At 42.7% G+C, this 118,040-nt stretch overlaps 11 protein-coding genes and 1 long non-coding RNA gene across 20 annotated transcripts; 5 read left to right on the top strand and 7 right to left on the bottom strand.

The window, feature by feature from the left end:
• The first annotated feature begins 1,898 nt into the window (after nucleotides 1-1,898).
• LOC125019514 (solute carrier family 2, facilitated glucose transporter member 4-like) lies at nucleotides 1,899-13,826 on the top strand. The gene is made up of 11 exons (XM_047604335.1): nucleotides 1,899-2,298; nucleotides 4,119-4,214; nucleotides 6,408-6,568; nucleotides 8,402-8,526; nucleotides 8,612-8,727; nucleotides 8,875-9,037; nucleotides 10,554-10,741; nucleotides 10,902-11,006; nucleotides 11,813-11,914; nucleotides 12,012-12,215; nucleotides 12,320-13,826. Exons 1-11 carry the CDS (start codon nucleotides 2,266-2,268, stop codon nucleotides 12,560-12,562), a joined length of 1,536 nt encoding a protein of 511 aa, XP_047460291.1. The 5' UTR covers nucleotides 1,899-2,265; the 3' UTR covers nucleotides 12,563-13,826.
• Nucleotides 13,827-13,925: 99 nt separating this feature from the next.
• LOC125019616 (Y-box-binding protein 2-A-like) lies at nucleotides 13,926-18,304 on the bottom strand. Its single transcript, XM_047604501.1, has 10 exons — nucleotides 18,139-18,304; nucleotides 17,201-17,264; nucleotides 17,078-17,111; nucleotides 16,563-16,652; nucleotides 16,234-16,488; nucleotides 15,931-16,019; nucleotides 15,600-15,801; nucleotides 15,009-15,140; nucleotides 14,866-14,937; nucleotides 13,926-14,546 (listed from the first exon to the last, which is right to left on the bottom strand). The coding sequence occupies exons 1-9, from the start codon at nucleotides 18,215-18,217 to the stop codon at nucleotides 14,902-14,904; spliced, it is 981 nt and encodes a 326-aa protein (XP_047460457.1). The 5' UTR covers nucleotides 18,218-18,304; the 3' UTR covers nucleotides 13,926-14,546; nucleotides 14,866-14,901.
• A 3,964-nt stretch (nucleotides 18,305-22,268) lies between these two features.
• LOC125019676 (eukaryotic translation initiation factor 5A-1) lies at nucleotides 22,269-29,388 on the top strand. Of its 2 annotated transcripts, none has more exons than XM_047604622.1 (6): nucleotides 22,269-22,661; nucleotides 24,875-25,044; nucleotides 25,358-25,462; nucleotides 26,645-26,776; nucleotides 26,919-26,991; nucleotides 28,606-29,388. In XM_047604622.1, exons 2-5 carry the CDS (start codon nucleotides 24,877-24,879, stop codon nucleotides 26,979-26,981), a joined length of 468 nt encoding a protein of 155 aa, XP_047460578.1. In that variant the 5' UTR covers nucleotides 22,269-22,661; nucleotides 24,875-24,876; the 3' UTR covers nucleotides 26,982-26,991; nucleotides 28,606-29,388. The 2 variants fall into 2 exon arrangements, with proteins under 2 accessions (XP_047460578.1, XP_047460567.1); XM_047604611.1 differs by having other exon boundaries at nucleotides 22,270-22,661; nucleotides 24,872-25,044.
• On the bottom strand, nucleotides 28,940-33,586 carry gps2 (G protein pathway suppressor 2). 3 transcript variants are annotated; one of them, XM_047604474.1, is made up of 11 exons: nucleotides 33,389-33,586; nucleotides 32,877-32,994; nucleotides 32,097-32,206; nucleotides 31,836-31,948; nucleotides 31,647-31,726; nucleotides 31,457-31,536; nucleotides 31,175-31,346; nucleotides 30,722-30,805; nucleotides 30,487-30,563; nucleotides 30,254-30,361; nucleotides 28,940-30,061 (listed from the first exon to the last, which is right to left on the bottom strand). In XM_047604474.1, exons 2-11 carry the CDS (start codon nucleotides 32,968-32,970, stop codon nucleotides 29,969-29,971), a joined length of 1,011 nt encoding a protein of 336 aa, XP_047460430.1. In that variant the 5' UTR covers nucleotides 32,971-32,994; nucleotides 33,389-33,586; the 3' UTR covers nucleotides 28,940-29,968. The 3 variants fall into 3 exon arrangements, with proteins under 3 accessions (XP_047460430.1, XP_047460441.1, XP_047460450.1); XM_047604485.1 differs by having other exon boundaries at nucleotides 30,254-30,349; nucleotides 33,389-33,585; XM_047604494.1 differs by having other exon boundaries at nucleotides 30,254-30,349; nucleotides 30,490-30,563; nucleotides 33,389-33,585.
• A 1,479-nt stretch (nucleotides 33,587-35,065) lies between these two features.
• Nucleotides 35,066-37,995, bottom strand: LOC125019682 (gamma-aminobutyric acid receptor-associated protein). Its single transcript, XM_047604635.1, has 4 exons — nucleotides 37,770-37,995; nucleotides 36,377-36,455; nucleotides 36,150-36,268; nucleotides 35,066-36,061 (listed from the first exon to the last, which is right to left on the bottom strand). Exons 1-4 carry the CDS (start codon nucleotides 37,857-37,859, stop codon nucleotides 35,981-35,983), a joined length of 369 nt encoding a protein of 122 aa, XP_047460591.1. The 5' UTR covers nucleotides 37,860-37,995; the 3' UTR covers nucleotides 35,066-35,980.
• Nucleotides 37,996-40,650: 2,655 nt separating this feature from the next.
• Nucleotides 40,651-50,910, bottom strand: LOC125019663 (CTD nuclear envelope phosphatase 1A). The gene is made up of 8 exons (XM_047604583.1): nucleotides 50,201-50,910; nucleotides 47,221-47,287; nucleotides 45,283-45,401; nucleotides 45,117-45,188; nucleotides 44,815-44,931; nucleotides 44,600-44,711; nucleotides 42,664-42,748; nucleotides 40,651-41,977 (listed from the first exon to the last, which is right to left on the bottom strand). Exons 1-8 carry the CDS (start codon nucleotides 50,303-50,305, stop codon nucleotides 41,917-41,919), a joined length of 738 nt encoding a protein of 245 aa, XP_047460539.1. The 5' UTR covers nucleotides 50,306-50,910; the 3' UTR covers nucleotides 40,651-41,916.
• Nucleotides 50,911-51,748: 838 nt separating this feature from the next.
• Nucleotides 51,749-54,873, bottom strand: elp5 (elongator acetyltransferase complex subunit 5). Its single transcript, XM_047604572.1, has 8 exons — nucleotides 54,583-54,873; nucleotides 54,431-54,491; nucleotides 54,217-54,297; nucleotides 52,991-53,202; nucleotides 52,575-52,750; nucleotides 52,395-52,490; nucleotides 52,204-52,304; nucleotides 51,749-52,103 (listed from the first exon to the last, which is right to left on the bottom strand). Exons 1-8 carry the CDS (start codon nucleotides 54,635-54,637, stop codon nucleotides 51,995-51,997), a joined length of 891 nt encoding a protein of 296 aa, XP_047460528.1. The 5' UTR covers nucleotides 54,638-54,873; the 3' UTR covers nucleotides 51,749-51,994.
• Nucleotides 54,874-55,070: 197 nt separating this feature from the next.
• phf23b (PHD finger protein 23b) lies at nucleotides 55,071-59,600 on the top strand. Its single transcript, XM_047604510.1, has 5 exons — nucleotides 55,071-55,605; nucleotides 56,868-56,899; nucleotides 57,017-57,109; nucleotides 57,206-57,821; nucleotides 57,975-59,600. Exons 1-5 carry the CDS (start codon nucleotides 55,578-55,580, stop codon nucleotides 58,169-58,171), a joined length of 966 nt encoding a protein of 321 aa, XP_047460466.1. The 5' UTR covers nucleotides 55,071-55,577; the 3' UTR covers nucleotides 58,172-59,600.
• A 63-nt stretch (nucleotides 59,601-59,663) lies between these two features.
• Nucleotides 59,664-61,139, bottom strand: LOC125019687. The gene is made up of 5 exons (XR_007114109.1): nucleotides 61,071-61,139; nucleotides 60,878-60,976; nucleotides 60,611-60,802; nucleotides 60,254-60,317; nucleotides 59,664-59,908 (listed from the first exon to the last, which is right to left on the bottom strand). It is a non-coding gene; the product is annotated as an uncharacterized LOC125019687 (long non-coding RNA).
• Nucleotides 61,140-65,952: 4,813 nt separating this feature from the next.
• On the top strand, nucleotides 65,953-77,106 carry LOC125019633 (phospholipid scramblase 2-like). Of its 5 annotated transcripts, none has more exons than XM_047604540.1 (8): nucleotides 65,953-65,974; nucleotides 68,059-68,135; nucleotides 70,287-70,576; nucleotides 71,299-71,341; nucleotides 71,475-71,695; nucleotides 73,825-73,986; nucleotides 75,205-75,366; nucleotides 75,466-77,106. In XM_047604540.1, exons 2-8 carry the CDS (start codon nucleotides 68,123-68,125, stop codon nucleotides 75,523-75,525), a joined length of 951 nt encoding a protein of 316 aa, XP_047460496.1. In that variant the 5' UTR covers nucleotides 65,953-65,974; nucleotides 68,059-68,122; the 3' UTR covers nucleotides 75,526-77,106. The 5 variants fall into 5 exon arrangements, with proteins under 5 accessions (XP_047460496.1, XP_047460506.1, XP_047460478.1 ...); XM_047604550.1 differs by having other exon boundaries at nucleotides 65,967-65,985; XM_047604522.1 differs by lacking the exon at nucleotides 65,953-65,974 and adding an exon at nucleotides 67,126-67,462.
• Nucleotides 77,107-77,868: 762 nt separating this feature from the next.
• tnk1 (tyrosine kinase, non-receptor, 1) lies at nucleotides 77,869-88,790 on the bottom strand. The gene is made up of 14 exons (XM_047604302.1): nucleotides 88,484-88,790; nucleotides 85,890-86,068; nucleotides 84,372-84,442; nucleotides 84,099-84,272; nucleotides 83,354-83,506; nucleotides 82,981-83,258; nucleotides 82,759-82,885; nucleotides 82,443-82,589; nucleotides 81,999-82,093; nucleotides 81,090-81,359; nucleotides 80,839-80,903; nucleotides 79,910-80,406; nucleotides 79,726-79,821; nucleotides 77,869-78,324 (listed from the first exon to the last, which is right to left on the bottom strand). Exons 2-14 carry the CDS (start codon nucleotides 86,050-86,052, stop codon nucleotides 78,196-78,198), a joined length of 2,265 nt encoding a protein of 754 aa, XP_047460258.1. The 5' UTR covers nucleotides 86,053-86,068; nucleotides 88,484-88,790; the 3' UTR covers nucleotides 77,869-78,195.
• A 2,727-nt stretch (nucleotides 88,791-91,517) lies between these two features.
• Nucleotides 91,518-114,122, top strand: trmt44 (tRNA methyltransferase 44 homolog). Of its 2 annotated transcripts, XM_047604313.1 has the most exons (11): nucleotides 91,518-92,077; nucleotides 92,148-92,265; nucleotides 94,422-94,641; nucleotides 94,735-94,803; nucleotides 95,153-95,260; nucleotides 98,250-98,321; nucleotides 101,481-101,587; nucleotides 101,984-102,167; nucleotides 103,741-104,089; nucleotides 111,289-111,405; nucleotides 113,041-114,122. In XM_047604313.1, exons 1-11 carry the CDS (start codon nucleotides 91,741-91,743, stop codon nucleotides 113,271-113,273), a joined length of 1,914 nt encoding a protein of 637 aa, XP_047460269.1. In that variant the 5' UTR covers nucleotides 91,518-91,740; the 3' UTR covers nucleotides 113,274-114,122. The 2 variants fall into 2 exon arrangements, with proteins under 2 accessions (XP_047460269.1, XP_047460277.1); XM_047604321.1 differs by lacking the exons at nucleotides 91,518-92,077; nucleotides 92,148-92,265 and adding an exon at nucleotides 93,985-94,004.
• The last annotated feature ends 3,918 nt before the right edge of the window (nucleotides 114,123-118,040 follow it).

Genomic DNA, 118,040 nt, shown 5'->3' with positions numbered 1-118,040 from the left:
ATTACAGAGCTTCAAGCACAGATAAGATGTGACTTTTGATTTCTGTGACAGTCTTTCTGTGGGTTTATTGTAAACAAGAGACCGCAGTGTCTTGCCATAGACAGGCAGACACCATAGGGGCCAAAGTCCAAATACAATTTACGTATACTTAGTGATTAAAAATAATAATAATTTAACTCCACAGATTCCATGATAAGTATAGTTACAGTTTTTACAACAATCACCATCAGCACATTTGGCCTTTTCATGAGGCAAGAAATGTTTCCAAAAAAATCATTCACTATATCATTAATAACATCACCACAATGGGGGTTGTTATGTTTGGAGGAAAAACAACATCATCCCAACTGTGAAGCATGGAGGTGGCGGCATCATGTTTTGTGGATATATTGAAACAAATCTTAAGACATCAGCCAGGAAGATAAAACATGGAGTCTCAGTCACAACAAACATTGTTGTCGTTTCGACACCTGACATCCATCACTAGACATGATGTTGAACCATCTGACCTCAACAAACGCTCACATATAACCAGGTCATGACAAGGAGGAACGGTATTTACACAAGCGGGGCTGGTCACATGACGTGTGCGTCAGATAACAGTAAAAACACACACTTCCAGGCACTTCAAGCTTGGGGACAACACGGGTGACATTTTGTGCAGTTTTACGTTGAAAACATTGACTGCAGGTAGCCAAGTCGTGCACTGATGCCATTTTCTGAGCCTGCAGCTTCACCAGTGTTCTTCACTGCGTCTATGTGAATTCATGTGATAATATTTCCGAGCATCTCGTCCGTCTCCCGGTGGTTGTATATTTAACTGAAGTTGACAGAGGCTCAACACAAATGTTCTGATGGTGTAAAGTTTCTCTACATTTAGTCAGAGTCACACATGACTGTACTCGAGGCCCTGGCTCTGGCTGAGTGGTGTCAGGTTCTCTCTCGCCGTTTCTCAGTGTGCGTATGAGGACAGCAAAAGGAAAAGGAGAAGGCGACGGCCAATTCCAAGGAGAGAAGTGGCGTGAGGTGGGGGTGGCGCTTGAAAGGGGGGCGGAGATGAATCCTCTGACTAAGCCGTCCAGTGTGGACATTTTTCCATGGAGCTCCTCAGCAGATCTGTACGTTTCCCACCCACGCAGACCCTCCCACTACAAACCTCCTATACGCTTCCTGTCGCCTAACTTCACCCTGACCACACCCACTCTGCTTCCACAGGTGGCGCGGTCCAAATTTAGCATCCACCTGTTGCCTGCTGCAGGAGGAGGACTAAGCTTTGTTGTGTGCAGCCAAAAGAGTGAGAGGGGGTGATATGTGGAGTGCGACCTCTTTGGCATGTGATCTGAAATAGAAAAGGATTTATGACTGTTGGAAAGACAGACAATGGCGACTGGGGCAGCAAAGACGAGCCCCTCTTTGCTGCCCATGAGAAATGTTGAGTCACGGTGGTGGACTCTGACTTCCCACACCTGTGGAACCATGTAACCTCCATGTTTACCTTTAAATAGATTCACAGATTCCAAGGTAAGGATCTAATTGGTAATGACGCATCTTAATAGGGAGAAAAAAGTTCACAACATCGAATCACATCTCACTACATGAGTTTATTGATCTCCAGAAATAACAGTGGACATAATATAAACAGAGCTCATACAACCAAAGACTAAATTTGGCCGTCTGCAAACCTCTGGCTCAGAGCTCAGAGATTTTAAAATGACTGTTGATTTAAAGAGGAATCTTAAAATGTAATCACATGTCTTGTGAGCCAGTGCTCCAGCAGTCCACAATAAAAACCAGACACCTCTTCTGTGTCACTCCAGCGTTGCTGGTCTCCTTCCTGTACTCTCTCCTCTCAGCTCTAACCAATGGCAGTTAAGGTCAGGAGAGCTTCCTGCTTGAGGCTCGACCTCGGCTGCAGAACCTCAAGATCAGACCACGGGGCCTCTCTGGAGTAGCGGCCGCACCTCCTTCCCCCCTCTATCTCTCTCTCTCTCTCCTGTGTGTGCGTGCATACGAGAGGACGCGTGCACGTGGCTGTGTGGGTGTCACTCTATCCCAGCTGAACGGGCAACACAAACTTCAAAGAAAGGAGGACAACCTGCAGGGCAGGACGGGACGTGCCGGTTCGACCACTTTGGACGTCTCATTTGGATCTAATAAATCTACTTTTGGTGCTAAAGTGCTCAGTGCAACCGGGGGGTTGGTTTCCATTTGGCACCAGACGCATCTGTCACCAACTGCTCGTGGGTGCCTGGACCTGCCAAAGTCATGCCGGCCGGGTTTCAGCAGCTTGGAGGGGAGGTAACTTTGCCAGTCTATTTGTGATTTTTTTTTTTTTAAAGCAGTCAGGGAAATGATTTGGACATTTAGGCGCAGCAGTAGGATTTTTATTTTATTTTATTTTAGTTTTTTTATTTGTAGCTAATTCCGTGCGCCTTTAAGAGTTGGGCGCGCTTTTACGCACGGATTCATCTCCGTTTAACAAAAAGACTTCGACAAACCGAGTGATTTGCCTTGCAGAATTATATGTCTAATATAACCCGACAAACAAACACAGCGTGGGCGATAACAAGCGAGGATACCATACGTGTACACGTAATAATCAGGCAGTCAATCTTAGTGGGGGGAAAACCATGATTTAATCCTGTGCTGTGACCTTGACCAAGTCATGGAGTTTACAGGCCAGAGCTCTGCACCGTGAAGGCCACCTAGTAGAACTGGTTCCTTTCCACCACCCTTATAACCAATGCTTGTGTTGTGAAAAGCGGCTTGCACAAATAATTTCTAACTGTCAGGGTTTTAGCCTAAGGTCTTTCTCACTGTGGATAACTGAGATCTAGAAACTAAAAAGAGTCTACAGCAGTCTACGCTGCCTCCAAGTGCAACAATTCCTGAAGCATCTTCACTCAATTCACTGGCAGCAGACCAGGAGGACGCTGTCTGTTATATGATGTTAGAGGAACGCCAAGATGCCTGTTAGCCCATATGCTTTTGCCCTATTATTAAAAAATTGCAAAGGAAAGATAAAAAGGAAACGCATCTTCTGATTATTATTATTGTTTTGCATTGGGATCAGTTTCTGTTTTTTATAGATACAGACGGGACAATTCTGTTTTCTGCACATTCACGTGTTAAGAGCTGGTGCAAATTAATCCCAGCGAAAAGTGAATGAGCGAATGAGTTACTGGCCGTTCAGCATTGACGTCTGCTTCTAACGCTTTACCTTTTCTGCAAGGACGCACACACTCTCAGACACGCGCCCTTTTGTTTTGGCCCATGAATACTAAACAGCGCTTATCTGGAGACTCAACACGGCAAGGTCAGCGTTAAAGAGTTGCTTGGGGAAATTTCCAAACGGGCCTGTCGTGAAGAAAAGAACGAGAGAATGAAACAAATCAAGTTTTATCATTTGTTGAAAACAATTCAGTAATAATCTACAATGCAGATCGCGTGTTTGCAGTGTTTTCCCCACAGTAACACCTCCCGTCCACACAAATAAAGGTTTGCAATACAAGCCAGCATGTGGCATGATTAAAGGCCCGCATCACCATCAACATGTCAACTTTCCAGGAAGTCTTGTTGTTATCACAATGTGTTTTTCTGTTTATCGACAAACCTCAGCTGCAAGGGGGAAAAAAAAAAGTGAGAGTGGGAAAAAAAAAAGCCCCACGGAGCATGAAAAGAAACACAAACTCACCACTGATCTGCCTTTATGTTGCTAACTGCTAACTCAATGTGTGTGGCAGTTGTGCAACTGCTCTTTTTATGGAATTCACTTCGCCGGGGGTGGGGGGCAAGACGTAATTTCTCCCAAGGTCAACTTGTCTGTCACCGTGGAGACAGGTGCCCGTGGCCTGATGGGAAACGGGAGGGAAGTTAAAGTTCAGGTGTCAATGGACAGTCATGGACTCCACTCAAGAGATTGTCTCTCATTAGGATCACAGTTATAAATAGATGATGCTGGTGGGGCCGTGTAATTAAAACCGGACCTAATTGTCCATTTAAGCTCTCTTTTTATGTGCCGTTTGAGAACACTTCCCTGCATTATTCACTGCTCCAGAGAATAGAACGCCTTTTAAAGTGCCGTCTTTCTGTCTCTTTTGTGTCTCTTTCTGCTCCAGACAGTGACTGGAACCCTTGCTCTCTCAGTCTTCACCGCTGTCCTGGGATCTCTGGAGTTTGGGTACAACATTGGCGTCATCAATGCACCTCAGAAGGTAAAAAAAATCACAAAAATCAATCTTAGCAGGAGCTCTGAAGATTAGTAACCTCCCAATACCGTGATGAATTAAGAAATAAATGAAAAGTGCATTAAGAAAAGAAGAAGAATTGAAAGTAGTGGTGTAAGATGCAGGAGGCTAACGCGGTGGCATTTAACCAGCTGAGCTGCTTCATCCCTTCAACTTCAACTGCCATGGAGTTTGGGAAATAAACGGCAGACAGAATGGGGAAGGGAGGAAGAAATGTCACATGAATCCCTCAAGGCCCTGAAAGCAAGAGAGGTGGACATTTTCCATTCAAGAGGGCCTGACCTGGTATTTATAATGTATTATTTATACATCACAAAGTGATCCCATCATTCACCACAAGTTTCCATGTAGGTACGTAGATCCGCACCTCACACGTCTCCAGATGTGCCTGATACGTCTCGAGATCAGTTCACAGTTTGTAGAATATTTTTATAGCTGTTGTCCCTGAAGGACCTCAAACAACAGACATGGGGACATGATTGTAATAAGCTCACCATCTCACACAGTTACTATTCATTGAATTATATTTATCCCGGCTGTGACATTTATTATTTTAGGGACCCGACCAGATTATAACTGCGTCCGCACCTGTACTTTAAGATACTCAGGTCAGATGTTGGGTCCAGGTCTGGACGAGGCCCTAAAGCAGCATCTTAAATGTATCAACACAATGACGACATCATGGAATCCCATCAATGCCAAGGCACGTCTGCCTCCTGGTGCAATGGAAAAAGAGAAGATATTTCTGTTTGCTTTCTGGCGAAGGAGGAGGTGTATGATTACGTTTTTCTGTCGTATCCAAAAGCAAACGTGTTGCCGCGGGGACACGAGGAGCGAGTGAAACACAAACACTGTATGTACAGTATGTATAGACGGCGGCACGTGATTTTTAAAAACCTGCTCCAGTCGTAAAATATTCTGCCGCTCATGTTGCAGGGCGGCGCTCCGGCGGGGCGGCACGCTCGGATACTGAATGGAAAAAATGCACCCAGCAGGATTTATGACTTGGTTTCGCATGCATCACGCTCTTTTACCACGACTGAAAATATGCTTTTATTGTACATATCGATGTATATGCAGTGATCCTCCTTTACTCCAGGCAAACAGTCCAAAGCAGCAAAATCTTTTAGCCCCCCTTTCACATTTCCTTCACGGGACCTACCTGCCCCGTCCCGTGCCATGTCAGTGCTGGTTGAGCATTTGCGGTCACAGTCGAGGACATGAATGGGCGTGAGGGAAGTGCCAGATTCTGACTGGGCAGCGAGCCAAGTTCATCGGGCATCTGCTGATGGACCTGGCTCGCTGCAAACAGGTCAGAGATGCTGAAACCAAAATAGAAGCTGAGCTGCTGTGTCTTTATGCGTGCGGTGATTTCAGGTCATTTGTTACGACACAGTTGTTTCAGCAAGCAAACATATGGATTTCCATCCGCCGCTGTGTTAAAACTCTTAAAACTCATACTGATGTGGTTCCAGTTCAAAGCGCACATCACTTAAAAAACAAAACAAACAAAAAAACAAGATCAGTAGAAACATATCCTACAAATATATTGTTTAATACATAGATCTTCAACAGGGTCTGCAGAGGTACTGCCGGGGGCGTTGCAAAGTCTTTGGTTGATTAGACATTTTTATATATATATATGTTTTTTTATTTTTCCCCCACAAATATAAATTTCTTTAAAAACACATTAACATGAATCCAACATATTTGAGTTAAGGGATAAACAGAGCCTCTCTACAGCGCAATGTTTCACACAGAGTGCCTCACTAGACCCGTCAATCAAAGCCTCCTGTACACGATAGGCCCCGCTCCGTCGCTGCTGTGCCAATCACGATGCCGCATGTTACACGCTGACTGTCAGGTTCCGAGAGGCTGTGCAGTTCCCAGGTGAAATCCCAGAGGCAGTATTAGCAGAAGAGAAGCTAACAGTGCAGCTTGCTGTCTACTACTGAGGACAAAATGGATTACTTCGTCGCTAGAACAAAAAATAGAAATAAAAAAAATTATATTTGAACCTGTGCATTATTTGAATAGCTTAATAGCGCCTCAATCCAAGTGATTCTACAGCTTGAGGAAAGTTGCCACAAGCTTCAAACTTCCCTTGTTCTTTATCAATCACTTACAACTATTTATCTTTCTTTCTGTCTCCACCCGCAGATCATTGAGGAGGACTACAATGCGACATGGGTGTACCGGTACGGAAAGCCCATCCCCCCAGGGACCCTCACCTCCCTGTGGTCTCTGTCCGTGGCCATCTTCTCCATCGGGGGCATGCTCTCCTCCTTCTGTGTGGGCTTTGTCTCTGAGTGGCTGGGAAGGTAGGAGGCTGAGTTATTTCTAGTGGTTTGAGGGCTACACGTTGTCCTGCATGGCATGAACACAAGCTTCAGGGACACACCAGGCCTCTGCTGGATTTGAACCGTGGTTCAGGTTTTAGTGTGGTTTTGCCGTCTTTTCTAGCCTCCAGAAACAAATTCAAAATGTCAGATTATGTGAGGATGAATAGAGAATGTTAAATCCGGGTTTACCTCGAGTCACCTACTGAATACTCTCACAAGGCCTAGATGGACGCTGCTTTGACTGAAAAGAAACAACCATTAAATATAAAATAAAATTGGCTTGGATGGCCTTCTGGAGGCTTTGCAGGTGGGCATGAAGTAGACGTGAGGTGTGACAGCTCACGTGGTAGACATACACATAAATACACAGGACGAGATGTAACGATCTCTTGTGCCATGATCTGAGGCAAAGCTCCTTTAGAAGCCCAGTCCAAGTGGAGAACCAACCAGCAGACCAGTGGTCAGCTACTAACTAGCCTAGCCACCAGCAGTAGGTAAGAAATGATGGGAATGTGACCACACTCCAACCAAACATTTCTTCCCATAAGCTAAGGTTATAGTCTCCCACTAGCTAATTAGCCTAGCCACGGAAGTACACCACTAGAAAACACCAGCTAATTAGCCTAGCCACCAGCAGTAGGTAAGAAATTATGGGAATGTGACCACACTCCAACCAAACATTTCTTCCCATAAGCTAAGGTTATAGTCGTCACTGCAGGGGCCAAGGTTTGATTCCAGCCATCACTCCCTGTCCCTCAATGCTACTGCCTATACAGTCAAGGCATGAACAACCAAATACATTATTTTAAAAATGAGAAAAAGCTCCTTTCTGCTTCCTTTTAAAAGATCAATACATTTCATATAACATGAAAGATGATGCAGCCATCATGCACTCAGTCTTGCAAAACTACAGCATTACCGCCCAGCCTTCGCTGTCCCACGAGTGTAAATCACTTTATTATATAATTGCGATACATCAGCGCCTCCTCCCCGCCACCGTGCAAATCCAAAATGGATCCCAACCACAGAGCCCCGCCTTGGATGCAGCTCCTCGGCCCAGTTTCCGCTGCAACCCGAAGCCGGGATGCAAACTGGACCGCGGCCCGCAGCTTCCACTGACTGAAAGGGGATCTTCACAGAGCAGGCGGCGATGGGTTGGGGAAAGGGGTGGAGGAGTCGTGGGGTTGGTGTGGCGGTAGGTGACGTTCAGCGTGGGTGCACTCAGGACAAGGTCTTCCTAAAAAAAGCTGCTATCACAGGTGTGGCTGGAAAAGACTGTACAACACGCAGTGTCCTCCGAGGTCAGCGTGTCCTGTGAAAGAGTTTTTAATACTAGGGTATTGTTTGAACTGTCTGTCAAAATTGGACGTTTTGCTGGCAGTCTAAAACACATTTAACCCAAGATGTTATATCACAATAAGATTAGTTTTTATATCTTCTGAATCTGAATAGCTGCCACTGTTATCTGTTCTGTTCCTGTTATTAGTTTCACTCCTGTGCTGCTTCAGAATTACGTGGGAAACAGAATTTCTTTCTGTATGTGTTATATATGTCAGTTTCTCTGGAGGATTGAGTCTTATCTGTGCCTTATGCAACATTTTTCATTTTAAATACGACGTCAAGTTGCGGCTTCACTCCAGAGTTTCTGTGTAACACTGCCCTCCAGAGGCCAAAATTTACAAAGACAGTTTTCCAGACTGCACATCCAAACTACTAAACAGAGCTAGAAGAAACCATCTGTAATGTATTTTTATTCTCTTATACTTCTTACTAATTACGGGTTTCAGTGTTCACCATGTGTGTTTCTTCCAGGAGGAAAGCCATGCTCATAAACAACCTGTTTGCCTTCATTGGTGGGAGTCTGATGGGGATGTCTAAGATCTGTCGCTCCTTTGAGATGATGATCCTCGGACGTTTTGTCATTGGTGCCTTCTGCGGTGAGCCGGCCTCGTCCTCCCCCTTGTCCTCTCTACGCGATCAGCTTGCGTTCTCTGACCTCCCCCCGTCCTTTCCTCTGTGCAGGGTTGGCAGCCAGCTTGACGCCGATGTACGTGGGTGAGATCGCGCCGACGAGTCTCCGGGGGGCACTGGGCACGCTGCATCAACTGGCTATAGTCACTGGCATCCTCATAGCACAGGTACGGCAGCCACGTCCCTCTCACGGCCTTGTTTTCTGCGCTCGTTATTTATGTGTTGCGTTGCATCAACAGGTGTTGTCTTAAGTCTTTTATTACGACTCATCGTTGTCTTTAATGAAGCTGAACTCGAGTCCTCTCCCTGTGCAGATCCTGGGTTTGGAGTCTTTACTCGGCAGTGAACACCTGTGGCCCGTCCTGCTGGGTTTAACCGTGGTGCCCACTGTGCTTCAGATGGCTCTGCTGCCCTTCTGCCCCGAGAGCCCCCGATTCCTCTACATCGTCCGGTGTCAGGAGCACCATGCCAAGAGTGGTGAGTAGATACGTAGCATGTACATACATACATAACATTAATTATAACCACACAGACATTTTTTGATTGCTCAAGCGACTTTAATCATGAATGAGTGCTAATTATGTTAAACTTCTGGACCCTGGGCCCTCAGTCCTGTTTTAGGAGCCTTGGTGTAATTTTTGACAAACATTAAAATTTGTTGTGGAAACCAGCTTCTTCCAGCTCCGCCTTTTAGCCAAGACCAGGTCCAACTGTTCCAAGATTGACCTTGAAAAGATTATCCATGCACTTGTTACATCTAGATTAGATTAATGCAGCTCCCTGTACAGTTGCTTGGACCAGTCCTCCCTCAACCACCTTCAGCTCAGTCAGAACGCTGCTGCTCGACCTCCAGCAAGAAAAACCACAACCACATCACGCCATCACATTCGTATTAATTTTCAAGTTCTCTCTTGTTTTTAAAGCCCTCAATAGTCTGGAAGAGTTTCCCTCTCTATATTAGAACCTCCCAGTCCCTAGAGACTTTTAAATCCTCCCTAAAAACCCACTTCCTCTCCCTGGATTTTCATAAATAAGCACATGGCAATTCTAAGTATTGTATTTTTACTGTTTTTTTATTGTTTTTATTGTAATCTATTTGTCTTCTTACTTCTCTTTGTGAATCGACATATGTTTTTATACACGGGTTTCATATCCCATGCCCTCTTCTGTACAGCACCTTGATCGGCTGGTGCTTTATAAATAAAGCTTGAGTTGAGACGAGTTGTGTAGATGTAGATGTGGAGTAGTCCAGACTGGTCTGAAGACACCTTGGTTTGCTATTAGTATTAGTATTACTATGTAGCAGATTTAACAAAATTAACAGAGCACAAAAGCGCAACTCAATCTTGATTTGTGGCGTTTGAAAGTAGCAGGTACATTGGAGGCATAATAAAAATCTAAAATATGTTGGATTCATGTCAATGTGCTTTTAACAAAATTTAAATTTGTGGGAGAAATTAAAAACAAATATATGCGAAAAATGTCCAATCAACCAAATATTTTGCGACCCCCTGTTGAAGAAACTGGATATCCACTTCTTCATTATTGACTAGTCTTTTAAGAACGTCTTCCAATTTGTTTGGAAGAGAAACACAAAAACACCTGAGTACACTTTTAAGATATCCAGAAAATGTCACCACGAGACTCGCACAGCATTGTTATCGTCTGCTATTGTTTCCTTATCAACTTTACTTGTTGTTGTAATTGCTCACGGAGATTTTGAAGGGACTTTTCTCTGCATTTGAATCGCCCCAAAGTACATTTTTGTACTAGGGTGAACTATTCTCTTCATTTACGTAATTTAGACAAAGTAACTCCTAACCTGTAGTGACAATAAGGACTTATGGTGATATTTAATCAGTAATACATGTTAGATCTTCCCTCTGTGCCTTCCAGCATGATTTGTCTTTGGAAGCAGCCAAAACTGAAACTTCAAATGATTTCTTGTAAGAACATGGAAAAAAACCATGCATTGTGAAATATTTCTGTGCAGGCCTGAGGAGGTTAACGGGCAGGCAGGAGGTGGGCGACATGCTGGCAGAGATGAAGGAGGAGAAGAGGAGGATGGACATGGAGAGGAAGGTGTCCATCCCGGAGCTGTTTCGCTCTTCGCTGTACCGGCAGCCCATCATCATCGCCATCCTGCTGCAGCTCTCCCAGCAACTGTCTGGCGTCAACGCAGTGAGTCGTTTTTGTCCACGGCGTCTGATCCGCAACTAGAAAATCACGTTGTTTATTGCATTTTGCATCACAGTGACATCAGAACAGCAACACATAGAAAAAACAAACACACACATTTCTAAAATCAGCCCTGACCTAAGTCTGTTTACCCCTCTGGCAGATATTCTACTACTCCACCAGTATCTTTATGAAGGCGGGGGTCCAGAGTCCAGTGTATGCCACCATCGGAGCAGGAGTCGTGAATTGTGCCTTCACTGTGGTGTCGGTGAGAAATCACACCAACATTTACCTTGACTTTATCATACACTCCTCCTCTCTATGGAGACATTTTATTTCCAAGCGTTAATCTCTTTTTAAACGTAGTACGATAAAGACTTCAGTTCAGAGTGCCTCTATTACTGTTTAACACTGTTATCAACAAGCAAATAAGATAAGAGTATAGGCTGATCACCTCTTTTTCTGGTGCTATCAAATACTTCTGCATCCAAATAGGCCAAGTTTGGTTTGGCAAGTCAGGTTGTTTCAATGTCATTGAATGGGGCAGGAATCATGACTTTAGCTAAGCCAGTGCTATTGCTCCAGGGACGGAAGTGCTGCTGGGTTTACCAGTCCACCACTTTGCTCCATGACCAAAGTCTCTCTCTGGATACGTTGCTATTTCTATGGATTACTCCATTTCCACAGGATGAATCCTCATGAGTTTGGTGATCCACAGGTTTTCGCTAGTTCCTCAATCAGGGTTAGGGTTAGCGTGTTAATGGGTGGGACTGATCGCTCTGAAGTGGACACCAGCGTCTTTGATTCTTCTTGGGAAACCTTTTCTCTTTACCTCTCAGAGTGTGGCTTGTTTCTAGTGGTGGTGCTAATTAGCAAATGCTAACAAGCGAAACTAAGATTATGAATGTTGTAAGCCTGTGTTAGCGTTGTAATATTCACCTCACAAAGCTGCTAGCGAGGCCGTGCAAAGCTAATAAATCTAATTTTACTGGAAACTCAACGATCAAGTCATTTATCATATGTTTGAACAACCTTTCAGCCACTCTGCTCAACAGTTTTCCTTCACATTTACAGCTCTTCTTAGTAGAGAGGATGGGTCGACGGACGCTCCACATGTTGGGACTGGGAGGAATGTGCATCTGTGCTGTCGTCATGACCATGGCTCTCGCTTTACTGGTGAGTCACCCGAAAACAAAAATAATGAAGGCCCAGGAGGTCCCGTTATGTTGTTGATTTTGGAGATCCTGACTAATCCTTTCTTTCACTCGGACAGGAAAGCGTTCCTTGGATGAGCTACATCAGCATGCTAGCCATCTTTGGATTTGTGGCCTTCTTCGAGGTCGGCCCGGGTCCCATCCCGTGGTTTTTCGTGGCTGAGCTGTTCTCTCAAGGTCCGAGGCCAGCTGCCATGGCTGTGGCAGGCTGCTCTAACTGGACCGCCAACTTCATCATTGGCATGTGCTTCCAATACGTTGCTGTGAGTGTCTTCAGTAGCTAAACAGTGATCAGAATCCATTTTTAGGATTTTTTTTTTAGGAAGTCTTCTCCTCACACTCTGACCTTCCTCCCGTCTTTCCCCAGGACTTGTGCGGCCCGTACGTCTTCCTGATCTTTGCGGCGCTCCTCCTCTTCTTCCTCATCTTCACATTCTTCCGTGTGCCAGAGACGCGGGGCAAGACCTTCGACCAGATCGCGGCCAACTTTCACCAACGCTCAGCGGGAGGGATGATGAACTTGGACATGGACATGGACATGGGCATGGGCATGGACATGGACAAGCCCAGTACAGAGTTGGATTACTTGGGGGAGGAAAGCATTAACTGACGAGTCGCTGTCGAAGGAGAAATGGAGTACAACTTGAGATGAACCGTGCACACAGAACTGAATCCAAACTTTTATTTTATGACGTGAATATTGGGGCCTAATGTTGTCTTCGTGTAGATTGTGGTGCCAAAGCAGTGTTAAAATTGTGTGACAGTATGGGTGTTTTTGGAATTGTCCTTTGTTGGTACCACAGCAATACAATGTTAATTGTTGTGAATTCAGCCTCGACTTGAAAGGCTACAAACCTATGGATTAAGGGGTGACCGTTGTAGATCCAAGGAATAAGATGCACACAATAATGTGTCTGGACTGTTGCGGTATTACCAATATGGTAGGATTTTATTCCAAGGTGATGCACTCAGTGACGATATAGACAGACGAAGGTGGAAAGACTTTAGAATTCCTGCACTTTATGAACAAAGACATCCAAAGCTTTCAAGGTTTGGAGGTATAGAAACAGTAGGGTGGACAGCTGATGGAGCTTGGCTTTTGTGTGTTTTTAACTGAAGATGGAAAGGCATTATGGGAAAACGGTTTTAAGAGGCTAACATATGGCATTTATATTTTTCTCAATTCAACATTTGGGTCTAAATACATTTTTTTTCCACCAACATTAAGTGTGTAACTGTTTAAAATCACTTGTTCTTTAATGAGATTGATTTCAATTTTACAGTTGTAAAATGTTTTAGATTTCTTGGGCTTCTGTACTAAGATTTGAGACTTATATGTTGCAGAAAAAGTTAAAACTTTCAGTACCAAAATGCAGGTATTGGATCAAATTCAGAGGACGACATGCCAGCCATCGAGTCATACGTGTTCCCAGCTACTGTAATGTGTCAAACTACTTTTCTAAACAACTCACTGCACAAATGCTTTTAAAGATAAAACTATTTTGGTACTTCATATGTACATATAGTGTGTCTGGTTGTTTATATTAAGGTATAAGGGTCTATAAGTTTTAATTCTTTATGCAGTCCAGCTTGGTTTTGTAAACAGAAGCCCGACATACTAGAGTTAAATGTGCAATCACAAGGGTTGACTGTAAAGTAGATCTTGTATTTAAATTTTTTTTTTTTTTTTTTAATCAAGCATCAAGTTTGTTTCATGTGTGCCGTTTGATGTACATTATTTAAATGGTGTGTATCACTGCCTTTGAGAAAAATTTGTATGGAGATTGTTTAGAGAGGACCTGTTATTTGTACAGAGTGAATACTGATGCTGTGGTCCGTGTGGAGAACTGTAAATAATATGACTGAAAACACCAGAGGGCTTCCATTAATTTATATCATTTCTACCATGCCTTGAAATGGTCTAATTTGGATCCAAGTCACTGTGAGAACTTGAAGAAATAATAACCGAGTCCTGAGATTTGCAAACATGATTTATTAATTAGCATTTTTAAGTATTAACATTGCACATAATCCCCTCCAAAGAAAAGCACACACAAATAAGTAAAACAAAAAGGAAATAAAGTTTCTTTTCATCAATCCATCCTCCAAGGAGGAGATGAAGGGAGTAGTATGTTTCAACAACTGAGGTGGTAGCAGAACTAAACTGACTCCCATAATGCACCACCAAGTACACACCTGCTTGGGTTTCCCCTCTTCAACCAAATTAAAAAGCTAAATAAAAAACAAGGCTGGTTCCTCTATAAACTACTAAATCTGCCCCATCAATTAAAGAAATTTGTTCTAAGGGGGGTTGGTATAACTGGGCCACCAAGCAGATTGTCCATTCGTTCCCATTTTTTCTTCTTTTTCAAGATGTAATGTTAATTTCTAAATATGCACCCACCACCCACTTGTATCCCCTTTCTTCCCCGCCACGCCCCTCTCCAAAGGCCAGTGTCTACGCAGACAGAGGTGAGGGGAGAAGGGGCCTGAGGGACGACAGCGGGACGAGGTGGGTTGGAGGATGGGGAAGTGCAGGGAGGGGAGAGCAGTGCATGTGTTCTGAAATTAGTCCAGTCCTCCAACCCTAGGACCTATGAGAAACAAAAATACAAATAACGCAAAGGAGACACAGGGATCGAGAAACAAACGTTTACCATAAGACAAATATTGAAATAAGGAAGTGTGAAATCCTGGTTTCCAGAGTTTGAGCCAAAAATGTTTCCTGTAATAAACAATGGAGCCCTTAAAGACTCCACATCATTCCACCTTAAATCCATTTACTCGACTTAACAGCCCAGAAATGTCCCTCTGAAACAGATAGGCAACGTGGCACAAACGGTGCAACCTTACGCCCTGATGCCTCCCACCCTGCATAACTCAGGGTTGCGCAACTCTAGCATAGGGTCCCACCTCTTGCCAAAGGTCATGTAGCTGTCCTCTCCGACGTCACTCTGCTGGTGTTGGGGTGGTTGTTGCAGCTGCCTGCGGAGGGGAAGGAAACTATAACCACCAGTAACAGTAAAAAGATCAGGAAAACAGAAGTGTCCACTCACCTCTTCTGATTTTGATGTTTTAGGAGATGTTTTGGGGGAGGCCTTTGGTGATTTTGATGCAGATTTCACATCAGCTGGTTTTGAGGTCTGAGGCGGAGTACCAGGCTCTGATGCAGACTTCTCTGTATCATTCTTCAGAACAGGCAAGCAGAAAAATGCGTTAAGGACCCAACTGTATACTCCATAAAAGGTCAACTGATGCACTGTGCTGAAAGAACTGATCAACTCTGGCATATTCACAAGACACTGTTTTTACTTTTGTAGGGTTAAGAGATAGAAGAGACAAGGAGAGAGCAGAGGGATAACAAGCAACAAGAGTTTCACACCAGGAATTAGATACTGATGTAAAGCTTCATATGCACATTGAACCACTAAGTCACAGGAATCCAACTAAGGCTTCCTACACAGAAGAAGCTCTGCTGCTTTCAGAGACTGCTTATATTCCTCAGCACCTACCGGTATTTCTTGCAATACATTCGATCTTAAATGTTATATCCTGAGCTTTGTTTCATTTTCAAGTTTTGCACTTGTTGTAGTTTTGTTTGGAAAGTTAGCCGACGGGTCAGCATCCATAAATAATGAACCACGTACTTTTGAGGCCGAGGACTCCGAGTTTCTTAGCCTGCGTCGTCTAGGCTGCCGGCGTTTCTGGCCGTCGGCTGCTTCTCCGTCGGTCTGGGGGCCTTCGGGGGCCTCCACCCGCTTCATGTCGTCCTGCTCCTGGCCCTCCTCTGGAGCCGCTGCTTGCTGCCCGTCTGCAGACTGGTCAGTAGGTGCACGAGGGCGGAACGGTCTGATTTTAAAGGAAAGGCACATCGTACAGTCACCTCCAAGTTTCTAGCTCGCACAAGCAGAACACTTCACAGAAAGATATATCAGGCAGAAGAGTTCACAGAACTTCTGAGCAGCGACATCAAGGTACCTGCGGTACGGGCGGAAAAACCTGCGCCGTGGCGGCCGTTGTGTTTGGTCGCCTTCTGCAGCTCCCTCCCTCTGCTCTCCAACTTCGCCCTGTGGATGGAGAACAAGTAATATCAAACACTAGACTAGCAGTTATTAGAAGAGCTTCTTATACAATTTTAAGTATTTAAGAAAACACTTAAAACCTGATCATCTCAGTTCACTCCATCTCAGTTCAGTGAAATTAAACAGAAAACTGAAGGATGTTGCTATAGGCTCTACAGGTTGCAGTTCCCTTTCTAATCATCCTCTTGCTCCAGCTTACATCTTGTCCCTCCTGCCGTGGCCTGCGCGGCCTACGCCGGCGCTGCTGCTGCTGCTGCTGGGGCCTGGCGCCGCCGTTCTCCTCTGATCCGTCGCCGTCAGCAGCAGGGGCTTGTCCGTCAGCCGGCTTGCTCTGGTCGCCAGGCCGAGGGCTGCGGGGGAAGAACCGTCGTCGGAAGCGGCGTTTGTTGGGCGCGTAGCGGCTGCCTTTCACCGGAACGCCGCCTGGGCCGGTGACGTTGGCTGCTTCAGAGCCCTGAGAGAGACCACACGCAAAACCTGAAGACACCAAGGGTTTATCATTTTCAAAAACATTCACCCGATTCTTACCTTGGCCGCTTCAATCACGTCAAACTCTACAACCTCGCCGTCTCCTACGCTGCGGAGAAATTTCCTAGGATTGTTCTTCTTGATAGCAGTCTGAGGAGACACAAGAGACATCAACAGGGAGACGCAGCCGACCTACATTCACTTGCCAGCTCATTAGTTACGCTAATAAAGCTGATACACTGCACAAAGTCTTTGCTTCATGACAGTTCAACATGTTGAAAATAACGGCTTTCACTTTGTAGAACTACTGAATTGTACTGTTCAGACCCATTTCAGTTAGTGCTACACTAAATAACAGAAACACTTTGCTGTTATTTGTGGTTAAACTGGATTGAAATAACCACTAAACTCCATCCTCCAAAAATCATCAGTTATGACCATTTTTCTTACACTTTTTCAACAGAAACGTATGATAACGTTCATGAAGGTGGATCTTAAAAAACATTTCTTTCCATTAGTCTACCCATATTTTGGCAAGTGGGGCACATTCGCCTTAGAAACATTCATCATCTTACCTGATGAACAAAAACATCTTCTTTGGTGTCATTCCTATAAGAAAAGAAAACCCAAGTAGCAGCGTCAGTGGGTTTAAAGTTTGACACTTTAACAGAAAACACATCAATACAATAAAACAGTACCTATTTATGAAGCCATATCCGTTGCGCACATTAAACCATTTCACTGTGCCTTGGACTGAGGTGGCTGCAAGGGGGAGAACATGAGATTTAATATTTCACATAAGACGGGACGTTTTCAAAGCCGTTCACATTACTTATCTGGCTCCCATCAATGGCAGCCTCGCTAACAACAGGAAAAGGGAGTTTTGCGTTATCAATCATTAACAATAAGACTTTGAAACCAGGTCTGCACGAGGTCATGAGCGAACGCAGTTGTAGAAACGAGGCCACGAATTTCACAAGAACAACATACATTTAGACTTACGTTCAACTCAGTGATTTGCCTACGAGCCGAGACCGGAGCGGCTTCCTTTGAAAACCACCTAGACGCGTTAAATTGGCTCGTTTACGTCTCAGTTAAATGATTTGCACCTGTGAGTGCGCGAGCGAACGTTCCGCTCGCTGGGCGCGCGCGACAGCTGATAGAAAGAAAATTTAGGTCACTTTAGGTTCACTCGTAAAAAAAAATTTGTACACACAAAAAAATATATATACATATATTTAATATGAAATAAACAACTGGACTTAAATTTAAGGAAATGACTCAAAAATGGAAAAGAAAAGCAGTTCTGCAAAGTGGAGTCATCTTTACTATTACTCAACAGTATTCAGGCAGCCAAACAGTTCCCACGCTGCTGTTCACTGCAGTTTTGACTCTACTGGTATAAAAAGTTACTTCTCTGAAAACCACGCGTAAAACACGTGTTGCTCTCAAGTGAGAAAGAAAGTGATTAATCGAAGTAAGACTCCAGTGATGGATAGCGGCTACATTTGGGGAGGCAGGAAAATCAGAAACATTATTTATTCATGTAGCAAACAAAACTGTTTAACCCACTCATACGTCTAAAAGTGAACGGGAATTTACAGATTCCCGTACCGTGACCACTCCCCATACCTACCTATGACTTTCCTCTCCGGCTGTGGTTTCTCTTCCACCTCTGCCGACGGTGGAGCGCTCGGCGCCTCGGCGTCAGTCATGCTCGCTGTCGGATCACTACACTTCCACTCGCGATTACGCCCTCCCTCCTACTTTTTTTTTTATCCCGGCGTCCCCTCGGGCTTCCACGGGGAAGCCGCGCCCTCATTGGTTTCGCGAGAGCTCGAGCTGGAGGCCGATTGGCCGCGCGAGGTCGGCAATTGGGAGGGAAAAATTGACAGGTGGAGGACAGGTATGACTGAGGGGTGCCTGATTTTTATGACAGGAAGTGTTGCGGTTGTCTGTTTATGACGGTGTTTTCATATTTCCTGAGCCCCTTTCTGTGTGAACATGATATTAAATGTGCTGCTTTAAAATATGGATACGTTTTACCCCTTATTTCATTAGTAATTATTTCTTTAAGAATCCACCATCAGTTCCCTGTTCATTTGGTACACTAGAGAAAACAATTATATCCTTATATAAAATGGTTGGTAGCATCTCTTGGTCCCCTAACTCTTATCTGTGTCTGTGTACTTTTTGTTGTTGCATGCTTGTTTTTCTTTTTTGTATGTTTTTGTTCAGTTAATGTATTTTTTTCACCTGCCTATGGGACTCGAGATGGAAATTAAGCATATGGCTTAATACGAACTGTCCCATTTTAAAAAAACAATCGATCAATCAATCAATCAATCAATCAATCAATCAATCAATACGACTGTCCTGCTAAATTTTGTTTTCATTTTTCAGATTTTGTTGTTTGTTGCAGTATTAAACCGTGCTGTGCTACAAACTTTTCTATTATTTGACAATCCCGTTATAGTCAGTGTGCCATCAAATAACAGAAACACTTTAATGTTTGTCTCTCCGCAGTTTAACAGGACCACAAAATTCTCACAGCTAACAGAACATTATAGCATGATCACGATTTACTTCAGGATTCAGTTCATTTATGCTGGAATGCATTTGTTTTCCCTAGTGTTTCTAATTAAATGGCAAGTGAGTACAATGGCATATTAATCATTAATAATAATACAACAATAATTTGTGTTAGGATGAATCAACAGTCACGAAAGAAGAGTAATTCTCTATATATGAATGTTTTTGGATGTTGTTGCACAAATTGTGTTTTGTTTTTCCAGTTTTCATAGAATTCAGTTTATTGATTAATATACAAATATTCGTGCTGCAGGTCGTCGGACGTAGATAATGTGCTACTTTTACTCGCAGTAAAGAAATTTATTGATTACGTTTTATTAGCAATTCCACCTGTTGATTGGCTTCATGAGACAAATATCGTTTTTAGCCACTAGGGGGATAGAAGCATCCTCTCACATGATCCACTACAATGCATTAAACTGAAATGATAGTAGTTATGTTGGCATTATTTGTTTTTTCTTTAATTTTGTATTTCAGGGGATTGGCTTGATTTTAACGTCAGGATTATATATGCTGGGCTAATAGTATTTGTAATTTTCTAAAGTTTCTTGCAGCAGATCGGTTTTACGTTCCTGAGTCATTACAAACACGACTGATCAAATGCAACTTTTCTCTGTAACCAGAGGCTCTCTGTTCAATGAAGTAAGTTTGCCCTGAAATAAAAATAACATATTGGATGTATTGGCTGGTTTGATGGACTTTAATTTTAGTTTTAACCAATTTTGCCTTGTAATGTTTCACTTTTTTTTGTCCTGGCTAGCTCTCTGTGGGTATGATGGTTCAATGAAACTAAACAAATATGACGGCGATAATTTCATTTTCATTTTGGAGTTAACTATGCCTTTAACTGCAGCTCTCATAGGTCATGGGACTCCAGTTTCACAGCACTAAATATAACCTTGCAGCTCTAAGAAGTGCCAAGTTGGACAAAACCATTTGCTGCCCACAGAGACCATGGGTCTCTAGACGGAAAAATAAAAAATAAAACAAAATAAAAAATAGAATTAGAAATGTTATTATCAGCAACAGAGGAAAGCAGAGAGCACCCTGAAAGGACAATGTGGATTAAGAAAATGTTCAGTGATGCAGGGTAAAGAGTTATTTGGATGCCATTTAAGGTCCAGTATGCACCCTGATGGATACATATGAATTTGTACTTTCGATCCAATGCATCTAGATGAGGAATGTTTTATAGTAAAATGCAAGTTTTACGAGCTCTGGACAAAGACAATTCCGGCTCATGATGATGGCTGTGTGCAATTTTCATATTTTTCATTCTATAAACCTGACAAAATATCTGTAAAATATTTGGCTTGATCAATACCTACACATTAGGTGTAGAATGAGTGCTCCAAGCGGAGGAAATAATGACAGAGAGCTGAGTGATCGGTGCTGTGATAGAATGAAAAAGCCACGCATGCGCAGACCACGCCGAGGCTTCTTTCATAGGCATTTTTATGAAAGCAACATCAAGCCACTTTAAGTTAGCCAGCAAAACACCGGAAAAGTTGCAACCTCACCTTCAGCATAAAAGCGTGTTATTTTTAATGGGAGAGAACGAGTAGCAGTTTTCATATTTTAGTGATAAACAGATGCTCATCAATTAAAAACACCCACATTATTCCTTAACCTTTTGGAAAATATAAATCTCTGCCATATCACCCTTCAATTCCTCATTTTCTTTTGAACATAATTGGCTAAAATTAGTTAAAGTTATTTAAAATGGTAACACATCCTTCTGTTTGAGAGGTAGAGGGGAAAATCACACTTACAGAAAGTATTATTACAGAAAATTTCATGTATGTTTAACAGTGCGGGCTTTTGGCAAATCTTCATGATACTGAGTCATTTGTCCACATTAGAATAGACAACAGCTAATGTTATAGCCAGATTTAGATTATTGAATGTGTATAAGCATGTATATCAGCCACTGAGATGCTGCTGTTTATGTTTTGTTTTATATATTGATCTGAAATAATGATATTCATAAGCTGAACCAGAAATACTCTTTTTTTCCCACGTAGTTGTTTTATGAGTCTGTGGTGGCCATTGAGATGTTCTTTGTTGTGGTCCATTGGAGAAAAAGCCTGGGGGTGGATGGATGACACCAGGGGCCCTAATGTCGGTATTGGATGATATGAATGCAGTGGCAGAGAAGAGTATGTTGTCAAAACTCCTCTCCATCAGGGACAATGTCTCCAATCCTCTATACTGTTTTAGTTAGAGGAGCATGTTCACAGATTAATAATAACATCACAGGAGGTCAGTGCTTCACTTCCACGTATACTGTATAATTCCCCCTGGTTCTGCTTTTTTTTTTGATTTTCAAAATCTTAATCAGTTACACATTCCAGAATGAACTGTATACAATGAATTGTAGTTACTCATTCCGGAATACACTATTTCATATCATATTATAGTTAAACATTCCATAATATGCAGTTGTCATTTTAGTTATGCATTTTGGAATACACATTATATTGTAGTTACACATTCTGGAATCTACACTGTAGACATATTGTAGTTACACTTCCTGGAATACACTATAGACATCGCATCATAGTTCCGTATTCCATAATATGCTGTATTAAATACACTGGATTGTAGTTAAGCATTCCACATTATACAGCTGACATTTTAGTTATGCATTCTGGAACACAATGCAGACGTTATATTGTAGTTACGCATTCTGGAATACACTATATACATTGCATTATAGTTATGTATTCTGTAATTTACTGTAAACACTGAACTGTAGTTAAGCATTCCATAATATACTGTTGACATTTTAGGTATGCATTCCGGAATACACATTATATTGTAGTTATGAATTCTAGAATACATTATATTGTATTAAGGTGTATTGTATTACATATTGTATATGTATTACACTGACATCATATTGTTACATATTCTGGAAAATACAGTAGACATCATATTGTTACGTATTTAGAGATACACTGGCAACATTTCATTGAGGCCTGTCCCAGCTGTCTTCGGGTGAGAGACGGGGTGCACCTGCACAAGTCTATCTCAGACTCATCATCCTCACAGTCTGGGGAAAGAAGCTCTTCAGCTCTACAGATGATGATGGCGTGTTGATTGAGGATTTTATTGTGACAGTCCCGATGGGAAGTCGTGCGCTCGGATCTCGTTTTAATGTCCTAGCAGTGGCGTGGGGAGCTGGATGAGGGTGGAGTGTAGGGTGCAGACGGTACGCACATAGCAGGGCTCAGTTCTCTGGTTCTCTTCGGCCCGGTCGGCTGGCTTTACCGGTTGTATACCTCTGTGCGAGGTAACCTACAATCTGGATAAAACGCAGCGGGGAGAGGAGAGGCGAGCGGGAACAACTGGAATGAAAGAGGAATAAAAGATAATAGCTGGAAGAAAGAAAAAAAAGAGGGGGGAGCGACATCGCAAAGCACCAAGGAGGATACAGACCCCGGCTAAACGACCCGTTAGCACGGATACAGAGAGGAGGAAAGGAAAGAAGAGGAGGAGGAGGAGGAATTAAAGGGGAAAAAAGGCTGTTAAGTAACACAAGAGAGGAAACCCACTGTCGCTAGGGTGAGTTCCTTATCAAAACATCCAATAGACGGGGCGTGTTTGCGCCTGGGCAGATGAGTTATCCCATGCACATGTCATTCTGGGGCTCTATTATGATATATCCCCCTTTAAAGCCCCGCCACCAGCCCATTACAGCGGCTTCACTGCAGGTTCACCGGGTCCTGGACAGGTCCTAACCTAACGACAGCCCCATTTGCACTTGTCAGCTATAATGGAAAAAAATGCGCGTATGCGCTTTTTAGTTTTCAGGACCAGAAAGACTTGGCTGAATTTCACAATTAGAAAAAATTTAAAAATAAAATAATAATAAAAAAACAACTTTATATGTTTTTTTTTCTTCACACACATGCCACCGGCTCCAACTTGCCTGAGCTGGCCGATATTAACGTCACCTCATGAAAGCACCGCCGCTCGCCGTAGCCATAAGTATTAGCTTAGTCATTACTGTACACCACCGGGCCAAAATTCAATCACTTTCCATGTCTGTGGGCGTGTTACCAGCCCCGACAGGGAGGGGGTGACCGGTTTAGTTTATGCGGGCGTCCACTTTAATGTCACAAAGGGCTTGAGCGCCTTAAATGTTGCCGTTATCCTGCATGAACGGGACCCGCTCATCGGAAGGGCCTCCGCCTGAGAGCAGCCCGTCAGTGCGCATGGACGCTGGGACAGTGACCGGTTGCCGGGACCGTCGACGGGCCGCGGTGCGCACTAGGCCTCAGTCCGCCCCGTCTCTCCAACACTGCGGACATCACTTGCCGCACACGCCGCCCGGGGTTGTGTTAAAGCGGCATTTATTTGTCTCGAGTTTGTGGCTTACTCGAGGGTGAGTCGCGGCTGTTTTGAAATGTGATTCGCGGCTCATTAGCGCGGATTAGTCGCCGCCGTCTCACGTTTTGCCAGGTGACCCTACGCCCCAAATTAGCACCTGACCCCGCAGCTAACGGCTTCAAGTGAGTCTTTAAATTGCGTTTTAACTTTAATGTGTTAATTTAACCGACTGCGTGTTCGTGGCAGGTAGTTGGTAGTCAGCACCAGCATTAACACACAACACGGCAGGTTGAGAAGTTTGTTGGTTAGAAAGTGACGCAGAGTTTTGCAAGAAACTCAGCCTCTTCTTTTTTGAAATGGCAGTAAAATATTCAACTTTTCGTTTTCTGTCTTTCTTTTTTTTTGCCCCAGTAGAAATGAACTCGGTTTAGCAGGTGCTGTGTCTCTGTTGCTTTATTTAGCACTGTCTGGTCTTCATCTGCACCCACCGTGTTTTATGAACTGGCCAACTCTCACATGCCCATCCTGTTTATCTGAGGTGCTTCAGCAGGCAGCGCTGGATACTAGTCTTTGGCTAACTTGGATCAAAATACTATCCACCACCAATACTGTTATCACAATACTGCCAGAAATCACCAAGAACGAATCCAGCACAATAAAAGAAAAACTAGAGATTTTAGAGACAGATTTTTAAAGATTCTGTAAAGTTTAAAATGTAATAATCCCAATTTAAGGCCTTAAAAGCCTGACACATGGGCCTATTTTGCATTGTGGGTCTTAAATTACGTTTAGTCAAGTTTTAAATCTTTATGTGCATTTATTACCAATTCATTGTCAGTATGCCCCCCTCTGGCCTTGGCCGACTGTATTTCCAGAGATGTCCTGAGCTGATCGTTGAATGACAAGAAATTTTGTTATTTATAAAATAATTCTGAGTCTCAGATATTTTCTGTACTTAGTGTAGGTCTTATATTTAACCCACAATGGTTTTAAAAAGTTTCTCTCGCTCAAACCTGCAGAAACCCTGGTTATATAGTAACTGCTTTTGATAAAAGCAGGTAGAACTGATCAAAAGAAAAAACAACATACATAACCATAGTGTGAGTGAAACAACTTGATAAAACTACGTAAAAGAAAAAGTAATATTTACTTATAATGTTATAACAGTAACTATTACACACATTCAGGATTTTGATGACTGATTTTTTCCATATGAAAATAATTAAGCAACATCTACTTAATATGTTTATGACTGTTAAAGTTAGTACTTTACTTACAGGCCGGTGAATTGAACTTGATATTACAGCATTAAATTGCTGCATTAAAATTTACATGAGCGCAACAGCGCTTCCATGAAGAACATCATCACTGTCTTTCAGATGGTTTTAATGTTGTGGCTGAACAGTGTGTGTTTACCGTCTCTCGTGTCTCGGCCCCTGCAGCAGGCATGGCAGACGCAGAGCTGGACTTCCAGACGGGGGACGCCGGGGCGTCCGCCACCTACCCCATGCAGTGCTCTGCCCTGCGCAAGAACGGCTTCGTCGTGCTGAAGGGCCGACCCTGCAAGATCGTCGAGATGTCCACCTCCAAGACCGGCAAGCACGGCCACGCTAAGGTCAGAGGTGTCCGGAGCTCGGCAGTAAAACGTTTTCCCAAAACCTCAGCGGGCACTGATTAAAAACGCAGTGAACCTGAAGGAGCGGCTGAACGAGCACTGTATCCATTTATTCCGCTCTGCAGACGTGAGGTCACTCGCGTTAATATTAATGCACGTTAATGGACACTTTCAGACAAAAACATTATTGAGTTTCATCTCTGAAAACGAATTTAAAGAACGCGCTGAACATTTTGATAAGTTTTCACCCTTTAAGTGCATCATTTGTGTCAGGAAACAAGCTGGTATTCATGTATATTTTGTGCTGGTGCAGGTGCACTTGGTCGGCATCGACATCTTCTCCGGTAAGAAGTATGAAGACATTTGTCCCTCCACCCACAACATGGACGTCCCCAACATCAAGAGAATGGATTACCAGGTGAGACGGACGAGCTCCAGGCCGATTGCGTCGAGTCAGACGAATGCACATGAAATTCTAACCCGTCTGTGACGCGCCGCGTGAAAGTTCACGTGACCGTGCTCTGCGGCCAGTAGGAATTTGATTATATGGAACGTATTATTTTTTTTTTTTTATTTCCGGGAAATGACAGTCATGCCTTTCATATTACAGTAACGACCACAAAACGCACTTTGGTGTTTAATAAACGCGCGATCTTCGGAAGATAATTACACGCGGCTGCTGGGGAACAGTTTGCAGCTGGAAGATTATTTGAAAAAGATGCAGCGTGATTAGTCAACTCGGTTAGAAGTCCTCTAGCGAGAAAAAGTCTTGAAGACACAAAGAGGGAGGGAAAGGAAAGCGTCTGGTATGAAGGAACGCTCCTCATCTTATAATTACGCAGCGGCTGGATTGATATTTTCATTTTGCCAAAAAAGGCAGAACATTTGCTTTCAATAATGTGAGAATCGGCATTAAATCATAACCCTTAGTTACTTATCGGGGAGGGATGATAATGTTGATCTGTAAATGAGAGAAAATCGTTTGTTTGGGTGGATTATTTCTGAACTGAGCTGCACTCAGAGCCTCATCCTTAGTGTTTTGGTTCAGTTCTCATCAGTGCTGTTTTCAGGAAGGAAAGTAGCATAAAAGGCACAGATTGATTCATGGGAAACACCGAGCTGATCATCAACAATGGAGCGTTTAGGAGCCGCAGACACAGCTGTTTATGTCGGGAGTCGCAGCGAATGTGCCCTAAAAGGACCAGACTGCATCATAACCGCTTCATCCAAGTTGTTTAGGTTCTCATCTCGCACCCGTCATGTCCAGACACAACTTGATTCGTTGCTCCGGAGCCAACTGGGCTCTAACGTTACTGATCAAACCGGTTTGACTCAACAGTGGAATGCTCGTGGCTGCCAAGCCGAAAAAGCGAATGGTGCAGGATTTCCTGCAGAATCGAAACCGCGCGGTCCCACCGCTCCCAGCGCTCCCATGCACCTTCGTGTCAGGAAGTCATTCAGACTAACCGAGCCACTGCAATAAGGCGGCCTGCAAAATGAAAGCGGTTCAAACTGAAAGGCTGCAGTAGGAGTGAAACCATGAGGGTTGTCATGATTCTCACATTAAACGTAGTTACTTACGTCCCTCCCTCTCTCCCAGCTGATCGGGATCCAAGATGGCTACCTGTCCCTGCTCCAGGACAGCGGAGAGGTGAGAGAGGACCTGAAGATCCCCGAGGGAGACCTGGGGAAAGAGATAGAGAGCAAGCACGAGGTCGGAGAGGAGATCCTGGTCAGTACTGAGCCCACGGTTCTTTCCGTCAATTTAAACAATTACATTGAAGATAAAAGAGGATTTCATGGGCTCCTAGTAGTAAAACTGACATGAAAAGTAGGAAGCAAACCAAACTGATTTGCTCCGATTTCCTTCTCAGATCACTGTCCTAAATGCAATGGATGAGGAAGCTGCAATCGGCATCAAAGCCTTGGGTAAATAAGCCACTACAGGTAAATACAGAGCTACAGCTGTCCCCACACGCAGCTGTCCTCTCACCCCTCCCACAACCACCGCCTGACCCCAGCCTGCCTGAAGAGGAGTGCGTGTTATGTCAAACTATCTATGTGTGTATGCGTGCGTGCGTGTTACGCCACAAGCCACCAGCATGTGCCATGCCAGTGCAGCGTGTGCGTGTGACGTCATGTACATTTACAGATAATGTCCATGAGCGGAGAAAAAAGGGGGGAAGGCAACTCCAGGTCACTGAAGTCTGAGGTTTGTTTGTTTAGATTGGGTATATGAAATGTTATTTACAGTTCTATTATGCATATCCAACATACTGGAAACATCACTGTTTTACATATTGATAATATTTTTTTTCTGTATATACTTGTTTGAATTAGAATGAGAAAATGTAACAAATTCTAAATTGACGGATTGTGTGGAGAGACGGTTACTGAGCGATGCGCCACTGTGGATTTGCCTACCCCTTAGTGCAGTGGTTCTCAACCTTTTTGGGGTCCTGGACCCCGTGCACATTTCTGATTTATATCCCGAGGACCCTCACAACACAGTCTGGAGGGTAACTGTACTTATCATGTTCTTCTTTGTTTGTAACATTAGCTTAAATTTAAGTGCCAACCTGAACATGCGAGTTAATGAGTTTCCCCTAAAACCTTCCTGCAGATGTTTCACAATAAGACACGAATAGTGTCTTAACAATGCCTGACAGTGGTGACCTCATAATTTAAAACGGATGCAGACTGAAGTTATTAACAGCATCATGGAGAAACTTTGAACAATGCAACGTGCATGTTTCTATAAATGTCATATGATCTTTTTCAAAGGATATTTTATTTTCACGGACCCGTTGCAATTACACCACAGGCCACTAGGGGTCCACGGACACCCGGTTGAGAATCACTGCGTTAGTATACATTTTATTTTTAATTTTAACACTATTATGAGCATGTGTATCTTATTTTGTTGTAGCACTATGGAATATGCGCTGATCAGCCATAACATTATGACCACATGCCTAATATATAACAGCCAATTTTACTGTAGCGTCGGCGTCAGTTCGGGTGGATGGATGGGACTTGTTTGTAAAAAAACAAATCCCACAGACGCTCGATTGGATCTGGACCTGGAGAGGTTGAAGTTTACACCTCAAAGCAGTTTTTTCTGCTTCTAACGGTTTACTTACTGGCTAATTTAAACACTGACAAGGGCTGTGATAATCATATGTCGGTGGTCACGATCTTATGGCTGATCCGGGTAAATGAGAGCTACTGGTTCATATTGTATTTCTGGGCAACGTTGCGCTTGTTCTGTGGGTAGCACTTCATTTTACAGCCTCGTCTTGCCTCCTCGTATTTCACGTAGCTTGGTTGTAACTGTTGCCTCAAAACGGTTTTGATGCACTTTTTCTTTTACTGCACTTCACCTGCAAACTGTGGGCTGTAGAATAAAGTGTCCACAAAAAGACATGTCGGTTGTGCAATGCTTAACGTTTCGAAACATTAAAGTATATTTCTCCCGTGTTTTATTTTTCTTCCTCCTTCTGTTCCCGACCGTTTGCTCTCCTGTCCTCACTCCCTCCCCTCCTTGTAATTGTGTTTCAGGGGCAAATCGCGATGCACTGGACCTGGGGGAAAGGAGGGGATATTGCCTCGTCAATGCTACTCTCCCTCTTTTTTCTTTCTTTATGTGGAAGTTTTCATACTTTCTCTCCCTCACTGTTTTTTTTTTTTTTAACTCCTCGTTTGGGCTCAGTTAGAAACTTTAATTGGAAATACCAAACATTCTCCATGTACATACACTGATAATAAACCCGCATCTAGGTCCGAACACAAAAGGCGTTTAATGGAAGGTCTCACTGAGGAGAACGTCTAGAAACATGTTGTAGCTACCTGCTTTCAGAGGAGGACTGTTAACATCACAACTGCTTTTCTTTTCATTTAAATTTTTTTTTTTAAAGTTTCCCCGATTTATCAAGGGCTTCAACTCTAGGTCTGCTTTGTTCTGTTGAGGCTTGTTCAGCGTTCGCCATACAGGCTCTAATACTTGATTTTGTATCTCTGTATGGTACTACTACCCTTTCAGCCATTGATCTGAACAAGCCCTTCCTCTCTGTTCATCACCTGAAACGTGTCTGTTAAACAAAGGTCACCAAGGTGGCACACGAAGGTTCAGTTTCTTTTTAATCCGAAACCTTAATAAAAGTGTTAAAGAGAAACAAACACCTGCTCAAGAGCGTACCCACTCTCATGTTCATTTGTCGATGCCTTGGCAGGAGCCCTCGCACGGAGCTGTTTGGAGTTTTGTTTGGTGTCCTCTCAAGCCTCGAGCAGGAGAATGTCTCCGTAGCCGGAAAAAAAAATAAATAAAGACGACACACAAACGAATGGATGTGGCTTATTGTTTATTTAGCAACGTTTAAGCGAAAGCCTCAGACCGGAGCTGGACTCGACCGCAGATGAAAACACTGAAAATCCTCTGTGGTTCTGATAGAAAATGTTCGTTCGGACTTGATTCGTGGTTACGTGAGCAAAGAGAAGTGTGCGTAATCCGTAGTGTTGGTCAGAGTCCTCTGCTGTGAACTACAGACACACTCTCCACTGATGTTTCAACAGTGAATGGACTCTGAAATGCGCAGTCTGGCTTTATACAAGTTATTAACAATGAGCACCTCCACAACGGCTTCACAGTTTAGACAAAATTGTGAGCTATTTTACAAAATATCATTTGAAATCATAAAAAAAAGAAAAAAAAAAGAAAAGCTGGATGTTCACCGAAGCATGAACGTTTGAGGAGAAACGATTTAACTTATAAACAAAGCTCAGGAAAGATACGAGGAGTAAAACACAAACCGTGTGGCAGAAACAGGCTCAATCACTTTTTTTCCGTTAAGCCGATTCATTACACGTCCGGCGGGATCGCCGGGGCGGAGGCGTGAAGCCTCAGCGACGCCGGCCGTTGGCTGAGTTACTTGCCGTGGTGGTAGAACCTCTGGCCGCTCTGGCTGTGAGGGATGAAGCCGTGGCGAGGAGCGCTCTGGGGGGAGCTCTGGAACGGGGCCTGGCGACGCAAAGACGGAACATGGTGAGAAAAATCATACAAGGCATGAACGCACTAAAGCCAAGAGGATACGTTGCAGACAAGGCTACAGGTGTAGACTCAGTAAAAGAACAGGGCGCTGTATCTTCTGCTTTTATGGCAAATGAGTAGATGTGTGTGGCCCCAAACCAGGGGAGAAACTCGGAGCTTCACCTTTGCGGTCGGGATCTGGACCGTCATCGATGGTGTCGGCAGCAGGCCTGGAGCTGAAGGGTGCATGGCTGGAGGGTGCATGGGTCTCAAAGCTCCCTGAGAGAACACCAACATAACGGAACAAAAAAAAAAAAATAAATCACATAAGAAAGAGATTAAATTACAGGTGGGCTGTTTATTGATTCAGGCATTAGTTTCATCTAAACGAGCATCTAAATGTGAAATGGTCTCACTACATCAGTGAAGCCAGACTGTTGGTTGGCGTGTTCCAGCTGCTTCTGTAGGGGAATCCCTGCTCCGGGGATGTATCCTGCAGCACATTCACAAGATACCATTTATTACACGAACTAATACTCAGGCGCAGGAGCTGAAAAGCAACATTTAGGTTTTCTTAAAAGGTCTTAAAAGGTCTGTGGCAAGATAATTTAGTACTTGGGAGGAAACAGGGAGAATAACTGGGCATGTTACCTGGCTGGGAGGTGAAGTGACTGTGAACGGGGTAACCAGCCTGCTGGTGGGGCAGGTACGGCATGGCTTGAAATGCAGATGCACCTGAGGGGAAGAAGAAGAATAGTAGATGTCTGATGAGGTCTAGCATGAATTCAAAATATACGTGGACAATTAATTCACATGCTGTTGATAAATTGTACAATGTATTAACCACAGAACCTTAAGTCAAAGAGAAAGATGAAGAAACTACACTGTAACCATCCCACAATATTTCTTTACCCGGTTATGACTGAACTATGTGTGTAAATAATAGCAGCAGTAGCTACAGATCAAGAGGTGAATCTTACGCTTCAAGCTGCAAGGGAAACTACATCACATGGTGCCTCTCTCCGTATATTTGAGCTTAACCAGTACAACTTGAAACAAAACAAACATCCCCCACAACATGAACACTGATCTGCTTCCCTTTACCTCTGATCTGAGAGCTGCTCGCAAAACTGACTGGTACAGAAGGTCCGGGGGCGTAGGTGGATGGATGCTGGGCCTGAGCGACTCCGTAGGGCTCGTGGACGCCCTGACCTCCGCTGAACTGTCCGTGCTCTGCTGAGCCCGAGCTGAACCCGGGAGTCTGATAGTGACGTGTCTATAAAAAGAAAAAAAAAAAGGACAAGGTGAAGATGACTAATGCACACAGAAGATGTGAGGAAGATAATTTGTTTATCGGGACACAGGTTTCAATGAGCAAACACTCACGGGGATCACACCCGTGGGGAACAGCTGTTTGCTCCGTTCTCCGAGCAGCGCGCCAGGTCGACTGTGGCTGACTGGACTGCCTGAAAGAAGTTGCAGGAAAACTGAATCGGCCGATAATACGAAGGTGCAAAGATTTTTTTCCACAACTTCCAACGTGATGCAGATGAAATCTGACGAAGCAGAATCTGACCTTGAATACTGAGGAGGTGCTGTCCTGCGTGCATGGGCAGACTGGGCTGGTAGCTGGCTGATGTTAGTGTCGTTATGTCACTAAAGACGGGAGGAAGCACAGGTATAGAAATGACTGTGAGGGACACTTGTGTACAATCGCAGGCTGAATAACAGATTTATATGCATATATGTAAAAAAAACACAATACCTCTGCTCCTTCCTTCGTCTCTTTTCCTCCTCGTGAAGAACTTTCTTGAGCTGTAAGAAGAGCTGATGTTTCTCTTCTTGAAGTCCCTGCAGTTTTACCCCCATCTTCATTACCTGGCGTTCAGATTAGGTACGGAAGTCGTGAGCTATATATAGTTGTCTTATATTATCTGTTGCAGCCAAAGGTACAGGAAGTGATGGAAGCACAGACTGCAGCAGGAATGTCACATGAATCAGATGATGTTTTGACAACTTCTCCAACCTGTTCTTTGGTTTCCTCCAAGGACATCCTCTCTTCTATCTCTTTTGTCCTCTTTCTCTCTTCCTCCTCCTTCATCTTCTGCTCCATCATTTTGTCCACCTCTTCCTCCTCTGAAAAAGGTGCAGACGTGGGATTCAGCAGTGGAAAACACTTATTTTCCCATATATTAATAAAAACGGGCAATGATCCACGGCAGTTGAATTTACTACTTGAAAGACTTTAGTAAAATATGAATTACGTGTGATAGAGTACAACTAGTACGGGAATCCACCGATATAGGACTAACTCAATACAAAACTCTAAAACATGAATTCAGTTTGCGTCGTGATTTATTTTTGATGGAACATTTGAATTTTGTATTGGTCTATAGGTTTTCTAATATATATCCATCATTTATACTGTTTATTATATTTTCATTTCATCTGTTTTTGCACCACCCAACTCAGAGATTGCACCAGCCACTTTATGTCTATTTGTCATATGCCATAATTTTTTTCTCCTATGTTTATATATATTTTTCTTCCTTTTTTTTTTTAAATCTCACATTTGCACATTTTAAGTTAAGTTGCTGCATCGCAGGCCTTTGAGTGAGGAAGTTTCCACCCTGCATTTGTGTTGCACATGTCAGAATTGACAATAAAGTTGACTTTGACGGTGATGCAAAGACACACGGGTGAATCCCAGGTCTGAGAGAGAAAACTCAAACATTATTGCGCAAGGGAAAATAAACTACACAACACTCAGCTAACAGAAGACGCACACACACACACAGTGACAGACCTTGCCTCTTGCGCTCCCTCTCCCTCATGATGTGTTTGTGGAGGGCTCTGGCCATCGCGTTGGACAGCTTGGGTCTCTCCAGCAGGGCGGGCATGGTGACAGGCAGTGGGGGGGCCAGCTGGGGAGGACATTTCAGTTAACAAGTGTTGTACTGGATATCTTGAGCACATTTTACGGCATCGTGTAACGTATTAGCTACATTTACCGTGGCATCTGGTAGAAGTGCCAAAAGTGTAGCGGTTAAAGGCCTAGCTAACTAGCGGCTACTGACTAACTGAGACGTTAGCATGGCAAGCTTCTGTTGATTTAATGTAATTTAATGCAATACAATAAACAACAAGACTGTAAAACTGCGCGGTTCACATTTAGCACATAAAGGCTTTAAAATATTTCCAAACACGTCCGAGAGTTACCGTTAGCTGTAAGAAGCTAGCTGCTAAACACATAAATACGTTGTGCACAGTCGGCTGTGTGTTTGAAAGGTGAAGTGTTGCCGAGTGATAGACGCTTACTTTTATTGCTTTGTGGGTCGCTTAATAAGAATAAACCGTCTTGAGGGTTTCTAGTTTTAGGCGACGTGCTTGTACGTGAAGCACTCGAACAAGATAAACTTCTCCCCAAAATATAAACAGACGAAGATGTTGTTCGGCCCGGTTGATAATGTTGCACTTCCGGTACACCGGAAGTCCCTCTATGAATTGCGCTTGCGCGTCTTCGTTTTCCTCTTCTTCTCTCCGTTTAATGGCGTTGTCGTCACACGCTTTTGAGGCGCATTACCGCCACCTTCCGCGCTGGTGTGTGACTCGGAGTCAATTCAGATTTACTTTCCTCTTCAGCCTTTCTCTTTCTCGAATGTGTTTGTGATAATTAAGAATAACGTGCTCCACTGACTCTTCAACATTACACTGCTCACATAACCCTGATGGATGCCATTGATGTGACGTAGCGTCTCCTTAAGTCTTATGTGACCAACCCTCCACTTAGTTAAAATATTTTCCTCGTCAGTGCTACTTTTAGCTACCGTCACTGTTCCCACCACTGAGTTGAACAAAGATGTCTTCCAGTGATTGATGTATCCCAGCTTTTCTGCCTTTCCTTAATAATATGCATTTTGATTGTCCTTTGCCTCAGCCCTGCTAATAGAAACTTCCACAACCGCTTCATGAGTCAGTGCGTTCTGCTAGTTTATCTACAATTTAATTCCCCTTTATACCTCTGTGTGCTGGTTCCCGTCTAGACTCGATCAGCCTGTTCCTATTCTTACACCGGAACAAAGTTTCATATATTTCATTAACTATATTCTTCCTGGCACTAGAACATGAATCTGAACATATAACAGCTTTCTCCATTCTTGAACCCTCTATCTATTTGAGCGCAGTATTAATTGCCATCGACTCACCTGTGTACACTGATAAATTACCCTATTACATAAGTTCTTCTCTTATCAGAAACCCTTAACTCTAGAACACTAAAAACGAAACCATTATTTCCTGTCTCGGGCTCCTTTGATCCGACTGTATAAATCCTCAATCGCACTATGGGATCACAGCTCACATTCCTCCATCAAAATGAAAAAAAAAAAAAACAAAACAGCAGGGAACATAAACTCACATTTCCACCTTTCTTTTACTTGGAGGAATATTTTATGTATTTGACACGTTTTAATGACCACTTCAGACACATGGAAATAAAGTCATTATGAGAACTGTCAATGGGTCTTAGTAATGTATTCATACTACTGGCTGAAAATCCCATTCGATTAAGCATCCCACTTCGACTATAACTTAAGTGCAAATGTGTTACGACTGATTCTTTGGCTCAATAGTTGCTCCCTTTCTTCCTGTTCTGTAAATCAAGTTGATGGGAAAAGTAAATCTTTTCTCCAGCTTTATAAAACTTATGGGAGGGTCTGAATGACTTAATGTGACACAGATTATCTGCGGAGCTGATATGAAATGATAAGATAACTTGTGCAGGAACAAATGCCAGCGATGCTGAGGTACATCATCGGGTCAGGCTTTAGTCTGTTGAATTCAAATCTCACAAACGTGAGATTTTTGGATGTAGAAATAACACTTGGCAGGTTGCAATTTATACCACAACTTTAGGACAAACTCACGAGATAATTACTCATTTGCAACACAACATCAAAATTACTTGCGACACTCAATAAAGACAAGAAACGCCTATAGCTTTTCATCACATTTTATCATGTATGGTCATGAGTGGAGAGAAAGAGCCAGTAATGCAGCTGTATACAGAGTCCAAATCTTTTTCTTAAAAAAAGAAAAAAGACAAACTTAAAAATAAAAACAAAAAAAAAAAATTGCACTCAGCTTTACAATACCTTTAGAAAGTAAGTCATCTAAAATTAACAATAATATCAACAATAATCATAGTAGCAATCAACATAATAGTCTTACCACTGAAAGCAGGGGATGATTGTTGAGTCTGAATTCTATTATGCTCCTCGCTAAAGGTCAGATGGGGGGAAACACGCTCAACTAAAAGGCTGATGTAATAAGAAATAATAGTAGCCTGGCCACTTCCGTTTTTTTTTTTTCCCCAGGAAAATAACTGCTGCAAAACAGTTATCCTTTTACTCTGCCATGGACTAACTTGCCTGCATTTAACTGGAAGAACTAATAATATCCTAAACTAAAAACACACTTTATTCTCCTGCAAGTCAACATAAGTGGACGACCAAGACTTATGATCACTGTCAACAAGGTCTGATTTGAACTCTCTTTATATATCGTCTTACCTTAACCCCACAGTAACTACAAATAGAGCCTGGTCCTAACATGATTATATTATTCTTTCTATGTTTGTATTTTAACGTAAAGTATGATCAGCTATGACACTGGAAAAAGAAACTGGCCACGAGACCACGTAACCAAAACTGCTATCGAAAAGAAATGTGGAGGCAAATACAATTCAGACTGCAGAGTAAGAAAGACGAGGGCGATGTATGGGAGTTGAAAGTGCATTTGACATATTTACTCTGGGAACTCTAGGCTGCTGAGCTGGATTTAATATTTAAATGAATGTATGGAGGAGGTCTCAGAAAGATGGGTAGTGGTTGAAGGGGGATGGTAGTGGGATCAGATTTCCCTTTGGCTGTTCCCGTACACGCTCTCATCACTGTAGGCAATGTAGAGGAAAAAGTCCTCTTCATGGTGCTCCTGAAAAATACAATAGGAAAATACGTTAGTATTAACAGGAAAAGCACATACGGCGCTGTGGATATGGTGCAATTACAATGAGTCTTGCCTGGTACAACAGTCCCATGGTAGCTGAGGTGGGTGGAATGACGTTGTTTACAAAGAAGAAGAGAGCATCCTCAGCTCGCAAGTGGATTCTTTTCCGGATGAGGAAGTAAAACTGTCCCACTGATAAATAAAGAGAATGCATGTTACTCTATCAACTTTAAATGAAACATAATATAATGCTGTTTCTTAAATGCTCTTAAACGATGTTTCACAAAATGTAGAGTTTACCTGTCAGGTCAGAGGGGACAAGATATTTCTTCTTGTCCAGATCTCCTATTCTGGCTTTGGGGGCCTTCTCCACAATTACCTGGGGAAAAAAAAAAAAACACAAATCTATCACACTGTCCACTGAACAAAGACTGTCACGAGTGAGATGTTTCGCATGCGTTTCACTTTTCACAGAAAGGGGATCTGAGAATGACAGTCTAAAATATATTTTAGAGGGAGGTGTTTCGTTTAAAAATACATTTTCTTTTAAAAAAAAACAAAAGTATGCCAAAGCTTTAAAGAAACTAGTAGATCCACATGTTAACAGTTGACATCTGGGGTTAAGGGGGAGCAAAAAAAAAAAAAAGGAGAAACTATTTTAAGTTTATTCCCCTCGGGCTAAAAATAGACATGTAAAATGCTACCTGCGCACACAGCAAATCCTACACATTACTGGGCTTTAACCATTTGTTCATGGACATAAGAATAAGCTACGACTATCTTTTTAAAACTTACCAGTCATCTACTTCTATTGTGATGTTATTGTAAGGCTGCTAAACTGAATGCTCTTCTAGAGATTTCTTTTTTTTTTATGTCATTTTGGCTTCTACCAAAATGTTATTTTAACCATTTCCATAATAATTCAGCTAACTGATTGAATTAACAGCGAAAATTGTTTGGTTACACGAGTTTACAGTGTGTGTGTAACAGCTGCAAAGCGAAAGGCCCCGGCAGAGGCACAAAAGAGGCAACTGAAGCTGGTCAGACTACAAAAACAAACATCGCACAATAAACTGCTGACAGCTTTGACCCAGACGGTCGTGCTGGGTCAATTTGGGTGGAAAAAAAAAAAAAAATAAAAATCCCAAAGCCTGTGGACTAAACAGACTTTCTCCAGGAGCCGAGGGGGGGGGAGGTAAACAAGTTCCCCGTTTGGTGTTGACAACACCTATTTTAGGGAGCGATTCAATAAACAGCCCTCAACTACACCCAGCTACGGTTCAGACGACAATCGGTGGACACAGCCACCGTCTCTACGGCCCGCGATGTTGTCACCAAGTACATATGTTTTCTTGATCCATCAATGTAGGCCTAAATTAAAGCATTACACGTAGTTATCAGTACCTGGCCTGTCCATCGGGGCCGTGTCTGCCAAACCCTTTAGCCTCCAACGTTAGCTGTTTACTACCGCGGTATTCAACTATACACAACATTAGTGGAAATGCGTGTAGCTACAATTCAACCACTTAATTGTGTTTACAATTCAAGCGTGTACAGTAAGAGTTACAAACAACAGGCGAAACAATCGGTAAAAGCTTGAAAATTAAAGAGTCATGAATCCAGCTGGTCCTCCCAACCAGCTGCTAACAAACACACAGCGAGTTTCGATCCGAAGCTAACGTCGGCTACTTACTGGCACCCTGTCCGGATACTTCTTCCTTATTTTCTCACCCTCGGACCGCCTTTTCTCGAAAGGGTGCTCTTCTTTGTACTGGAACTTCATCGTTAGAAGAGATGACAGACAACAAGTCGGTCACTCTGGGGGTGTAAGGACAGCGGGCTTGTTGTTTTCGACGGACGACTCGCTGACACTCAAACACAAACGGGGCTAACTAGCTTTAGCTTTAGCCACAGCTCTTTTCCTACCCACTGCGGCGGAGGGATACAATAACAACACTACATGACGTAGAAGGGAGTCTAGTTCGTAAGGGGTGTTCTTCACCCTGTTTTGGACGTCACATATGTTCGCCGCGCAGTGGGAGTCGGTGCTTATTCGAATACAAAATCATAACGTTGGTCAAATTCAATTTTGTGAGATTTAAAACCTATGATGCATTTCTTTCCCCGAGGGACTATTTTATTTTTATCAACCACTGCGCAAGACGGCGGGGCAGGGCAGTGCTACGGCATCTGTCCTTGTCATATGACCGAGGCCCAGCGGTTAGAGCTGGAGAGAGGAAGCACAGAGACAAGCGACGTTCAAAACAAATATCAGCTTATAACGCAATGAATTAAAACTGGGGGAGTAGATATTCAAGGGATCTCCGCGAAATGTTAGATCGCAAATGTTACATATTATTTACGCATTACCTATTCACAGGGTTCAATTGAGGATGTTGGTTTTCCTTCTATGTTGTTGTTGCCACATGAGGAAAGCAAATAAAACCTTTCACTGTATATTTAACATCTAGCTAGATCCACTTTAACCAAGAACAACATTTTGTTAAACTGAATTGAATGGTTTCAGTTTCAGCATAACTACGCTATAATTTTAAGAAATTTACTGGGTTGTTTAACTTTAAACTCAGAACACTCCTATGTTCAGATTTTTATTTACTCTTAATTATAGTACACACATTTTAAACGAAATCAAGTATTAGTTCCAGGTTGCCATTAGCCAACATCCTGAAGGACTGACACAGACATTGCCAACCTGCCTATTGCGCAAAGTGAGTCACCTTTGTATGTCATGTGCTTCACTGTCGTATGACTGTGAGTTGAATACACAGACGTGATTATAAAAAAAAAAAACCCTTGTTGTTTTTGGACTCGTGTCTTTGACAGCGAGTTCTGAAAGCGAAACAATCTATTTGAAACCGCGACGGTATGATCACATATGTATACAGCATGTTTTTGTCTGATAAATATGCACCGCAGCGTTGAACGCACGGCCTCATCTCGGCCTGTCCATATCAGGTTTCTTCAAGTCATTGTAGGTTTTGCTGCGCTCTGCTGAGTCAGCGGTGAGTCCTGCACAGCTTGTTCTTCTTCAGACTGAATCAACCTTCCTCCCTGCAAATAAAAAACATTTCTCAAACAAAAGCTTTCGTCACTTGTTATGCATCTAAAAGTGACACCTCTGCATCTACCACAAACCACTGATTGGATCTAAAGGAACACAATCTTTCCCACAAGGCTCACTCATCATGACCACCATCGTGCACTTAAGCCTTGTACGGTAACGTCTCGTTGGTACGACGCGCTCTTATCTATAATGCTGAAGCGCTGAGAAGATAGCTGCGCCGGAATCTGGTTTGTGGGTCCCTGCAGGCTGCATTCTTGAAGAGATTACACTGCAGGTGGGAGCAAAAGCCTTTCAACAATACGTACATATTTGACTGATACACAATCAGCATGCACGATGTGGTAAACACCAGTGTAACTACGACCGAACCTAGCGGAGTCTCATCTTCATCACTTAAATCGGGGTGTAACGTTTACTCGTTTGAAAAGCCGGTTTCACATAAATCCACGTGCTCGGCTGTGACTGACCTGCAGTTGTGCAATAATTAACAAAATCAGACCTGCTCTGATGAATAAACACATTATTATTATATAATTAATCAAGAATTCCCTGAAAAACTCTCGATGAAGATCACGTGTCTTGATTGAAACCTTCATCACTAATAAATGGACCTAATGTGAGGTTACTCATGTGACATACGCTCACTTGCCAGTTTATTAGGAACACTAGACCTGCAAATAATCTTCATGAAGGTAATGATATTCAGCATTTGCTTAAAATAAGTGGGAGAGCTGTTGATTCAAATGGATCATTGTGGAGGCTGTGGTTTGTAGTAATGTTGAACTGTGTCACACTGACCAACCCATTTTAGTCCGTGGGCTGGGCTATAAACAGAAACACTTACACGTTTATGTCTATACGGTTTAACAGCATCATAAACTACACCCCCTGAAATAATCATCGAGTTGAATTCCAACCTTTCTGATGTCATTTTAACATAAACTGAACGTTACAACAGGTATGAAGGAGGATTTAGTGCAGAGCTCTCATATTAAAATGCATTTCTTATCACTAGTGTACAAAATTAACTGGCAAGTGAGTGTATGTGTCAGGATAGAATCAGATAATTTGCACATTTATCCTTAAAATGACACTTTTCTACATGTTTGTCACAAACAAACGAGACATGGACACAACAGTTACAACTACTGAGACCTGTATCGGTGAGGAAAAGTGCAGGTAAGGCCACAGCTCTGAAAACGTTGAACATCAAGAAGGATGACACAAATGCTTGAACCTTTACCTTCAGTGCCAAAGGTTATTCTAAAGTTAGTTTGTCTCCTGAGCAAAAAGAACCGAGCACACCAGCGCAGTTCCCTCTTACGCCACATGGTGGCAGCAGATTATTAGCTAAAGTGCAGCTCACACAGAAACAGGACTCCGGTTCTCATACCTGTTAAGTTAGTCAGTTGACAAAGGACCTAATGTGACGGCTGAAATATGAGAATCGCAGAATTATTTGCATTAAAAGAAAACAAGCTTAGAATTGTAACTGGTCGATACTGACAAGTGTTTTATTAGTAACACAGACCTGGAGACAGAGCCAATAAGAAGCCGCTGTGAGCCTTGACAAGACTGACATTGTTCAGAAGGCATTTTAAGATGGAGGGTCTAATAGATGAACCCATAGAGTAAGGGGGGCGGGTGAGAACGAAAAAGGGGGAAGGCTGCAAATTTGAATCAAATACAAAAAACCAACTGCAACAAAACAGAAGAGAGGAAATTAAGTGCAATTCCTATTAGATGAAATCAGGATGGCATCAAATGGCAAAAAAAAAACGGGGGGGGGAGAGCAAAATGTCATATCTTATATGGTGGTAACAGAGAAACAATCAGATATGGAAAGGCGGCACGGCAGTCCACGTATCGTTACAAGCCATTCTTTTTTTTCCTCACAACTTAGAAGTCTGTATCACCGAGAGAGATTTGAGGGAAGAGACTGTTATGGTTCGGGGTGAAAACTCTGCTTGGCTAATTGTCCAGAAAAATGCCTGTGGATGGTGTGCTGCAAGCAAAGATCCACCTCTTACATCATTTAGACTGATCCGTCCTCGGTGGGAGAGGAAAAAAAAAAGAAGAAGAAGAAAAAAAGTACCTCAGGAATCAACAAATCACTTCTGGAATATGAGCGGATCTAAAAAGGGGCGGTTTTTCTATTTTCCTTAACTCAGTTGCTCCGAGGGGGTCGAGACAGTAAACTGATGTCTGCTCAAGTGCAATGTCCGGTGATGATAGAGGAGAAGAAGAAGAAGAAGAAGAAATAATAATGTAGAATTGTCTTTGTTGCTTTGCTGATCCTCCTCTTTCCCCCCCCGTTCCCAATCTTCAAAAAGTTTAAAAAGGACTAACGAACTCAGCAAGCATACTCCGACATACGTACACAAGCTCACCTCCATACGCACACAGTCAGTATCAGGAGCGATAAGGCAGAGAGGCTCCGTTTTGTTTTGGAAAAAAAAAAAAAAAAAAATTACAAATAAAGAATCAAGAAGAAGGAAAAAAGAAAAAAAAAAAAAAAAAGAAAAAAAAAAGAAAAAGCTGGCTCCCCCTGCCGCCCCAGTAGTTTCTGGGCTCTGGTGATCCCGTACTGTTCATCCCGTATTAGGCGCTCACCCCAACCCTCGTCTCCTCAGGACGGGTCTGAGAGGCTCAGAGAGGGCTGGCGTTTCGTCTGCGTGGGAATGGAGGGCAGGATGGAAGCTGGGCAGAGAGGAAGAGGCTGCTCCACGAGCCCCGTCCCTCCCCGTTCAGCCAATCACCAGAGCCGGTGCTGGTGGAGGTTTCGACTGAGGACGGAGCGGACGTCAGCGGTGAACCTGAACAGAGAGAGAGAGAGAGAGAAGTACCATTCAGCAACTCGTATTCACCCATTAAAAGGATGCACGCTCGACACTGTGGGATTATCTGCTTAACGACAACTGGATATTGAGGTTACAACATACTTGGCATTAAGTGGTAACGTCAGCTGTTAGTCAAAAGAATAATGCTGCGAAATGACTGTTGGTAACAAAAGCTACTGAGGTAAACAGTTAAACTAACAGAAGGAGGAAGCACTGCTGAAAAAAACAGAACAGCTACACTGAGCAGGTTAAACTGGCTGCTGTCTTTCTCCTAAACTAACTACATGTAAACTCTCTGTGGTGAACATAAACAGAATATAAAATCATCATCCAGCTTTTTAAAAACTCATGAAAGTGTTTTGTGGCTGTGACATTACAGCCAGACAGGGTTCACTATACACTGTTAGTCACCTTTCACCTACTATGTCAATCATACAGGTGTTACCCGGAGCCCATGTAAATGTATCCAAATTAAAATTTGCTTATGTCTTCAATCATGTAAGTTGGTTGTAGTATTTAGCTTAAACCTCTAAGCACAAAGCTCATTTAAATCCAGGAAGCGCTGTATGCAAACGGCTTCAAATGGTGGAAGACGCAAGTCAAGCGTGGGGAGTGTTTGCGCTGCCTGTTTGCTCTCATGCCGTCTCCACCACAGCTTTTACCTTAGTGCATCCAGCATAGGCAGCAAGTTAAGAAGTGCTGTGTCACTAGGGTCGCTGAACCAGGACTTGATGGGTATTGCATTGTCTGCAGGGTAGAAAACAGTCAGTCAGTCAGTCGTGTCAGAGAAACGGACACGGTTGTGATTTTCTGCAGCTCTATTGAAGATGTCGCTGGGGGTTAGAGGAATCAACATTTAACGCAGTGTTACGGATCGGACAATGGAGGCCTTGTGGAGGGAAGAACGTTTTCAGTTACAGATCCTCCTCTTGCCTCATCACAAGGTTCACGTCTTTTTATGGTTTTGTACGTTAAAGACGAGCGTACACACAAAAAAAAACACACACACAGTCTGATGATCTGCATCTATAGACTAATATATATTAAACAAACGTAATATAAACTGTATATTTAGCTGGTTTAGATGCTTATGTGTAATTTAAGCAATAAACGGTCGAAAATAATAGATCATTTTTCTAAACCATGTGTTCCCAAACATGCTAATCTTTTGAAAGCAGAAATATAAAAATCAAAAATATTGACTCCTATACTGTACATGTGAAAAGGCCCAGGTGGAGCTGATAACGTTAACGACGCCTTGGTCCAGCTGTAACGTTATCAGCAGCTCATTAGCTCATTAATTACATCTGTGTTGGACACTGAAAAGAAATGTGTGTGAACATTTGACCCCCTCCAATGTGAGTGTGTGTGTGGGTTAAAATCCTTGATATTTATCACTGGGCTCAGACTACAGGAGTTTCACAACAATGATAAAACACAAATTGTTTCCCATACCTGGAGGTTCAGACCAAATTATCTGGTAATGTGAGATGTTTACAGATCTGCTCTTAAACCTGCTCTGAGATTTAGCATTTAACAAATACAGGTGACTATGTTGGTACTTTTAACGGCCAACAAGAGAAAAAAGTCTACAAGAGGTATTGTCAAGTAATGGTAAACATGCTAACCCTTATAGCTAATAGCTAGCAAACTACTACAGGGTGATATTAAAACCACTGACTGTTTATATCATCGACAAACCCATCGTGACGTCACCCACTGGATTCTGAACCTCAAAAATGAAGCCTGAAGTGGGCGGAGCCCAAGGTCACATGTTGGGGGGTCGTGTCAGACTTTAAGACCCGCCCACCCAACGCTCCGCTACCAGTTAGCTCAGGCTACTGCCACTCACTCAAAGTAGGAACAACGTTAATTATGCAGAATTTTAAACCTTAATAAAAAATTCATCCCCGTACAGTTGTCATGAACAGTGAAATAAACTACTGAGACCAAAATCATTTTTTGCACCAGGCTGTAAACATGTTTAATAACGCTGTAAAGTTGGACTTTTTAACATGGGAGTCTATGGGGATTTGCTCCCTTTTGGAACCTCGAGTGGCCACTATGTGAACTGGTTTTTGCACTACCACGTGGGCTTCATGGCTCAGACCTGGAGGTTAACGGACTGTTAAATTTAATCTGTAGTTCTCACAGTAGATAGAACAGACACCCCGAACAATTTCTCATTCACTGCTTTTGCTTTTGGTCCTCACTGTATTATGAATGACCATTATTATTTTTAGGTTTAATTGCCAGTTCAGCAAACGATGCAGCAGGTGCATCAATGCCTCCTACTGGACTGGAGTGTGGACCGGTGGATTTGCAGGAAGTTGTTGCGTCACAGCCCCCATTTTGTTTACATCCACTTCTCTTTAAGAGATCACGCTCCCTGATCAACCAAATACTTGTAATGTGTGTTGTACTGCAATATTTAAACAAATAAATACATAAAGTGCTTGTATGGGATTAGAGACAAAACAGTGCCTGATGTAGCGTGGTTTCATAATCATGAAGGATTTTAAAAGTCCTGTAGTCTGAGCCAGACTTAAAATGTGTGTTGACATGAGATTAAAGCAGAGAATGAGTCAGTGGTCTTACCTGGATGGCTACGATAAGCTCCAGGCGAGTTGTCCAGGATAACAATACTGGACAGGTCATCGTGTACTACAGACAGGTCTTTAATATAACTACCTAGATCCAATGTACAGTGCTGGTAAAAGAAACACATCACACAGATTAAAGACTCCATCCAACCAATAAATAACAGAGAAGTCTCCGAAGGCTTTAACTCACAGACACAGTGTGGAGCATACCTGTCTGTAGTATCTGCGTTTCAAGATGTTCCTGTTGTTGTCCAGTTTGTCTGCCACTGCTGAGCCGTAGATCTCCATACTGGCTGTAAAAACCACCAGCTCATACCACTGGCTCACCTGTGTACACACGTTAAAGTCAGCGCTTAGGAAGTCACAAAGGATCCCACATACAGAACAAATACATTTTTATGGCATCCTGTAGCGTGAGAGCACAGAACAACGGAGAAGATGACAGACCACCACCACCACCAGAGCAGTGACTTTAAAATGAAGGGTCAAAGCGTTGTTTGATTGACACTCACCACTTCTAAAAAGAAGTCGACATGCGGCCTTTTATGTACGAAGAATCTGACTGGATGTTTATCGATGACGACCTGCGCGAAAGAGGAGGAAACAGATGAACGTGCTTCGTTTAGACTAAAACAGCTTCTAGATTCTGACGTCACGTCGATCTCTGTTTGACCGCACTTTAAGGATGAAGTCTGGCGGCGTGCCCGGTCTCACTGTGGGCCTCAGGACCCCGTCATGGTGAGAGTGGATTAGTGTCTCGTCCAGGTCCAGAACCAGAATCTTCCGCTTTACTGCGTCTGGAGTTCATTAGACAACACGGACATTTATTCAGTATATTACGGTAAATTACATACATGTACAAACAAAACTGGTGACAATCCGTTTTATTTTAAAACTGGGAACTGCTTAGTTTATTATACAGAAGAGAGAGCTTCCCTTTTACTTGTTCGCAGTATTTATACGGCTCAGTGAAATTAATGAGCGCCGGTTTTTAATAAAGTTAAACTGTCTCGAGTTTACAAATCATGAGACATTTAGGCGTTTTTTTAACAACTTCTTTAGACTTTAAGAGGCACTTAATGTCTTGCCAATGCTTAAATTTTAGTTGGGCATAAATCTAAAAGTTTATATTATTAACAAGGATGTGTCACTATGTGTAATGATCTCTCCCTAATACTCATTCCCTTATGATGAACATAAAAACAGTGAGGTGCATTAGAGATGCATTAAGGAGGCTGTTAATGAACTACCGGTGAGGAAATGCGGTGCACTTGACTTGAGCGGCCTGATAAAGGTAAGAATAATGTTCTGTTATTGTAGAAAAGCGGATTTGTTTAGAAGAATCACGTTTTACAGTGCGAATTAATGGCTGATTTATGATCATGAGACAGCTTTAATTTAGTGGCTACTGTGGCAAATTATCATTTCTAGATGATGATGAAATAAAGGATGTGACTGTCGGATGCCTCCATCGTTTAAGACTTCTGTATTTGGTGAGTTTCTTTCAATACATTTTCAGCTACTAGAGCGACTACAGTACAAATGCTCTTAGATATTTTTTACGGCTTCAGGGACAGTAGATGTGCCCTTCACCTCAAGTCAATTCAAAACTTGACCTGCTGACCTTACTTTGTTATGTGTGGGATACACAAACTTAAAGACTTAAGTTGCTTTAATTCTGTCCCCCAGTGCCATCGATACATGTCAGCCATTAACAGCTGCCTGAATGTAAAGGCATCAGTCATTCGCTGGGGTCCGGCCCTCGATCTCCTCCTGAGGTCAGTGGAGTGAGTGAGAGGCAAGTAAAGTAGAGCTGAAATACAATCCTTCCTCTAAGTCGAGAGCGTGCTGGTGAATGAGCTCTCTGCAGACAGAAGGGAAGTTCATTCAGAGCGCACCAACCCGTCCGTGCTAGCGAGAGCACCGAGCGCGCCCTATATAACGTCTGCGTTTTTCACACCGAGCGCAGGCCGGTCTTGAGAAACGCTATGGTCTGTTTGCTGCCTCTTTATCAGCAGCGGCTGATTTATGATATAAAACATTATTTTCATTACGTTGATACTGCATTTCTTCCTATGACAATGAGTGTGTTCAACATCTGGACTGTTGTTCATTCAGAGTATTCATCTGAATTTCAGCTGCAATGAAACAAACATGGCGTCGCTCTATAATGTTGCAGCCGAATACCTTATATGAATAACCCTTCTTTGTATGTTTATTATTAAAAGACAACAGTTGACCGATGTAGTGCAGAAGGATTAATCAAATAACTGAGACAGACAATACAGGAGAACTGGAGTCAGTCTTATCGCCCTGAATAAATATGTACAGCTATGAGCGGCAGCCGTGACACATAAATGGCAGCTTGTGACAGTGAAGTCGATTATTTTACAGAATGTACACAGTAAGACGGGAGTAAAGTCTGTCTGAACTCTTTACTTTGAGATGAAGGAGGAAGAATGACTGACAAATGTGCCTTTTTGAATTTTTTGTCATCTACAGAACACAGAATAGCATCTTCATTCTGTATTATCTAATATCTCATTCCACTAATTATGTTTGCAGTACTTTGAAGACTTTCGTGGGGGCCCCGGTACGTTAGCAGAATGTACTCACTGAGTCTGTTTCTGGAGATGGGTGACAGAGGCAAAGTGTCGTATCGCACCGTCTGATACTGGATTATCTGCAAATGATAAAGGCAAAGGAAACGGTCAGGAAATAGTCTCAAACAACTCTCAAAACAACATGCAAATTACTGAGCCGTGAAGAGATGACTACAGCATGATGTAGATATATGATGTATGTATGATGATATTTATTATGAATGAAAGCCTCTGATTTGCTGCCAAGACACAGAATTTGTGTGTCATTTTACATAAAAGTCCCTTATTCGTGTTTTGGAAAGTAATTTTCTCTCACATTCACCAAAAAGGCTCAACGCTGAAAATATACCATGATTTAAATGACTTGGACCTGAGTTAAGACCAATATCTCCATGATATCTCCATGAATCCTATATTACAGCCAACAAAACCCTCTTTGGAGAGAAGATAGAGGAGAACACCACACTGAATCAATGAAATCAAGTCAGTTGTGTCCAACACGTGGTTTCTCCCTCTGCTGCGCTCAGGACGACTGCAGAGAGGATCCTTCCCGGTGCCACTCTTGCCCAGGGGCTCGACACTTTCCTTCTCAGTTCTATTTTTACCCCCTCCAGCTGTCAGCGAGTGTCAGCGGAGTGTGGGGCACGCACAGACCGGGAGACTTGCAGGGTGACTTTGACGGGAGCCCGGGTTCGCTTGGCACCTGAGCCTCGGGACGGGACCTCCCTCTTTGTCTCCTCTCGCTGCTGCCTGGCAGACTGAGCCTGGGGGTAAGCCTGCTGGTGGCAGCGGCCGCAGGGCACCACGGGGGGGAACCTCCGCCTCGACTCAGCTCTCTGCGCTTCCAAGAGCGGCCATATGAGCCCCCGGCCTGCAAACTCACATCGAGGGCTTTGCCAACAGGCTGAAGGCTCTTTAAGACCTTACGCATGCAGCCTACGCCAGCGAGAGTCATTTATACTCCTGGCTGGCTCTGTAACAACGCCGCCCGAACGCTAGTCGACGCTGTGTCTTTTTTTTTGCCAGTCGGGTTCATTTTTGTTTCCACTTCCTGCTTCGCTTTCAACAAAGGCGACTGAAACTTTCACAGAAATTTCCCCGAATGCAAGTGAAACAAATGTTTTATTAAGTGACGTTGTTTACAGCGTCACTTAATAAAATAACGCCATCTAACAGGGATCAGCAGACACAATTCACATTTGTGTCAACAAGTGGTAAATAGTCAGCACTTTTCTACGATACTGGTGCTCAAAGAGCCTTACTGTGTTTCACCAATCTAATCTACGTTCCCCCTTAGCAAGTTCAGTGTCTCACCCAAAGACACTCTGACCAGCCTTTAATTGTCCCAGGACTGAACCACCAAACCTGCAACAACAACAACCTTGTGGACAACCTTCTCTACCACCTGAGCCACAAGCGTCCTCACTGCAGGAATTAATTCATCAATAATTGACTTGACCAAGTCATTTGACTTAATTAGGTTTTTCTGCCGTTGGAGCCCCGACTGCACATCTGGCTACAAACTGTCACTGTATCCCGCAGAATAACAAGCAGAACATTGACGCTGGTGTGACTGACAAACAAGCATCTCGTCACTTGTTGACACACGCGGATTATGGCGTGATCCTAATATTCATAATCCAATAAATCTCTTATTGATCAGGTCAGTCTGAGCATTGAGGTCTGATTCATAAATAACAGCGGGTCATCATGTGTATAAAAGAGGTTTTCATTGACTGAAACAGATTTTCTGTTGATTCCCTTTTTCGAAGCTAGCGGGCGAATTAAGATCTTTAAAATCTCACGCCTGTCACGTCCATCCACGGGGTCACCTGCGTTTAAATGCCCATTAAACACCGTTAGCGGGCCCCGGATCGCGACACTGTTCCAGTGCATCACAGGCTGTAAACAACTGAGCTAAACTGCGAGCGAGAACGAGAGAAACAGAGGCAGAGTGAGAGAGAACAGTGCGCTCTCTGTGCTGGCATAATCCCTCTCACTTCAGCCACAACATGGACTGAACCGCTCACTCTCTCAGAGCCTGTTGACAAGTGTTGCTGCAACACAATAAACTGCGGACAAACCTCCACCGGCAAGATGATTACAACACGCGCCGGGGGCACTCCTCCAAGCTTTGTTGCTCTGATACGGAGCCCGAGTCGAAGTCCACTCGCGTTACACCACGTGCGAACGTCTATTAACGACTCGGCGACACCTGTGCGTTGCGTCCGAGTCGCAGGCATGTGACTCCTGTCACCTCAAATGCCGTGTTTATTGTGGAGGCATCTGCGAGCCACTGAAGGTGACCCGTGGGCTTCGCGCGGGCTGCTCCTTAAATTCAGTGTTCGGATGTGGGAGGGTTTCGACTGGACGTGGGTCGTTGTTTGAGAGCTGAAAACGAGTCCAGCATTTAATCTGCGACAATTTCTCAATTATCAACGAGAAAGCAACGTTTCCGCCGCTTTAAAATGTGAAGATTTTCCATTCAGTTCTGTTAAACATCATTCCTCTGCAGATTTATCTTTCGAGCACATTTTACAGGTGACCGAATGAGAAAAAATTGTTGGTTTTAATTCGTCTTAAACCCTGAATTGATAATAATGTAATCATAAGAGGCAGCTTTTGGCTTGAACTGATAATGAAAGTGGGTAGGCGCACACGTTGGTGAACTTTAACATCCTGTGTGCCAAACTCTGTGTGAATTTAAAAGCAACACCATGCTGGTGTTGGCAAAGAAACAGGTTTGACTAACTAAGTGAGAAATTGAGGCTCCTCTGTGTGGTTTCTTACAACTTTCACACAATTTAAACATGGTGGATGCACAGAAGGAGACAGGCAGCTCATCTCAGGAGGGAAATAAAGGTAAAGGTGCATGCGACCTGGAAATTATCATTAAGGCAAACTAAGGGTCGTGGCAACGTAAAGAGTCGTCTCACGTGTCACAGGAACACAACAGGGAAAAGTGAGGAACATGTTTTCAGAGCCCTGCTCACCGTTCGTAGGTGCTTCCTGAGGATGTACATGATGAAGCCCCATATTCTGGACGTTACGCCGAGAAAAGTGCGGATGCCAAGTAAACACTGCCGGGTCTTCAGCATGTTGACGACCACGCAAAGACCCCACAGCAATTCAACTTCAATTTCTCAGCCGGTAGCACGCTTTTTTAGCCCAAGTCGCCGGGGGGTAATTAGCGAAGAGACTCGGCTCGCTTCAGAGTCAACCCCCGTCTTTTTTAGCCACAGCCGCCAAACTAGCTATTCAAATTATCGAGAGGCCAAGCAAACGTGTGAGTACCTCGCTCTGCACACTTGCGGCCCAATTAGCAATAAATTGGGTGCATTCGCATTGTAACCGTGACAAACAAACGTGGACGTGGTCAAAAGGAAAAAAACCGACTGCTGCTGTCTGGACCTTAGCACGCAGCTCTGTGTACTGACTACCGTTAGCTGTTAGCCACCGAGCTACCGCTAGCTCGACAGGGTGACCACCTTGAACCTTGGACAAAAATACCCCCAAAAAGCTGCGGGGCCGTTCGTTGACAGGCGCCGGGTCAACGCGACTTCGGTCTGTGCGGCGTCCGAAGAGAGACAGTTTAACAAAAGTTCCCCAAAGTCTAACCGGTCCGGTTAAAATCAGTTTGTAGTCCAGTGGAAATCCGGAATGAAACTGCGAGCCGCCATAGCCGCCTTGCCGTCACTTCCGCGACGAGCTGCACACGGTTGCGCGCAGCACGTCCACGTGGAAAGAAAATAAACAGACGTGGACGAGCAGGAGGGTGAAAATGTGTTAAAATGACAGAGTTGTGCCTCTTTTTCAGTGTCGTTTTTCATCCTCATTAACTTTTTTCATAGCGGTAGTGAATGCAAGAGTCCTGAAAAGACATTTGCGTGTATAACATTACATAAGAGATGGTCTCATGTTGACAGTGGCATAACTGGCGCCAATAAACCTCCTTATTCCACTGTGATTCAAGGTTGTTAAACAATAAAACATTACAAAAAAAAGGCTTTTACAACTGTTAGTAGCCACGTGAGCTTGTTAACTGCCAAAGTCTTACTTCTAATTAATTATTCCAAGATAATTTCCCTGAAATGTTTTCACTGTTTTGGTGAAAATAGGATTTAATCAATGTTCAATCCCTCATTAGGAATTCAATATGTTAAAACCTTATCATACTGTCACTTCAGTGAATGAATTATATAAGCATGTTTTAAAAGGTTACAAACAGACTCAAGAGTGGTTGTGTCCCAAAATCGATTTGGGATCTTAACAACAATTTCTGGTATTGGGAGTTTTATTTTGTACCTCTCAGAGGGTTTTAGGAGGTCTGAAAAAAGAAATATCTGATTATATAAAAAAAATATTAATTCTGGAAAAACTGTTGGAAGGAAATGTAAAATATTGTTTTGGATCCAGGAAATAAATGCCTATCTGATCATTTTAATCACCTTATTTTGTTCCGGACATTTCAATTAAGCAGCATGTAAAGAGCAAGAGAGACGTCTACTCATGAAAAAAGTAGTACAAAGAAGATAGAAGACTAAAATAAACAAAAACATTTTAATCAGTAAGAAAAAAAGATGGTCAAAAATAACTTCAAAACTCTTGCATGAAACCATTTTGTAAATATTCAAAGGATTTCTTACAGAAATACTGGACATTATTGTACATATTCTCTGTGACTTCAAGGAAAAAGGCTTCAATACTGAAATGACTCAGCGTCTTTAATGAAAAAGTTAGATGAAGCATAGACGGCCTGTGTCTTCGAAAGGTTTCATGTCTCAACTCTACACATCAAGATCATCATCAGGGTCCTCCTGGTCATAGTCGTCGTTGGCGTCAGGCTCGTACAGGATTCGTCCTGAACCCTGGCCTGAGTGGAGCAGAGCGGATTTCCTGCAAGATGAAAGTGTCTTAAAGTCACTTGTAAAATAACATTGAATCTGACGAATGAGAGAAAAAAAAAGAGATAAATTTAGTTATGAAAGTTTCTGACTTCTCTCTGCTGAAGACAAAGGGAAGTGCAAGTTTCTCCTTTGCCTGTCTCTCTGCATCAGAGAGTCGAAGATTGAAGGTCAAGTTAGCTGTTGGGTCCGTCTACAGAAACAGAAAAATGTCACTTGTGAGTCGTCAGTCACTTCATCTTTGTATGGTGTGAGTTATACATCGTGTTATATTATACTGCACCTGCTCCTCCTCGGGGTCAGTCTGTTTGTGTCCATGATGGCTGGACCTGCTCAGAACAGTGACCGTAAGATCCTCTTTGATGCTGAATACTTCCTCCTGAGAGCAGCAAAAATAACGTTCAATAATTTGGAACGGTGCAGGAACATAAAATGTTGTCTTCCCAATGCAAACACTGCTTACATCCTGCATAACTTTCCCCGATTTCGAGCGCTTTGTTAACTTGGCCAGTGCTTCATCTCCCTTCGCTCCACTTGTTACGGTGATGACTGAAGTAGCCAAGTGGCAGAGAGTTCCCACAGCACCCCTCTGGTGCATATCTGCATGGAGCAGACCGATAATAGCTCTCACAGCTCCCCCTAATGAAGACATGGGAAATAATCCTTAAGAAATAAAAGCGGCATGTTGTTACAGTCTCACTTTACTCTCAAAAACAACAACCAGGAAAATGTGCCTGGTAGTAGATGGCGCACAGAAAAGGCTTTATGTGTATTTTTCCTGCAAGATTATTGACGATCAGGTCGCTCCCAGAACTTTCCTTCACTCAGTGTAAGTACATAAAAGCATGCACAAGAATACACAATAAAAAATGTTATAACCTTTTTTAAGCTGCTGAAGAGTCTTGCAGACATCAGGCAGACTAACGTGTCTCAATATCCACGACAGAGAGTCGATAACTAACGTAGCTGCTTTAGGGTGCGATGTTTGCTTGACCAGATGTGTAAGTTCCACTGGAGAGAACTGATGAACTGTGAAAGCTGGGTGATGAGTCCACCCAAGAGGGTCTGTGTAGGCATCATGAAAGTGTAACCTGAAGTAAAACAAACAGATAATTGTCATTTGCGGTTTCAGTGCAAATAAAATGAAATAATCAGAAGTTTTTAATAATGCAACGTGACATCTTCTCATGCTTTGTTTGAAAAGCAGAACTCCCGAATACAAATAAAATGATCTGATAAGATATGTGTGTTTACATTCACCAAAACATAAATGAGAAGACAACTTCAGAAATGTGGTTTTTGTTGCTATGCAGTCAAACAATACAACAACAATTTTGTTTATTTCATCTTTTCATTTGAACAATTTGTTTTTGCAGAAACGTGTCACGTCACTTGAGGCTTTCCCCATATGCATGGACAAAAACATGCAGAAGAAATTTATTTCAACCAGAAATTACCTGATGATGCAATTACATGGTGATCATCCACTAACATTTTACCAGTGTATGAATCATAAGGAGCAGTGATCAGCATTGCTGCCCCACAGCAAAAAAAAGTTCTGGGTTCAACAATCCCAGCCGGCCTGGAGTCTCCCTGTGTGGAGTCTGACTATTCTCCAGCTCCGGCTTCAAGTTCAAAGACGTGCAACTTAGGTCGATTGTTGGTTTTAAATGGTTGAGGGTGTGCATGTAAGTGTGAATGGTCTCTTTTGTGTTAGCTCTGTGATAGACTGCCGACCTGCCCAGGGTGTACCGCACCTCTCACTCAATCCCGGCTGACAAAGGCTCCTGCCTCAGACACTACAGGATAAGCGCCATTAGAGAATGGGTGGGTGGATGGGCGGATTAACAAAGGGCTTGTACCACCCTTCAATCTGAATCTGAATTGAGATTTCTCCCAATCTGATCAGTCTGTTCTGAATGAGGTGTTTATATTCTGACCGTGCCATTGTTCCGATTATTCCGAAAAGTAATTTCTCCCTGGGATCAATAAAGTGATTCTGATTAGTCCAATACTAGTGTCCAGGTAATAATAGCTGCTAAGTGTTTTACATTTTATTTGATAAAAGATGACCGACTAATTGTTTCTGCGTTCATTTTGAATACCTCTCAGTCGCTGATGTTTTCAGTCCATCTTTCAGCTCTTCTTCACTGACTTCAAAGCCGAGGACATGTACAACTTCCCCCCTAAAACATTGAGACAACTTTTTAAACTCTTTTTTTTAAAAAAAAAATATACACCACTCAAACACATTATTGGGTAGATATGTACAGATAAGTAGACAGTTGCAATATTAATATCATAAATGTCTTTAAATACCTGTTTAAAGCAGCATTGATGAAGCTCTTCAGGAGGTGTCGTCCAGAGTAACTACAAGAATCTGTCAATAAAAGTAGACGTTACACCACTTCATCGACATCTGCCACGTGTTTGTTGCTGTTTGTACTTTAACTTAAATTCGGAGCATTTACCTTGTATTATGAGTAGCCCTCCACTGTCAGTGCCTTGCAATAGTTCAGTCAACATGGCATTACACAGTATGTAACCGGTAGCTTCAGCTAGTTAGCATGCTTCTGGATCACAACCTTGTTAAACGTGGACACCTTGTCATAAAATACGTGTGTAGTTTAACGGAAAAGTAGCGTTATCTCTCAAAGATTATAATGATAAATATCTTAAGTCACTGTGGATTACGTTTTACATAAAAGAAAGCTACCTATACTCGATGAAAGCCGAGCATGTTTCGCTAGGTAATATGTTTGGGTCTTTCAGGTTGACTTCATATCCCAGAGTTCCGGTTCCCTCTGTATTTCTCAGTGTAGGGAAATGTAGTTCACTAGCATTCACAAGCCGTGGTTGCAGTGGGGGATATGGCGGCACAACAAACTAGGTTACCCAGAATACACCACGGGAAACACTTGGCTGGCAGCCTCAAGAGGCTTCTGCCGCGCACGGAGAGGACCGTGCGGAATAAAACTCCAGTCGTTTTGTATTCCAAGAGCGGAGAAACGCAAAAACTTCATTTGCGAAGTTTCTACTATGGATTTGCAGTCACCTTTGACGCCTGTTTAACGGGAGTTTTCGCTTCTGATGTATTTCGGCACCGATGGCTCTATAAATGCACTGACGAAGAAAAGGGAGCTTTAAGTGCAGCACGCTAAGCGATAGGTATTAGTATTTTGTCGGGCGAATAGTGTGGCGACAGTTCAGAGGTGGTTTGCTTCTGGTGCGTCAACCCTTGTTACGGATCCCCATCGACGGAGTACAACAACTCCGACCAAACAGTGGAGTGTTTTGACGAAGAGTCTCGTTGGATCTCCGCGCCCTTGGCTCTGTGTTGCTGAAGTTGTCCCGGCGGTACGGTGCAGCCACGCCGGGGAAAGGCACAGAGCGACGGCCGCTACTCTCCGGCTAGCTCGCCTGCTGCTTCTGCTTCTCGGATAGAGGCCTCGTTGGTGAGGCGACAATGCTTGACATAATGTCTGAACACCAAGGTACGTTTCTCCATTAGCGACGAAAACTCGTTAAACTAGCGGTTTCCATGTGATGTCAGTCCGTTCGTTTTTGAGAACTGTCTTTTTGCGGGCATTAATCCAGCCAACCTAATGTAAGTTATGGCTAACGTTAATGCAACGTTTGCTTGCGTATGCTGTATTAATAACTCGACCAGTCCATGACTTGTCGTTAAACTGTCGTGAAAGTTGTCTTAAAGTTAAATTTGGTTATCGTCAGTGTTTGTATGAAAACTGTAGTAAGTTAAACGGAGATATTTATAGCACTGCTCGGTTAGCTTGCTAGTTGGTTAACGCGCCCAACCACCTAGCTTAGCATCAGTAGCAAATAGCAGTGCAGAAAACGTCACCCACGACACCCAATAAAATACACAATAACTTATCATTTCATTGCCGAACTACCTCAGTTGTCAGCAGCAAAAATATTATGTTCAACATTAGCTCAGTCTTCAGTGCTGACAACCACGACACGCCCGACCCAACAGCTACTAACAGCTAACACGTAGCTAACATGAAGCTAAGTTGGCTATCTAGCCTCCCACTTCCATTTCAAGACGAGCTAACCGACTGGTGGCTGCTAGCACAAATGGACCCAATTTAAAAAATCCAATTTAATGCTCAGCTATCCTTGCAGACTCCTAGTTAAACCCAGGAGCTCACACCACACTTCCCCAGTTAGTGCTGCTAACTGGATAACGTGTTGTTAGCTTCCTCTCCAAATGTCAGCTAACGGTAACTTAGCTCATAGCCCACAAAAATGTCAAGTTAAAAACTTGGTGTCTCTATCGAACCAAAGTCTTTCGATCGCCGCTTTTCCACAGCGGACTTTTTGGTTTAGGTTTGACGTGTCGAGTGATGAAATGTCCAGAATTAGTGTAAAGTTCAGACAGAGACCAAATGACACCGGCTGCGGCTGTTGAGGACGCAGAAAACTAGAATTAGCGTCCAGTGTAAGACTTGCTCATTTCTACGATTTAATAGCCTCGAGTAAACTCTGTTTGTTGATTAAACGCAACTGAACAAATTCGTTTTTTAAATGAGATGAACATGCACATCGGTAATAATCCCCGTTAAGTTATAGAGCTGTGTTAGCAAGCTAACGTTAGCATTAGTGCACTTGTCTCTTCGACACCTTTCTAGGTAGCCTTTATGCCTGACCACACTGTGCTTTCTACTTCCGAAAAGCTAGTAAACCAACTAGAAATTTTCATACGTCATTTACATATATATTTTTTCTCCCCCAGATTCACTGTTGACGTGCAAAACGGAATCTCTGGTGAGTTGTTTGTAAAACACCTTTAATACTCTGAGCAATTTCTTCAGTTTCTTCCTGTTGTTGAAGCATGTTTCGATTAGCTTTGCTTTCTTTAACAAAAGCTTATGCTGTCTTTAGCCCCCAGAGAGGAAAAAGAGGACAGTTGAGGACTTCAACAAGTTCTGCAGCTTTGTCCTGGCTTACGCTGGTTACATCCCCAGTCCAAAAGAGGTAACATGCCTGTAATGCCACTATTTTGAGCCAGTATGTGTTAAGCATTTTTCCAAGTTGTGAAAATGTACTAAATGGTTTCTTGTAATCTTGTAGGAAAGTTCATGGTCCCCAACATCATCCAGCTCTGCACACAGTTCAGGGCTATCAGCAGATGGGGGCGGTGGAGGCAGCAGCTCCATGGGCAACACTTGGGCAGACGGGAGCTCCGACATCCACACCATCCACACGTTTGTCCACAAAGCCCGGGCAAACAAGGGCAAAAGTATTCGTCGCATGCACTCTGATAGCACCCTGCTGGACAAGATGCGCCTTAAAGACTCCCTGTATGAGAGCCAGGCCAGCTCGAAGGCAGAGCGCAAGAAGGACAAAAAACTGAAAAAGCTGTCGCTGGGCTCTGGCATCACGGCGGCAGACAGTGGGAGCAGCGAAGGCGAGAAAAGAGCCCGCATCAAACGCAGCAAAAACTCAAAACAGCCAAAACCTAAGAAGCTCAAGAGTTCAACTGCTCAAAGCGAGACAGACTCTGAGACACGGAATACACACACCGAGGTACGAGCCGTCAGGGACGAGCTGTCGATGCACGGGGGTTCCACGTCGAGCATGCACGGCTTGGGGAAGATGCAGGCGGACGAATCCATGAGGGAAGCGGAAATGAGCTCCAGTGAGGGTGAGACCTGGATTGCCGATGAAGACATTATGGTTGAATCAGGTAGGACCGTGTTTCTTTTGTGTTTTGGTTTGTTATCTGTGTTTAACAAGGAAATGTATGGCGAGACACTCATTTCTGACCCTGACCCTTACAATGCTAAATGTCCACAGAATGAACAACAGTTTAAGCTCCTATATCTCTTTATCAACACAGGGGATGATTCATGGGACTTGATCACCTGTTACTGTGGGAAGCCATTTGCAGGACGGCCGATGATCGAGTGCAACCAGTGCAGCATATGGGTGCACTTGTCGTGCGCGAAGATCAAGAAGTCAAATGTTCCCGACATCTTTTACTGCCACAAGTGCAGGGACTTGCGCCGCACATCGGGCCACAAAAAAGACACCTAAAGACGAAGAGGACGGACTCGGAGGCACTGTTTTTTGCTGTCCTCTGACACTTAACTTTCTTTGATGCCTACAGCCAAAACAGCCTAAATTATCACCCGAATGGCAACTGTATTGTCAGTTTGTAGGACTTCTTTTGACAATCACAACCATTCTTATTTATCCCTCACTTCCTTTTTTTCCCCCCTTTTTTTAATTTGGCTACTGTGAAGAACTGGACAGAAGGCAACGGTGACAGTTGAGAATCATTTATATGTGTCTGCATTAATTGGCTTTATTGTTATTTGCCGTGCACATGCATTTTCACACTTCTCGACTTATTTCTTGAGAATATTGACAAATCTGTGGAAAATTTAGTCAACATTCTCCACTCAATAGCCATTTTTTTTCTCAACGTTATCTCAATGCAATATTTACACATTGACAAAAGTAAACCTTATATATTGTAAAGCTTAAGAGGTGGAAAATATCACTCCTGTTGTTTGTTTTGTGTTTCTCATAAAGCGAAGCGGGCAGCTCATTTTTCTTTATTCTGGCCATTTGAGTTTTTTTTTGTTTTTGTCGTTGTCAGTGGCGATCACTGAAAAATGTAGAGATCTCACTCCTCTGAAATAGTTTTAATTCACGTAATCGGCTAACATTATTTGTTTGCATCTGCAAATGCATCCAAGTAGCACTCAGACAATTATTTTTAGCTGTGCACTTTAAAAAAACAAACTAAAATACGTTTCCACTACTCACATGGGTTGAATTGGAGAGTGTTCATAAGCTGCAGCTGGTTAAATCTGTACTTGGCTGTGTACATTTTAATAATCTTAACTTTCTCACTGTCCGGCTTGTTAATCAATCACAGATAGCCATTTACCATGAACAACATTTACATTGAAAGCTGTTGATGTTTTTGTTTCTTGTGTTTCTTTTCTGTTTATCAAGTCATTTGATATGAGGGGGGGTAATGTTGCTGTAATGGTTACAGTGCTTTACGAAGTGGCTTTGAGGCTCGTTTATGAATGGTTGTAAAAAAATATTTGTTTTTCTATTTTGCGTAACTGTTTATTTCTTAGCTTTCTGAGAAGCGGGGATTAGAGACGGCGCCCGCGACAGAGAGAGGTCGTAAGGTTGTCTCACATCGAGAACAAAAAGTCGTAGTGTACAGAAATATAAGTTGAGGCTGCGTAGGTTGTGGCATTCGTTTATGTTATTTGGTTTTACCATGTGCTTTTTCTTTTTGTCAGTGAGAGAGTCTTGGTAAGTCTCCAGTAGCAGTTGCACTCTCTGTACAACTTCAGTTCTGTGTACATATCCTATTCTTCGACGACTGTACATATGTGAAAGTGAAGAGAGAAAATACCCAAGCAAATTCTATATTTTCTGCGGTCTGATATTGTTTTCTTTAATTGTAGCTTGAAAAATAAAAGTCTTTGGGAACTTAGAGGTTGCACGTTGAATTATTTGCAATGAAAATAAAAAGATTTGAGATGTTTTTTTTTTTTTTTGTCAGATTTTTATTTATGGATCTTTGCACACAAAGTGTTTGTCATGTCTATCTTCCACCACTAGAGGGTGATGGTTGACAGGCAGCTCAGTTGTTAGTGCAGCATTGAGTTAAATAGGAGCTGATGAATAAATATCAAGATACACAAAAGTTCACACATGAGTTGGACTTGGAAGAAAAAAAACAAGTAGTTCAATAATTTCAGTCTAATTCCTGTCATCTTTTCAGTAGACGTCCGGTTCATCCTGCAACACAAATAAAAATGTCCATCGTATCAGACAAAAGCACAGGCTTTATGAATTATTAATGCGATGCCATTGTGCTCCAACTGTTGGCTAGAAATGGAGCTCAGTGTGATGGAAAACCTGGACAAGCTGCGCAAGTAGATAACTGCTTATGCAAATGTGAGCAAACAGAAGTCATCTCATTAACATTTCACTCAGATTAAATATTGCTATTTAAAGTTCCTTCTACTTAAATGTGCTCTATTTCTAATGCAAGTTGGTCTCTATGTGCTGTTGTATTGCAGGTTGTTTGATTTACTTTCATTCAGCACAGCTTCCAGTGTGGTGACATTCTTCGTAACTCACTTGTCTGTGACGGAAACTGGACATCTGAAAGCCGCCGATGGAATCCATGGGAGCTACTTTCCTCCTGCAGACGCAGCAAAGACAGAAGCTCTTAATATCTGAGATGTACAAACACTGGAGCCAAACTAAAAAACAATGGGTCATTTCACTCATTTCACAACTTAGTGTGAGCACTAGAAAGTGAATCAAAAACCATGAAAAGCTTCAACAACTGTTTATCTAATAGTTACTTACACATTAAAATCAAATTGTATGCTGATGATATTATAGTTTATATTATATTATTTTAATTAACAAATTATATTTTTTTCAGGCTCAAAACAAGTTGTTAAAGCCAGGAATAAATATTTTTCTCACCTCTTTTCGTGGGCTTTGCGGTTAAACTGGTTCTGGTTCTGGTTCTGGTTCTGGTTCTGGTGTTCTGCTGGGGCGGCTACGGTCTCTGAATGAGACCTTCTGCCCATTTTCCCGGCATCACCCACAGAGAGGTCGCCGAAGTCCGAGTGATCAGAGCGAGCAAAGCAGCTCCTGCTCCTGCCAGTTCAGCTCCTGAGGGCAGTCATCAGATCAAATTAAACCGATTGAACGTTTGATTTTTCGACGCTGGTGTGAACGGAGGCTTACCCTTTTGTTTCTGAATCTGCTTGGCAGGGAGGCAGCAAATGTCTCCTGCAGCAGCAGGTAAATAGCCAGGGAAGGCAGCACACACCTGGAGCAAAGCATCTGGACCGGGTAAAAAACAAAAAACAAAAGTCATGCATTAATCATCTCTGATTTACCACAAGGGTGCAAAATTCAAAAGAAACCACTTGCTCACCTTAAGCCTTGTGTTTTTCTTTCTCTCGTGGAGTTCTGACCGCAAAGAACTCAGTTGCGACTGTGCTCTGTTGGGCAGCTTGGAGGGTATTTGTAGGCCTGCATCTAGGGTGGGTTTATATTATGGGACTAAATGGGGCTGTTTAGGCTAAGTGTGCATGTGTGCGACTATGTGACTTCAGACATCCCAATTACAACTGCCGCCTCGCTGCCTGGCATTGTCATCATTAGTGTAAAACCTCCACAGCCACTCGTACGAGATTTTGAGTGCTGACAACATGCCTCGACACACCTACATACATGCACATACACAGCGTCTCACCCCCCACACCCTTTTCCACTTTACTTGTAGCCGATGAAGACAGATGGGCGCGTGATAAGGCTCGAGGATGTCGTGGTTTGCAGTTTACATGCTTGCCCCCCCGGGTTAAAACGTGACCCTCAGTCTGGTTTCGTCCGCTTTGCACATTTCATTTTACTTTTGTTTTTAATCTTATTAACACAAGCTGATGGTAACTGATTAAGGCCGTGTCATGTAATCGTTCGTTACAAAGACAAGAATCAACAGCAAGAGTCCAAGAGTTCAAAGATCCTGATTAATACTTCACAACTTTATTTATAAAGCACTTTAAACAAGCACAGAGTACCAAAGTGCTGTACAGAGTAGAAGAGTAAATAAAAGACAGTGAATAAGAGATTTAACAACTCACACAGGGCTTAAATAGAAGTGAAATAAATTAAACGACTCATCTGCAAAAAACAATAAAATCAATTCAAATGAGAATAAAATAAAATCTAAATGTCTTACGGGTTATCAAAGGCCGTGGAGAAGAGATGGGTCTTAAGAAGGCATTTAAAAACAGACAACAGGGCTGCCACTGCAAAGCACGGTCCCCTCTGATCAGCAAACATATAAGATCATTAACACCCACACACGCATTCTCCACAGAAATTAGATGGAATTTGTTTTTTCTCATAAACCATCAGAATTATACAAGAAATTGCAGACTTTTACATTTCCGCAGTTTTCATTACTGTTATTGTGGATGTTATTGCCCATTCTTGGACTGGCCTCTGAGAACGGTCCGACAAAGAGAAAATATCCAGTGAGCGGCACTTGTGTGGCTGAAAATGCCTTTGTTGATGTGAGATGTCAGAGGAGAATGGGCAGACTGGTTGGAGATGATAGAAAGGCAACAGTAACTCAAACAACCACTGGTTACAACCAAGGAATGAAGAATACCATCTCTGAACACACAACACGTCCAACCTTGAAGAAGATGGGCTACAGCAGCAGAAGACCACACCAGGTGCCGCTCCTGTCAGATAAGAACAGGAAACTGAGACAGTTCACACAGACTCACCAACACTGGACAATAAAAGATTAGAAAAAGCGTTGCCTGGTCTGACAAGTCTCGATTTCAGCTGCGACATTCAGATGTCAGGGTCAGAATTTGGCTTAAACAACATGAAAGCATGGATCCATCCTGCCTAGTGTCAACGGTTCAGGCTGGTGGTGATGGTGTAATTTTCTTTGGGCCCCTTAGTACAAACTGAGCATGGTTTAAATGCCACAGTCTACCTGAGTATTGTTGCTGACCATGTCCATCCCTTTATGACCACAGTGGACCATCTTCTGACGGCTACTTCCAGCAGGATAATGCACCATGTCACAAAGCTCATATCATCTCAAACTGGTTTCTTGAACATGACAATGAGTTCACTGTACTCCAATGGCCTCCACAGTCACCAGGTCTCAATCCAATAGACCATCACCTGTGGGATGTGGTGGAACGGGAGATTCTCGTCATAGATGTACAGCCGACAAATCTGCAGCAACTGTGTGATACTATCATGTCGAAATATCTGAGGAATGTTTCCACCTTGTTGAAAGTATGACATGAAGAATTAAGGCAGTTCTGAAGGATAAAAAGGTCCAACCTTTTAGTAGCAAGGTGTACCTAATAAAGTGGCCAGTGAGTGTATATTGTATATATCATGTGTACTTGTTTGCCATGGATTAACGGTTTGCCATGGATTGTTTGTTTCAACAGTTTTCAAGTCAAGTGACATTTATCATCATTCCAGCGCAGTCGTATGATTTATTCCATCTTCTGTCAGAGACACAAAGATTTGTTTTTCTATTCTCTTGTATTGTGCAATATGACAATATGAGAGACCAAAAAATGATTGATGGTTATAAATCAAAATGTATCTGTAATGTAATGCAAAGAATAGTGTTCTATCAGATGCTGTTCTTTACAAAAGCTAAAGAAACCTGATGTTTTTGCAAATTTATAACTTCAATCTGCATGTAATCGTCAAACTGGACAGCTGATTTAAAACAAATAAATAACTGTAGATATGTAAGCTGTAAAATCCAAGTCCAATATCCAATACAATTCATCGTGTTTTAGTTTGAAAAAAAAAGCCGGAGAGAAGCACACACACACCGATCAGAGATAGCATCAGGTCTCCATTGTGTGTGGCAATCTGAAAAACTCCGCTTCGCCTGACTTCACCAGCACATCACCACCCAATCCAGACCACACACAGCAATCTCCACCCTCCGCCCGTCCTCCTCCCGCCCGGCCTGCTGCCTCTGTCTCCAGAAAGCAAAACAGACGGGAGACAGCGTAGCCGGGATGGATGGATGGATGGAGAGTGGACTGGCAGAGGATGGGGCGGAGGGAGGGTCCGCTTCGGAGGGTATGCGCATTCAGACACGTTTTCACTTTTCCTCTTTTTCCGCCCTGTCCTAATTATTTCTATTTTGGGACGGCGAGGCTCACCAAACATAGAGCTGGTGCTGATAGATCAGGCGTGTATAAATAAACCATAACAAGGCTGACAGCATGTCGGCCGGGGCAGAGGCCAGATAGGCTGCGCTGATTGCCTCCATTATCGGGGACGGGCCTCATTAGGAGCCTCGAGTTGCGTGTGTGACTGTGTGTGTGTGTTGTTTTATTGCAACGCGGAGACTAAAGTCCTCCCTAACGATGTAAAGCTGAGGACAGTGCCTTAAAATGAGGACATGTTGTTGAACCACGCTTCTTTGAGAAGTTAGTCTCAAGGGTTTGCGGGTCAGTTTACAGTAGGTGAGCTTACGCTGTAATGTGTTCAACCTCTGCGCAATATCCAACAATCGTTATCTATGCAACTCAATACTTTTTGCATATATGCCATTTTTGAATTCTATTTTATTTTATGTTTTATACATTTTCACTGTTTACTCTTGCTATGTTTCCACCCCTACGTATGCTGCTGCAAACTGCAATTTCCCCACTGACAAATAAAGGTTTTCTATTTTTAATCTGCTTGGTGTCCACCTAAAATCCACCAAACGGGACCCTTAAATACTCACGAAGAAATGCTCCATATCTTGTCAGTTTAATATGTTGAAATAAAATTTGGGTTTTACATGAAAATTAAAGATCTGAGAGAGGTGTCATTTTTCTGACACATACGAGTATAAGGTCATGTGCTAGTCATTTTATTTTTTGCATGATATGTATTTTTTATATTCTATTTCCAAGGTTGTTTTTTTTGTGTGTGTGTGTATTGTTAGGCATTTGGGTGGACAGCAAAAGAAGAGTGTTTCTACACTGTGCACATGACAATAAACTCTTTGAACTGAACCTTGAATCTAAGCTTTAGCATACTCATGTGATTGTTTTATGCATATTCACAGGTTTGAACTAAATAATTTCCTTATTACATAGTTACATATTGGGGTAAAAAATGTCACAGTGAAGTGTACACTTACCGAACGTTGTCAAGGATATGAGAGATTATTAATAATTTAAACACAGTATTACTACATGTCAAATGAGACACTTTATCAGAATCACGATGAGTTTTTATCGGTCAAATGTAATAAATTCGGTTTCCTATAGTATGTGTTAAAGTATACTACTACTTTTTTTTTATTAAGCTTTACGCATTTTAAAGTTGATGAGTTACTTTTAGGATTTAAAAATATATATTTGATGAATTAAGCCACCGAAGATCATTAACCATTTCTCTGAATGACTGAAGCCATCACAACTTTATCCCTGTCTCTCTGATAGATGGAAATAATTGACTCATTTGTGTCTTAATGTGTCCTGTGTGCATGCATGTCTGCCTCTCTCTCTCTCCTTCTGTGTGTTCGTGTGTGTGTGTGTGTGTGTGTGTGTATGTGTGTGCTGGATAACTTCCCTCGTACCCGCCCCGGGCCGGTGCCCTATAAGTATCAGGCTCTGCAGCAGGTGCCAAATATAGACTGGCAGAGACCGACCCCTCCACAAATGTGAGCATCCTCAGGGAAGATTAACAGAGAAAATATGTATAAACAAGGTATTTGTCAGATTCAATCTCGTTGGGGGTGGGGGTGATTGTAAATTGCAGCGATAAATTGTAATAAGACATGACCCAAAAAAATAAAATAAAAAAAATACTGGTGTAACTAAATACTTAAAAGGACAATGAGCCATCTTGGACAATGTGAGAAGTAGGACACCTAAAGTGAATGCAACCATTATTAGTGTTATTTAATACAACAGCTTGGCAACATTATTTCTATTATACGTGAAGCTGTACATTCATGATTTTACCAAATAAAGCAGTAACTAAACGTGATTTAATAATATGATAAAGTATCCAGCACATCATCAAGTACAGTACATTAAGCGGTTAAAAGAGCTCTACCTTGATCTGTATCAGGATTTATGCTAAGGATGTAGGCTTTGTCTAGAACAAACACAAAATACCTCACAGTGTCTAAAGTCTTACATTTATAAATGACGGTTTATTGTTATTAGAGCCACGTTAATTGACGTTTTGGCCACTAGAGGCAGCAGAGCATGAACATGCAGTTGCATACACATCCAACTTCAGGGCAACAATATTGGGATTCATTTTCAGGTTTGAAAAATGTAAGTCTTAGTATTATCTCTCATCTCTGTGTTATTTTATTATTATTTCTGTAGTTATTCTGAAAGGCGTGTACACAAAATGCTTGGTCTTCATGTGGGAGCATGGGCCGTAAGTCGTAGGAGCTCTGCTGCTAGGCAACTGTTGACATATAGTTTAAATGTTTAGAAAGTTAACATTATACAACATTATACAGAAAATGCAATGGTATAAATGAAAAGGCATAGGAATACCTTAAATTCAGGCCGAAAAGAAACTGTTCATAAGGTCTCTTCATTTAAAAGTCGACTATTCAGCTTCAACAATATCTTAGACTAAAAAAAGACGTTTTTAAACTAGCATAACTGCTATTTCACATATACACTTGCTTATGTGCTCATTTAAAAATAGTTGTAGTTCAGTCTCAATCTACTATTACTTTATCACTATGTCAAAAATAGTTATTAATGTAGTTTATTTTAATGCAATTTAGTTAACGCTAGTTTAGCGTGTATGAAGGCAACACAAGTTCATTTTTTTCAATTTAGTTGTGTTTATATTAGTTCAGCTAATTCACTGCAGTTTTTATTATATTGCTGTGGTGTATTCTGTTTCATTTAGTTGGAGTAAGTAACATTTAGTTGGTTAGTTTTCAGGTAAGACAGATTCTGTTTCTATTTGGATGCTAATGCTAGTTTATACTTCAGTTACAGCATATTTACAAGGCAACTACTGACATCTATTTAAATTTGTCTTCTTTTCCGTCTTTAAAAAAATACAGTTTTGGCTACTCAGGTCCTTCTGCCATTAACTAGTTTACTCTATTTGATTACATTTAGTTGAGATTTGTGAACTTGGTTTTATATAACTGCTATAATTCATTCCGTTTTATTTATTTGGAGTTGGCCGCATTTATTTATCTAACTACAATCATCGGTAAATACAGTTTTCAGATAGTGAACTTATCTCCACATTTAAGAGTTTTTTGACAGTACTTCAGCATGCTGTTATCTATTGTTTATTTTGTATTTATTTTTTTGTGTTGTACTGAGGGTGGCGGACGTCATTTCTGGGGTATTGGCGCCCTCTGGTGGCGTAATCTGACGCAACAGTTTAAACTCCTCCCTCGGGCAGCTGCATGCGCTGATAATGTTTTCTACTTCCACGCGATAAAGCTGCAGCCGACAAGCCTTGTTATTTATTTATAGTCTCCTTTCCCTTCCACCCGACAATAATCCACATGTTTAAATGTGGGCGCTTCAGTCATAAGGCAGTCCACAAATCTTTTATGTAAAAGGGGAGGAGATTTTCTTAACAAAAAAAAGTGATGGTAGGAGGAGTGACGGAATAGTAGTTCGTGAATAACAGGTTAGAGAGAAGACGACCAAAAAGGGGCTTCCCGAGCTCCGTGGATTGACCTTTATTTCCTCTCTCCATTTTTATTTGTTTTCCACTTTCACTTTTATTAATTTGGGCGAAGAAACAAATCATCCGGGAGCGGTAAGTCTTCATTTTCAGACGATTTATGTTTTTCAGCCGCTTCAGTTTTAGGGGATTATGGGGGGGTTTTATATCAGTCTTTTTATCAAGTACCCCGTGTCCATGCAGCAGAGATGGAGACTGGAGATGCGAAGGGCGGTGGGATCAGCGTTTAGAAGTTATCCTTTTGTTAAAAAACGACCTCACATAACACGCGTGCATCGTCTGAATGTTGTCTGAGCTTATTTTAATGGTAATCGAGGCAAAATAAAACAACGGAAAGAGCGGATGAAGATATGAGTGGAAAAATGAAAGTCAAGCCCCCTTCCTCCGGTCACCACAGACCACACCCACTCCTGTTTTGATGCATCTTAGGTTTCAGTCAGCGAGGACCAAAAAGTGGAGACTAATAAGAGGTTTAAGTTGTGTCACAAGATTTCCTTGATCGTGGTTGATCATTAAACCCACTACTGTGTGTGAGCCTCAGCTTGATCTTGTGACTGATTGGGACTGTAAGATGCACTTCTTTTTGTCACTTTTTTTCTGATTCTGTGCGTCTCCCTCTGATCTCCTCAGTGCAGTCCTCACCCCCTGCCTTTTCCGTTTCTTTCTTCCAGTTGTGGCAGGAAGCGTGACCTTATTTCAGCCTGCGCCCAGAAAACTTTCAGCCAGCTGCTCGCCATGTCTGCTCCGGGTAAGTGAATTAAAGCGGCCGGGAAAAACTGATCCAGATTACCTTCACAGATCCCTTTATAGTTTCTTCCTCTTCCCTTTTGTGTTTTCGCGGCCGTTGTGAAACGAGTGGGCTCTTGCGTTTTCAAAATCTCCTCGGGAGCTTTACGACGAACAACCCCGCATAGTGAATGAGCACCTTGTCCTGCCCCCCCGGTCCCCCCCCCTGGATTCCTCGGGGTGGCCTTCAGAAATCATACCCTCCACAAGGTGGAGAAACTGGAAAGAAATTCCTTGATTGCATTTCTGATTTGACTACCCCCCCCCCTCCCTTCCCTCCCCTCACAGCGGATGGAAAAGAGCAGCTATAGAGGGTGAAAGGTGAGATTGTGTAGCCTCGTCAGTTTGTGCTCATAAGATCAGATTGATAGAAAACCCATTGTTCCAACATATATGATTCATTTTTTTTGATTTCGTTGCCTGCCTTGCAGAGAAAGGAATGTGGAAAGAGGTGGAGCTGCAACGAGCATTAAAAGTTCACTCAGCGGTACTCTCACTTCCCTTTTCCCCTGTGGTCGAGCCTGTTAGAAAGACAAAAGTAGAGCCGGGGATCGTTTGCTTTTTTAGCTGTAATCCCTGAGATTTCAAACTTAAATGCCTCCACCGTCGGGATCTCGCCCGGCGGAGAATCTCCTAATTAAAAGACCCGTGACCTCTGAATCAGTGGCATGTTCGCTGTCGAACGAAAAACCAGTTCGGCCAGTTTGCGAGGCACCTTCACCAGCACCGCTGACGTCATCTATTATCTTGGTTAGGTTTCTGTCACAGGTGATCTGCCCGCGCTTACTCTGTCCAGTACAGGCTGAACTCAAGTGAAGTGCATGTGATGTGTTCAGGTGATTATGAAAGACACGAGTGAGGTAAAGTTTTCCATTCATAAACAAAACACACCTACATTTTTGTTCTGGCTGCTGCCGTGAGTGAGTGGGTGTCACAGGTCAGCCGAGGTTTGCTTCTGAAGAAAAGGTGATAGTTTCTGAATAGTTTTGATTCCAAATCAGTAACAGACATTTAAAGGAAAAGAGCGGATTGATCGGTAGGGGCCTCGAGGGTTTAATCATTTCGGTCGACCCAAAAACAGCCTCTTCCTCCACACGCACCGCTCTTATTTAGTCATTCAAATTCCTGGTTTGCATGATCCGCTGCTCTTTTCAACAACAAACAAACGACGCTCGCTTATTCGGGGATTCGCTCGTACGATGTAGTTGGACGGCGGCTTCCTGCGATGGCCGCAGCGATCGATATTAAGCGTTGGACTTGTGCCATGCAGTGATTAGCATGTGCTCCCGTCGCTGGCAGATAAGTGCAGACGTTTATCGGAATGGCTGGGGACATTCAGGAGAACTGCGATTATGATTCGGTTAAGATGCAAAGACATTCGAAGCAGTACCAGCTCCCAGAACTGCCCGTCGATAACCTCTCTGAAGAGTGTGGCGTGCTAAGGTCAGAAATGAGTCATTGACAGCTGTTGAGTCCAACTAAAGACTTCTTATCAAGCAATGGTTCGGTTTACAGCTCGTTTGGAAAAAACATAAAATAAAAATGTTAATGTTAAAACAGCAATGGTTATTACTTTATAGCGTAGTCTGTTTTTTTTAAATTTTTATATTTGTTCTTTGCGTCCACTCCCCTCTTCATGCTTTCCATCTGCAGAGTGGCTCAGGAAATAATTAGCTTACATGCTCTCCCCTCCCACAATGAGAAGGAGGATGATCCACGGTAAACACGCATGCGCTCGCTCACACACTTGTGAGCACAGAGCACCTGCCTTTATCCAGGCTCTCAGAGATCATGAGTCTGGTGTCGACGTGACTGCGTCTCCTGCCTCAGTGACATTAAGGCTCTTTTCTGAACTGTCTTGCCCTCGTCCCGTTGAAAGATAGGATCTTGATCGCCGTGGTTTGTTGGTGAGATAACGTCATTTTTTATTTTTTTTATTTTCCTTTTCCTTCATGTTTTACATTTTTCCCCCTTCATGCTGATGATTTTGCTGTTTTTTTGCTGGTTGTTTTAGTTTTTATTGTGTCGTTTTGTCTGTTTCCCGGTGAAAATAAGTCGACTGTTTTATTTAAACATGTGCAAAGGTAAATATCATCTCTTTTTCTCCCTCCAGGTTACCCAGGCACTCCCAACTACGCGCCCTACCCCATGGCTCAGCCCGGCGGCCACTCCGTAGCCCCTTACCCGGTCCCTCAGGGGGGGTACGGTGACCCCAGCAAAGCCCCTCCGCCAGGCTTCAACATGGACTACAACGCGGGCCCGCCCCCCGTCATGTACCAGCCGGGACCAGTCATGCAGCCCCAGGAGTACGGCGGCCACCCGGGGGGGATCTCTCCAGCCCCGGTGCAAGCTCCAGCTGTGGTTCCTGTCGGGGTCCCGCCTGGGCTCGAGTACCTCACGCAGGTAGGCCGGAGAGTCGTCTGCAAAAAAACAGACTTTTTGTCTTTTGAAATGAGAAGTGAGCTACAATGACTTATCAATACGCGTGACGCTGAGTGACTCTTTGACTTTTCCCTGCCTCTTTTCATTGTGTAATATCCTAAAAAGCTACTTGAAAGGGTGTAACACTGGTGTAGAGGGAGCACTGACGTATATGTTGCTTTTCACACCATTCAAGTTCCTCTTTTTGCTTCTGTTCCATGTGAAAATGATCCGACACATTCAAACAGAATAATTTCCTGTGTTAGTACTTGTGACTTTCAGATTCGTTTTTTAACTTGAAACCGTTCTGTGACAGAGCTACATGGCTTTAGATTGTTATCACTGAAGCCACTACTGCGCCTTCCTAAAACGTTCGAGTTCGTGTGTCCACCCTTGAAACAGGCTCTTTAAGACGAGAGGGCTGCACCCAGCACCCTCTGTCTCTGTAGGTTTTCTTTTTGCAAACATTAAATGACAGCAGTTCTTTAACCTTTCTGGCCCTACGGCAGGCAACGCTTTCCTGTGCTCGGTAACAACAGAAAATCGTTTGTTCACACGCCGAGGTAGCTGGCTTTATGGAAATTCGGTGGAGAGGGTGCTTTGAATTGCAAACATCTGAAATGAGCTTTCTATTGTTGAGAATTTCTGCGTTACACGGGTTCCTTCTGCTCCGCGTGTTGTAATTTGCCTCATTTGTTTTGTAGATCGACCAGATTCTCATCCATCAAAAAGTTGAACTCCTGGAAGGTAAGGAGTGTTAACGTGTTTGCATAATCCGCGAACTTTAAACCTCTCGACATAAATCATGAGTGGAAAAAGAAAAGAAGTGTTTTGTCCTTGGGATTCTTCCCTTATCTCCTTCCCTTCCAATCCCACCTAGCGTTCATCGGCTTCGAGACCAACAACCAGTACGAGATAAAGAACAGCCTGGGCCAAAAGATCTACAAGGCCAAGGAGAAGAACGACTGCTGCACCAGGAACTGCTGCGGCTCGCTGCGCAGCTTCGACATGAAGATCAAGGACAACTCGGACAGGGAGGTCATCCGCCTCGTGAGACCTTTCCGCTGCGTCTCCTGCTGGTGTCCCTGCTGCCTGCAAGAGGTCTGTGTCCAAACTTTAGCGCGTGTGTGTGTGTGTGTGTGTTTATAAGGCGGGTGTGAAGTCATGGAAGTCACGGATAATAGCCTCATATTGTATTGATTTACAGCACCAGTATCAATATTGCTCCAGTTCAACAGGAGATAAGTGGGTCAGCTTAGTGTTGGTAATATTTACCTGTACTGAACGGCCGGTACGATTCTCATGATGATTATTATCTATTACTTCATCCAGACTGTGATTCATCACTCAGTTGAATAAACATGTTACGTCAAGGGGGGGGGATCCTTTTGGAAGTAAAGATTGAAAGTAGTACTGATCTTATGGTCCTATGAACCCGCAATAAAATTGGAGAGCATATGTCCCTTGTTCTGAGCCATCGCCTCAAAGCGACATCGATTCCAGGTAATGTGCGGCGAAGCTGCATAATCGGCCCATCGTTTTGTCACAGCCGGAAGCTGCATTTCTCGATCTCTGTCAGATGAGCATCGTTGCTAGTGTCATGTGGTGCAAGATTTATGCGTCCTGCTGACGACACTTGAGCAAAGCGAACACCTGCGCCCGTAGCTCCTGGAGAAATGACTCCTCCAGATAACAGGCTCGGAGGAGACCTCAGGTTGTCTCTTCTGAACAGAGGACGTGAAGTTTAGAGCATAGGTCTTCAACAGGGGGGGGGGAGGGGGTGTCGCAAAATGTTTAGTTGATTAGACATTTTTTATATATGTATTTTTCAAATTTTGCCCCATATTTATTTTTTTTTTAAATACACATTAACGTGATTTCAACATATTTTAGTAAAGGGATAAACGGAGGCAGAAATTCTTATCTTTCAGTCGACGCTTCACTCAACAGCGCGTTGTTTACACAGAGCGTCACACTAGCTGAGACCTGTCAATCAAAGCCTCCCGTACACCGTAGGCCGCGCCCCTATCGCTGCTGAGCCAATCACGAGGCCATATATTATTGCACATGTTTGAAGTAAAAAAAATAAAAAATTTTGAACCTGTATGTTATTTGAATAGCTTCATATTAAATGCAAAACGCTTATAACAATGTGTATTAATAAATAGCACTAGGCTGAGATTAATATAGGACACATCTAGTTGGTAGAAGGTCCCTACTTCATCTCTCCATCAGTTCAGGGGTCTCTGGTCTGAAAAACATTAAAGACTCCTGCTTTAGAGTTTATTTCAGTCAGTTATACATCGATAAACCAGAGTCGCCTCCAGATCAAACACCTTGATTTATACCAAAAAAAAAGTTCCTCTCTCAGGCCTGGTTTGTTTTGCTGAAGCAGGGATTGATTGTCCAACTACACATGTTAAATACAGGGGTACATATTTTCAATTCAAGTTATTTTGTGCTTGCTTGTGTAAATACAATCACGACAATCCCTCTGTTTGTGTCTTTAAACTTTAAACTGTACCTTCACGTGAGTAAATGAAGTCCGAAGCAGCCAGAAGGTTTACCACATAACACACGTGTTTATTATAAAATCAACACATAGATTAAAGCGGTTCACCCTGTTATATGGGGTTTATACTATTTTCTTTTTATTTTAGTAGTAGAGGTGGCACAAAGCAAAAGAAATGTGCTTCTTCCTGAGCATTTTCCTCTTGTTTTCATGTCAAGAAACAGCTAAAGCTCGATGCTAAAACCTGCGACCTCATAGCTCCCAGCAGCTCGCCTTGTGTTGGCTTCGCTGAGTGCTGTTGTGGTGTCTTTGTGGACTCGGTGGTTTGTTAAAAGCATGAATGGCCCTTTGTCCGTCCAAGCCATCTCCTCCCACCCTCCACCCTCTGCCATTCCTCCGCTGAGGTCTAACCCCGTCCCTTCCTGTCTAATCGTCGTTTGTCTGCCTTACGTTCCCATTGGCCTGAACCCAGGCTGATACACTCAAACACTCTGGTCTTGTCCTTGGTTTTCTGCCCAGACAGCGGCCATGTGAGATGTATTACCTTTGTTATGTGGTTTTACAACGGCGCAGTCATTCTCACTTATCATTCCTGCCTTGCCCCATGTGACTGCTAACCTGGTGATATTTTATTTATATCCGTCTGTGTCAAGGGTTGAGGGCAGATAGCGGATCCATAAATGCGTGTTTCTGACTTAACTATGCGTGCAACCCGCAGATGGAGGTGCAGGCCCCACCAGGCACCACCGTTGGGTACGTCAAACAAGACTGGCACCCTTTCCTGCCCAAGTTTTCCATCCAGAACGCAAACAAGGAGACCGTGATGAAGCTGGAGGGGCCCTGCTTTGCCTGCAACTGCTGCGGGGACGTCAACTTCGAGGTGAGCTCGGCGTGGACGCTCGGTGTTTGTGGGCGAAAATCAACAAACTCTTTTGAAAAATTTCACGGGGCTCTGCCAAGAATATGTCCCTGCGAATCCTTGGACTATCTAAACCAAAAAATGAGCTTTTCAGACACAGCGGTCAGCAACTGCTGAGGTATTACAGATGTGAACGTGTTCACTGGCTGGGAGGAGTAGTTGCTAATGCCTGTATATTAAACACAGATCTGTAGCCCACCTCTGCCCAAACAAAAGTAAATCCTACCAGCATTCTCAGCATGTCTTGTTTCTTCAACCTGTAGGATAAATGTAACTTAAATGTAAATGTAACGTCATTGCGCCTGGTTAAAGAAATGACTCTATTGACCATTTGTTCCTCTCGGACTAACAGCTAAGCTCCTGCTGGTGTCGTGTTTCTCATCAGGAGAGCAGAATATCTCAACGGTTTGCGGAAAGAGCCAGACTTATGTTAACTTGAGATCATATAGACCCCTTCGTGGCCTACGTCACTGTGACGTTACAATGCTAGCTGGAGGCAAAACAGAGGGACGCTCGAGTCGAACAATGAAAACGTCGTCTTGCTGTATTTTTTGGTACCAAAACATCAAAAACACTAGATTGAAGTTTTGTCACATAGCAGCCGCTGCCAGTCGTAGAGAACTTTGGTTTGGCTTTGGCGATTAGAAGAAAGGATTGGAGTGACGCAATGAACAACACGCACACTTTACATCAGATGTATATTTAATGCAACATAAGTTTCAGCCCGGATGACATTATGGGTTAGAATAAATCGTGACTGAAATGACGTTAAGTTAAGCGCTATTTAGGGGATTCTTGTTACATGTTATGTTACATGCTATTGCTAACCACGAGCTAACACAATGTTACGTGAGTGTTTCAGTGGTTGTCCAAGCAGAAGTTTTTTTTTTACTACTTTACCCTACATAGTGGTTCCACCTTCTTCTTGTAATATCTTTGTCGAGTCATCTTTTTAAAATAACACTCGCGGTCTCGGGGAGTGAGTGTATTAATATATTCTCTAAAATATGCGTTTTTCTCGTCCCTTCGTGCCAAAACAGTCCACTGAAATATGCTAACCACCGTTTACGGTCCGTTTGAGATGTTTGGCATCCAGTTAAGCCCCGCCCCTCAAAACACGCCATTGTTTACGACCCCGAGAAGGGCTGGTGATGGACTGACGTTGTCGTTGCTCCGCAGCTGAAGGGGAAAGACGGCGGCGCGTCCATCGGTCGCATCAGCAAGCAGTGGAGCGGCCTTTTGAAGGAAGTCTTCACAGACACGGACAACTTCGGCATCCAGTTCCCGCTGGACATGGACGTGAAGATGAAAGCCGTGCTCATGGGGTCCTGCTTCCTGATTGTAAGTCCCACATCTAGAGCTTTTTATTTCATTTTTTTTAAATTATTCCATCATGTTGGATCTGACTAAATAACGATCAATGGCTTCCTTGGATTTCAGGATTTCATGTTTTTCGAGAAGGTCGGGGAGGGCAACCAGCGCAGCACCGTGTTTTCATAAGAACAGGAAAAAGGAAACAGCATGAGAGCGAGGATCTTGTCCTGTTGGGTGTGATTCTTTAGTTTTTTTCAGTCCCAGAACCCATTTATCTTCACCTATCAAACAATATGATCTTGTTATGATTTTTTTTTTTTTTTTTTGGGGATATGAATCCAACCTCAGTGACGGATACTGGCCGCCAACTCCCCCAGTGCTCCTCACGCTCCAAACAGTCTATAGTGAATGTACCCGGAAAGGAAAAAGCCAACTTCACCCTGAGTATCTTCTTCAGGGGCCTACAAATAAAAAAATGTACTCTTATTTGCTTTTCATGTTGTGCAGCATACGCGTTTTACGCTAGGCTGGCATTGACATTTCAGCTAATGTTTTATATTTGTATATTATCATTGTTGTTATTTTTACACTGTTATAATACCTTAAGGAAGACATTGCAGTAGATCTAGTGGAAGTGCAATAACTGCTGTGGTTATAGAAGCCTCTGTCTTTCAGCCACGTTAGCAGCTAACCCCGTGGCGATGTCGGTCCGTCGGTTCGCCGCTTTTGTCGTCATTTGAACGCGCGTACAGCCGCTTCTCCGTCCGTACTAACTTCGCTCAGCGCTTTTCACGTACTACACTCCTTCCGAGTTAACCACGCTCCCGTCCGCCTCAGCTGTTTGTCGTGATCAGTTTTAATGTGTGAGTGTTTGCACGAAAACACACTAACCCCGTGGTAGAGATTAGCATATTGATACGTTAGCATTAGTCGGAGTGCAAGCTTTATAGGAAGCCTGAGTGTCAGCCACAGAGTAGTAGTGCAGGCATCATATATCTCATGTCAGGAAGTGGTGGTTGTGTCAGTGTGCAGAGTGCGGTTAACATTTAGCTACGATTGACAGTATTTACCAAAGTGCAATTTCTCTGGGGTTCCTCAACCCCCCCTCTCCCCCCCTAGTGTACACAACAAATCCCATCTCATGCTCCTTTGCCGGTTCGCTGGTTGCCTTGGACACCAGAGCCACAGCCAGACCTCGCCCTTTTTAGTTTCTCCGGTTACCGCCTTGCTGAACATGTGCCAGTGTGACAACGAATAGTGAAGTCGAAAAAGATTGGAAGGAAAACACCACCAGCAAAAAGGTTTACAGAAACAGGAACGGGAATATTATTTTCCAGTTCGTGCCGGTCGTTACATCAACAGCTCTTCAGACCTTGGCACGTTCGTGTTTGTACATTTATGCAATTCTCCGATATCGGCTCGTCCTGTCGAGATAAAAATGGGTGTGCCTCCAGTGGGACTTGCTTGCCACTAGCATGAAGCTCACTGTTACACTTTTATTAATGTGACCTGTTGCTGGTTCATATACTGGTTGACAGTAATCTGACCTCTGATAAGGAAATGCAGCCAAAGGGTGTACATTGCATTTAATGCTGTCATTGGTTCACTTGCACTTAAATGTTTTTAATCAGTCATATTTACAGCTGTCAGGAGCTGTGTCATCTTAAAGCAAACTGATTTGTACTTTGTCTTGTGATTGTACTTTTTTTTTTTTTTTTTTACTGAAACAGAAAACATATTTCAGAAATTAAACATGTGTTAAGCCAATGTCTGTGTGTTTTTTGTTTTTTTTTTTCCACCCCAACCAAATGATCCTCCAGGAAAAATCTGGGGAAGGCTGTTTGGAAATCAGTTCAACTGCGTAGCATCTGGTTTCACTTGGAAAAAATGAGTCTGGTTTCAGAGGGAAGTCCCGTCCCTCGTTCTCCGGCTCAGGACGAGTCCGAAGTCCTGCTCCGCTGGTACTGACACCGCGTTACGTCCCGCGTGCCTGCGGAGGATGGTTAAACATTAACAGAAAAACTATACGTACTCGTCGACTATATCCCACATCGGAGGCGGCGAAAGCTGAAACATCTCTCCGGTCGGTTACTGCTCCACCTCCTGGGAGCACATGAGAACTACAGAGTCTACCCTCAGGAGCACATTTTCATCCCTGCCTCAGAGCTGGAAATAACTCTCGACTTTAATTGTCCTCAAGTAAAAACACAATCGCGTGGTTCTTGTTGCGCAGGAATAAACAGATTATAGGAGAGGTCTGAGTGAATAAGTTGATTCGTGAGTTGAAAATAACTTGAGATATAAACTCCACAGAGCTTTCCACGCTGAAGCTGAGCCAATGTAGGCTGCAATATTATTAAATTAAAGACATCAATCCGGCTGAAAGCTCTAAAACAACTGTGTGTATTAATATAGAAAAGTTTTCTGAATGCGCAAAACTTGCCTACATTACCCACAATGCAACTAACACTAAAACTGGGGGAAGCGCAGTTTGACAACAAACCAGAACGAGAGGAACGACCGACGTCATCACATGGCAGATCATCTTTATTCAACAATCCTTTCTAATACAATATATACAAATTCATTAAGATACAAAAAAAACAAAAAAAAAAACTATCTGCAAAAAAAAAAAAAACGTGTGCTGATTTGAAATATACAAACAGAGCGTGGGAGCGTTTTGCTGAAGTTTCAGAAATATTATTCAAGTTTGTGTTCATTCTTCTTCTTCTCGTGTGTGCGGGCCGCTCCCGTTTAAAAGCAGCCAGTGACAGTTGTTATTGTTGCGCTGATGCTCCAGACGAAGCCGACTAAAGTGTCTTCAGGCTCGCCTCTCTGCGCGGACCAACGGGTCCATCAGGCCCTGTCCTCCCGAGACATTCGGAACAGGTAGCGGCTGGCCAGCTGCAGGTTCCACTGGTATTTGGTGAGGATCCTCACGCAGTCCTCTCTGGAGCAGAGGCTCAGCGAGTACAGCTGCTCCAACTGAGGAGACAGAGAGAAAGAAATAGGAACACGCTCAGAAACAGCCATCACAGGTTTTTAATGGGGAAAAAGCAGCGTCAGACTGGATCGCTGTTGTGTTTCTTCCTTTGTAAGGGTTGAAACTTTAGAAACAACTGTGCAACAACTAATTACAGTTTATCACAGTTTCATCAAATTATTAGTAGAAAAGTTATAATTTGTGCTGCTCTGTTTAATTAATTAAAATAAGTTGCTTTAACCTTATACACACACAAAACAAATAACTGTCAAGCACAACTGTGTCTGACTACTTTTTCAACTCAAGACCTAAATTCGCTGCTGCATATATATCTACCACAACCCCCCCACCCATGACCTCCACCTCCTGCCTTTCAAGCTTATAGTAAGTTGCCTGCACACAGGTTATATATAGCAGCGGTGCTATAGGGGCACTCTGCCCCCCCTGGTTCCAGTTTAGTTAATGGTATTTGGATTGCACATTCCTCAAACAAGCAGTTCACTGTATAGTCCAAATCAGGGGACGTATGGTCAGGGGAGGGGGGCCTCTGAGTAATTTCGATCATTTTTTATAATCGATTCCCTGAAATTTCACAGGGAGAGGTGCAAGTTGAGGCAGCCGGGAGCTGAGCCTCACCTCCGATTACACAACAAACTGGGTTGGGCCCGTATAACGGTTGCCTGCACTTTTGGCCTAATTCTCTATAGCCTAGTCAACATACTTCATGTATGAGTGTAACACATTCAGTCTTGTTTATCCGACATTAAACCGCACTGAAAAAGCACCTGAACTGAGGCGGACAGTACCTCTGCCTCGTGGAAGAAGGCGCCAGTGAGCCGCGGGTTCGTTTATTGGGATCTTTCCTGCGCGCGAACGCCAGAAACAGAAGATTGTAGATCTCAATTTAAAACATTCTCAAAACAGGAAGTGGTTAATGATTCTAGAGATCATTGACCAGATGTGTACCTTTTATACCTATATGTGCATGAAGAATTCTCATTGGAGATTTGAAACTTAACCAGTTGGTGTGGAAGCAGCCAACTCAATGGCGAATTTAAGCTAATCCACCGGGTTCATAATTGTAAATTGTAAATATATATTGTATATATATTGTAAATATATTATTTTATATTTCTGTATGCTTCAGTTTCTTCTGTGTAATATTTCATGGGACCTTATTTTCCTGTCGTTTGTCTCGTTAAATGTATTTGTTTTCATATCGGTTTTATTCTTTAGTTCGCCGTCTGTGATCGCTGAATGGCTCGGCTGCTGTTAACAATGAGAATTACCCCACTGTGGGATGATTAAAGGCATACCTTATCTTATCTTACATTTTAATCCTACATAACCTGCAGTTAAACTCCAGCTGCTATAGATGGACGGGTTTATTTCCCAGGTCTCACCTTGAGTTGTTGCTCAGCCCTCACTGGGTTCCAGTCATTACGTTGAAGTGCAGCATGAACCTCTTCGATGGTCACTCCGTGTACAGCCTCCATGATCTAACCGGGTGCACCAGACACATACGTTAATGCTTTGAGGTTGACATTTTGTGTGCTAGGAGCCTAGGTGTAGAACCCCGTCTCTTACCTGTGTGGTGAGAGTGTCTCTCACGCTCTGTGCGTTGGGCGCCTTCTCCCGATCCCTCATTCGCTCTCGGTCTCTCTCCCTGTTGTCTGTGTGTTCGTCCAGCTGCGGGGTGGAGCGCGCCAGCTGGGTCGCTTTCGGCAGGTTCGAGCTCACGATGGCTTGTTGATTCGGCGGGAGGGGCTGGGGCTGGGGCTGAGGCTGCATCTGCGTCGTAGGGGGCAGGACCGCCTGCGGAGGCCACGAGGAGCCCGGCGGCGGCTGAGCTGCTTGCTTCCTCTGAGTCTTTATCATCATCAAGCGCTTCAGGTTCGGGGGCGGCGGGCGAAGTGGGGCAACGAGGCCGGCCTCGCTGAACCGCCGGGGATCCTGCACCACCACGCTTTGAGCTTCCAACGCAGGAGGCAGGAGTCTGCCGTGCTGGTCAACTCTCACAACCCCGACTGTGTTAGCCCGGGGCCGTTGGCCACCCAACACTGACTCCAGGCTCCGAGACATACCTGGAGACATGGGGAGGAGTTAGAAAAAAAAGGTAGACACTCACACTAGAGAACAAACATGTTTTAAACACTTTTTGCTGCCTGCACAGTTTAGTAGTATTGCATATGTAGTGCCTGATTCGGCCAGTAGGGGGCAGACTGGTCAAAGGTGAGTAGCTGAAAGAGCTGCCTGGATGAGCGAGGCTTCATATACTTAAAATATAAACAACATAACAGAAAGACAAATGAGATGGCACCCATTTTTGTCAAGCAGACTCCTTACTAAACTAATAATTACGTAACGAGGATGTGTGCTGTCCACTGATATAAGATTGTTGCCTTTAGGTTAAGAACATTAGAGGTAAGTAAAGTCTCAGCGTATGGATCACATCTAGCCATATTATCTTCTTTGCTGACACACGTTCTCCTGCTGGGTTTATTTTTAGTTCCTACCTGCCATTTTCTGCAGATTGGACCCCTCCTTCTCTCTGCCAGGGCCTGGCCTCCAGTTGCCGCTGCTGCACACATCACAACAGTAAACACATTAAAATGACGGGCTTGGCTCGCCAATTACACTATTCACTTGCAGCGGGGGAAAGTTCGCTACGGCAGCGAGCTTAACACCGTGCAATAAAACTAGGGAACGTGAGCGACTTTATTACAGAGGTCAGCATAAAGATAGGGAGGAGAGGCGTGTTACTGACTCTTCCAGGCTCTCAGGAGTTCCCCAGCAGCGGTCAGGCTTGATGTCTCCGTGCCCGGTGTGCTGCAGACTGCCCTTCAGCGGGGGCGAGATGAGGGCCGAGCCGGGGACTGGGTTGGGTCCGGGGTTGCTGGATGCGGCCGCGGCGACAGCGGCAGTGGCGGCGGCTATGGCAGCAGCAGAGGGGAGCGGCGGCATGATGAGGGTCGCGGGAAACCAGCCGACGCCGAGAGTCCTCTGGTTCTGACCTCGCCACTCAGTCAACTCCAGACTGCACAGAGAGACGAAGATATTTCATTTAAATAAATAAATAAACATGTGCACTGAACAGAAGCCAAAGAAATCAGTATCACAGTATCTAGTTTGTTACATCAGGTGATGTGATGTCACTACAGACAAGAATCAGGTCTCTTCAAGTACGGTGGCAAACTGTTGTAAACCTAAACATGCTTGACGTAAACACAGCAGTGTGCGTCTGAGATTTCAGAATAAGATTTTCACTGCAGGACAGTCTGTCTGGTTCATGTGAAGGAAGTGACGATAAAGCTGAACTTAAGTAGTGTTACTGTGCACTAACAGCAATCCTGCCCTCACAATTCCATTGTATTCATTTTGTTTGTTTTTTTTTTTTGTAGATATTTTTGAGGATTTATCTTGATCTTGATCACAGCTGCGTAAGGTGAAACAAAAACAACCTTAAAAGGACAACGTCAAAGCTGCGAAACCCGTTCAACAAACAAAGCGCGAACGCATTTGAGGACTGGATGGGATTACGGCTGGTATGCACTTCTGAGAGAGCGCCGATATAAACCCCTGTTTCACCGCGACAAAAGCCCATTGTGTCAGATGAGGTTTTCCCTTTCCTTTTTTTTTTTTTTTTTTTGCCCCACCCTTCTTTCCGCTCACCCACCCGTGGTCTATGACGGTCACAAGGTCGTTGGCCGCGAGTGCGAGCTTTCTGGACTCGGCGAAGTCTCTCGTTGCCTGCACCTCCATTGGTTTGGCCTGAAGAGGAAGAAGATGATGAAAAGAAACTCAAAGATATGAGGAAGAATTAAACATTCCTAGATTAAAAGTCTCCCCGCTCTGATTTTATCACCAAGTACAAATAAAGATTTATATCAGGAGTCTACTTACTATATGTGTTCTTTATTAAACTCTGCCTAGCGCTATTATAAATATACATTATAATTTAGCATTTTGCATTCATCCCTTATCCCTAATCCTATCCTAATGAGCATTTAAAGAAAAAATATCTAAAAAAATGTCTAATCAACCACAAAGATTTTGCGACCCCCTAGGGGTCACGGACCCCCTGTTGAAGACCTATGCTTTAAATAATACAAGTCCACACCTCTGCCACCATGGTGCTGAGCTTGGCGAAGCTGGGCCTGTCGGCGGGACTGCAGGCCCAGCACTTCCTCATGACGGCGTAAAGCTCCTGGGGGCAATCCTGCGGCTTCTCCAGGCGCTCTCCCTCCCGCTCCACGCGCCACAAAATCTGCACCAGAGAGATAGCGCATATCAGCGATGCTTAAAGTGTGAGTCACGCCGCAGGTGACAAAAACAAACAGTGCGAAAAGGCGTGAGCGCGCATTCCAGCCGTGAAGTCAGATACGACGGAACAATAAAAGGGAAACGTGAATGTTAAACTGCTGACACGTGCGCACCTGACGACCCGACAGACCGAACCAGGGTTCCTCGCAGTAGGTGAACATCTCCCACAGCGTCACGCCAAACATCCAGACGTCTGACAGGTGGGAGAAGGAGCCGATGCGTAGGCTCTCTGGAGCACACCTGGAGGAGATAAAAGCACGAGTAAGAGCTGATTAATCCCACTTTTAGGCGTTTCCAAATATTATTAGTAATTGTTTCCCCCTGGTGACTCTCACCATGCAAACGGGATCCTCCTGTGTGCCGTCATGACGTAGTGGTCGGTCTCTTGGCTCAGGCCTCTCATCAGGCCGAAGTCTCCGATCTTCACCATATCCTTGGACGCCAGCAGCACGTTCCTTGCGGCCAGGTCCCTGTGGATGAACCTCCTGGACTCCAGGTACTCCATGCCCGACACAATCTGGGTGGCGAAGAGCCATAGGCGTGCCAGGGGGTACTCATATTGACGTGAGCGCAGGGTGTCATACAGCGAGCCCAAAGGCGCCAGCTCTGTCACCTACAGGGAGGGAAATATAGGTCAGTGTGTGTTTAAGCTCCTAAAAGCACAGGATTTGCAAGGCGTGATTCACCGCGGGCAATGAATCATCCTACCATCTTCAGCGGGTGTGTTAGCACGACGCCGTAGAGCCGTATGATGTTGGGGTGGTCCAGGGACTGCATGGTGCTCACTTCTTGGAGGAAGTCCGCCAGCGTGTCCGTCTGCCGCGACATGCTGCTCTTCAGCGACTTCACCGCGACGGGCAGCTGAGGAGAGATCAGTTAGTCTCAGTTAGGCCCGAGACACACGAAAGCTCACCACACCTCTGAGTGAGTTAGCAGTTCGACGTTGTTTCACTCCAGAAACATAAACATCTGATGCAAGGCCTCTTTGTTTGCTCTTTGTGGCGGAGATGGGTGAGAGACGGGGATAAAAATGCAGTCGGGTGATCGGAACCTGGACAGTCACGATGACACGCGCAGGGAGTTGGATAACTAGGTTAAATGTACACGTAAAAGGAAATTCCCTTCATTTAACCCATACATTTTCTACACAGAAAGTGCAGTGGGTTGAGTAGTGAGGCCTCCAGAGAGCGGTTCGGAGGGTTTTGGTGCTTGTTCCAGGCACCTGGACGTAGAGGGGGCTTAAACCACTGACATTAGACTCACAAACTCTCTAACTCTGCTATAAAAAAATAATGATTCATACATTTACCTTCATTTTGCTACACTGCCATCACTTCCATACCACTTTTAAACACTATTAAAGTTTTCAGAGCGGATTAAAACCCCCCAAAGGTTTAAAAAAAAAAAAAACTCCCAGAAACTTAATAAGCTGATCTCTAGAATCATGTCTTACCACTCTCCCCGTAGGCGTGTGCCACTCTCCCCTCTTCACCACCCCAAAGGACCCGGAGCCCAACTTCTCGCCCAGATTAAGCTCAGTGTCTTGGATCAGACAAGGAAGAGCCCTGGTCTCCTGGGCCTGACCAGTCCACTGCTCACCAGCATCCTGACTCCGGCTGCTCAACACCTGTGTGCATCAGTAAGTGATAGTCAGCGCATACTGCTCATCCCTGTAACAACGCAGTTCACGCATAAAGGAAATCAAAACACGACAAAGGTTTCAGACCTTGGGGATCCATGACCGCGCGCGTGAGCTCGTCTTGTAACGTTTCAGAGCCTCCCATAGTCTTCTTTGTGCTGCAAGAAAACCACAAATGAGGTTTAACCTCCTGAGACCCAAACATTTATTTGTTTGTGGAATGTATCTTAATTTCCATAAAATAAGATTATGTTCTTCAGGTATTCAGGATCAGTATATAAAAAAAATAAGCTTCATCTTTGAACTGGAAGCAGTTTGAAGGCTTATTTCATATATTATGTATATTACAATTTGAGTCACCGATGTGTAGCAAAATATAAAACTGTTTATTTTACTGCAAAAGCAGAATCCGAAACGATGAAATCCCAACGTCCTCAAACGAGTACTTGTGAATTTGTTAAATTTTCACGTCATATCAACCTAGAAAAGTTAATAAGCATAAATAAATAAATGTACTGACCCTTCACTACCAGTACATGGCAGACAAAAGTGTCTCCTTACGAGGACAACAGGTCTAAATGAAGCAGAATAAGCTGCCACAAACCTAAAACGCCATGTCCCCATATGAGGACGCAGGATAATGTTATGTATGACTTTTTATGGCTGGAAAAGCATCTACTCTCATTGTTTTTCACTCATATCTGGCATGTCATGCATTAAATGAATAAAATAAATATTTATAAAAAATAACCAACAGGCTAGTTCATGATCAGTAGTTGCTGCTCTACTTCTTGACTGCGAGTGACATTAGGTTTTAGCTCGTTGTCCTAAAGCAGGGGTGTCAAACTCACTTTAGTTCACATACAGGCCAGTTTGATACAATAGTGTATTAACCTATAAATAACGACAACTCCAAATGTTAATTTTAAGTGTTAAGTGCAAAAAAGTACATTATGAAAGTGCTTACATTTAATGAACTGAACCATTATAAAACATGTCACGAACAACCGGAGAAAGAAGTTCAATTTCTGTTTAGTTTTAGGTCTCATTGTTGTCTACATCTCTTACTAAATTTAATTTTTGCACAGGGCCAGATTAGTACGTTTGACACCTGTGTCCTAATGGAAGTAGTGAAGAGCATTTTATATTTATCTATTTATGACAGATGAAATGATTATCTGATCATGAAAAAGACCGCTTTTTGCAGCCCCTGGAATCAAAATCAATCAAAGTTTTAAATAGTCCCTAAATATCGTCAAGATTTCACGACTTTTGCACCTCCAATAATTGAATTTTTGCGTATACAAACACAGAGTAGCCTCCATCTGATGATATCCAAAGATGTGGCTGACGGACTGTTTCAGTCAAGCGGTTAATGCAAATGTGCCTGGAGCACGTCAATAATGTAAATCTCATATTGATTAGGAGCCTTTTAAAGAAAAATACACTGCTGACGGCAAACAGAAGACGATGCTTTTGCATCAGGAGCGATATAAACCCAGACATCCCTTCCTGAGCCAGAAGGTAAATCTCTTTTGTCCGTGGTAGACTGCAGGCATTGATTTTCACCCGGTGTGAGCGATAGAAGCAGATGGTTATGCTCACCAGGTTTACTGATTCCTATCTGCTCCAGGTCGGATTCTTTGACGTAGGCGAAGTGCTCCACGCGGGTGATGTTGAGGCCATCTCTGACCCGCAGGTAGAACTTCTCCAACTGGACCTCGGTCAGGAGTTGGTACAGCCACTGAGTGTCCTGGTCCATCAGCATGACCCGGCCGACCTGCCTGTGAGGTTACAGGTCGGACGTTATGAGACAGTGATTTTAGAACACAAGTCCTCTGCTGAGTTGCTGCTAAGACAAAACACAAACAAACACAATAGTCACTATGAAACAATTTTCTTCCTCAGTATTCCTCATCTCATTGAAGAGTCACGGTTACTTTACCGCCTCTTCAGCCTCAATGGGTTACCATGGAGACCAAACAAAAAGCTCTTGGTGGGTGATGCCGGAGGGACATTGTTAATGGTTTTGCTGAGTGCCAACTTTTGGCATGTATTAGTGAGAACCTCACACTACTTTCCCGACATTTGTGACGCAAAACCACGCAGTTAATTACACAAACTGGAATACAATCAAACAGGGAACATGTTGAAAGACGATAGAAGGTGCATAGAAGCAATAAAAGAACAGGGAGACGAGGGTGCGGGAAACAGATTTTAACTTCCTCGACTGCGCGAACGCCTGATATTTTAACTGCTCCAAAAAACTTCTAAACTGCATGTGCATATTACACTGACTGAAATTACACACAGAGGTTTTGAAAAGAAGGCTGAGACTGACTAAATGATCCTGCAGCAATGTGAAAAACTGTCTGTCACTGGTTGGAGCCACCAGTCCGACCGGATCCTGTTCACACAGTATTTATGTGACTACTGATACCGCGTGTGGAAATGGCAGCAAAACAGCAACATGACTCTAACCGATGTCTCATACCGTCAGGGCATAGTGTTGTTTTTCAGGTAAGCTATTGTAGCAGACTCTAGGGACGTAACTCACCATATTCAGCGTATGCGCTTACACGCCTTTTCTGTTTTACGCCTTCTTGTGTCAACAGGCACGGCCCCTTTAAGTGGAGCTGAGAGTTTTGGTTATCAGGAGAAACAATGCAAAGAGAGGAGCTGCTGGGTTGAAGTTACCTCGCTAACTTTGGTCAAAAAGGAGAGGCAGCTACACTGTAACAAGGACACCGAGTTAGCACAAATGAAAAAGTGAAACTCAGTGGATAATGTCTGTCTTCTATTCCTGGTATAGTTAAGTGTTGTGCAACGCTAAATCACCTGCTTATCAGCACAGTGAGGCCAGAGGGTGTGAGTCAGGGAAGACCTTCAACATTCCCCACTCAGCTACCTCTAACATCCGCACCCAACAACCACCAAGCCAACCGAGGCTTCAGCAACCCAGCGACTTTCTTAGAGTCAGACAATGCTTCGAACAACTAGCGCAAGAGCGCACTAGCCTGGGCTTGCATTAATACACAGGGGCAACTCCCAGTGTGTTTTCCGCTCAAGTTGAAATTCTCTGCAGGTTCAGATTCAGCGAGAAAACGCGCCATGCAAATATGGTAAACAAAGCGAGCTCTGTGATCATCCTCTCTATGTACAGAGCGATGAATCTTTAACCTGTCCGGCTACAGTGAAATCCTCTCAGTCCAATGGCATGCGTGACCAAGAGGTCAGCTATTTAGTAAACGGCCTATATGTGACCGTACGGTCACGTGTGAAACCAGCGTGACTTTTATACATAGTAGCCCATATTTGCAGCTTAACATGATGATGACTTTGCTTATTCAGTGCAGCTCTAATTGTTTATGCTGCTGATTCCAGCTTCCTCCGCCTGAGCCCAGGAGAAAATCAAAACCAACCATGAAAGGCAACCACGTTCAAGCCATTCATCATGGGCAGAAAAACCTCTGAAGAAGGCCCACTTAGGGAGTAGGTGCATAACGTCAGTCTGTGACATTCAGACCTGTTATCAACGAGGTGAAGGGTGTGCCTCTTTAAAGAAAAAAACGTGCAGAAAACATGAATGTGTTAGAAGAGACGTATACGTATAATGAAGCAGAGTAAGTCGGCGTTATATATGAATGGACTCAGGATCTTAGACCTTTACTGAAGCATCTTATTACGTCCAATGTTTAGTATGTTTTTTTTTCTTCGCTAAACCAGTTTGTTTGCACTGTCATAGAGACCACGTGTGTGTGACGAGGAAAACCTAATGTATTTGGTGATAATCTTTGTGTTTCACAGACAGTAGGAATTAGTAGAAAGAAATACAGTTAAAATATAAAATATCAAAGCATTCATGCAGAAGAAGCCAATATTAAAGTGAGTTCATTTATGAACTGATTTGTAGTACTGAACCATATTTTATATGTTTTTATATCAGTTTTGAACAAGAAAGGTTAACATTATAGCTGCTAAATACTTATACTGGTTTAAAAAGTACTGTATTTCCCAGTTAAAAGAAAATGAAAAAAACTGCAGCACTTGATGTAAACTGACATGAACTGGGCTGTCTAGCATTTAAATGTATTCTCAATTACACTATAAAACAACACTTTATACACTATTATTAATTTCTCATTAAAACGGACCGACTTCCTATAGCATTGATTGGTACAATAACTCATAAAACTCACCGTTAATCAAAATGAATTAGTCTCCTTGATGTTGTCTGCTCTTTCTTTAACCACTCGCGCCTCGAAACAACTGCTCCATGACGGTATTCAAACCTCCAGCGACATCGACGCAGGACTTTCCAACGAATCACAACTCCTGTCTGAACCCCAAAACTTCTTCTTGATAAGTCTCCGTGAGATAGGTCCGAGCTGTTTGTCCTGCGAATATGGGATCTATATTTTTATAATTCCTGTCCCGGTGTGACGCTGGAAGTGTGTTTGCCGAACACCTGTACTTCTTCCTCGACTCCTGTCTCCGCCTCTCTCTTCTTACTCAGCTGGCCACACCTCTTCCTGAGTTTTTCTTCTCACCTGAGAGTCAACAAAATACAAGAGAAGCCTCCAGACAAACAGTGAAAAAAAATGCTCCATTATATAATTTTCAAAGCAGACATTTCATGTAAATCAGTAGATGGGTTACTATTAAGAACTGATAAAGCCGCTTATAAGGAAAGGCTAACTCATACTAAAACAGAAATAGCTAAAGTGTAAATGATGTGTGAGCTAAGCAGCCCACAATGCGTGTATAATGTAAGTCTGCAGTACCATCTAAAACCAGTTTATTATTAACAAGTCCATTATGTGTGACTATTTCACCGAGCAAACAAAACAGTTGTCGTAAATGAGCTAAAACAGTCTGAGTTAACTGCGCTAGTTCATATGACGCTAGACAAAATGTTAATGTTATGTTATTTGGGAACTTAAACAAGAGTTTTAGACAAGTTTTAGACCTCTGTTAGCTCGAATGTGAGGTGGATAAAACCACACTTGCTAATCTAAAGGCTAAAACAATATTAGACAAGTAGCTAAAAGAAAGGTAATTGTGTTAGTGAAACTGTTAAGGGGCAAAAGCATGTCTACCCAAAGTTAACAAAAGGATTAAAATCTTTTGAAAAATGCACCTAGCTAAAGCCTGCTTATGATAGATATGACATGTTAGCTGAAAATATCATTGGTTATGTTAGTTAGGGGGGAAAAAAATATTAGACAACTCCACATAGCTAAAATGAGTTTAATATGTGTTAGCTGGAACGTTAAGGAGCTAAAATCATTTTAACTAACATTAGTTAATGTGCTATAATACTTTTAAATATCAGGTGTGTCAAACTCCTTTTAGTTCAGGGGCCACATTCAGTCCAATTTGATCTGTGGTGGGGCCAGTCCAGTTACATAACAGAATAATAACAACAACTCCAGATTTTTTTCCATATGTTTTAGTGCAAAGAAGAACAAGTAAATAAGGAGGATGTTATCATTTAATAAGCTATCCTTAAAAAAATAAAATAAAATAATTGTAATAAGGGCTCATTGCTCTCTGCTGGGTCTCAGCGTTGTGTTCTGTCCACTTATTAAAACAGTGGACAAATTAGGAATAGCAGTTATTTTCATCCAAAGACATGTGTTTTAAATCAAGGTGTGCCGAGCTAAAACTTCTGCTGAGTAAAACTTTTGGCAGCTAAACCATCTTAAGCTAATATTGGTGAATGGGGGTTAAAATAGTTTCTGACAAGTACCAAGTTAAAAATTAACTTGTTTTGTTTTAGATCAACAGTCAAGTAAGAAACACAGCTAAAGACAATGTTAGCTAGATGTTAGCCAAAGAGCTACAACATGTTTACCTGCATGAACCTGGCTCAAACCAGATGTCTATTAACTTGAATGCAAAGCAGCAAACACGCTAACATGTGGATCCAAATAACACCAGTTTATGTAGTACCTAAAATACAAGGGCGGTAACTGACTTCAAGCTAATTTTTAGCTAGATTCCGGCTATGTGTGTGCCAAGTGTTAATTAGACTAACATTATAAACTGGTATTAGACATTTTAAATGTAAGTGATCTTCTAACAATACAGCCAACTTATTAAATTAATCATGATGTGTTGTCTGTTGTTCCATAATCTGAGGACAATACAATAACATTAATGTTGTTTGGAGTGCAATTTATGACTCAGTCAGGATAATTAATTCCTTCTTTCCATTACCCATATTTATTTGAACTCAGATGAAACTTTCCACAAGCTGTGACTCAAGGAACAGTAAATTGTTTTCTCTCACTGTCTTTCTTCACTCCATATCTGCTGTTGCCAAACGAGTTTGACTGGATTTTTTAGACCAACAAGAGGCTGTTCATTTGAATGCAAACCAGGCAGTGCAGAGGAGTCCTGTCCGAACTTTACACTTCCTGGTACAGTATCTCTTGCAGTCACTCCTCCCTTCATACCTGAAGTTACCGCACACAGTAAAATTCAATGGAACAGCCTTTCAAAGGTCTGCACAAGAAGCAGCAGTGTAGGAGTTCCGTTGTCACTTCTTTTTTGCTACATCAACAAAACTAGATGACAGTGACTGATGAGTGGCATGCCTCAACTCAGTTTTATGTTATTTCCAGGAATCAGTTTGATTTCATTTTTATGTCATGAAACGTCATTCATGTTCCTAGGATATTCACGCTCCTTCTGCTTTAAATTCCATCACGTTTGTCAGTTTCAGTATACGCTGTGCATAACTCTTTGTCCAGCTCTACATGTGAGCGACAGCCACCACAGTTTAGAAATATATCGACATGAGATAAATACTGTATGAGCCAGTGCTGCCTCAGGGTTCTATTCAATATCTGCCATGGTTGTCATCTTATCATCTCTTTTCACTTGAATGTCAGAGAAATAAGTCTGAGGCAAGTTCTTTGAACAAGGTTTTCTGCTGTTATACATTTTCAAGAAAATAAACATAAAGAAAATAAGAAAATAATCATGAATATATTTTGAGCTATAACATACACATTGGTTGTATTTAGTATTCTGCCTAATCTTAGACTACCATATAACAAAACATTAAACGAACACAATAATAAATAAAAAAGATGTGTCATTCTTAATAAATCCCCTGTGAGAGTAAATTAGCTGCTGATTAAATACAGATGAGGATAAACAGCGCCCTCTGCTGTATTATTGTGATATTATTTTTTAGCTGACGCAAACGTCATCATCCAGCGACAATACTGGATTCTTCACTGTAATGCACTGAAATGTTAAATAATTTTGATTTTGTAGGTTAAAAAATAATTCGAAAATGTACCGAAACCAATTTTACAATCAAGCTTTATCGTAGACTGTTATTTTTTTTCTTAAAATCCCTCCGACATACAAAATAAAAGCCCCCGGAAGTCCATTCAATGATCGTAAACACATGGCTCGTAGTCGTCTCTGATTCTCAATTATGCCAAAAATCTCCGAGATAAAGTTTCCCAGAGAATGTAAGACTCTTCCTGAAGGCTTCTGGTCAGCAGCAGACGTGTGGATAAAGAAACCTCATGTTGTGAACAAACGTCTTTGCGGAGTTAAAGAAACGGAGAGTAAGGATGTGAGCAGAGAGGACTTGCGATTGATGCTGGATGATCCTGACCTCTTTCAGGATGTGTTGTTCTTTCTCACCTGCGGGGTTTCAGCTGCACAGACACACGAAAACGACCAAGCGTGGCCCTCCGGTGTCAGAACATTTATTCCTAAAGTAAACTGTTATGAGACATGCCTGCATAAAGAGGTTATACTGAGAGGTAAGGACACTGTCTTGGATCAGAAGCTGAAACATTTCTCCTCTTCCTAATGCATTCTTGTCTTCTGTAGACTTTAGCAGACAACACGTGACCTTCCTTCCTTTCGAGGAGGATGCAGGAGGAAAAGTGTCTTTCAAGAAGGGCAACATATATAAGATTCAGCTCTGCAATCAGGACTGTGAGGAATGGTGAGTCTCAAAACACAAACTCTCCGTCAAGGTCCTAAAACAGAGGTCTCAATAACACTGACTAACAAGAAGTGTTCAGTATTATTAGTCAACAACATGACAAAATAAAATGCATGATTTTCTGGTTCTAATTCTTCAATATCTGAGGGATTCTTTTACATTTTTATATAAACACATTTTGCAATTTTGCAAAAACAATATTTTAGATATGCCTGTAAAGTATGTTTTTATAGATGAACACCAACTTTAAAGTATTCAAACTAGAAACTATGAACCTGGAGTTGAGATTAGTATATACAGTACTTCCATTATTCAGTGGCCCTCAAACAAATATGTAGACAAGGATAAAATATACCTGAACAAATATATTTATAAGGCAGGTATTTCCGTTGTTCAGTTGCATAAATACACAGTACATATTGATATGTTTGGGATATACAGTAGGTCCATGTTGAGATATTAGTAATGGAGGCCTTCTTCACCCAAGACATTTTGAACTGTCTCAGCAGGAAAATGTACAATTTTAACTCTTCTACTTTTTTTAGGGTGCAGGTTTAGACTCTTTTCTCAACACACGTTTTGACTTTTGATAGAAAAAACACAAGTCAGATGCATTTTGTTAGCCATAGTTCACTTCCACTAGATTCTGTCAAGTGCTGCCGGAGGGTCAGCATGTACAGTACAATACAAGGTCCTTTCTGTTAAATTGCACTCGGCGATGGCTAACAAAAATACACTTCGATGATGCCTTGGTTTCAGTGAGTGGTCAGATTTTAGCCACATAGAAGTGTGTCTGTAGCGAGGAATAATGTAACTCTTGACTAAGCTGGACTAATTTAACCTTCTGCATAGGGTTGCGTGATAAATCGTTAAAAATATTGCTATCTCGATTCACACATACACGTGATCTCATTTCGAAACACAGCGATTCTTAAGCGTTTTATTTCACGAGCGGCATCACGAACAAGTGCTCCCATTTTGTCACGGATTTTTTCAAGCGCCCCTAAAGGTAACACTGCTGCCGACTCCTCCCTCGACCTATGATAAAGCGTCTTTACAACACGTGATTCCGTCAGTGGAGGAAGTCCGCCTGCAGTTGAGTGTTTGGAAACAGTGAGGGAGAGAAGCAGAGAGAAGTCAGCGATAAAGGAAGTTAAATGGATGGGGAAGAAACCCCAGGTGATAATGGCGAGAGTCACCCACAGACAAAAACCGAACTCGTGCCCAAAAACGTGTGCTCAATGTTTGATACTCTACTTGAATGACCATTTGAATGTTTTTTTTTTGTTTGTTTGTTTGTTTTGTTTTGCTAAAGTTGATCAGTGCAAAAAACATTATGTTAAAAAAATCGTACTATTTATGTATGTATGCTCCTGGCCCTGGGAAACCAAATTTAGTTTTTATAAATGACATTAAAGGACCTTGAACCTAATTTGCTTTTCCCCATCAGCAGAAATCTTATGCCTCTCCCTCTGTGAAGAATCCAACATTAGCATGTTTGGAAAAGAGTGGCCATGCTTAGTTAACTCATGTTGCAGTGGGGTTTTTTTCAGTGGAGTGATAGGAGGTAATGGACTGAGTGAGAGGATGATGACATGCAGCAAATGTATCGGGCTGGAACTGAACCTGCGACACTTCGATGAGGGCTAGCCTCAGATGAGTTATGAGAGCAGATGTTTCCACACCTGACCGAGCCTCTGTTCAGAACATGTCACTAGGCGTTACCTTTGAAACATGTTGTAGGTCTTAGTTTTAAATATTGATTTGTTAGGACAGTCAACATTATCTGTTTATTTATTTATTTAGTTATTCATTGCTTGAAGCGGTTAAACTGTTTAACTTCCATTAAACTAATCTCAGTCTGAACTATCACTCTAAACAAGTCTCTGAATTTCCGTTACACACAGCCATGACTTAGTGGGACACAACTGATCAAAGCCATTGTTGATTATGACCAATAATGTCTCTAGTAACACATGTGCTTTGTCTAACGTATGACCTCATACTAGGATGATTTTCTGTCTTATATCTAAGACATTTTCTCGTTTTTGCCCAGAATATTGGATACACAGCTTGATTTAGTATTAGCAGCACATTTAACATGTTATAAAATAGAAAAGAGACAACATAGCTGATGATCATTGCTTCATGTGCAGGGCCTTGGAGCTGCACGTGTTGACGCCGGATGCGTGGTTCTGCGACGGCGTGGCCTACGCCAAACTGCCGTGGCTGACCTCCGAGCTGCTGCCCAAACTGGTGCGCTGGGCCGCCGAGTGCAAGAGCAGCGAGTTCAGGAGCACCTTGTCCCTGCTGCCGGTGGAGAAGTACAGCCTCGTGTACCAGCAGCTGAAGGAGAAGTACAAGGCCATGGTGAAGGTGAGGAGAGTGGATGCTCGGGGGCTCACCTTTATTCCCTTTATTCACCGGATGTGCTCATGTGTTTTTTATTCTTTCTTTCTTTCTTTTTAGGTTTGGCCCGAGGTTACAGATCCTGAGAAGTTTGTGTACGAGGATGTTGCCATAGCTACGTATCTCCTGGTGGGTTCAAGCCTTACTTTAGTGGATCGGTCTTACGTAGCTATTTTAGACTTGCATTGATTCTTGAGGTTTGGTGCGTGAAGTGAAGAATGATCCCAACCATCTATAGGATCGTGTCCACGCATGCATGTGAATGTGAAAGTCGCCTTTATCACTTGGTCACAGGTGATGTAGCTACATGTGGGTCAATCAGTGAGGAGGGCTCAGTCTAATCGTGTGTCGTGCTAGAGGCAGGTGGAAGGAGGTGTGCAGCAGGTGTCACGCTGCAGTTGTAAATTGGCCTTAACGAAAATGATTGAAAGCTCTCTGACCGTAGAGTAGTTACGGTTCTGTGTCCCCGTGGCTTCAGGTGCTGTGGGCCGAGGAGAGAGCGGAGAAGGGTCTGACCGACAGACAGTCCTTTGTGGACCTCGGCTGTGGAAACGGCCTCCTGGTTCACATATTGGCAAATGAAGGGGTGAGTCATGTGATGTTTCTCGTATCCAAATGTGTCTTCAAAACCTCTCTTTGGGACATATGCTATTCAGTATATTTCGGACTAGTCCGTGTATGTTTTGGTTATTGAATTTTCCTTTGGGAAAAGGATATTAAAAAACATCAACATAAGTGGTTAAAAATTCCATTCAAAGAATTTTTCTTTACCAGGGTCGAGAAGGGACAAAGAAAACTTAGTCAATTTTCATTTTCTGCTTCTAAAAACAGAAAATAAAATCATTAGAAGACAAAAAAATCACCTTTTTTTTCATATTGTGCGACTGGAAGTTTTCAAAGTGAAAGCATGTATTAGGACAGCGCTGTGTAACAAGTTGCTGGACGTGAATCAGCATGTTGTTTTTTCCAAACAGTCTCAGGGAAGACGACATGACTGAGCTAGGGAAACCACAGGTGGAAGTTGTGTGTTGGAGCACTCTTGCCCTAAACACAGCGCCCTCCTCATACGTGCTTCTACTTTGAAAGCGTCAACTTCCGATTGCAAAACATTTAAAAACGGGCGCTTTTTTTGTTTCTTTTCTAACGATTTTATGTTTTCTTTTTAGAAACACAAAATGAAAATAGCCCGGTATTTAAAATTTTGTCTCTTCTTGACCACGATAAAGAAAAATGCCTTGAAGTTTTAATTTTTGAATTTTAAAATGAAAATCAAATGACCACTCGTTTTTTGTTTTCTAATGTAATTTTCTGAATGAAAAAAACAATGACCGAAATATACATGGACCCGGACTGAATACGTATCTTATTGTTGCATTTTGAGTTCATCTGACTCAAAGCTGGTATAAACTGTAACAGGAGGAACCCTCTTGTTTTCTTACTTGGTCTCAGACCTGATTGAACAATGCTAACGTGGGTCTAGTTTTGTATTGATATGAAGCTTGAAAAAGACATCAGACTGATGTGAGAGTGAAACGATGACACAAAACAAAAACCATGCACACTACACTGGACAAAACGATACCTATTTTCAACCCGCACAGCCTCGATGACAAATGCTTGTTTTTACATATATAAATCAAATGGCATCATAAACAATTATTTAAAGGGAGCTTTAACTGAAACTGATTGAATATTGATAATAAAAGAGGCGACAAATCGTTTTCCCGCTCCTTTAGCAATTGTGTTACTGTACCAGCTCTAGTCTGCAGTTCCAGAGCCAATAACAGATGTCAATATACAGTGGGGGAAATAAGTATTTGATCCCCTGCTGAATTTGTAAGTTTGCCCACTTCCATAGAAATGATCAGACTCTGGTTTTTATGGTTGTTTACTGGTTATGGGTATAGACAGAATATCAATCGAAAATGCATAAAAAACACACAATCTAAAAGTTATAAATTGTTATGTATTTTATTAAGGGAAATAAGTATTTGATCCCCAACAATTCACTTAGAATTCAGGCTCCTACAGATTGGCTGGTGCGCATGTGGCACACAGCTGTGCTCAGTCAACTAATTACCAATACTCCTGATCTTAACTCGTCATGTATATAAAGCACACCTGCTCTAAGAATCAGTTTCTTACATTCCAACTTCTACAGCACCATGGGCAAGACCAAAGAGCCGTCAAAAGATGTCAGGGACAAGATTGTAGACCTGCACAAGGCTGGTATAGGTTACAAAACCATCAGCAAAAGGCTTGGTGAGAAGGTGACAACTATTGGTGCCATTATTCACAAGTGGAAGACCCATAAAAGGACCATCAACTGTCCTCGGTCTGGAGCTCCCCGCAAAATCTCGCCTCATGGAGTGAGGATGATGATGAGAAAGGTGAGGGAGCAGCCTAAAACAACACGGCAGGAGCTTGTTAATGATCTGGAAGCAGTTGGGACCTCCGTCACCAAGAAAACAGTTGGCAACACACTGCGCCGTTATGGATTGAACTCTTGCAGTGCCCGCAAGGTCCCCCTGCTCAAGAAGGCACATGTACAGGCCCGCCTTAAGTTTGCCAGTGAACATCTAAAAGACTCAGAGAAGGCTTGGGAGAAAGTGCTGTGGTCTGACGAAACCAAAGTTGAGCTATTTGGCATTAACTCGACCCGCCGTGTTTGGAGGATGAAAAAACGTGAGTATGACCCAAAGAACACCATACCCACGGTTAAGCATGGAGGTGGAAACATCATGTTTTGGGGCTGTTTTTCAGCAAAGGGTACAGGGCAACTTCACCGCATTATGGGGCCAATGAATGCAGCCATGTACTGTAACATCTTGGACAAAAACCTTCTTTCCTCAGCAAGAACACTGAAGATGCCTCGTGGGTGGGTTTTCCAACATGACAATGACCCAAAACATACTGCCAGGACAACAAAGGAGTGGCTCAAGAAGAAGCATATTAAGGTCATGGAGTGGCCTAGTCAGTCTCCAGACCTTAACCCGATCGAAAACCTGTGGAGGGAGCTGAAGCTCCGAGTTTCCAAGAGGCAGCCAAGAAACTTGAAGGATTTAGAGACTGTCTGTAAAGATGAATGGGCCAAAATCCCTCCTGCGCTGTGTGCAAACCTGGTGACCAACTACAAGAAACGTCTCATCGCTGTGCTTGCCAACAAAGGTTTCTCTACAAAGTACTGACTTGTGTTGTGCTTGGGGATCAAATACTTATTTCCCTTAATAAAATACATAACAATTTATAACTTTTAGATTGTGTGTTTTTTATGCATTTTCGACTGATATTCTGTCTATACTCATAACCAGTAAACAACCATAAAAACCAGAGTCTGATCATTTCTATGGAAGTGGGCAAACTTACAAATTCAGCAGGGGATCAAATACTTATTTCCCCCACTGTATATGGCTGATCTGTGCCCAGATGAAGGAGTTCATGTTGTCGAATATATTAAATCTATACAACTGTGACGCAGTAGTTGGCAACCACAAACCAGGACAAGTGTAATTGTGATTACGTGCAGTGGTCACAGGGCGATTAGCTGCTGACCGTCATGCCATATTGTGTTGCAGCACCCTGGAAAGGGCATTGACGTCCGAAAGAGAAAGATCTGGGACATGTACGGCCCCCAGACTCAGCTCGAGGTGAGTGTAGATGGTTTTTAATTTTGCGTTAATTGATGGCGTGAAGCGGGAAAATCTGGATCATGCGCAGTTCTATTAACTGGTATCTCTGCCCTGAGACGATGCTGTTTGTAGTTCTCTTCAACTGTGTGTGTTAGAGCGTGAGGACATTTTTTTTTTTTTTTTTTTTTTATCTAAAAAAACAAAACAATAAGAATTAGATGGATAAGAATTAGTTAAAACATCAGCAAGTTTTCACACAAGTCCAGACGGAAGACAGAGTCAGAGAGTCAGTCAAACAAATGAAAAAGAAATATTGTGCTTTTCTGTTTCTGTCATTTCTGTTGGATTAAGGTCAGGACTTTGTTCTGGCCATCTTAAATCACTCTGTTCTTCTTTTGTTTTTCTTCTTCTTGCTGCAAGACTCGGATTCTATTAAGTTTCAGCTCATGGACAGCTTTACTAGTAGTATAATTCAGAATTCATTGGTCCATCAACGATGACAAGTTGTTCTGTCCTAGATGCAGCAAAACAGGCACAAAGTAGGACAATACCAGCCCCGTGTTTCAGGGACGGGATGAGGTTCTTATGTTTTTTAGTCTCCAGACGTGAGCCTCTTGTTTTAGCCAAATAATTCCACTTCGGTTCCCATCCATCCATGAAACATTTTCCGAATAGTATTCCCACATGTCCATATGATGTTTAAAAGAGCTGCAGACAGACACAAATGTTCAGTGGCTTTGTCTCTGTCACTCCACTGTGGTCGTTCTGTTTTCAACCTGGTGGTGGATTCATCAACATTAACTTCAGCCAGTGTGACAGAGATCTGATCGTCTTAAGGCGAGACACGACAGGAAAAAACATCATTAGCTTGTCTTCTGTCAAACTACTTTAAAAAAAAAAGAAAAAAAAGAAGAAGAAGTCAAAATACACATTTAGGTGTTAATTTCACATTGCATTCCTACATTCCTTGTGTTTACCCCCAAATTTGATAAAATCAGCTTTCTGAAGCTTTATTATATGATATGTTTTGAAGGATTTGAGTGGATTTGGCACATGAGGTCTCTAATAAAAATATACACGATATTGCAATATAAAACTTTAAAGGTCGTTTTCTCAAAATGAGTTTTTCTGCGTCCTCTGAGACAGAAACATCCACTTCAGTAGCACTTACACACACATCAAACTTTGGACTGTTGACAGTATTTTGTGATAAAAAGAGATATACCTAAAATTCTCTCTGTAAATACCCTAAAATCTAATACATTAAAACAATGACACAAGAATTTTGAACCTCATTTTAGCCATTATTCAGATTTGTGGTCTGGACGTGTATGCAAATTAGCGCATACTTTAGTAGATAACTCCTCATTTGCGTAGTTAAATATAAATTCACAGAAAACGTGTAATACAAGAAAAAAAAATTGTATTTATGTAAGTGCTCAACTGGAGAAGTTTCATGGTGATATCCATTAGTTTAAAAGTTTACCCTATTCACCTGTAGAATCTGGCCACGTTGAAATTATAGATATGTACACAGATATGTAATATTAGCTCATTTTCTTGAGTAAGCGAATACAGATGGATAATGTTTTAAATAAATTTATTTGATTGATTTTTGTCTACTTTCAGCACTTGTGTGAAAATCCACGAGTGCTTTGACTCATTTTAATGCAGAAATGTAGAAAATACTCATCATCGTGAATCATGTAGCCAGCAAAACAATCTTGTGCTTGTTGTTGTCCTGGGGAGTTTGGCTCTGTCACATGATCTCTATCTGTTGACGAAATATTTGTAGTAGGCACGGAAATCTTGAGGCACAAATTCAAACATGTTACAGAAAGTCAGGTCTTGTCGTCACCTTGGAAACGACCAGCGACAACCAGGCCTTAAAAATAACAGGCGGTCAACAACTGCAGTTCCCTGAATGGCCACTTGAGGCTGTCCGTAAAAGCGAGTTAATCTTCATAGCCCTCCACGTTAAAATGTCCGGCTCTACAGCAGAAATAAACATGTTTACGGCGCGGCACGGAAAAATAAAAGAGTTTAACTGATGTAAGCGGGTGAATTTTTCATAACTCTTCTGGTTAAAGTGTATTAAAATTTAAATTTATGCATAATTAACGACGTGACCACCACTTCGAGCGACCACTGGGTTCCCTCACAGCTGTCTGCCTAGAAGTCAGACGTCAATTCTGTTGCTTATTTTTGAATTAGCCTGGAGTTAAGAAGGCTCGGGCGCTTCCAGGGTGATTCTTGTAAACATGCGCTCTTGTCTGTGCTTGTCTGCGGTGAAGCGTCATCACTAATCCTTTTCCAGTTCGAACTGCGCATCTGACGACATGTGGTCCAAATGCCCTGATGTGTTCTCGCCCCACCGGTTCTAACAAAAGACGTATCAGGTGTGTGGACTTAGTGGATGTCAACAAGTGCGCTGCTGTTCCAGGTACAGCATGACTGTCCTCACATCTTCCCTGTCGATAAATGCCCTAAGTTGCAAAACCGCCCTTTGTTTCAGGACGGGTGATCTCACGCACGGGTTTGTACATCCTTACATCAAAGTTGTTGTTGGAAACAGCGTCATTTCATCGTAACTGAAAACAACCATCCAAATTTCGACTGAACGGACCAGTTCGAATCAATCAAACACTAAAATACCACAGCTCCGCCGCAGTTGAATTCAGGCAAATTCATCTGAACGTACACAGAGAAAACCTGCCCTCAAACGCACCACTTTCCCGTCTGCCTCCCGGCCGCAGCCGTTCATTTGGCAACAAGCTGCTGACTGCTTCCATTTCAAGTCATCTATTATTGACTGATTTGAGGGGAGCGGACGTGGCAGGCCAATCTTTCTGGGCCTCTGGGGCTGCCGTCCTCGGCCCTAAACCTTCGTTTGGAACCTCTTCAAACCTCTTAAGTTACATCTTTTGTGATGTTCGTGACGGGGCGGCCTGTTGAAATATGAAAAGGGTTTACATGAATTCTCAACTGCCCAAATTGTATCGTTATTTAGCACGTTTTTCAAAGTTTATAAAAATAATAATGATGATGATAATAAAAAAAAAACTTTCCCTTTCAAACAATTTGCATAAAGTGATTCTTATTTAAATCGTGCCACTGTGCATCTTCTTCATGCTAAGGAGCTCTTGTGCTTTTTTTTTGGGGTCTTTGCTATTTCAGGAAAAGGCAATTACTCCCAGCGAGAGCTTCTTATTCCCGGGTACAGACTGGCTGATTGGGAACCACTCGGACGAGCTCACACCGTGGATCCCTGTTATAGCATCCAGGCGAGTCATCAGGAGACACAATCACACTCAGACGCTCAAGTGCCAGCTGATCTCTCCAATTCGGAATAACATTATGGGCACGGGATGATGTGTGAATAAGTGTGTGTGTGTGTGTGTGTTTGCTCCCGTGCTCGTCACTTTACAAGTTCATTATTGAGGCGACCACCTGATGGCGATGTTGAGCCTCAGTCTGAGAATCTTTTCCTTTTTCCTTGTGCGCAACCACAGGATTATCTCTAGTCATGGCTCCTATTTTCTCCCCCGTCTGTTAAACAGCTTCACTTTCAGAACCTTAGAAAACTCTCAAATGATCATAAGTGGCACATACACTCACGACGAAGTAGCACATGAACCACTAAACATTTCTAATCATTAGTTCCCTTCTTCAAATTGCAGGTCGTCTCACTCCTGCCGCTACTTTGTCCTCCCCTGCTGTTTCTTCGACTTCTATGGAAAATACCAGAGACGCCAGTGTAAGAAGTCTCAGTACAAGGAATACATCGACTTCATCACTGAGGTCAGCCAAGTGTGCGGCTTCAACACTGAGGAGGACTGCCTGAGAATACCCTCCACCAAACGGGTAGGCGTGCACAGGCGAGAGGCAGCTTGGTAGTAAATACATCTCACTTGTCTGTAAATCTGTAAATGTTTGTTTGACGTCTTTTGTTTTCTTTTATATCCCCCACAAAAGTCGCAGAGCACAGTCAAAGCCAGTTTATATTTTGCCGATAAAATCTACTTTTATACCCTCTATTTATAAAAGCTTGTGGTTTTGCTTTCTATTTTGCTGCTTGTCATCTCTTCCTTTTTACTTCAGCTCTCAGCTATCAAATAACTCAAAACCAAAGAAAAGGACTTGTGTTAAAGAAATGAAGGAGTTCAATAGGGCATTATAACAGTGCCTTTAAAAGTATTCACCTCTTTTATTGCCTTTATAAATGGTCTCATAGTCAATAGATTTTATATTTTTTTTAAACATAAATTACAAAACTCCCTGCTCATGTATCCATCCCATTCCTGTCACTATTTAGTCGATGCGCCCTCGGCTGCAATCACAACCGCTGAGTCTTTGTGGGTAGGTCTCAATCAGGCCTGCTCGTCTGGACACTGCAATTTCACTCCATTTGTCGAAGCGGTCGGTGTAAACAGCCCTTTTTCGAGTTCGCCCACAAATTTTCTGTCAGATTGAGGTCTGGGCTTTGACACTTCCTTTCCAGAAAATTCACCTCCTTGTCTTTAAACCATGTCTGTGTAGCTTCTGCTGTATTCACCCAGTTATTGTCTTGCTGGAAAATAAAACGTCGTAGTGCTCAGATTGTCCTTCAGGGTTTTTCTACGTTGTGGCACGTTCATTTTAGCCTCTTTCTTTACGAGCCATCCAGGTCCTGCTGCCAAGATGCAGCCCCACAGCCTGATGCTGCCACCACCGTGCCGTCACAGTGGGGTGGTCAAGCCTTCCACGCGCCTTTGCGCGAGTCGATTGGAGGTTTCGTCGGTCTTTGTTGTATAGTTGTAGCCAGTGGTTCCTGAATTCAACAATTTTCCGTACTGCACCTGGACCATCTTTTCTTTAGGCCCCTCTGGTTATGATCTAAACAATGCGACGTATCCTTGTAAAATTTGTCCTAAAATCTTTTGGTGCACCGTAGCTATCTTACAACAGCTCTGTCTGAGCATAACTCCCTAACTGCATAAAAGGTGCGTCTGATCTTTTGATTAATATATTACATGCTCATATTCATAAATGTCCACAGTACAGTGTGTAAAAGACCCCACAGAGGTTCTGTAATCAGTGGATGGAGGAAAAGTCAGCGTCTAGGACTCGCACGCACTTGTGCGCCCTCGCCTTTTCTGGACAGACATAAATAAATCAAGCCTTTATTGTCCCCTGAGGGACGTTTGTTTAATACCTTGCAGTCATTAAATGCTACGGTGCACATGAACACATAAAAAGAGCTGGTACTTGTTTCCTGGTCTTCAATGTCAGACTGTCAAGTTTGTACGTGCATATCTCTAAAAATATGCCTATTATGTTGCCATAGTTATTTTCATTTGTTAGCAGTAGCGCTTTCGTCGTTTCTGTTTTGAGTTTCTGGTTTTACACTTTCAGCACCCAAGGGAGTCGTGTTGACATTCAGCTCTTCTTCCTGCAGGTGTGTCTGGTGGGGAAGTCCAGAAACTACGAGCCGTCTGACGAGGCCGAGTCAGAGCTACGGCGAGATCGTTACATCAAGAGCCGCCAGAGCGCCCCTGGGGTCGCAGTTCAAAGGTCAAACGTCAGAAATGACGGGGACTGTTGCCACGGGAACGCAGACAGTGACAGGACCCCCGGGGATACCTGGGGAGCCGGGTTCCAGCCTCGAGAAAAGGTTGAAACGGTTAGAAACTGCGCCGGTCTCCCGCGGGACTTTGTTGACGGTGTTGTCCTGCGGGTGGCTAATGTTCTTCTGGGAATGACTGCGGGTGACGGCAGAGGGTCCTGCAGTGACTGGAACCGAGGAGGTAAACTGGCAGCACAACAACAAACACACAAGATAAAAAAATAATAATTATAATTACACACATGTCCTTGGACATGAGCTACTACTGAAGAGATCAACGAGTTCAGATCACAATCAGAATATAATGCACTATCTCTGAAGTATTATTATTTTTAATCCTGGGTATTAATGAATGTACGACTGTCATGATATCAAATTTTCACATAACGATTATCGTGGACAAAAAACATCATGATATCAACAAAAATGTAAATAATAATGGAAAAATCCTGGAAATGTATCTTTATCTTTATTTATGTCGTTTTCTCTTAAAACAGCAGTAGAACAGAAGAAAACAGGGGAAGATGTAAAACACACTGTGTCCAAGTGGCACTGGATCATTTACACCATAGGTCTTCAACACGGGATCCGCGACCCCTAGGGTTCCATGGAGGTACTGCAGGGGGGTCGCAAAATCTTTGGTTGATTAGAATTTTTTATATATATTTTTCTTATTTTCCGCATTAAGATGACTCCAAAATATTTTAGTAAAGGAATAACTGGAGGCAGAAGACGTTGCCTTTCAGTCACCACCCTACTGTGGTACATGTTTGAAATGAAAAAAACACACATTTTTAACACAGTATTGAAATTTCATTTTTTAATACTACAATTATAAGATTATTTTCTCCCACAGTGGGATAGAGCCATACTGTCATTTAAAAGCAAAAGATTAGCAATAGATTAGAGAAACATTATATAATTTTTTCAGTCTGACTGGCAGAAAGTCCTGAAACCTTCATTTGTGCCTTTTGAGTACATTTAACACAAATACTGTACTTAAAACTGCTCAGAAAAGAAAGAAAGAAAGAAATCTGCTGAGGAAAAATGTCACTTACATTTCAGGATTTTTTTTTTGGCTTATGTGTTTCACACAGGTCAGCCATAACATTATGACAGGTAAAGGGAATAACACTAATTATTTTGCGATCGCGGCAACCGTCTGTAGGTGGGGTGTATTAGGCAACGTTTCGTCATTCATTTTGTCCTCGGAGTCAACGCGTTTAAAGTATGAAAAGAAAAGGGCCAAGTGACAGAATGTGAAGGATCTGAGCAAAATTGATGGCTGGACGAGCAGGTCAGAGCATCGCAAACAGTGCAGCTCTTGTGAGATGATCCTGGTCTGGATCAAAATCAAAAGTCCAGCATCTGTGGGGTACGCTGGAGAAATTATTTCTAATCCATGGAGACCCCAACTCTTGCTTTCAGGACCTGTTGCCATCGTCCTAGTGCCAGATTCTCCTGCACATCTCCAGATGTGTAGGGGGGACCAGGCCTCTCTCTACGGTACTAGACAGGTGGTCATAATGTCATGGCAGATTGGCTGTGTTAGCTTTAATATTAACCTAGAAAGAGTCTCATTTCTTTATTACCCTGTTAGCATAATAAAACTGATATGTTTTATATGTGGGTAATTCAAAATCTGTTAATTTAGACACCTTGAAGTGTAAAAATGGAAAATAGTTTTAGAATTGGTAAATCTCTGGAGGAGATTGTGTTTGTTAAAGGAAGCGGCCATCTGGACGAGATACAACGTGTTGTTGAGCAAACCTCAGAATTTATATGTGTGCGTCTTCGAATGAACCAAGCCAGGTGATTCCTGTGTTCCTAATCTGTACGCTAAGCTAACTGGCTGCCGGCCTTAGGTTATAGAGATAACACATTTTCCAAATGAACCCACTGTTCCTTTAGCTCAGCTTCGAGCTGATCTGCATTTAGTCGGATTTGCGTCATCTGATTTGTGGGACAGTGTGGCTGCATCCCGACACCTCCGAAACGACAGAGATGAATCACTCCTCACGTTTGTTGGCGGCACCTTTTAAGGTGATTCCTAGCGGGTCCGTGGCACGTCAGCAGCACGAACCGCTCGTCTGATCCCCTCCCTCGCCCGTCACACCCCGTCCCTACGACAGGGGCCGCGCCGCTTTGAACTCAGCATCTCGCCCTTCCGCCAGCCACTTCCTGCAGCCCACAGCACAGAGTGTGCCACACGCATAAATGCACCGTACACAGCGCCCACGCGTCACCTTTGTCAGCACCAGCACTCCCGCTGCCACACACACACACACACTCACTCACACACACACACACAAAATGAATGAGATAAGGAGATGAAAACTACTATGATTAAAACAGAAAATTCCCTGTCAGGGTGTCGGCGCTGAAATGAGAGGGAGAAAATATGAGGGCGAGGGCGAGCGAATAAAGGGAGTCTGTAACTCTGTATGGAGATGACTGGATGAATAATGCACCGCCGCCTATGATTTATGCATGAGTATGCATTTGTATTAAGGTATTCCTACCAGTAATCTGCTGCGTAAGGTTAGAATGGGTAAAATCAGGTTGAGTGCGCCTTTGTTGAACAGATCCAGAAGTGTCTCGCAGTCGTCAGAAGGACTTTGTTTTTCTCCAATCATAGCACATCTTCAAAGGCTAGGAGCGTTTTTCATATGTTAATCTATTCCTGTTCAGTATTTAAGGAGATTTTATGGTATATAGTTATTTTCAAATCCTGAGTACAAACCTTAAACTGTAAAAACATGTATTTAGACTAAAAGGAACAATTGAATTTTTGCAGTTTATAAAAGGAACAGTTTGTAGCCACATTTGCTCAACTAAATACTTAGTGTTGCACATTTATCTGCACTTGGAAGCGTCTCGGCCATATATTTAATAAAATAGTTCAATACATTTTTATTAATAGAAGAAAAGCTTTGTATCCTCAGGTATCCCACTGGAAACGCTTTTTTTTTTTTTTTAAACCGCAGCCAACCCTTCTGCTCTCCACACCGCGTGACGTCTGTGCACTGAAGTTAAAATAAACATCGCTAGCGTTTCAAACTGTTGTCGTGTCGAGCTGACCGTTTTAACTTTGAGGCAAGTTACTAATTCATGCAGGCTGCGCCGCTGACTGGGCTCATGCGGTTATGTAATCGTGCTGAGGATGAAAAGCTGCGTGCGGCTGTACGTCCTACATGCATTTCATTCTGCCACACTGATTGTCCACACTCAGGAAAGAGTCAGAGGTAGAGGCTACGTCTGAACAGAAACAGGCGAAGGGTGAGAGAGCGAGTGGAGTGTGTTATTAACAGTGTTTGTGTTTCACTCATGAATGTTGGCTTTTTTGATAACAAATTACATTTTAGGTTCCTGATTACTGGTTCACAAACACAAGCAATTTGAATGAACTGACAGATTTTATATCTTCAAATATTTTATACTCCAGTTCTGTTATAATTAGGATAAAGAACCGGACTTTATATTTACTTGTGTTAATTGTTATTATTATTATTGTTATAAGTGGCATTATAAGTCCTCTTTTTAAATTTGACCTTTTATATTAAACCATACGTTTGCGGGCTTTGAGCAAGTCAACCATCCTTCAAAGATTTGTGTATTTACAATACTGTTGAGATACAACTCCAGAAACACAGCAAGTTTGACAAAGACACAAACTGGCTATGTTCAGGATATGTTTTTGTCTTGTTGAGACCAAACTGTAATTTCTAGGGCTGTTTAAAAATAAAAAAAAATAAAAAAAAATAAAAAAATGCAGTTCCTCTAATGACCACTTGAGGCTTGCTCCAAAAGTGAATCACTAGCAGGGTTTACATGGAGCCAAATATTCTGATTACAACTGATCCCAAATCAGATATAAGTAATCATATAAACACCTCGGTTGGAATAAACGGGCCCAAACCGAATGAAACAATTCAATGGCACGCTCCGTCCTGACGTAAATGTGCGAAGCGATGATGAATGACGAGTGGCATTTCCTCAACTGCTCCACAGTGCCGTGGAGAACTTGTTTTTAATAACAACTCTGAAAGAACTAGACGCTTAGACAGCACAAAAAGCAGAAATATCAAAATGTTTGAAAAGGTCCATCAAAAATTCATAATTCATTGAAGCTGAGGTCGACTGAAACCGGCTACTATAAGGCTAACACAACGCAATAGCAAAAGTGGACGTGACCCCACAAACTTACCAAATCAAGCCGTTGCTTTAATGATAAAACTGTAAAAACACAAGCAACTACTGCTGATTAGACGAGAGACCTCCATCTTTGATCAGTCACATGACTCGATCTGCACATGTCACACGTCTATAAAACGCCATTTCCGATTAAAGGTAGAGGTACATGTAAACATCAGATCGGAACAGATCACCTCACATGTAGACATCTATGCTAAAATACAAAACATTTTTAGTTTTTAATGGTTTAAATTAACTTTAAAATTATAAATAATTTAGGGCGTGTCCACTTTGAATGACGGATCACTCTTCAGGTATCTTATGTTTAATGTCTGGCAGACTTTATCCTTCTCTTTATATACCCAGTTCGTCCAATTAGCACATTCTGAAAAGATGGTACTTTGTTTTTCAAGATTTCTATAGACAAATGAGCATAACAGCCGATATCTTGGTGGCTGGACTTTCTCCACCCACCGATTTCATAACTAATGTTTTCTCACAGTCTGAATTGGCTTAAGCAGCGGCAGCAGCAGCGACAACAACAACAATCCTCCACTTCAAGCAATCAAGGGATCCTTGGCACAGGGAACATTCAGCCCTAAACAAGTCCAACTGTACGTCACGCCAAGTCATTAATACCCGTCTGTGGCTGGCCTTAGTCCAAACAGACTACCCTGTCGATACTGTCTTTCTCCCATTAATCCGCATTTACATGGTAAGCAGTAAAGGGCAGCTCTAAACGGTGTATTGATATTATATTAAGGCCTGGAGCTCTCTGGCGTCGGAGCTGCGGGACAACAGTCTGCCCAGTTTCACACTCTGCATCACACCAGTGTGTTTGGCCGCGCTAGCGTCTGCGAATGTGGGAGTGTGTTGCATATTTTGGGGATTAACTCAGCGGTTTGACCAACTAAATTTAGGATGTATTTGGGTGGACAATATGTTTTTTCGGATCAATTTCAGCTCCAGAGGAACTATTTAAAAAAAAAAAAAAAAACAAAAAAAAAAAAACAAAGAAAAAGAAACGTTCCAGCTGCAGAAATTACAAAATAGTTTAAAATGATATCCTCTTGCATTGATATCAGAGGCCCAGACTGAGCATTTAACAGTGAAATTCTCTCATGTTCAACAATCTTTAAGCCAACTGTGACCGCCTGGAGCGTCGCCAGAGGTTCGGTCCGGAAGTATGATGAGGATCACGTTAAGATGTCGGCAGATTTAGGTCAGACATTGTTATGAAACGATACAAAGGAGCATTGGAAATCATGTGGTGTGTCCCTCTCCAATATGTCAGAGAAAAGTGGAGGAAGATTGTCATTTGTATAAACCAAAGGTCAGCTCTGATTGAATTCTCATCTGAGGGGAAAAGGGCAGAGCCAGAAATACCAAAACACAGCCCAAAGGTGGAGCTCTGTGAATGAGAAGGGTTAGGTTATTTACAGTCCGCATATATTTGGACAATGGCACAAGTTTTGTTATTTTAGCTTTTTACCAAAACATTTTCAAGAAGATACAGTTTTATATTTCTATATATATATATATATATATATATATATGTATGTATATATATATATATATACCCAGTGTGGGCTTAAAGTGCTTAGCTGTAATCAGAGGGTATCTACATACAAATTGAAGGAAGGGTTTAGGAATTACAGCACTTTAATATGTAGCCACCTCTTTTCCAAGGGACCAAAAGAAATTGGACAGTTGACTCAAAAGCTATTTGATTGACTGCACGGGCTATTCCCTCGTTAATCCTTCACCATTTAACCAGGTAGAAGATATTGATGAAAGTACAACTAATGAACCTTATCCTCAAAAAACGATAGCGGAAATATTAGGAGCAGCCAGATCAATAGCTTGGTACATTTTGAGGGGAAAAAAAGAGCAAACTGAAGAACTCCTGGACTGTTTGTCCTTGGATTGTTTGTCCAACGTGTACCAGTACGTAGAAGACTTAGGATGCCTCGTGATCCAAAGCACACCACATCTTCTGTAAACCATGGTGGCATGAACATGCAGGACTTCCAACAACACTGGGTCACTAGTGTTTATTGATAATGTGGCAGAAGACCGAAGCAGCCGGATGAATTCTGAAGTGTATATCGATGTACTTTTTGGTCAGATTCAGACAAAAGCAGCAAAGTTGATTGGACAGTGCTTCAGAGCACACATGGACAACGACCCAAAACACACAGCAGAAGCAACCTAGGAGTTTTTTAAGGCAACGAAATATTCTGCAGTTGCAGAGTCTTTGACCAGATCTCAACCCGATCGAGTTGCATATTACTTACTCAAGGCGGGAAGATGAACAAACAAGCAACAACTGGAGACAGCAGCAGTAAAGGCCTGGCAAAGCATCTCAGAGGAGCAAACCCAGCGTTTGGTGATGCTAATGGGTTCCAGACTTTAGGCAGAACATTTTATTCACAATACTCAACTACTTTCCAACTGTCCAATTACTTTTGAGCCCCTGAAACGAGGAGACTTTGTTGTAGAGATCATGGTTGCAATTCCTAAATGTTTCATGGGATATTTTTGTTTAACCCCTCAAATTAAACTGCAACTGCATCTCAGTTGTTTCATTTCAAATCCAATGTGGTGGCATCTGTAGTCACTGTCCAAATATGTCTGGGCCTAACTGTATACGTGCTTACAGTCTGCTGAGCTTAGGGCTTGGTACGTTTATTTATTCTCCGTCTGCTCCTCGGTGTCTAAGACTCGGGTCCCAGTAGGAGCCACGGCTCAACTCTCTCCACTGGCCGTTGGGAGAAGCGGCGCTGAGATGCACGCCGGTTGTTCCCGACAGCTCGTTGGAGCAGCTTTAATTGAACACACTTCACAGCCCTGAATGACACCGGCGTTAACAAGACAGTGGCTGGAGAGTTTTTTTTTTCCCCTCCCTCCCTTTAAAATGGTCCGTACACGGCGCTGATCACCTTTTTCTCCGCTGGAACAGAGGAGTTTAGGGAGAGTCTGGTCACATCGACTCGAGCCAGTCGGCCCGCCTCGGGTTCTTCTCTCCGAGTCTGAAGTGCGGGATGAAAAAGATTTTTTTTGCCTGCCTGAAGAAGTGTCTTAATATACTGATGAATGTGGCATCGATGGACCTCCTGCTGCTCCTTTGTCACTCTTATCTTCCATAACCCCCGTCCCCACTCTCTCTCTGTCTCTGTCTTTCAGGGAGTCTTTCAGTGGGCGAGGTTGTTGGGCTGCTGGATCAGGAAACCCTGCAGCTGCTGAAGAAAGAGTGTGGAGGCCTTCAGACGCTGCTCAAGAACAACCATCAAGTCTTCAGAGGTACCGCGCTACCACTTCTCTACGTCTTATTCTGGGTACATCAAAATACCCTTGGTACTGAATCAACAAAAGAATTGAGAAAAGAAAGGTTTAAATATAATATGTATTAATTATTCACGTTAAAAAGTCTTTTCACTGACTTCTTCTTCTTCTTCTTCTTAATAATTCTCTCAGATGGAATTTGTTTAAATAGTTTTACTGCTTTGAAGGGCGTGTTTAAAACCAGTACAGAGGGGAAAAAAATACCCCTACACACAATTAGATAGTTCTACAACCATTATATGCTTCTTGACAAGAAGCTGTAGTCGCTGTAAACTGTTGCTCCTCAAGAATTAGTGTGTCTGCATCGCCTCATAATCACAGCTCTCAAACACTTGGTGTACTACTCGGATACTTCAGACAGCGGCTCAGGATGGAGTTGGAGCTAAGACTCGAAACATTTGAGCGAGAAATTGCACCGCTTTCTTCTGAGCACGCTGATCACCCACAACATTAAAACCACTGAATAAATAACACTGAGCGTCTTGTGACAATCCAGTCTTCTGCTGGAAAACTTTTGGATTCATGTAGATGTTCCTTAGACATGTATCACCCACGTAGACCAGACCAGACACCTCCACCATCCAGCCGGACACACACACACAAAAACAGCTTAGGAACAACTAAAAAACACATGAAAAACAGCACAAGGTAAATGGTCTTGCTCTTATATAGCGCTTTTCTACCTACTCAAAGGTACTCAAAGCGCTTTTACAGTCAGAGACACATCCACCCATTCACTCACACAAGCACACACACATTCACACACCAGCGCCAGTTGCACTGGGAGCAATTGGGGGTTCAGTATCTTGCTCAAGCACACTTCGGCATATGGCACACTCGGGGGATCGCCCCGCTAACTCTTCGGTTCATGGACAATCCGCTCTACCTACTGAGCCATAGCCCCCCCCCCCCACCCCCCCGTCAAGGTGTTGACGTGGCCTCCTCAACCCATAGGACCCAAACCTACCAACATTGTCCTGTTACCAGACACCACAGTTCACCCTCAGAAGGTCCATGTCCATTCTTTGATGAGTCCAGACCCACACAATATTAGGAAGGTGGTCATAATGTTATGGATAGTCGCTGTATACTACTCAGCACTCAAACACTGGTATTAAGCAACAACAAGGGCAGTATTTTAAGTACTGAGTTGTCATTTCAGTGTATTTATATGTTTTAACTTTTCTATCAAATAAATGAGTTTTCCTGATGCTTTGTTGTTAGTGGCGTCTTCGGGTCGGACCAGGGATCCTTTGATGCGTGTCACTTCCTCCGTCTCCCTTCATGTCCTGTCATTCCTGCTCTGCCTCTTATCTAATAAGGCTGTGCCCTCCACTGAAAAAGAACAAGATAGTCGCTCCTGTTATGCACTGATGATTCAGCCGAGAGAGTTTTGAGCCCAAATGCACTGAAACTGCCACTCAGCTATTATTGTCTTTGGTGCGCACAAAAAACAGACAGGCTGTTTACTTCGGGGAGCCTGGACGCCTGAAATAACTCCTCCGCTCCGCTGCTTTATGGGAATAGATTTTACGTGTAGCATCTGAGAGGAGTATTTTATCATGTATCACCCTGTCACTCCTTCTCTTCCAGTGGAAGGAGGGAGAGTCTACATTAGAGACTGGCGGGACAGGAAATCCTCCAGGGTGGATGCGAAGAGGAAGCCCGTCGCCCCCGGCGCCCTGAAAACCCGTCCCTGCTGGTTTCACGCCCACCACGCTCAGGGCTGCCCCCTGCAGGCCGAAAACTGCGCCTTCGCCCACGGCCCAGACGACCTCCGGCCCTCGACCAAACCCCTGAAGAAGAAAAGGAACGACGCGGTGTGATCGACTGTACTTGAACTCTTTTATTTACTTTATTCTTTTAAAAGGCTGAGCTCTGTGTGGCGACGCCCAGCCTCAAAGAGGACGAGTTTTATTGATGTGAGATTACATCATTTGTGGGAATTGAGGGCTTCACAGTTTCACAGTGTCCTGTTTCTTCGGTGTGAGGCTGCCAGCTGATGGTTTCACCGCTGGGCCTGGCTGACACCTCTGGGTTATGTTATTTAATGAAAACGAGGTTTCAGCCTCCGTCTTTCTGTTCAGTTTTAATGCGTTTTGAAGCTCAGAATCTCTTCAAAGGACGATCAGCCCTGTCATGGTGTTTCTTAACATCCAGATGAGGGGTTTACCAAGCACTCTGAGTACTTTTCAACTTTTTTTTTTTCCCCCTCCGCCTCATATAAACTTTAAAAGCTTCCGTCTATGCTCTTGGAGTATTTACCTCGGTGTTTCCCTCAGACATTTCATTCACTTCAGACGCGTACTTTGAGGTTCACAGGCGGGGCGGCGGATAAAGGCCGGACAGCGTTTGAACAAAGTAAATGTTAGCAGTATGAATTATTTGTTGGCAGGAGTTGAGGGGTGAGCTGCGTGTCGCCCCCTCTAGATGGGTGCTCACTGCTGTGCCTCTAACGCAGGCTGCCATCGCCCCATGGCTCAAATGTCAAAGACAGTAAGGCCCTCCCGGGGGCTGCAGCGGGGCACTGAGAGGAGCCTACTCCGGGGCTTCATTTGTTTATGTGGCCAGACAATAATCAGACCTCTGGCACAACACAGCACAGTGGCAGACAGAGTTTATATCTGTTTAAATGTGAAAATTGACCTCTGAATTAAAGGTTAATTTAACACAAATAATTTTTTATTTTTTTGGACCCTATTCCTACTACGACAGTTAAAAAGAATGATGAAATGTGACTGAGTTAGAAGCGTAATAGCATAACTAAAATCTATTTGAATACACACCTTAAAACATAGGTCTCCAACAGGGGGTCTGCGACCCCTAGGGGGCCTGTGGAGGTACTGCAGGGGGGGGGGTCGCAAAATATTAGGTTGATTCGACAGTTTTTATACATACACACATATATATATATATTAATTTTCCCTCACAAATTTTAATTTCTTTAAATGCACACTGAAATGAATCCACCATATGATATATATAGGGATAAATGGAGGCATTGTCTCATCTGATATTGATGAAAAAAAATAATAATAATATTTGAACTTGTGTATTATAACTTAAAATTGAATGCAAAATAATAAAAATGTATGTCTAATAGCACTAGGCCGAGTTTAATACAGAACACATATAATAGGTAGGAGGTCCCTACTCTCTACTCTCATCTCTCCATGAGTTCTGGGGTCCTTGGCCTGAAAAACATTAAAGACCTCTACCTTAAAATATGTAAATCAAACCTATTTTCTGTATAGGACATGATATAACCGTTAACTAACGTAAGTACATTAAAGGGATTATTGTCTTTTCAACAAAGTGAAATTACACCTATTGTCTACTGGTGTGAACTTCAGAGTGGCACATTTTTAGCCATTCTCTCTACATAAATCTCTCAACTTTCCATCGAGTCAGGAAACAAGATGTCCAACCCATTCGACTCTAGCTGTGGGGTTTTGGTGTCCATTATGTCTGGCTTTTACACTGTGAAGGAGAGAAGACGTGATACAGATATTTTTCTCTGCATCAGCTGACATGCCCTGTAATTAAATCCCAGTACTGTGGCCATAATTTTAACTTCAGACCAACGACTGCCTTATAATTCCCCATCTCAGGTCACAATAATGATATTATTCCTGCATGTATTGGGTTATATTGTATCAAAAGTAATGACAATCCCATGAACTCCATCACTTGTTGGTAGTTTCTGCTTTCTTTCTTTCTTTGTCCTCTTCAGAAGATAAAAATCCATACTGTGGCTGACAGGAACATCCTAAGGTTAGTCACATATTACCAGACATGATGCACCATTAACCCCCGGAGCACAGTGGCTGTCATTGAATATTGATGAAGCAGTACATGGATTTACTACTACTTTCAGATGGATGGTTTAGATATTTCTTTTTTTGGTAACCGTGGTTGCTAAAAACCTAATTCTCCAGCAATGAGAGGCTATTTGGACATAAACGATGCTTCAGCTGTGATGGACGTGACCCGCTCCACGAGGGGAGCTGCAAGTGAGTGCGGTTGTGTTTTGACAGTGCTCAGCCATAATGTGTGAAGCTGTGTGGGTTTTAATGACTTGTTTAAAGCATTTCTCCGTCTCTCCGCCCCCCCCTCCCTCGTGTCATTACGTTTCCTGGAAGGAATCAATTTATGAAAATACTCCTGCTGCACCTCGTCTGCAAAGATCATCCCACCCAATCGACCTGCTGCCCTATATTTAACTGCTGGAGAGAGGCGTTCGCAACTGCCTCCTTCCCCTGCCCTGTCCTGCACGCACACAAATGCACTTTTTTTTTTGCCCCCGGCCCTTTCTGACCTCTGTCGAATAGGTCATCGTTACGACTGAGTCCTGGCTCACGCCGCTGCCCTGGACGCCAGAGAAGGAGAAGCTCACAGATCTCACTGCACCCTCGGCCCTAAACGCGTCATAGTAAGTCTACCCATCTAAGGAATGTGCCGACGTGCCAAAAACAACAACTCATATCAACAAAAACATTTTTTTCCCACCACAGTGCATGTGAGAGCTTCAAATGAGGGATGCAGTGAACACAGCACTAGGAATTTACAACTGAACATGTGTCTGTGAGCACATTCCTTAAATAATGTGGATTTTTTCCCGATCTTTTTTCCACTATAAATCATAAAAGTCGTTACAGTTCAGGTTAAGAACAAGCTTCTTTAATTTAGAGATTTCACAGTAAACATTAACACCAAAGCGCAGTCAAGTCGAATTCTAAGACTAGAATTATAAGAGATCAATGGAGAAAAAAAGAGAAGCTGATGGTAATGAGAAGTAGCCTCTTAATGATGCATTCAAGGACCAATTATATTTGGTGTTAAGATAATCCTTTAATTTTTTCAAGCAATAAAACGTAACAAGTATCCAATTCTGTCTCAAAAAGTGTCACGTTGATGCTTCATTCAAGGACCAGTTACTGAGTATCAGTATGCAGCATTTGTAATAACTTGTTTACGCATTTTCTGTCACAAATCTGTTCAAAACGCTTCATGTTTTCTACCACATGTAATCACGCGCTGTCCTTAAAAACCTCCCTCTTACTCAACAAACCCTAACAGGAAATAAAATAAAAATAAAAAACCTCAGGAAAAGAGAATACTCAATAGCTGTTGTGTGCACTGAAATAAGACACAGTGATTTTATAGTTAAGATGATTTAAAAAAAAACAAAAAAACAATAGATTTAAGGGTTTGATCAAGATGAATGTTGTGCAGTCAGACAGGAAAACATGAAACCCAAGAGAAAAGCAATGAATAGATTAATACCTGGAAGAGTCATGACAGTCACATTTCTAACTCCATTCTCCTGTTAGACCACGAAATGTTTGGAGTGAAACACAGAAGCAGATTCTTGTTTTCATTATTCATTGTTCACTTCCTTCCATAACGTGGTACTAATTGATCATAACTAGGTCGTCTCATTATTGACTCAGTTTGAAGTGAACCTCACGAATGTTCTTTATTTAATTTCTAACAATTTTAATATTTAAGTGCAAAATAGTTTGCGTCACGACTATGGAAGAACGAATCCTTCAACATAACAATGGATACAGCTAAACAATTCATACAGGGACGTCAGTTTGCCTCGTTATTATTGTGTTATTATTAAACTCCCAGGACTCGATGGCTAATTTTCCGTGCTGAACCAAAGGCAAAGCTTGGTAAGTAGTTCTTGATTATTGACATTTCACAAAATAACTTCCTACTTGAGGTTGACCTTAAGGCTTTGAAGGAGCCTCATGGCAATATCCGTCTCCATTCCACTTCATTGGTGCGTACATACAAATTGTTGAGAGGAAAAACATTCCTGTTTTGATTTTCTTTTTCTTGTGGTTTTGTGTGAGTATGTCCTGGATATAAGGGTCATGACTCAAAGGAAAGTACATCCGTGTCCAGTTTAAATGGTTTCCAGATAGTATCTTGGTGTTGGTCCAGTGGTAAACTATGTGAATCATGTGAACTATGTAAACAAACATTTCCTTTAAAAGTAGATTTGCCTGATGCTGAACAGGGGCCGCATTTGTTTATTCTACATCAGCTGGTTCGTTTGTATCCCTGTGCAGTAGCCAGAATAAAAAGCATACCTGTGTAGGCCTGGTGCTTGGACGATGTCCATCAGTGTTTAGGTATAAATTAAGAGACGGTGAAATCAAACGAAAGGATTGAGGGAACAAAACGACACCCCATGCCAGAAATCTAGGTCAGGGAGAAGTGGCTCCATCTCTGTTTCCTAAGCTAACAACTTTCCCCGTGTTTCCCTCATGCTTTATTCATTGTGGCACCATGGGGCTCAATGTAATGTCTTATTTTGGATGAACAGAAGTCTCCCTCACCAAAGCGAACCACGTTAGATTACGACCCTGACAGCTGTCACAGCAATGAATCCTTTTGTTTGACTGTTACTGCCATAGAAAATCCTCCTTTCCACCTCACTTTTATTCTGTTTGTGAGTTCTGCTGAGAGACTGGTGCTTAACACGGTTTTAAGTCTCTGTGAAATAAGTTTGACGTGAATCTATAGAGGGGTTGTTTGTCTCTAAATATAAGTCCTTTTCCAAACCATTCTTGAGATCA

The sequence above is a fragment of the Mugil cephalus genome, chromosome 1 (assembly GCF_022458985.1).
Source record: "Mugil cephalus isolate CIBA_MC_2020 chromosome 1, CIBA_Mcephalus_1.1, whole genome shotgun sequence".
Classification (NCBI taxonomy): domain Eukaryota; kingdom Metazoa; phylum Chordata; class Actinopteri; order Mugiliformes; family Mugilidae; genus Mugil; species Mugil cephalus.
Note: the sequence above shows the minus strand (reverse complement) of the source record. Positions and strands in the feature narration are given on the sequence as shown.

What these genes read in the sequence shown, in the direction of transcription:
- LOC125019514 (XM_047604335.1), top strand. Translation starts at nt 2,266, where the DNA reads ATGCCGGCCGGGTTTCAGCAGCTTGGAGGGGAG. An exon ending in TGTCATTGGTGCCTTCTGCG is followed by an intron (nt 8,527 to 8,611) that starts GTGAGCCGGCCT and finishes TCCTCTGTGCAG; the next exon opens with GGTTGGCAGCCAGCTTGACG. An exon ending in CTGGCATCCTCATAGCACAG is followed by an intron (nt 8,728 to 8,874) that starts GTACGGCAGCCA and finishes CTCCCTGTGCAG; the next exon opens with ATCCTGGGTTTGGAGTCTTT.
- LOC125019616 (XM_047604501.1), bottom strand. Translation starts at nt 18,217, where the DNA reads ATGACTGACGCCGAGGCGCCGAGCGCTCCACCGTCGGCAGAGGTGGAA. An exon ending in TTTTTCCGCCCGTACCGCAG is followed by an intron (nt 15,802 to 15,930) that starts GTACCTTGATGT and finishes CTTTAAAATCAG; the next exon opens with ACCGTTCCGCCCTCGTGCAC. An exon ending in CGGAGTCCTCGGCCTCAAAA is followed by an intron (nt 15,141 to 15,599) that starts GTACGTGGTTCA and finishes CCTGTTCTGAAG; the next exon opens with AATGATACAGAGAAGTCTGC.
- LOC125019676 (XM_047604622.1), top strand. Translation starts at nt 24,877, where the DNA reads ATGGCAGACGCAGAGCTGGACTTCCAGACGGGGGACGCCGGGGCGTCC. An exon ending in GCAAGCACGGCCACGCTAAG is followed by an intron (nt 25,045 to 25,357) that starts GTCAGAGGTGTC and finishes GTGCTGGTGCAG; the next exon opens with GTGCACTTGGTCGGCATCGA. An exon ending in AGGTCGGAGAGGAGATCCTG is followed by an intron (nt 26,777 to 26,918) that starts GTCAGTACTGAG and finishes TTTCCTTCTCAG; the next exon opens with ATCACTGTCCTAAATGCAAT.
- gps2 (XM_047604474.1), bottom strand. Translation starts at nt 32,970, where the DNA reads ATGCCCGCCCTGCTGGAGAGACCCAAGCTGTCCAACGCGATGGCCAGA. An exon ending in GAGCAGCTCTCAGATCAGAG is followed by an intron (nt 30,806 to 31,174) that starts GTAAAGGGAAGC and finishes TCTTCCCCTCAG; the next exon opens with GTGCATCTGCATTTCAAGCC. An exon ending in AGTCTGGCTTCACTGATGTA is followed by an intron (nt 30,362 to 30,486) that starts GTGAGACCATTT and finishes TCCGTTATGTTG; the next exon opens with GTGTTCTCTCAGGGAGCTTT.
- LOC125019682 (XM_047604635.1), bottom strand. Translation starts at nt 37,859, where the DNA reads ATGAAGTTCCAGTACAAAGAAGAGCACCCTTTCGAGAAAAGGCGGTCC. An exon ending in TGTCCCCTCTGACCTGACAG is followed by an intron (nt 36,269 to 36,376) that starts GTAAACTCTACA and finishes TTTATTTATCAG; the next exon opens with TGGGACAGTTTTACTTCCTC. An exon ending in CCATGGGACTGTTGTACCAG is followed by an intron (nt 36,062 to 36,149) that starts GCAAGACTCATT and finishes TGTATTTTTCAG; the next exon opens with GAGCACCATGAAGAGGACTT.
- LOC125019663 (XM_047604583.1), bottom strand. Translation starts at nt 50,305, where the DNA reads ATGCTGAAGACCCGGCAGTGTTTACTTGGCATCCGCACTTTTCTCGGC. An exon ending in TCGACTTCTTTTTAGAAGTG is followed by an intron (nt 44,932 to 45,116) that starts GTGAGTGTCAAT and finishes GTGTGTACACAG; the next exon opens with GTGAGCCAGTGGTATGAGCT. An exon ending in CCTATGCTGGATGCACTAAG is followed by an intron (nt 41,978 to 42,663) that starts GTAAAAGCTGTG and finishes CTCTCTGTTCAG; the next exon opens with GTTCACCGCTGACGTCCGCT.
- elp5 (XM_047604572.1), bottom strand. Translation starts at nt 54,637, where the DNA reads ATGTTGACTGAACTATTGCAAGGCACTGACAGTGGAGGGCTACTCATA. An exon ending in CGGGGAAAGTTATGCAGGAT is followed by an intron (nt 52,491 to 52,574) that starts GTAAGCAGTGTT and finishes TGCTGCTCTCAG; the next exon opens with GAGGAAGTATTCAGCATCAA. An exon ending in CTGACCCCGAGGAGGAGCAG is followed by an intron (nt 52,305 to 52,394) that starts GTGCAGTATAAT and finishes CTGTTTCTGTAG; the next exon opens with ACGGACCCAACAGCTAACTT.
- phf23b (XM_047604510.1), top strand. Translation starts at nt 55,578, where the DNA reads ATGCTTGACATAATGTCTGAACACCAAG. An exon ending in ACATCCCCAGTCCAAAAGAG is followed by an intron (nt 57,110 to 57,205) that starts GTAACATGCCTG and finishes GTAATCTTGTAG; the next exon opens with GAAAGTTCATGGTCCCCAAC. An exon ending in AGACATTATGGTTGAATCAG is followed by an intron (nt 57,822 to 57,974) that starts GTAGGACCGTGT and finishes TTATCAACACAG; the next exon opens with GGGATGATTCATGGGACTTG.
- LOC125019633 (XM_047604540.1), top strand. An exon ending in GCGGGGACGTCAACTTCGAG is followed by an intron (nt 73,987 to 75,204) that starts GTGAGCTCGGCG and finishes GTTGCTCCGCAG; the next exon opens with CTGAAGGGGAAAGACGGCGG. An exon ending in TGGGGTCCTGCTTCCTGATT is followed by an intron (nt 75,367 to 75,465) that starts GTAAGTCCCACA and finishes CTTGGATTTCAG; the next exon opens with GATTTCATGTTTTTCGAGAA.
- tnk1 (XM_047604302.1), bottom strand. Translation starts at nt 86,052, where the DNA reads ATGCTGATGGACCAGGACACTCAGTGGCTGTACCAACTCCTGACCGAG. An exon ending in GTGACCGTCATAGACCACGG is followed by an intron (nt 81,360 to 81,998) that starts GTGGGTGAGCGG and finishes CTCTCTGTGCAG; the next exon opens with TCTGGAGTTGACTGAGTGGC. An exon ending in GGGCTGAGCAACAACTCAAG is followed by an intron (nt 78,325 to 79,725) that starts GTGAGACCTGGG and finishes CTGTCTCCTCAG; the next exon opens with TTGGAGCAGCTGTACTCGCT.
- trmt44 (XM_047604313.1), top strand. Translation starts at nt 91,741, where the DNA reads ATGCCAAAAATCTCCGAGATAAAGTTTCCCAGAGAATGTAAGACTCTT. An exon ending in GCCCCCAGACTCAGCTCGAG is followed by an intron (nt 98,322 to 101,480) that starts GTGAGTGTAGAT and finishes TTGCTATTTCAG; the next exon opens with GAAAAGGCAATTACTCCCAG. An exon ending in GAATACCCTCCACCAAACGG is followed by an intron (nt 102,168 to 103,740) that starts GTAGGCGTGCAC and finishes TTCTTCCTGCAG; the next exon opens with GTGTGTCTGGTGGGGAAGTC.